Here is a 143145-nt window from a genome sequence, read left to right as displayed (position 1 = left end):
GAATTGTACTGCAAAAAATAATACCTACGATGCCCGCTAGAGGCGCTGATAGAGTTTCTCATTTTATCGATAGCTAGCCAGTTGTTGGTAGTCGATGGAAGTGAATCGCACTACTGAATAGTCGCATAGAATCACAAAATTAATTAACAACTTGTACACAATTATATATGAAAACACTGTCGCTACAGCTTTATTGTAATAATAATGAATGGTAGCAAATATATCCCATACTAGCTGACCCGCGCAACTTCGCTTGCGGCATATAAGAGAGAATGCGTCATAATTTTACCCCGTTTTCGTAACATTTTTTACTGGTACTCTGCTCCTTTTGGTAGTAGCGTGATGATATATAGCCTAAAGCCTTCCTCAATAAATGGGCTATCTAACACTGAAATAATTTTTCAAATCGGACAAGTAGTTCCTGAGATTAGCGCGTTCAAACAAACAAACAAACAAACAAACAAACTCTTCAGCTTTATATATTAGTATAGATGAGAAGGTAGGCGGAATATTCTATGTGTTGTCATGTTACATTGTTTGTACTGGTGCATTGACACGTGTAATTGGCAAAAGTTCTGATTTGATTATATCACTCGATATCGGTCGTTAAGCAGGGAACTCTAATGTTACTGTTATTTCCTATGTCGACTCAACTTGCCTTAACAACGAACAAAGCGTTTAAATTAGATGATGCTAATTGTTCGAACAGGTATATTTAACTCGCATTTATTTAAATTCATAGTTACTTTTAGAATGTAGTTTGTATTCGTTAAAAGTGATAGGTTTTTTTAAGAATGTTAAAGGTCATACTATGTCTATTATCTATGTATGAAGGTAGGTACATTTTCAGGAAATTCCGTGCGAAAGCCTCCGTAGTATTTTTCTTCCTGCTGAAAATAACACAATCATAAAATAAATCTCCGCGGTATGACATCTAGAATAGGGTGATATGGCGGACAGCGCAGTGGGGCGCCACTAGTAGTTTCATAAATGTATTCATAGTATGGGAGCTACGTGACTCTCAGCTGCCTACGGGATGAGTCTACGATGCCTACACTACGTAGCACTGATTGGATTGAACTGAGCTAAGCACGCAAGTTTGTACAGATGCTTTATTGCATTTTCCTTGCGACCTTTCTTATTAGAAAGAAGGATTGGATATAGAAAGAGCCTAATATTAACAGTTGATCGTAGTCCTCAGAAGTTATGTAATGTTAGAGCGATTGATATTAATGCGTTTTATGTTTAAGCTGAAGCTATAAGTGTATCGATCTTCTATGGATAAAAATACACGTATATTCTGCTATTTGTTACAATTTGCTCTAAATTGAGTTAAGCTGCCGTAAACGCGCAAGGTACGCATAAATATTTTTATATGCATAGCGCATTTAAACCGAGCTTATAGGAAAATTGGAAGACCCACCACACGCACACACCATTGAACGTGGCAACTGTGGCAAGAAACATGCATAAATATATTTTATGGTATTCTTTTTGTTATTATGGTGGTAATATAAGTCGAGTTCGTTTATTGAGTGCAATGTTTGACTTGGGAGAGGCTATCTGAGGAGAATAATCTATCGGATTCTTAAATAAGATGTAACAGTCATAAATACAGTGTCAAAAATTGCACGGATTTTTAAATTTCTTTAATTTCCACGTAGTCAATATCTCTTATTCAGTAAATTGAAGTGCAAACATTCAATCATCAATGAAATGATTGTTGAGAGCACAACGGTGGAAAGTTGATAAAATTCGGTACACTTTTTTATTTCATACATCAGCGGTTCGTTATAAAGTTTATTCAGTTTGCGTGGTCACTGGGAAATGTTCCGTGTAAAGGAAACTTATTGTTACCTACGAACATTGTGAATGTCACGCTCTGATAATCAACAAAAAGTTGCCCTATCTGGTAAACTTGTAGCAATTTGTCAAATGTGTCCTACGACGCACGTAAATAGGATAACAGTCTGACAGTAAGTTAGTAAATTGTGAATACACATATTGTATTCTATGTGAATGACATAAATTCCAAATAATTTCATTTCACCGCAAAGTAAAGGATTTTTCAAAGGATGTTTTAGTTTAGTTATTTGATGGACTTAGGTACTCGTTTTGGCGACTTGCCATGTTCGATAACTTCATTCCTAAAACATTTAATTTGATATGAGCGTTCGCGTAGGAAATCCTGAGGGAAGCCCTTACTTGTTGCCAGATGCGTCCGTTAGATATGTCCCTACATTTAAAATGTGACATATATTATAGAGGTAGGTGCGAATAGAGATCGTATAAAGTTCTAACGATATTGAACGACATTTTTGTTGGCCAAAATCATCTCCTTTGGTTTTATAATTAAGCATGAAAGACAAAACAGACACAGCGTTGTCTTAGTATATAATACAGCTCTGTTGACCCCCTTTAATTAATGCTTGATAATAACCGACATAATCCTTTAATTAAGTATCTTTCAGCCGGAGCCTACTGGTACGACACTTGGTCGGGCCATTTGAACGACTGTTTTGTACTTCATTCTGCAACAATATCACTTAGTCATTGGGCTGTGTTCGGGTCACTATTGTCCTCGTACCCCGCGGAGTAATTGTTGTTAAGATATTGTTTACTATTAACCCCAAAGAGCTCAACACAATGACATGTAAAGACGTTTTCAAGACACGCAAAAAACAGTTTACCACGGGCATGGAAATAGGGTAGTAACTGTTTAACTAACATCTGTTAAGGTTGCTGCAAAAATTATTGCTTTAGTCATGTGTGTACCTAAATCGTCCAACAAAAGAATAGTGAAGTTGAAACATATTAACAACTACCTGACCCGCGCAACTTCGCTTGCGTCACATAAGAGAGAATGGGTTAAATTTTTCCCCGTTTTTGTAACATTTTTTTACTGGTACTCTGCTCCTATTGGTCGTAGCGTGATGATATATAGCCTTCCTCAATAAATGGGCTATCTAACACTGAAATAATTTTTCAAATCGGACCAGTAGTTTATGAGATTAGCGCGTTCAAACAAACAAACAAACTCTTCAGCTTTATAATATTAGTAATAATATTAGTATTAGTATTAGTATAGATAAATGAATATTGGTGTGTAATGTTGATAATAAGTATAAGTATACAGTAAACAATTGAAATACAATATATATAAAAAAAAATAATAATTTAATTCAATGTAACTCAATTTTATTCAATTTAATCTTGTATTATATAGGCAATCCAATTCAATTTAATTTAAATTACCAACATAGCATGCGTTTTTAACAATTAGTATGGAACAACTGTTCTGAAATAAATGATTATTATTTAAAACGTAGTATTTATTTAAAAATAATGTTTTAACGAATCCATCGTTTTCAATATTGTGATTTTATCATTAGCACTGTCATTAGATTTCAACCTAAGAGTTTATTTACAACTACTCTGTACAGTATGACATTATCTATCTATATAAAAATGAATTGCTGTCCGTTAGTCTCGCAAAAACTCGTGAACGGCTTGACCGATTTGGCTAATTTTGGTCTTGCATTATCTGTGGAAGTCCAGAAAAGATGTAAAAGGTGAATAAATTTGAAAATGCGCCGTATTAAATAAAAACAAAAATGCGTGAGCGAAGCTGCGCGGGTCAGCTAGTAATTTATAAAGTAATAGTTTTGATTTATCAATAGCAAACATAAGGATTATTACGAGTCACTTCAGGGTTAGTAAATATAATTCGGTTAAGGGCAAGTCGACCTTATGCAATAATTGTACCGTAAACGGCAATAATATTTTTGGCGATTTTGAGTTAACCTATTAAAAGAACAGAGGTGAATGTGTTATTGAAAATAAATAATATTGGATTTATTATTTATTTCACTTTCGACTGCAAATTCGCACCTTATGAAGCAGTTATACGGTAGCTTATGTCTTGTCTTACTAAATTGTTTATGAATTAAACATTTTATTTTAAGACTTAGGTTAACGTATTAGTGTCATGTCTTGAAGAGAATAGATGCTTATAACCATTGTTCGTTTAAAAATAGTCTAGAAATAGCCTAAGTTCTCACCATAATACCTAATCGTAGTTCTTAATTTAATGCCATTAATGCCAATTTTGATGCCACCTAAGATATAACATTATGCAGAGAATGTTATGTTATTCTACACTTACTAATATTATAAAGCTGAAGAGTTTGTTTGTTCGAACACACTTATCTCAGGAATTAATGGTTCTAATTGAAAAATTCTTTTTGTTTTGAATAGACCATTTATTGAGGAAGGATTTAGGCTATATACCATCACGCTGCAACTATTAGGAGCGAGGTAGCAAAGAAAAATGTTACAAAAACGGGGAAGTTTATGACGCATTCTCTCTTATATGACGTAAGCGAAGTTGCGCGGGTCATACATAATACAGTTCTAAATAATAATAATTTAAGCGTTCAAACGTTAATCCACCACATTTCCATCCCACGTAGAATAGTTTAAACCTCGAACTTGACATACTTGCCAATGCTGATATAGAGTATTTGATCTATAAATGTTTAAAAAACTTAGAGAGTAGCAAGTTTCTTCTCGATTATTTCACTCTCTTTATTATAATTATATCTAACATATGTAAAATTAATGTAGCACAAGTTAGTTACCATACTCCCCCGACACAGCTTAACCGATTTTTACCAAATTTTATATGCATATTCAATAAGTCTGAGAATCGGCTACTATCTATTTCATATTCAAAAACATTTTTTTAAATATTGATATGGCAAAACAACGTTTGTCGGATGAGCTAGTTTGTTTATAATATCGACAAGTGATCAGTGTGGACATCATGCAATGGACTTTACCGACTTGAATAGTATAGAATGTCCATACGTCAGGATTCTATCGTAAATTCTTTCGTAATCACATTGTTAAGTGATAATAGTTAATATTGATGTCTTAATAGACAAGGCCACTGAAGCAGCTCAGACATCATTGTTACCAACTGTTGTAGAAACACCGCTGTCTTCATGCAAAAGCAATTCTAATTAAGTAAATTATTCATAACTTTTTATTTAAGTTTCTAGAAATATGTATTTACTTTTTACACCTACTATGATATTAAATCAAATACCGACAAAACAGTGTGGTTGTTTTTTACTTTACGGAATAATTTTGCCAAATATAATAATAACTTGCGGATAGTTGAAAAAAAGTAGAAATAGACAAAACTAGTAGCAAAAATAATACTGAACATTTAGCAGACACATCAAACACATGCCTCACGTTAACGGTATGTGAAAATAGTTATAATCTACACGTCAATAACTATTCATTACATTCAAATGGGTTTTTGCTTTATTTTTATAACAAGTATAAAAGTGGGGAGTACGCATGGTATAAAAGACTTTTCTGACAAACTTACTGGTTCGAATTGATCGCGTTGTGCTCAAACAAGTTAACTTATCGTACTGATCGAGGTGAATTTTGGAACAAGGTGAGTACGGAAACAACTTTTTTTATAATTGATTTACGTTTAAAGTTACTACCACAAATCTAACTAGGGCATATTTGTATTATTGGAGGATTAAGTAAATGATAACGTTTTTATTTCGGAACTACATATATATAGTATTTTCGATAATTAGGCTTGTACAAATATACGACACAATTTTAATTGAGTTAATTTTGGCATTTTATTAATTTTAATTATTAAGTACCAAATGTTACTAATGAAATATTAAATTGGAATTAATTTGTAAATTTTAACAATCTGCGTTAAGAATTCAATTTATTTGTTTACAGCGGTCTCCTTGATTACCCGTGTGTGATTGTTTGACTACCGGAGGCTCGCTAAAGCCTACCTAACACACTACACTACAAAGACAGATTGCATAATCAAGTCTGCATCGGTTTTCCCGCACGGATCCTGTACATCTACATAGCTGTAAGTAGTAAAATGGAAGATAGCAAGTTAATATTTTACGCAATCAAGCTATTAATTACATAAATAAAAATCAGAATTTGAAATACATTAATAATCATCACTGATAATAAGAATAACATGTTTTAAAAGATAAAGTATATTTATTTCACATAAAATAGAGTACATGTAGGTATTACTTGCTAAGGCGCAGCCTATTTTACCTAGGGTAGTCATGAGGCATGAAATATGTAGCAGGTGCATTAAATATTATTTACATACCATACCGAATAGATGAAAAATGGTCACTTCCCATTTTTTTTGGTCAACTGAACAGTCAAAACAGAAAACAAATAAACAATAAAATGCGTGTTCGCGTTTATTTCCGCATCCTATTACATATTAAACATGCAACGCGAGAGTTTAAAAGTTATGAAACTCGTTGTTTCAATTTTCAGATAGCATGCCTCCTCAGGCAGAGACAAATTCATCTCTACTACGAACAAACTGTGAAGATGGGTGTGAGGAAATACTGCCAAAGGTCAAAACATTGGATAACAGACAATGGCGCATAGTGTGGAGAAATGTGGCCCTCTTCTCCTTTCTACATTTAGCAGCAGTTTATGGTCTATATCTATTCCTGTTTAAAATTATGTGGCGAACCAACTTGTATGGTAAGTTTTAAAAGGTAATTTTGTCAGAAAGATTAATTTAAGAAAGACTAAAAAACTGCCCCTTCAAAAACAAATATGAAGACTTTTGTTTCATCATGGTTGCTTAGTAGTTTAAAAATTATGACTTTAAAATATTTTGTTATGTCTAATACTGTGTAAGTGACGGAATTACGCATAAAGCCAGGATCGCCATGAAGCTAAATAAAAAAAAGAGAGCCCAAGGAATTATAGTCCCTTGATTGTAATTGCACACTCTTAGTTGCTGACTTTACCGGCAATAATTGATTTCTAAATGTACACTTATTCATATAATTAACATCGTTAATTTGTACGTTTCAGTGTGCTGTTTAATTTACTTCTCTGGCTTGGGTATTACGGCAGGAGCACACAGACTGTGGTCACACAAGTCATACAAAGCACGACTGCCACTACAAATACTGCTAGTCATCTTTAACACTATTGCCCTACAAGTAAGTAACTGAAACGTTAAGGAGGAACTTTATTTATTTACAAATAAATAATATTCAAAATTAAAGAGTTATCTAGAAAATATTATACTAAGAAAGCAATAACATTTATTATTTGTCTATTATTTGTTATGAATAATACTTGGGAAATCTTTGGAAATCTTTCCCTACGGACGAGGCATATCCGCTAACAGATGACAGTTCTCATAAGTTGCCGATATGCGAAACAGGTATACACCACAAGGACGGAGGGGTCACGTCAAAGATATAAAGTAAAGATAATTATTTTATAATCTAACTAGCTGACTCGCGCAACTTCGCTTGCGTCACTTAACAGAGAATGTGTCAAAATTTTCTCCGTTTTTGTAACATTTTTACTGGTACTCTACTCCTATTAGTCGTAGCGTGATGATTTATAGTTTATAGCCTTTCTCGATAAATGGGCTATCTAACACTGAAATAATTTTTCAAATCGGACCAGTAGTTTCTGTGATCAGCGCGATCAAACAAACAAACTCTTCAGCTTCATAATATTAGAATAAATATGATTTCCGTTATTTTATATCCTGTATAAATACATAATTGTGCACATTTCAGGACGCAGTTGTGGACTGGGTACGAGAACATCGTATGCATCATAAATACTCCGAAACAGATGCCGATCCTCACAACGCTAAACGCGGATTCTTCTTTTCACACATAGGGTGGCTCTTGATCAGGAAACATCCAGACATCAAAGCAAAAGGACACACCATTGACCTGGAGGATGTTCGAAATGATCCCGTCTTAAAGTTTCAAAAGAGGTAAAACCTATTTCTGTTAGCTGGCACTACATATCTTTGTGTGTCTGAGTATAGTCGCTTTGAGGAAGTAAATAATAAAGCAATATTCAAGTGAAGAAGAAGAAACGGTTGTTACGCTTTCATAACCAGAACTCGATCGTTTCTTAAATCTCTAGCTTTTTGTCAAGTGATAAGTAATCAATGATAACATAAGCAGTAGCTAATGTTAATATCTAATTGATAGTTAACGCTTACCTGATTATTTTTAGCATTTCTCCCTTTTTCCAGGTATTATCGGATAATAGCACCACTGGCTTGTTTTGTCATTCCCCCGTATGTGGCAACTTTATGGGGCGAATCTCCATGGAACGCTTTCTTCGTTTGCGCCATGTTTCGTTATGCTTACACACTGAATGGAACCTGGCTTGTCAACTCTGCCGCACATATTTGGGGCACCAAACCCTATGACAAGAATATTAATCCAACAGAAAATAAAATAGTATCACACATCACATTTGGGGAAGGATTCCACAATTATCATCACACATTCCCTTGGGACTACAAAACTGCAGAGCTTGGCACATACAGCTTGAATTTGACAAAACTGTTTATTGATATTATGGCCAAAATTGGATGGGCGTATGATCTCAAGACTGTGTCGGAGGACGTAATTCAGAAACGTATTCTAAGAACAGGGGACGGTAGTAAAGTGTCACAAGGAGCGACTGCTATGTATTCGGCAAAGTCGTAAATAAATAGTTTTTTTGGTTGTTGTTTTGAAAATAAACATGATTGTTTTATAAATCTCTTCCCCGGTGGTGTGATAGTAAAGCGACACTTACTAAAATGTCAACTGCTTCCATGAGCCGAAGAATAAGATAATTGTTATAAATATTATTTTATTAAAATTTCAATTAAATTGTACAGCGTTGTTATTGTATACAGTAACGCTAAGTATATAGGCCTTTTTTGAAGCGACCATATATTTTATATTTTTTCAAGGAAGTGTAACGTTAACTAATGGAAGGTGTTTTTAAACTCTCGCGACTAGTACACATAATATTATAATGCAACGGGTCTTATACGCGATTGAAAATTTAAAGGTTAGGATACCTTATTTGCTGCCCGACGTTTCGATCGCATTACAACGAGAGTCAGCTCGTGACCACGGTCGTTGTAATGCGATCGAAACGTCGGGCAGCAAATAAGGTATCCTAACCTTTAAATTTTCAATCGCGTATAAGACCCGTTGCATTATAATATTAATGGAAGGTGACTATGAACGACGTTAGTGCAGTTAAATTCTCAGTATGGGGTGGCGTCGCACCGCGTGCTAAAGCATGCCATTTAACCACAATGGAAAATTTCATACAGCTAACACCATGGACACATTTTGTATGAAAACTGACCGTCGCCCGTAGTGTATTTTGCGAGAATCGTTTTCTTCAAGCAATTTTAAATGTCAAATACTCGCTAACCAATAGTATCGATGCAGGATACCGTGCTACTAAAGATGTTTATTTTAAAAGTGAGATTTAATGTACTGTCTGCAATCTGCATTCTACTGCAACTAAAGACTCTATACTAGACTCTATTCAAGGCGATAAACAACATGAAGTTGGTCCACATGGTCTTCGTTGTTCTACTGCAGGGTAGATATTTATTGTCTAATCTGTGGCAGTGTTGCGGCTGACGTGGCCGACATAAACTTCACGTTGGAAGTCGAGCTAAATGTCAGCTCCAAAGCTTGTCTATAGTCATGCAGATATAAATTCTTTGAAATTTTTTACTGATTATACAATAAATTGGTTGGGTAAGAAACAATTATAGTCTTGGTTTAATTGTTTTATTTTTATTGTTTAAATATTTTAATCGTATTGCTATCCAAAGAAGAGTAAAAGTATTGTTTCAAAAAGTTCATAATCACTATTAAGTGAGTAAAATGTAAAGACGTTCAGTGGCACAAAGTTATTCTGTATAGAATAAAAACCTTAAATAATACAGCCATTACGAGTCGTACGAGTTTAGAAATAAAGATACTAGGTATATAATTTAAAACTTTTTTGATTAGCTTATCCGTTTAAAAATCTAACAAGAGCTTAGGCGGCCAGCTAAAGAAATATAATATCCTTTAAAAAAGAATACGTTTTAAAAAAGTTCAACTTTAAGTCTCCTACTTATGTTAGAAAGGATCCTCTTAAAAGTTTATTTTAAAATTGGATAGTTAGTTTGAATAAAACTAGCGTACCGTATTTTCTGAATGCTTTATGTGATTTTTTTGTTACGAGTCTCTGCAGAAGCGCCCGCATTGAGATCTATCGTTTAAATGCCAAGTGCAATCTAGAGAATGTTTCAGTAGGTAGAATATATGTAAATGATTCTAGTGTTGCAACATGTGGGCATTGTCTTTTCCCTGAAGACGTGTAGAAAGACAGCTCAAGCTACATTTAGCTGCAAATGATGTTTTAAATATTTTATGTCGTTTCTGTGTATTAAACAAACATTAAACTTCCAACGCTTTATTTTTTGTAGGCTTTTTAATTTTATACCTAATTGTATTCTGAAAATAAAGATACACAGAATTAACTAATAGTGTTTCATAGAAACTAAGCCTATTCATGGATACTAACTCTTGCAATTGAAATAGATTATGTGTCGGCCTCTACATTTTGTATACGAGACTAGCTGTTAGAATAAGTCGTCCACGATATCACGGACCATTTGAGTGGGAAATATAGTAGTAGATTCCAACGCAGCCGCAGACAATAGCGGGTTAATTGAGCGCAAAGAGGCGTTAGTACTAGCACCCTTGCCATTCGCACAGACTCACATAGAATAAAATACACTGATCTAGTCAAGAGCGCTTGACCTTTTATGTGTTAGACATTAAGCTCCATTAGGAAACAATAACAAAAGCTTTAGATATACAACGCCTATAACGGGTGTTTGTAGAGTTTTCAATTACGTTTTAAAAAGTATAACAATAAAGACTAGCCTTCTTATTCATAAAAATATATGAAGTTATGAATATATAGAATGCCTATAAAGAGTTTTGTTTCTTTCACTCCTTAGCGAAATGAAAAAGAGAAAACATATTGTAGTAGTCTTTTAACTAAATTAGGTTTATAGTGTGTTTATGAATAAGAGGATAGTTCTACAACTGACGGATAAGTGTTGAAGACCTTAATCGTCTGATAAATAAAACGTACGAAAATGTCTATTAATATTTCGCTTGATAATTTATCAGATACTTATTTAGAAGAGGTGTATTAGTCATAAATCTGAGAAATTATACGACCTATCAATTAAATGCTTAAAGTAGGTCGATGTAACTAAAGTCATTATAATATTAACAATGTAAATACAACTAGGTAATGTAGAACAGTGTATTCATAGGTAATGTGTTCATTTCCTGAGCATAATTAATGTCTATAGCCATGCCACTTGATATGTATCATTGTGTTTCTATAATTATATTGTAGTTTAAGTCGTCAATTAGCGTTAATTAGTGTAACGTTATACTTTAATTTCTTATAATACATATCGCAAGCTTTTCGTCCTTTTTTGGCTACGAAACGTGTCATAGTAACAAAAATAGTACCGAATTTTTGATACTATTTATTTGGCCAAATTGTCACGCGTCTGAAAAAAAAAATTCAAAGTGTTTTTTAGACCCGTGACAAATCTGTTTTTTTACAAAACATATTTTATTTCATTTTTTTGATATTAAGGCTTTAACTAAGCCAAAATGGTCTTTGACTTTTTTAAAATTATATCTCTATTTTATGATATAGGGACCGGGAACGTTCATTTGCGTAGATGTACCTACAATAAACTAACCCTGTTATTGTCACCACATAATTTGAAGTACCTCTGCCTTCGCTAGGTGTTGCCGACTATTTCGGACAGACGGAAATTGGCCTAGGCGGTAATAGTTCCATTATTAACGCCACGAATACATTGTTATACATGAAGTTATGTGTTCTATTCTTGGTCACATCTTTTACGATTCCTTTACAGTTTTGATAAACAATATTTTTAGAAGAAAACACATATCTGCCAACTATATTTTATTAATCAATCAGAACCTACGCTTTCCATAAAGTTATCAAGTTATCTTCTTTTATAAATCGACCTATTAGCAAACTCGTAGTATACCTTAGCTTTCAGTTATTTATGAGGAATATGGCAATGGTAAATAAGATAAATTTTCATTATCAGAACTAGAGTGCTTAATTTATAGTATAATTGACCAGAACTCCAGAAACACAATTTTAAAAATGACGCACTGAAGATGAAATTCCTTTTCTTAATAAGCAGTCTGAGTTCTTAACTTGTGTATAGAAACTAGATCCTTAGTTACAGTAAAGTGAATTCATTACTTTGTACAATTAGACAGAAGCCCTCCTCCTCCTCTCTCGACGTGGAACACTCTCGAAAAGAAAATATTTTAATCTTGGAATGAAAGTTTGCCTTGAACGGTCCAGAGTGGGGCACAGTCGCTGTAACGATACTTATGCATATACTATTCTGCATTGACTTTGTAGGAATGCCAACAAACAATACTTAAGAAAAAAGCGTCTTATTTTTTCAAGGAACCTCATAATAGAAAAATAACCTGTCCTAGATTAGATCAGTAGCACGATTCTCTAGAGTCGGTACTGTCGAGTATCGAAAGTTTGACATTTAAAATGTACTGGTAAAATAGTTCCTACGACGGCCGTTAGAGGCGCTGATTAGATTTTCATACAAATTTTTTCGATGACTAGCCGGTTGCCGGTAGTCGATAGTGGTACAGAATCGAGCTACTGAACGCCTGTTTTTTTATAAAAGCGGAAGGGGTATTCAGGGATTCAATTTAATGTATGTACTCTCCAAGTACCCATAACAGTTTTACAAAGTTACAGCGACTAAAAAAATCTGTTACACACTGTGAAAGTAATTACTTTTAACATTCCATTATTTAATTTAATGGCTGCTTTTGCTATATTTTTTAAGCCCGTGTTGTACAGGTGGCGTATTTACGAACCACGGCTGCACTGCGGCGAGGCTATTACACTCTCATGATGATTGCGATGGTTTGTGAATAAAATATGATTATAATAATATGTTTCAGGTGACCGTAGTTGTTGATTTGTATCTTTGTTTATGTCAGTCATATTATTCGAAAAAATATAAATGATCAAGTAAGTACGTTAATGCTTCGCCAACGATGAATATAAAATAATACAGTATTTTAATTTCTAAAATTACATTTCATACTACCAATACCAAAAGGTTTATTTTTAATAAGCGTTATGCGTATTGTGTTCCAACTAAATAGCAACTTATAATAAGTTGTGCTTAAGTTATGAATTACTTGAAGAAACAATAGAAACAATGTAAACAAGGATAGAAATGCAAACATGAAGATTGGTTCTTAACATCGTATTTTGTAATTGGGCATCATCGGAACGGCTGGTTTCGGCTGGCGAGTCGCCAACCTCTCCAAAACTTATTTATTTACGTATTTTAATAAATATCACCCATTCTACTCACTGCTGTGAAAAACCTGAAAAGACCATTGAAACAGAGAGTTAAATCTGAAAAGAATAGTAAAAGAAATATAAGATATATTCGGTATGTACTTAATTAAAAGAAAGTCGCAAGTCCTGGTACATTTTTTGTGCTCCGGGCGTCCCGCGCTTTTTTCACTGAAGCTCCCAAGTCGCCATGAATTAAATAAAAAATGTAACTTTAAAACACAAACAATCGAGTTGAGGCATCAATATAAATATTTATGCACTTTTAGAAAATTAAAAACAAATAATTATTATCGTGCAGTTCCATTAGTGCTATCAGTATTATTGTATTTAGTATAGATGTGTATAGTGTACGTAAATGTAGTGTTAGCCATTAGCTTTTAAGTAATTATGTTACGGTATATTGGCTCATAGAACACTAGTACGATACGATTAATATTGCAACAATTTATGAGGCACCTGGGCCTCGTGCAAGTGATAAACGATGACAAAATCATTAATGACCTATGAAACACAGTATATGAGAGAAAATCACTTGATTTTTCATTTAGTAGGCTTATATTTATTTACTAGTTCCAAATATTTTGTTTCACATTAATATAAAAAGACAAAGACCAACTAACTATGTGTGGTTGAAAATCATAACTTTAAACTTTTGCGTTGCATTTTATTATACAGATATGCGAATTAACGCATTTTCAAGCCTGAAACGACCAGTGTAACCTGTGCCGAAACGTCAGGCATTCCAATGCAAAATGGTTGCAAAATGTGTCTACAAAAACCGTTCGGCGACATATTTTTATTTGCTCATACAAACAAATTCCTTTTAAACATTTACTGTTGGTTAAAGTTGTTCTATATTCAACGCCACAAACTTTGAATACGTCTATTATAATATTGTACATTGTTCCTGATTTATTCACATGTCGAATTTATATGCAATGTGTTATTAGCATGAGTCCTCACATTCGCTATATATCCTAGGTTAGACGGTGCATAATCTGATCGAATTTAGATCGATCGTGACTATACATTTGATGAGAGAATTACTGCGTCCATTCTGATTGTTTATTCGCTATCCGTCTTAACGACCGCCTTCGGTTTGTTTATATAATTGCTTGTCATCTTGTCTGTTCTATCTCAATTATTGAGTATATTAAGACAATCACAAACTGATTTTACGCAGTTAACGGCTCCTAGTCAAGTATATTAGCAATTTATTCTCATGATACTTACCTAATTTAAATGCGTAGTGAAGACACATATTATTATGGTTAAAAGAATGTTTTTTTATCTTATTTCACATATCTGAGTCGTGCGTAAAAATTCAAGATTTTGTCACAGCTAACTTTTCAACAGTATTCTTGTCATGCTATATTATAATCTATTATTCGTCACTAGTTCAGTTACTTAGAATCGTAATAACGTAAATCCAATCTCAATGCAAATAAAACAACAATCGGGTGGAAAATTTTATATCACAAAACATTAATTAAGTATCGAGCACTCGTCCATTTTAATTAATCTTGTGTCACTCTGACTTCTAAGTTTACAATGTGGAATTACGTTTCTTTTTGTTTGCGTTTCGGCGCAAAGTGCGGCGACCTTTGAGAAAATCCTGGAAATAAACAATATAGTGAGTTGAGTGTGCGTATCGAGAGCCATGATGAAGATTTACAACTACTATTCCCACTGTGGCTTTATAATTTGGTATACTGATGTATTTTTATGTAAAAGAAATAAATATTCTGCGACGAATTTATCGTCATTCCGCTACTGGCGTCATAACTCTTTTAAATATGCACAAAAAGCAATAAAGATATGCCGTGTTATAAAATTTGACGACCGTTACTAGTACGTAACATTTACTTTTTTATTCGAGTTGCGGACTAGACATAATCCCAGTATCACGCGGGGATTCACAAACATTGGAATCGCAAACAAAGAGTATAACCTAATCCAAAATTTAAAAGGCACGTGACGTTGTTTTGTTTAGATACTTGCTATTTTAACAGTTAATCTATGTCCACACTCGTACGATATCAATTTCACGTAATGCTGCTTCGCAAGCTTACCTCGTGCCGTTTGTAATTGTACCATTACAGAGAATTAATTGAAAACCAACCAACGAAAGACAATCGATCGTACACAAGTGTGGACTCTACGCCATTACAGGATATTGCTGTAGGAAGGCGCTCCCGCAACATTTCAACTAAATATCTAGTGTATGTGCACAGAATGCACTACTTAAGTGTACCAGGAATAACACAAAGATGCTTGGTACGTTTCTATACTATCTTTGCTTGGAATGTCGGACAAAGCGACTACCGGAGCATGCCAAATCTCCGTACTCCAAAGCATATTGCGAAATAGCTTTGCTGTTTTACTGGGTAAATTAGTTACATCTCTAAAACAATACTGGAAACATTAAAAACTTACTTTGAAAGCCTGTCGAAATTTACGTGACATCAAACTGTAAAGAATTGGGTTGACAGCAGTCGATATGTAGCCGTTGTAGCACAAGTAGTTCACGATCTTCCACGCCTGGAATAAGTTGATACATATTTAAATCATACTTTAGAATAATTACAAAACTTTTATAAAGGCAATTTAGCTTTGGAGTTTATCATTATTCTGTAGTTTAAATTTTATATTGCGATGTGATGATATAAGCTCAAGCTTGAAGTGTAAACTGTTTATTGAAAGTTTTAATTGAGTTCGCAAAGGGCGCGGTGCAATGAACTCATGCAATCAATTGTAGAGTTATGATCGCTCATCTTGAAGTATCAGAAGCAACTTGAGATTTGAACGAGATAAATAACGACACGTATCGTATGTTTGAATTTGTTGCTCATTACCTATAAAATATTTTTTGAAATATGGTAAGTTTGTTTATCTTACAAAATTTTAGCTTTGATCAAATTTCAAACGATTTACTGGAATTGTTTAGAATTTTTAACAAAATATTTTTTTAAGTAAACTTACCGTGTGATTGTCTTCATACTGGAAGTTAGGATATATCATCATCATACGCATCACACAATATGGAGACCAGAAGAAGAAGAAAGACGCCGCTACTGCCGCTGAAACAAAAGTAAATCTTATTTCTCACAAACTTAATAACTCGTCCGAAGACTTCGTGGTGGGATCAACACTTACCAAGCATTTTGACAGCCTTATCCCTATTCTGCTTTGCGTTGACTGGACTGCTTCGCAATTTACTGTGCGCTGCCTTCAATTCTAGTGCTATAAGCACATATAACACGATTACTGTAGTCATTGGTATTATGAAAAATATGAATATTTCGACGCCCATCAGAATACTCTTAAGATATGATAAAGTGTAATAGCAGAAAACATATTCTTTTCTTTCCAATAACTCTATATAAAATATGTCGGGAAGGCAGAAACTTAACGATATTGCCCATATCACTCCAACAATTTTGAAGACGCGAGAATTCATCAACATCTTTTGTCTTAGAAAAGGTCTGGTAACCACTATGTATCGTTCTACCGTAAAGGCTGTTATTATGAGCAGACTACAGTTACTGAGAACATCCAGAAGAATAAAATGTAATCGACACCCAACTTCCCCCAGGGGATAAAAATCTGGCATCCAGATGATGTATATGTCAATAGGTACGAAGAGAACCGTTAAAAGATCTGTGATCGCTAGATTGGCGAGGTAACAGTTAGTAGGGGTCCTCATGGTGCGATCCTGAGCGATCACCGCGCACGTACACACGTTGCCAATAACGCTCAACACCATTGAAATTCCCAATGCGATGCTGAGAGCTAGCTTCACGGTGTATGTCGTATTGTCTACTACCATCCCCTCGTTTTTGTCGTAGTATGCTATGCCGAATACTCCATAGATGTTGTGAGATATATTCGAGATGGTCTCGTTAATTTCAACGTTTTCAACGAATACCGCCATATCTCCAGGGAACGTAAAATTTTAAACAAATATGTAATAACTTGAACACAATAATGTTAACGAGTAGGTCAATATACCAATTGAGGAGAAACAGTGTCGCTCTGACTAGAGTCAGGGAAGTACTGATAAGAAAGAAATTTGCGCTGAGGCCTTGACGCACCCTTATACAATATGATGCTTTTTGTTGTTGCTGTTGGTTTTATATTTTCGAAAATATTTTCTTAGAATACTTATTATTTCTTGAAAATAAAGGTAAAACAAGATTTAAAATATCGGTATAGTTATTCTGTAAGTTAGTCCGTAATACTTTGTTCAAAATTTATCAGAATATTTAAGATGACTTAGTTGAAAAAGAATATATTATCAAAGTTAGAACTTCCTCTTGCATTATTCTTTTCACAAAAATAACCACCGCAGTTCACACAAGTTAAACAATTTTGTCCAAAAAATACGTTTTAAGAGTGGTGCTACTGTATAAGAACACGTTTTATGTGGAATGTGGATAGTATGGGTAATAATAAATTGAGTGAATGAAACTCACCTAATAAGCCATGAACACAGGTTTTCAGAACCACATAGAATATGCAATGAATGGATATTCATCTTTCGTGCAGTTTCCACTTGTGTTACTAGTGGGAGTACGCAAGCAGCTGTTACATTTGTTTATCTGCTTCAATATTAGCATAAGATTTATGTTATCTTTGTTTCTTCAGCGTATTGTTTCCTTGGTCACTTATTATTCCGCTACAGTAGCCGCAATCATTAATCTCAACAATTAATATTTTTTTGTCGAGATCTTCATAATGTAGCCATTTTGTTAATCAGCAAGAAATATTTCATGGCTAAGTGCCACGATTTCCACAAAACGTAGCCCCTGACTTTTAATGTTCGTGAATTAGGAAAAATAGAATTATTTAGATTGAATTTTCTTTTAGTTCCTGCAGGACATGAGTCAGCAATGTTCGGCAATTTTCCTTCAAATTTTTGAGTATTACTTAGTGTGATTATTGCGATCCAGAGACGTGATAACAGAAATATTGGACCTCTAAAGTATTTCTTTATTGTTATTACTGACGTCGATTACTAAGAAACGACTCCAGTTCTTAGGTTTCCACGAAGAATAGATTTATAGTCTCATAATAATGATAAAGTAATAAAAGCTTAAATCTTGTAAGAAATAGGCTTCTGTTTCTTTTATTTGATGTTTATGTATAAGGATATACATATAAACATTGCAATTAACGGAGAAATGTGATGTACTGAAAAATGTAATATTTTCAATGGTGTCATAAAAGTACGCCCTGTATATGAAAGTAATTGCGTTGATCTAAACAAGCTGACAAATTGATGGCAACCATAGAGTGCACGCATACGGTCACCCCCTAATTGAAATTACAGTCTGTTGTACCATCCCCCTAATAGACAGTTCAACTTAAGGGCTTTTCTTTGAATCTAGGACCATTTATTTTTATCAAGATGGAGAGAATTGCAAATACCAATTAGGTATTTATTGTGGTAACATTTTTAGCTGGGTTACATTTCGGTCATTTATTTGTCATTCATTGTGAGGAGAAACTGCTATTTAAAGAATAAAAAGTCACCAACAGTTAGGGTTAAGTCCTCTCTCATTTTGAAAGGCGTCAGTTCATAATTATTTAAAAGCCAATAATAAGATTAAATAAAGTGTTATTACTTGCCATACTCACCAGTTTCTTATGTGACGTCAAGCCTTTGATTGTTGAATCTTAATAGAACAGTAAATTAAACATCAATCACGCTAAGTTAAAACAATGAGAGTAAATTCGTTTGTTGAGTTGGTACCTTCCTTCGTTCTCTTGCTATTTGAAATACGTAGGCGTTCATTCAAATATTGTTAACGTTTATTGTATGTATTTTTGTTTTAAACTTTTCAAGATATAAACAACACAATGTCTGTGTTAGTATAGAGCTAGAATTTTGTTTGTTGTGGTACGGACATGACTGCTTTGTGGAAGTACCAGGAAAATGTGGATACAAAATTAAGTATTAATAAGGGTATCATAAGGAAATCACATCCTTATTAATACTCAGTGAAATATTCAAAAATACATGCACATGTGCCTACTGCGCTAAGGTCAAAATCTACTTTGTTCCCAGGTTCCTTGACGAGACTGACAAAATAAACGAATTATTGTGGCCAACTTAACAAGCAGATGAGCCTCACAAAGTACAACCAGACTCCATCCCTCTTATTTATAAAAATATATGAAGTTATGAAAGGCTTATAAAGAGTTTTGTTTCTTTCACTCCTTAGCGAAATGACAAAGAGAAAACATATTATTGTAGTATTTTAACTAAAATAGGTTTATAGGTTTTAAAAATGTTTATCTATTGGTACTATGCGTTCCATGTCCAAACATCCCCACATTCGATGCCTGTGATATATCTGATGAAAAGCCGCTTATTAACCACTGCCATCGAATAATGACTTCGCATCGAACAACAGATACAATTTCAGTTTCTTAGAATGACAATCAACTCAATTGTGGTGTATAAGGTATAGATAGATATATTGAACGCGGAAACCTTAATAGTTACTTGGGAACCTAATATGGTTAATGGGCCTTACAGTGTCGAATCTCATAATCATAATGTATGTCATCAGAGAGCCGCGCCCACACTCATATTCATAAATTAATCTCAAATGACAGAAGGGGCTGTTCACTTGACGTGTATCGGATCATATCAATCAGCATAGACAGCTTTTGCATACACTGGCAGGATTTACTGGAGTCAGACAGTCCCCTCAAGGTTTGTACTTGCCAACCGCTTGTTGTTTATCATGACCAAAACCTAGAGAGATGTTTTTATGAAGAAGTCCAATTATAATTACCGTAAGCACATTTTGTTGGAACAGGAAAATCTTTGTAGAAACTGACATTGGTGCCATGTTAACAAAAATGTGGTTTAAGCTAAATGACACATAATTAGGACAAGGTAATGATGATTTGAAACAATGGTTGAGTTTCGTAATTCTTTATTTTTTTCTTATAAACAGAAAACGGATGGGCGAGGCGCGTTATATATCTAAAAATTAAATCTAAAAGTCTTAGAAACCACTAATATGCTAGTCTATAAATAAATAAATAATATTAGATTTATCACAATTCCCTCACAATTGGCATAATACACATACACCTATCGGTCTAAAAACTAATGGAATATTTTTTGAGTTTGGTTTGGTTATTCAGTCTTCTCTGGGTTAATAATAGAGGCTGCGTCGTCGGGTACCTCTTCGTGATGGTGATGATCATCTCCGCCCCACACAGGGTGAGTACCGTCACCTGTCCTCTTAACTCGCTTTTGGATAACGTCAGTAGAGACCGTCTTAAGGTCATACGCCCATCCAATCTTTGCCATGAAGTCAATGAACATCTTGGTAATGTTCAGGGAATAACCTCCGAGTTCCGCGGTTTTGTAATCCCAGGGGAAAGTGTGATGGTAGTTGTGGAAACCTTCTCCGAGCACTACAAGTGAGACAGGTTTGGTTTCTACGGGGTTGATGTTCTTGTCATAAGGTTTGATTCCCCACAGATGAGCAGCAGAGTTGACGAGCCACGTGAAGTTGAGAACCATCACGTAACGGAACACGGCGCATACGAAGTATCCATTCCATAACGTTTCGCCCCAGAGAGTAGGAATGTATGAAGGCAGGATGAAGCAGCACAGAGGCATAAGAATCATGTAGTGTCTGAAAACAGAAATAAATGTTCATAAGTATTGTATTTAAGTCGTTCGCGTTATAGTAAATAAGATTAAATAGAGAAATGAATGAATGTGTTTTGACGAAAATTAAATAGACAAAAAGATAGACTTACTTCTTTTGGAAACGCAGTAAAGGATCGGATCTAAGGTCGGTCATATCAATAGTGTGTCCTTTGGCTTTGATCTGCGGGTGTTTTCTCACGAGTAGCCAGCCGACGTGGGCGAAGAAGAATCCTCGAGTAGCGTTGTGAGGGTCAGCGTCCGTCTCGGAGTACTTGTGGTGCATGCGATGGTCCCGAGCCCAGTCTACTGCAGCGTCCTGGAAACAAAAAAAAACATATTTTAATATATTGTATTCTAAAACATTTCTTTATAAATTCGACAATGATTAGTTTACTATTCATTACATGCAATCAAAGACAGGGTTGAATTTACATTGAATCGCAAAATACATGTATTTGCGTTACAAACTAATGCGTCGCCTTTGCACTAAAACGTTCAAAAACAAACAAGTCACATCACAATTTCAAATTAAATTACATTCAGTAGGTATAGGTTCACGACGTAGTTCGCTAAAATACGGGTATAATATTGCGAGGTGTGGGATGTAACACTCAAAAGACTTTCAGTATTTGGTTACATGACGTCACGCACAATAGGCTAGATAAAAATAGAGCCTCTTTTCTTCAATTTCGTTGTTATCTGATTCCAAAATACACGCAACAAACAAAAAATCAAATGAATATTCTTTAGTGTTTGTTTCACAATGATAAACTTAGTTTTTATCAATTTATAAATCCCGGGAATTAATTGAAAATCTGAGACGTAGCTGAAAATCTGCACCTAAAATTATAAATGCGAACGTTTTTAGAATACCTACAACTTAATATTTAGATGGATTTTTGATACTCAGATTTTATTAAAATTTTGTACAAATAATTTATAACTTTGAAGAACAACAGTATATTTTTGCCTGGGGGGAACTTTTAATGCACAAAGTCGACAAAGGCACTGGTAGAAGCTAGTATTTGTTAGCCTGTCAAAGTACGATTGGTACAATTCATTCATCAATAGCACACATCTGTGATCATACAACTCGCGTCTAGAGATGACGAACACGCAGATGACATGTCGAGATTGTTACGAGAACGTTTGTTAGAATATATATATATATATATATATAACTTTTTACTTTGGCTAGACATGACTAAGATTTTAGTGCGAGTATTTAAGGTCTATAGCACATACATACATACTAGCGAGTACCGATAGTTTGACATTTGAAAACTACTGCATAAATAGTTTCTACGGCGCCCGCTAGAGGCGCTGATCAGATTTTCATACAAAATTTCCCGACAGCTGGCTGGTTGTCAATAGTTGATAGTGGTAGAGATTCGCGCTACATACTATGTGTGCATACAGACGTTTTGTAAAAACATATGAAAATCAGACTCAGTAAATTATACAAAGACATCGTGATACGATAAAAAAATTTAAGTAATGCTGATCAAAGTTCGTAAAAGTGAATTTGCAACATGTCCACCTTTTTATTATTATGTTTTGCATAAAAATAATCTGTTTGATTAACTTAAATAGCCATTTATCTCTGTTCACATGCAATTTCAGATACATAATCTTAGTATTGCATACGAAAACTGTGGAACAAATAGATATCAGGTTATTGCTCGTATACCTAGAACTTAATTTTGTCTGTCATGTACATTATTTTATTGTACAGTAGATAACGGTAATACTTGATATTTATTCGCTGTATTGCCAATACAATATAGGTAACTATTGGTTCATAATTTTCTGGAGAACCATTTCTGAATAGGAAGACTGTTTCATATTACATTTCCATTTTAACCGTTAAGATTAAAATAACATGAAAATATTTAGAATGGCTACATTATATACAACTACTCCAAAGGAATTGGTAAAAGACCAGTGGGTACATTTTTATTACAAAATATTATATTACATTATTTGAAAAACATAAAAAGAAAATATTATGCATGTAAATTCATACAAATGAATGAACTCGTAATACTTTAGCATCAAGGGCAGCAGTTCCATTGTTTTTGTTTAATATAAATGAGTATTATTTTATTTTCTGTTACAGTAGTCGTCTTGGTATTTCTTTTTGGTGTTTCCAACATGATACTCAACATTTGTTAATTATACTAAAGTAATTTCAATCAGTAATTCATCATCTTTGTGACATTAAATGCTCTTATGCTATTTAAACGGTTTCGGAAAAGGAATATTTTATTTGATTATTGATACTCTATTCTCCTTCAACGGTTTGTTGGTTATTTAACTTTGTTTCCTAAAGGAGTCTTGATTTATTGTATTTAACCTAACATTGAAAACCAGGAATAAATATCCGTGTAAAATAAATAAAAAAACTTTCAAATTAAAGAGTTGTAAATTAAACTATGTTCGCCGGAATTCTGTTGTGAATTTATTAGAAACATTAAATTTAACAAAGATTAAGTTCCATTAATCATTTCCTAGATCAAGTAATAAATTGTTTATGCCACCAAAAACATTCTGTAAAAACCTCAAGTCTCGCAGCTCAGTCTTTCTGGCGTAAAAAGTGGTGAGATCTATATAATACCAAGTCGATTAATCTATTTCGTCTTTACTTAAAGGACCTTCTGTCTTAAGTTATTACATAAGTTATTATCATGCCAATATTAAAAATATTTTACGTTTAAAACAAATAGACCGACCTGGCCATCGCATGATTTGTATGTATTACACTACACAGCACGACGAGAAGTTAATGCTCCTGAAATTTTAATGGCGAATTTGTGTTTTCATGCGATGACCAAGTCGATCTATTTGTATTAAACGTAAAATATTTTTAATATTGGCATGATAATAACTTATGTAATAACTTAAGACAGAAGGTCCTTTAAGTAAAGACGAAATAGATTAATCGACTTGGTATTATATAGATCTCACCACTTTTTACGCCAGAAAGACTGAGCTGCGAGACTTGAGGTTTTTACAGAATGTTTTTGGTGGCATCTCACTTCTTTTTGTAGAACGAACATAAGTCCAATTTGTATGGAAAGACGTTTTTTCTTATAATTCAACATATTTTCCTATGGGAATGTTTTTCAGTTTCATGGGCTAAGCACCCTTACCCACCTTATATCCCCTCCCGTTATGCCTCATATAGTATGTACCTATCTACACCTATTATTTATTATTTTCTACAGTAATAATGATTCTTAACTGCAAATGTAATCTTGTAATCTTATACATTTATATGGGATTACAAAGTTAATGTTGCAGTTAGTGTATTTAGAAAACTGGACCGAAATTAGAAAATATTGAATTTTTCCCATGATTAAGACACTTAACCCTATTTGTATTCTAAATTTTAAGCTTCTAAGTTTGCTAGAAGTACCTTATACTTTTGATGATCGGTGAGTCAGTGAGTCAGTGAGTCAGTGAATCAGTGAGTGACAAAATTCAAAATTTTAACAAGTTGTCATTTTTAAACTACTGGTTCAAATTGACTGAAATTTTAAATATACCGTGTTTATACAATTAATAATTAGTAGCTGAAAATTCAGGCTTCTTGTTTTGTCCACAACGACATTATAGGGGGTCGAAAATAGCCCGAATTGCTTCGAGAAAAGGATGTTACGGCCGTGCCGCTTTTTTTTGCTCGACTTGCGGGGGCACTTCCGTGCCCCCAGATACTAAGCTAGTATCTATTGCACCACGTTATAATGATTTATTGCAGTGCAAATGTAAGCAGATAGCAGTGTTTACTGAAGAAAGCACCCAGAACCATCACACATTACGATATTGATAAGTTAATTGCGGGCAGAGGGTTAATCGCCGCGATAGTGGTCATGTTGTAAGGTTGCGATATCATCAGTTCTCACGCGTGTTTGCCACATGCACGCTTTTGATACTAAATCGAACTCACGTGTTCAAAGATATGAAGTTTCTATTGACTTGCGAAAATTTCCACCACGCACAACTAATGGAGCTTATCAATACGTCATCCAGCTTGAATGAAGTAAAATTGTTTGTTTACCTTCAACACACGTGGTTCTGCGCACGTATACTTATAATATTATTTTCTACAAACGTCATAAGTTTAATATATTATTTTTTAGCACTGAAATTAACTGAAATATAATAAAATTTGGTGAGAAATTGTTGATCCGCTAGACCGTGAACGTGAAAAACATAAAAGAATATAGAAACTAGTTTTTACAGCTAAGCTTCAGCTTTACAATAAATATTAGGTATGATCCGCATTCACTAAATTACTAGAAAATTTTGTTTAACACGTTCCCTGCCCGCGACGCGTATGTGCGTTCTACAAAACGCACATACGCGTCAGGGGCAGCGAACGTGTTAAGTAAAAATCTTGATAGCAAAATAAACACGCAGCTATATTTCGAAGTTTTAGTCGGATAATTTTGTGATAAGGCATTTTATGTAGAGCGAAGATTATTATTTATTAAGCCTAGCCACTGTTTCTGTGTCGTAGCTTCCATTGTCACGGGATATAAAGCCTTCAGGAGGGAAACCCCGTCGGTTCTTTGATTATTCTCTGATGAATTTATAAAGTAATACCTTTTGCCATTAAATTAAATATTCTACAGGTAAGATTCTAAATAAAAAAAGTGGCACGTGTTTTAATCGTGACATAGCGATATAAATCTAAGATTACCAGATTACATTAGTCATCAAAATATAAAAAAAACTGCAAATGATTAATTTTGATTTTGAGTAGGTACATTATCAGATTTCAAGTTTGTTGAATATGAAAGTAAGTATGTGAACGTCATTGACATTGTTTCACGTGAGGTCGTGATTTTCGTGTTGTCGTCAGAGGTCACCGACTTATTCATTGAACATACTCATTACTGTCTTTTTCGAAAATTCCCAACATAATCATTATACATTGCATAATTTTGCCAACGTTTTAATTTTTGATGCACTGTAATTGAGTTTCTTTTATAAATACATATTTATGTAGATAGACAGGTTCCTTAAAAATTAGTAAGTTACAAATAAATAGTCTAGGTTATAGAATAAGAGCAGGAATTTAGTTCTTGTATGTGAATTTATCACAGTTTAAACAGCCACTGGCGGGACTCTCGTCGTAGTAAAAGTTCACTGTGTTCGTCTCCGCTTTACACTAAATTCCGGCATTAAAGTTTAAGAGCTCATTTAGTTTTTTAGCTTACTCGTGCTCACAATGGAGTTGAATTCAATGCATAAAGGAGATTATGTTCTAAACGCAAAATGTTTTAATTAAACACAGATTTACTCTACTTTGGATCTTAGTTTTGACTTTACGGTATTTGCTATCTTTGAACTTATAAAAACGAATAGCAGCATTTTTTTAAATGATATCTCCCGAACTAAGAATTACTCTTGCGTTGCGGGGACTAGTGAATCGTACAAATAATTGTTCCGTGTGGGAATCGAACCCACGACTTCCCGATGCAGTGGTATCGGCGTGACGACCTAAGCCACTGCGCTACGGAAGCAGTCAATAATAATATATAGTTTGGAAAGTAATGTATATGGTTGCTAACCACAAAGTCTAGCGTTCTATTCCCGGGTCGACCAGAGTGCTATTCCTAAATTCAATTAGAATATTCACAATAGTAACTTGGACTTTGGTAACGGGCCAAGTAAAAAGACACGACTCTTGTAAATGACGAATGCATTCTAGTGTATTTCATACACCTCTGTTGACTACACCGTCGGATAAAATAATATTGATTGTGGTGTGTTAGATCCAATTTGTTACAAAACTTACTTGGAATGCGATTGTGTTGAAGAGCACCAGTAGTAGTCGGAGTGGTAGCCTCGCCTTGTATGACTTGTGAGCCCATAGTCTGTGTGCGCCTGCCGTGATACCCAGTCCCGAGCATATGTATAGGAAGTAAGCTGAAACGTACAAACTATATCATTAAATAAGTCCTTATTTCAGGCTTTCGTAACAACTAACTAAATAACTACCTAACTAATTACTTTCATATTAATGTCAGAGGAGACCGGTGCTACTTTTTTTACAAAACTTTTTTTGCTGATACATACATGTGTCATGCCGAACAGTTTACGAAATTAATTTAAAAATATTCAGGCAGAAATTAGGTATTTGATTTTTTATTTGGAATTGATTTATATATTAGTATATTGTTCTACGCGAAAATTTTGGTGCAATACCAAGTTAAGAAAAGTCTGCTTTTTAATGAATCGGTAAGCCACGTAGGCATTAACCTTCAAATTAGATCGGCCTTGAATAATTGCGTATTTTTATAAATAAGTACAAGTACGTCATTATCATTTAATTATTCATTTTCGAACGTAAAAAACATAAACGTGTCCAAAATATTATTTATTCCAAATTATACATATTGTATATAAATTATAATTACTTGGAATATAATAAATATTATAATTTAATGAATATGACTTTGAATTTTTCATGAAAAGTAACAGGAGCGACCGGACAATATTATGTATTGTAATGAAGTACTACAAAAAACATAGTTAATAACCGTAAATAATGTTTGTAGAGCAAAACTAGCAAAAACTTGCTCCACTGCTGGCAAATGCTTGGTCTTTTTACATTAATTTCTGTTACAAATCACTGTATAATTCCTATGCAGTACATAAATCGCTCTATAATTAGTTGACGACGGTTTATTGTCGTTTGTAATTAAACCTTTTGACTCTACGGTTTAGTTGTCCTTTCACCAATAATTTACGTCATAGCTCACGCATAAAATAACAATTATTACTTTAGATAGTGATAATGCGTCAGCGAATAATTATTGTTAAGACATTTATAATAAACCTTATTAAAATAAAAGAACTACTGTCAAAAATTTACTCAACTTAGTTTGACAAGAATACTAAATAAATGATACCTTAAAGCGTTATGTAACTATTTAGATAGAAAAAATACTCACCGAAAAATTTTGTGATCCACATGGCTTTGAATAAGAAAAGGTAGAGGCCGTATACTGCTCCCAAGTGCAGCATTCCCATCAGGATGACGTTTCTCCACACGATCTTCCATACTCTTTTCTCTGCTGAAGGAGGAACGATTACTGGTGGAGCATCAGCATCTTCATTTGCCGCGTCTCCCTCGAACAACACCCACGACCCTTTAGTTTGCCCTTGCGGAGGCATTATTACTGCAAAAGAAAAAAATAATTTAAATGGCACGTCATTCAAATTTCAAAGTCTAATAATTATGATTAAGGAAACCATTTAAAGTTACTTTTTAACATTTATTTCTTTAGTAAATGTACTTATACATATTTATGTATATGAATGGCTGGCTTAAAATGTCCTTCAGAGCTACAAGTTTTTCATTTTACAGTAAATAACGTACCGAACTGACCAAACTAAAAATGTCAAATATTGTCAACAAGTGAAATAATGAGGTATATGCACTTATTTTTCTTTTCAGTAGTTACTTCCAGAACTATACGAGAATACATTTTACTGCATAGAAATTGAACAGAAAGTTGGGAACTTACATCCACGTAAATTCAATGCGGGATTCAAGAGATTGTATGCAAGATAAAGTGCGCCAAATCCTAGCAGTCACGACTCTATATAAAGTAGGATCGAACTTTTAAATTCTGTATCCTGGATAACTAGTTGGGAAACTGATAACTTCCATGATTGTTTATAAAAATACACTGTAATAAGTATGGTGGTATGATGATGGTGTCTATATAAGGATGCTGTATTAATAGGACGGAAATTCGCGTCAAAAATTATGATTTAGACAGGTATACTTATTTCATGTTATTATTAACTATTGCCTCTCTATATATCTAAATAAAAATGTATTTATAAAAACATTACGTATTTAATATATCCATCTTCCAAATGATATCGTTAGCCATAATGATATAATTTTATCGTACATCAACGACTGATGGGAAAAATATATGTCGTAATTATATGATTTTGTATTCACGTGAATATGTAATACATTGGCACGAGATAACGTGTCATTCATAGGTTAATTACAGTAAAGTAAAATGTGGCTTCAGTTTGTCAAACGTTTCATAATTAGGTCAAACTTAAGAAGAAAAAACTATAGGTATAACTCGTAAAAATACCGATAACCTCGGGATAAATATTAAAAATCACGCACCTCTACAATTTTAAAGATACTTAGGTTAAGGGTGATCTTGTGTAAGCAAAGTTCAAAATTGTGAATACTTTAGGGATGTTTTAAACCTACAATATACTGTAAAATTCTTCAGTACAATTAGTGGTATACTTATTTTTTATTAGTAAACTAGCGGACCCGACAGACGTTGTCTTGTCTAATAAATTAAAAAATAATTAAAAATACATTGTTCAGCGGACAAAATTGTGAATCTAAACCATTCTCAGATCCCCTTGAACACACACAAAAATTTTCATCAAAATCGGTCCAGTCGTTTAAGAGAAGTTCAGTGACATACACACTTACAGAAGAATTATATATATAAAGATTATACGTTAGGAGTAGGTTCCTAGTAATTATACTTCTCACATGTAATAGTTATTAAATTAATTATTTACGACTTGGAACGGTTTTTATGGTAAAAATTATAGTTATTTAAGTAAATTTTATAGTTGTAATTTAAAATAGTTTTGTACTAATCTTATAGGTGAAACACTATCAAAATTTTGCTTTACGGAGACCACGTATCAAAATTTTTCGTTCTACTATAATAATAAGTAATAATCACACGATTAAATCACCCAACACTAAGACTAGATTATGCAATGACAATCTTAAGAAACGCAATAATCGCATGTTTTAACAATAATAAAAAATATTACAAACATTATATCGACTATGAAATTACTTTACCGAGATAAAGGTTACTAAACGTTCCAGGCAAAATAATGAGGAGCCAGATTAAGAGAATTAAGTTATTATGTAATATATAGTAGGTAGTAATTTATATCTAATATATCAAATTCTCGCGTCATAGTTTTCGTTGCCAAGTCCGAAACGGCTTGACCGATTCTCATGAAATTTTGTGAGCATATTAAGAAAGCCTGAGAATCGGCCAGCATCTATTTTTTATAACCCTAAGTGACACTATTTTTTTTTTAATTTATTTGGCAAAACAACGTTTGCCGGGTCAGCTAGTAGAGTATAGTATAGTGTTTTTTGCTTGAACAGGAACTACAGGTTCGAATTGTTTTTTTTGTGTCAATTAACCCATTTATTAGGGAAGCCTGTAGGCTATATACCATGCCGCTATGACCAATAAGTATTATGTATCAAAATATGCGTCAAATATTCGTATAACTATGTTCTATCAATGATACGATATAAATTGAACAAATTGATATAAATCAATAGCTGGCATTGAATTGAGTTTTAGGGTCATCAAACTATCAGTTCAAGACTCGAACTTGACGCTGAAAAATTGCTTCTTGTCATACCGATATTATTTTTCTAATCCTAATATTATTTAAGTTAAATAGGTATGTGGCTATCTTCTGTCTATATGGGAATTACAACCATACGAAAGAATTTGTGTTGGCAAAAAGAAAATTCTCGATATCATGTTTTGTTTGGGTAAAGAAATCTGAGAGAATTATTTATTTATTTATATTAGGACTGCCTAATGATTATGCATACTTACATCCGATATTTCTAAAATTAGTTTTCCCTGTGCCTACTGTATGAATTATTTAGGCGGTTTAGGAGCATATTAAAAAAAGGCTGTACGAAACAATAGTGATAGTCATAATTAGCGCACAAAATAATCAATTTTCAAAATGAGGTATTAGTAGCTCCGAAATTTTCATTTTGTAGGTGCAGAATATATTGACGCAAACGTATTGAAACCGTGGTACCGGTTAGCAAATTCACGAATGAATATTCCCTATGAGAATGACGTCAGAATTGATTTCAAGCCGGCCTTGTACACATTATCAGGTAAGTTTCATGACGCACGTATTGCAGCTGAATTTCACTTTTTACTTAAAATAGTTGAGGACAATTTCCTTATATGTACAAGTAGGTAAGTTCTTTTTTAGACATTCTAAAAATTCGTCATTTTTGTTCCATATCCATAATTACATTTCGTATTATTTTTTACCATTAAACCACTTTGGCCATTTACAATGTGAAGAATTGAGAGTATTCTAATATAGATTAGACGCCATATAAAACTTTATCTTCTTGAAATAGAATTCGAGAGCTCGTGATCAGAAAACGAATGCACTACTTCCTAGGCTACCGAGGCAGTTTTGTAGTTTTGTCTATGAATAATCTTTTACATGTCGTAAAGGTACCTATAACATCAAAATATAATTGAGGAAAGAACATATTATCAAGTGATAATGACTTGTGACTTGCTATTTCGTCTGTAATTTAATTAAACCCGTGTACCATAGGTAATAAGCAAATGTAACAGTTCATTTAATTCGCACACGACATAGCAATATATTTCAATAATTAATTATAATTATTTAAATACTTTTGTTGATCACGTGTTCGAATTCGGTAAAATACGTATTACAGTATGAACTGTTAATTATTTAATTTATGATAATTATTTTCTATAGACGGTTTCCGAAATAATTCTCATCATTGTTGTACCTGTCGCAGTACCTATGTTTTCTTCTTCTAAACAAATGCACCACTAAAATTCCGCTGGCGTGTAACTAATGACGTATTTTGAAAAATGATTTAAAACAAAAGTTTAGAGTCAGTTAATTATGGTGTAAGTTTACGTGTTAAACATTAATTTCATGTTTTTATACGAATAGAGGGAAAAACCATTTAGTGTTTCCTGAAAATTATATTTATGTGAGGATTGAGTAATAAATATTTCATTTTTCGGGTCACGTGATAATGATTTCTTAATTTAACAAAATTGTCACGTGTACCAGTGCACAGTAATAAGAGAAGGTTTATGCCATTATAAAACAAACAAAAAACAATAAAATTGATGTCATTATCGCAGTAGTATTGTAGTGAATGACGTGCCTGTTACCAGATGTACGCAAAGATGGTAGATATAAATCCTACTAATATTATAAATGCGAAATTTTGTGAGTGTATGTATGTATGGATGTTTCTTACTCTTCCACGCAAATAACACTGAACCGATTACGATGAAATCTGGTATGTAGATAGCTGGAGACCCAGAATAACACATAGGCTACTTTTTGTCCCTATGTTCCCGAGGGATCGGGATTTACACGGGAAGGGTTTCCACGCGTACGAAGTCGCGGGCAGCCTCTAGCACTTACATATATTTCTATCGTAAACATTGAAATCACGTTTGTCGAAGGGTTGTTAATACCAAGTTAATCTGATAACGCATTGCCGATTCTTCTAAGAAGATTATAATGAAATATTTCGATTTAAACAGATATCATTGATAGGAATGTTTTTCTTTTAGATGATTCATTTTATAACGACGATCGCTGATACGGGAAAAAGGTCGCATGCCTAATAATTATTTGAACACTTATCCAATTTTCATTGACTATTCACAAAGGTAGTACAATTTATATTTGATACAAATTACTTTAATTAGAACCGTTGAATAAATAATATTTAGATTTATATTACTTTTTATATAAATATATCGGATACGAAACGAGCCATGTGAAATAATATCTTCGGTTATTGAGTATGAGAGACCTTTATAATAATTCAAAAAAGTATATTTCCTCGATGTTTCTTCTTTCAGAAGTTCATACGTGGTTCTTGGAACTGAATGTCGGGAACGTTATCACAGATTTACAGCTTCAGACATTAAACGTAATAGAAAAGTCCACACTTCTATTGAAAGTTAGAGAACTTTTCAATATAGATCCATGAACTGACATTGGTTTTACAGTTTGTTGCTACATTTTTATTGAAAGTATACTTTAAGTAAATAATTCGATCCCCCTTAGTTAATTAGAAACCTCTTAATATTCCGCAACGTTTTATGATTTCGTAACAAACTAATTACAATTTTCGTTTCGTGTAGCGAATAAAAACTAAAAACTCTATTTATATTTTTCGATCTAAGTACTGCAAATTAAAACCAAGCACGTGTTCTTCATATTATATAAAAATGTTCATGACTTAAAATGTATACGATTTAATATTCTTAATACATGTTAGATCATAAAGTATGACGTGTTAAAAACGACCAGCTATTTTGTTATATTGTACACGTGTTAGGATGCATATTACTTAACTAGCTGACCCGCGCAACTTCGCTTGCGTCACTGAAGAGAATGGGTCAAAATTTTCCCCGTTTTCGTAACATTTTTCGTTGCTACTCCGCTCCTAATAACCGTAGCGTGATGTTATATAGCCTATAGCCTTCCTCGATAAATAGGCTATCTAACACTGAAAGAATTTTTCAAATCAGACCAGTAGTTCCTGAGATTAGCGCGTTCAAACAAACAAACAAACAAACAAATAAACAAACAAACAAACTCTTCCGCTTTATAATATTAAGTATAGATAATAACAACTACAATTTGTATACCTAAAGCTATATATAGACTTTAAAAACTACATGCATATTGAACGTTTCATTGACTCAATATTGTTGTCAAATCACTCAGGTGTTTTCCTCAATCATTAAATCAATCGGAAAGTCAGTTCTTGTAAATTACCGACTTACGCAAATTAATAAGGATTGTACAAAGATATATTATCTTTTGACAGTTAAATATCTAATAAATCAGTTTTTATCAAATTATAACAGTTTTCACGTACGCAAATCGGATAATATCTACTTTTGTTTATTAATTGTTATTGAAGAAAGGCCTTCAGCGTGCAAAACAATTTTGCTATTATTTATCTCTATAATACTATGCTTTCGATAGATTATTGTCATAATCGTTTAAGATTATAATGATAGATCTAACAATTTGTTAGTTAATCCTAACAAATTCTTGAAATTTTGAGAAAGGAAGTCAAGTAGGTAAATAAAGGTACCTATTTATTGTATTTTTTTAAGAATAATTGTGAGAAAGGAGATTTTAATCAATTATATTTTAAAAAGCATTAGTTTGATACTGGTACTGAATCTCTAATAAAAAACCGGGGATGCACGAAATATAAATGTAACGATGCTGCAGGCTCACAGAAGTGTCTCAATGACTTAATGGTTCGTTGCTCGCACAAATCACCCACTATGTGAGAAAAAACAAATTTATGAGAATAAACATTTATCATATTGTCAAAGCATGCAATTATTTTGTGCTAATTTCACTGTCTTTAAAAACTGGACAAACACATTTAAAAGCAAATGTAAATTTTATTTCAGAAGTAAGACAAAAAGTCTTAAAATACTTACATTATCGTTCAAACCAGGTAACTGTGCAAAAAGACTAATGATGGAACAGTTAGTGTGAATTGATCACTGTCGGTGCGATTATATTAGCGATGTACAGTGGCTAGCGCAATCTACGTACGTATGTTTATTTGACCGCGCTGACGAATGCGCGGGAGTGGCGTGATCCCTGTGTGATGCGATCACAATCGGCCGCCCGATCACGAGATAGATGCCGCCTTGTGGACAATGAAAGAGGTGACAGTTCGCCAACTCACGTTGTCATGTCACACAGACTGCATTATATTACTAACCTATGTTATCGGAACGACATTAGGACGACCGACACGTTAACTATCTACTTAGATAATTTTAATTAGCTATTAGACACCCGTGTCTCTTTATCACCCGTTTCATCTATATTCTGCGTACATTTACTTTTTTATATATTTAGTTTTTGCCCTTGAATTCATAAGCAATTTTAACTAAAAATATGCGCACACATATGTATATTGTTGTTATTAATTGACTGCTAATTCAGTTGTTAGCCTAAAATAAGTTAATTTTACGCAATCTTCTCCTATGTTCATATTTTTTCAGCTGATAAAAATTATTTTTTGTTCGTGTGCGACACCAACCTACTTAAAAGTTTTTCAGGTCACGTGAAAAGTTAGCACCTTGTCCGCTGTCTTCTTGACATCTGATAAAACTTTTATTCTAGTCACTTATGTATTCAAAAAGCTCATATCAAATAACAATAAGACTACAAGACGATGATAATTTTGGGTGAATCATAAGAGGCAATATATTTCCATTAGTGGACTTCTTCAAATTTGATGAAAAATGAGAAACAGCCCGATAAAATGACAACAGAGAACTGTACCTATTATCAGTAAACTGCGCTTATGCTGTTTCAAATTTTATTTGTATAAAAATATTGTAGGTAGTCAATCTAAACCGAAAATTCTAGCACCAACGTCACTGGCAAAGTTGTCTAGTAGGTACTGTATTTGATTTACAAACGGGTAGCGAGTGTCTGACGGCTTCTACTTATTACCTACTGTATTGTTACTATAGTCACATGTTCCTATGAACACTTAAAAGATTTTATACAAAGGAAGTTTAACAATGAGTTTAAGCATGAATGCAGTATAATATTCCTCTTTTCAGGGCTAAACCGAGAAATTCAAAATGTTTAATTTTTGTGGTAGAGTTTCTTACGAGCGTCAATGACATCAAATTTCATAGATTCATGATCATTTCTATTAGGGACTTGGATTCGTAAAAAATATTGGCAGGCATGAAGTACACAACATCACGCCTGTTATACATGAAGGTTCAAGCAGAGATGTAATACATTTACATTTCGGCATTAATAACGTTAGTCCCGTGTAATAGGGGCATCGCTATTATACTCGGGGCTAGTACTAAAATATAAATTATTCTACATTCAAGAATAAAATATAAATGGTAAGTTTTATAGTACAATAGTAAGCAATAGTACACTTGGTAAGTATTACTAAATAATCATTTACGAACGCTAATAGTGGACTTTGTTTACAGTTTCTGTTTCAGTGCCAAAATTATATATTTTAATCATTTTCCTGTAGTTGGAAGTAACAAACGTGTGTAAAGGTATAAATTCTAATTAGTAAAGAAAGTTACCTATAGCTCTTGTGATTCATTATTCAATGGTTAAATTAAATGCACCTGTAGTACTATGTAGTACGAATACTATGTGTAGTACGAATTAAAACAAGGTAAATATTAAAGGAATCGATTTTATTATCGTAGTAAACCGTGTTATTAAATTAACACAATCTATAATTAGTTTATTAAATCGAGTGTGGAAGCGATTACACTACTTTTATGGGCTGATTTTCAATAAAATAGTTATGTATCGTCTAATCTTAACGTAGAATGCATTTTGCTTGGAAACTAATATCAAGCTAAGTAATGATCGGATTAGGACATTGATAAACCCCTAATATGTAATGATAGTTCTACATTATGATCTGCCTTTGTAGTCTAGAAGATTGCGTATACAACTGTCAAGCAGAGGTCTCGGGTTCTAATCTAGTGTCTGTCTAACATTTTCTTAATAATAGCCCCAGGGTTTGGTAACGTGCTTAATATATAGCAATCGGCTCGCTTCCTAATCCATGGGACATTGCGAAAATTGTAAATCGTATTACGCATACCTGTGTTTAAATAAAAAAAAAATACAAAATAGAGCAAGTAATAGTTACTTATTGAAATTATGCATTAGTATGTAAATATGTCAGTATGTCTGGGTGTCTAGGTGGTGCATTATTTAAAACATGCGATGCATAAAATATATTATTATAAGGAACAATTACGTACAAATAAAAACAATATATTGTCTACATATCCAATCTAGTCTATTTAAATTGATATACTAAAGATAAGCAATTTTTGATTACTTCAATAATTTATTTAAGATATTTCATTCTTTGGTCTAACCTACCCCTATGGGAAAAAGGCATTATATTATATATGTAATTAATATTGAAGATTAACTATACATCTTTGACGTTGTAACAAGCTAGTAAACTGCTTGTAACATGTAGGTGAACCAAACAAAGTAAGTGACCCTACCGAATATTAATCACGGTACTCACAGCTAATCGTTGTGAAACCTTGACATTGGTAATTAGTTGTACATAATCATTAACAAAGACTGTTCATTATAAGAAAGTCGCGTGATCTATGTGTGTTGAGTATGATTTAAACTAAAATCCTATACGAAAAACCTTTTTTTAGGCATGCAAGGTTTTCTCATGATGTTTTCCTTCACCGTAGAGCAAAATAATTTCTAATACACACATAACTTCAAAAAGTCATTGGTGTGTTGCCTCGGGTTTGAACCTGTAACCACTTGCGTGGAAGGTGCCAACTTATACCTCTCGGCTATCACTGTTATCCGAACGAAAAAAATAAAATCTATTTAAAGAAAAAGAATTCAGTGCATGGTCATGGGAAAATATTATGTTCCTTATAGCTGCATCTTTATATGAAATACCAAAATAGAACTAAACTTAACTACTTATGCGTAGGTTATTTATAATGTCATTGTGTCAGTGTGGACAAATCCTGAAGTCATTAAGGTTTTTTTATTATGGAAAAAGTATTCCTTTAGCGTTTAGTATTCCTAATTTCCAATTATAAAATAAATTCCAATATTAGCCAGTGACCGTCTTTATGATAGTTTTCTTTCACCTATAAGTTTGGATAAGAAATAAATTTTGTCATCATCTTCCGATTGAGAAATCCCATGACCTTTATTTATTTATTCTTCTAAGTAGAGTCTAATTTAAATTCGCTCAATAGTGATGAATCATCATTTGTTCACCAAAATTGTTATTTAGAAGGCCAGTATCTAAACTTTTCTTTGAAATAAAATTTCCGTCAACCGCAAAATATTTCGATAAAGGAAAAACCCAAACAAGTAAGCTATTTCTATTTCATTAGAATTTCAAAATAACCGAAGCATTTGGTATAGAAATGAATTAGCTCAATAAGCAGGTTCAATCAGATAATTGTCATCGTAAAGCAATATTTTTTCCAGACTACAATTGGTCATTGAATAAGTTTTCAAATTCTTGTGCTAATATCCTTTTTGGAGAGCCATGGTGTCTGGTGTCTAATTGAGGAGTCTCTTGAAAATAGACTGATACACATCCGATTCCCGGTTTTTGAATAAAAACATTTAAATTCAAAAATTGTACAGCTTTGACAAACATCACCATCGTGTTTTTTTATTGTTCAATAATATTGCCTATTGTATTCATTCAACTAATTTAAACAGGTCATCTAAAATGTAAATAACGAACAATAAAAGAAACTCACCTTATTTTTTCCTTAGACTGCTAGAAGAGATGTGCTGTATATACAATATCACTGTCAATAGATCACTGGTAAGATGTGATTGATTGAAGACGCACCAGAGGAGACTGCCGGCTGAAGTTCCTGACGAGCGATTATATACAAATGTGATTTTGCTACGATACGATGCGATCGCGGGAACACCGCGCACCGGCGCGCGCGCACCGACCTGCCTTGACGTCACACTAACACTAAGGGTCAAAATACACCAGCCGCCGAGGACCGATCCACCGGCTACAGCGTGCGAATATATCTATATATAACTACAATTGCATATTGTGCATGCACACATTCACAAATTTTACTGCATACACTTTTACCTTACAGGCGCAGTACAAAGTCCTTTTCATATTTTTTTCGACAAATCCACGCAATCAGTTCGGATTAAACGATGAGTTAATTAGGTATCAGTAGACAAAAGTAATTAGCTGATTAACATTAATCTACTTTGTCGTTACCTGTATTATTTGGCATGTGTTTTTTTAATTCGTTGTACTAAATCAGTTCAAAATGTAATTAATTTTGTAGAGCATATTTATTTGATACATGTGATCGGTACAGTTATAAATAGATATAGTTTTCCTAAAGTTTCCTAATATTGCGTTTTCTTTTGCAATAATGTACTTAATCAATTAATGCGTAATGTTCGACCTTAGATCAACTTGCATCAAATGACCTCTCACGTCCGCTTTGATACAGTAAATACGATGGCGGTCCTCAACTATAAACAATATAAACCCCTTGATAACCGATATCCTACGTCAATCTTATCCGTCTAGTTCATATGTACCAGTGTACAATAATTCTAATAAAATATTAATGTTATCTATTTGAATATTTATCGCTTTTGTACCAAAAATATACAAATAGTTTTCAGTGTCTCGGACGAGAGAAGTTTAATAATTACTTTGCTCCCAAACAGTATAATGTATTACATAATTATTTTTTTATTTATAGAAGGTACTATTACTTAGAATACATAATTTAACAGAATATCAAGATAAAAGCATGTTAGCTAAAATTTCGAGAAAATACATGAAGAAAAACGAGTAGTAATGCTGAAATAATTGTACACGAATTCTTCAGATGGACATTAGATGGTACTGGAGTGCTAAACAGTGATAACAGTTCTTATGATTCACTCTCTTGATGAGTATTCGCGTACATCTACAATGAGTGTGTTGCCATCAATCTGACGTAATATTCCATAGGTCTAGCAATCTAGGTCTCTAGTACGAGCTAGTACATTCGGATAATCATTTGTAGTCCTCTGCCGGATATGGGCCTCTTTCAATCAGTGATACAACACCCGATCTCGTTTCCGAAGCGCCTGGTCTAGCCTAGATTATATGCAGACACACTAGAATATTCTACAGTTAATACTGATTTCGATAACGATGTTCCTTAAGAATACCTGAGAACCCATACCGCGATTTTTTACATACGGTACTATCGACTACCGAGAGTTGACACTTAAAATTTACTACAAAATTAGCTATTACGGCAGTCGTTAGCCGGTCGTTGATAGTTGACAGTGGTAAATCGCACTACTGAAACATATTCGATGCAAATAAAATTTGCCTGTTTTCTTATTTAGGAAATCCTTTCCTACTATTCTTGGTAAGGTTACGTACATTAAGGATGGTATAATATATGCCGATGTGTGTGTAACGTACCGTAACAGTGAGCACAGCGCTGACACTTAATTAGACCATTTACTCATTACTAGGTTAAAAGAATAAACCACTGAGTAGGATTTAGAACACATATGGAATTTTATAAACACGTTCTGTTTGTAAAATTTTTGTGAGTATAATGTTATGAAGTTAATAAGTAGTTTATTTGTTTTTATAGTTTAATGCGCAGAGGAGATTGAAAAATTCGGCTGTCCTATTCCTGGGTTGGGTAAACTGCTATAAGTCATTCCTACTTTATACTAGAATATTTTCAATAGTAGTAGTTTGGTTACGTGCCCGGTATGTGGCTCGTCTTCTATTACATATGACCAACATTATAAACGGGCGAAATCTCGGCCTTCACCTTTGGATTTAACAAACGTGATATTATGTATGTTTGTATGTACAAAATTTAAATTTAATTTTAAATGTATAGTATTATTTCTGTAAATACGCAGCTTCCCGCCGGCTTTACCAAAACGTGTAAGCATAGCAATACGCCCTTTGTTAATTATTTATGTATCCCTTATTATAGAATTTCGATCATAACGTGACTATTTATACCTAAATATAAATAAACTTCCTGCAATTGTATTACAAAACGTTAAGTTGACGCCACACGCATTTATCTGTCAGTCAACCTACGGGTGCTGAGATTGCTATAGCAGCATCAATTTTCATGTTCTGAGCTTAACAAATGCAATAGTATTTATTTATTAACATTGTCAATTATTTCAATATTTTTTTTATGTGTGTGTAGATATCGAGGTAATGATGCAACTACACGTAATTTATTCACATTCGTAGTAAAATTTGCCTTTTATTGCTTGTCAAGAGGCGAAAGATAAAGGAAGTTTTTTTTTAGTGACAATTAATATAATATCAAATCGCACTAAGAATTGCTCTTGTGTCGCGGGGCTTTTACAAACATACAAACACGGACATAAAATAAATCCCGACCCGAAATAATTATTTGTGTATCGCACAAGTAAATTGTTCCGTGTGGGAATCGGACCCACGACTTCCCGACGCAATGGTGTTGTGGCGACCTAAACCACTGCTCTACGGAGGAAGTATGTGGTCTCAAAGGATGATTTCAATAGTAAGACGTAAATACGGTTTTTGGGGTTCTGATCTTTCAAAGGAACCACTTTGCTTATCACTAGCCTGTCTGTGAAATTGCTCTTCAATGAAACATTAAGATTTCAACTGTATAGCTACAGTTGTTAAATAAATAAAATCGCAAGAAGCGATTGTAATGTCACAAATTACAGCAATGTACTGGTAATATCATAAATACGTAAGTCTACCTGTCTGGCATGCGTTCCAGACTCAACCACTGAAACGTACTGTAAAAAGTTATCATGGGGATAGTAGAAAATGAAAATTTTAAAAGGCACTTTTCTTCTTAACCATCTAATAAACTTAACGAATTTATACTACTTATACATTGTTGCCTTGATGCATTAAACAAAAGAATACTTAATCTATACTAATATTATAAATGTGAAAGTAACTCTGTCTGTCTGTTAATCAATCACTCCTGAGCTACTGAACCAATTTGCAGAAAATTTGGTATGGAGATATTTTAATACCCGAGAAAGGACATAGGCTCCTTTTTACCCCGGGAAAATGACGCATTATGGGAAAATTAAGGTGGCGGACGAAGTCGCGGGTAAAAGCTAGTGTTAAATAAAAACTAATTTAGAACTTTACATATTAACTGCCTAGATTTTACTAAAGTGTTATTGTTCTAGGTATGCAATTGCTTATTTTTGTAAGGCCTTGCACCTGGTTGACCTTAGATCGCTAACCGACTGTCAAAAAGATGATAATATGTAAGTAAATGTTAACATATACTTAGGTATATCGCTAACTAGTTACTTGCTATCACCTATTGTGATACATAAATTAGTCATTTATTTCGTACATTTTGTTTACAGGAACACTTTATTTTCGTTAAAATGATTACACAACATTTAATTAAACAAAATCGAATTCGACATATTTGTATTTTAGACAAAACATGCAACGTTAAAAACGAAGCATGGATCGTTTAATACTTAATATGCATTTTGCACCAAAGAGTATTTTATATCTAAGTTGCTTGACATTTCGGCGCAGAGAAATCCTTAGTAGGTACTACTAACTTGTTAACATGTGTTAAAAATGTATAATAATTGATCATAATCAACTTCTTCTTTTTAAATTTACCTAATTTTCAGTGTATAAAACTGTATGTATGTATTATTATAGATACTAAATTATCACCAAAATTATCAAGACGTCTGTGACTCGAATTTTGTAAAGTAGTTAGATTTTTCTACGAACAGATCGATGTTTAAGATACAAGCCGATGTCTTTGACATCTTTTCTTTACCAAAAATCACTCTGATGGTCATTCTCCCTCGTAAATTAATGTCCTGCCCTTAGAAGTTGTAATGGAACTCAACTTTGAAGGTCATACAATAAATTTCAGCCCTTCTGGGAAGGCTTTTGTTACACAATTAACAATTACAAAACCATAATCATAATTGAAGGTTAAACATTTAAATGACACATTTTAATTTATGGCTTACACGTGTAATGCTAAATTAAATTAAAATACGAATAACGTGTAATCAGTACTGGTTCTGTTACAAAAAATACAAGTTTTTGATTTTTCTGTAATGAAGTTTGTCCAAAACAAAAAGCATCAAAGCTATTAAGTATATTATTTATTCATTATTGTGTATTATTTATTACAAATAATGTAAAATTAGTGCAACATACATATAACTTAATAAATTGAAATTAATTAATTACAATAATATTACCCATTTTATTGAAACACATAAGTACAATTATACACATAAGTACAGTATTGGATTATGTCTTTTGATAAAATTAGCATTGGTATTGTAGTCAATCAGGTATTATGAAAATCTACATTTACCTTTTGGTCGATAGTGGTAAATGTCAGGGAAATTGTCTTAAATTAACGTATGGTAGTCTCTTGCAGTGTTAGGTATATACAATAATACATATAAATGCTTAACAGCTAGTTATCTGTGACCCTGGACGCGGCGATAGATCACATTCTGTCACACTGCACATCAACGAATGCCAAATGCACATGATGAATGATCTCGTTAAGGATGCCATCTTACACTGGGTGGGTTTGTACCTAGGATTAACTACTACAGCTTAGTTGAAGTAGTTGCTAACCTAATGTGCTAGAATCCATCTAACAAGATTTTCATAATTATCACTCACCAATTCAATATCTGTAAAGGAAGGCTTAACATTTTTCAAAAACCTCCCAAAACTTTTCCTTTACGTCATATCACAATAATCTACCAAAAAACCTTTCATATGCCTAATATCGTTCCTGATATCATGTTTTGATAAAATTAAATAGGGTTGATAATCGCATTGAACCTCTATGATATGCAAGTAATAACTTAAATATATTCGCAAAGAAGGCTTAGTACCTCAAAAAAAGTGAATAAGGAATACCACGCGAGCGTACGCAGGTATTAGAGTGTTATTCACGTGATTTAATTACCTATAATCCTAAACAAGTCAATTTATCAGTCGTCAATAGCTCATTAGCTCAACATGAGCCCCGTCACGTTTACATATTAAATTGGTGCAAGTAACGGTCAACACGTTTTGCACATTTTATGTGAATCATAATTGTATCGATAACCTTTGTATAATTTACTTTGCAACTAGATACATTGGCGTAGATAAGCTCATCTCTACATGCTAGGCTTAGCGTTTCTATCTCCCACGCGTGATTTTCCACCAAGATCACATGTTCTGACACAATACAGTAGCTCGTGCGATAACTCATGAACTCAACATCTAAAAATACCTGGCTGGGTACTTAAAAAAACTCGTTAATATTTGTGGTAATTCAGAGTTCACATTGATGATATCAACCGTGATAAAAGTGAAAAAAAAATATCACGCAGGTACTCGAACTATAGAATTCACAGAAATTGTTAGAATCGTTTCAAGAAAGTGCCTCCATTTACGTTTTATTTATTTCGGGGAAATTCTGATAGGTAAGCTGGCGGATTTGTTACTCAAATTTTATTATTAACTAAATAAGAAAATGATCGGTTGTTCAACTTTCCGCTTACTGAAATATTTAGAAGTACGTTGAAAATTTTGTCAACAATCCACGCAGTTGGTTCCCCTGAACAAACAATGATGCTGGAATTTCTCCTCATTATTCTATGGAAGATTTTCTTTCAGTTTTCAAATTAAGTGGAGATCGTCATTGCTATCTAGCATAATGACCATCGGTGTGGTAAATCAGTTTTATTATATTGCAGCAGTCATCCAAACATCTGTCTATCCACCATTTACAAAGTTCCGCTTTTTAACAAGCTTTTTTAATATTAGTAGGATTACTTTCGGGATGGATGATGATGGAATGGATCAAATTACAGCTCGTTTCATAAAAGATTGAATGTTTACGAGTGAACATAATGAACATCCACTTAAGTTCCGACCCCTATGTTTTCAACGTTCAGTACCTTTAGGTACAGCTGAATAATTTATGAAAAATATTTATTTTTATAAATCGCAAAATATAATATAATTATTATACTGCCCATATGGGTTACTGTGAGTTCTTAAACCACCTTCAAAGAATGTTGTGACATTGAAATAATTAATAGTTCAGCAACACCACAATATTTTGCACAGTAAAGACTGTGATTTTAATATGAATTAGTAAATTAATTAAACTAATCATATTAATTTCATTATTTTAATATTAATGACACGTATTTTCTTTAATTACGTAATTATACCATTTTCTAATATAATGGACTCTACCTATACATATCGATGAGCTGTTTATTATTCAGTATATTTTCAAATTTAGACTATAATCAATTTTAAACGTAAATTAATTTGAGTATTCACGGCTAAGGTAATACTTACCTTTTCGCGAAGTGTTCCGTCGTTTTTTTGAACCCTTATAGAGTTGCTTTCCTATCTATTTATAATAATCTATATACATATATAAAAATGAAATCCGTTTTCCTTGGTCAAGGCATCACGCGTGAATGGCTGGACCGATTTTACTAATTCTTTTTGTGTTGTATTTGTTATTATTAGGAGAAGGTTCTTACGGAAAAAAATATTAAGAAAATCTCCCACAACTATTGAAAAATAAACATTTAATTTTGCATATTTTAGGCGGTGCGAAGTTCGCCGGGTCAGCTAGTACCAGATAATTCATATTATTGACTTATTGACATCATATCCTGACTAGTAAAACATAAAAAGTCTTAATTCAATAACTTTAATACTAGCTTTAATATAATACCTACTAATAATAGATTTTATCGACATCTAAAATACGCTGATTTCGTCACTGACACATTGATGATCATCAAAATGCCATCAAACAGCAAAGCCATACATTTTGACTGTTATGTAGAATTTGAGAAGTAAGGGTCGGTAAAGTGGTACAAGCGACAATACTTAAGATGCAATTCAAATAGTTTAGGTTCAGATGTATGGACACTAGAGAGTGATAATCGCCTCATTTTGTCACAGGCTTTGATGAAGGTAATCGCAAACAGTGGGGACATTTTGAAGACTTGTATCACTCGGTATCTGTATAAATATTCAAGATATAGATAGCCTGGTTTTGACAACAATCAAGATGGCAATTGGCCAATAAGACACAAGACTTAAACCTACAAAACTTATACATAGACAAGAATAAAGAAATAGATTGGAAAAGTTATATAATGTTTAATATCTGCATAAACATAATATCTTCGAAGCACGTCATAAAAGAAGCGCTACTATCTCCCAGCGTAGTTCAGTATTTCATAAATTTGCCAGTCCCTACGTACAAGTATACCGCACATCGGTATTGTACACAAATTGGTAAATTGACCAACGGCACTGGTTCGCAATAAATCGTCAATTGCCTAATGGCTTAAAACCGAGTCTCCGGGCATCTATCTGTTACTTGTTTAGTTTATTTGGCCACTCAACTGATCGATACTGACTCTACTGATTTCGCAGCTTTGACATTTCCCCATTCACAATATTTTTTCCTCTTCGAACTGTTGGAAATTGTCTGGATTTTTTACTTCAGACGTTTATGTTTTATTTTAGAGGCAGTTATTGTGAATAGCATACAACATTGACGTAATAAATGATTTTATGTAAACATGGTCATTTAGACGTAGGTATTCATAGTTAGTCCATGATACACGGATTTATATATTTCCGCGACTGGGTAATCCTTTCTTTTACTGACTATTTTTTTCAGTTAAGATATTACTAATGGAAACATCCCTCTTATCAAAAATTAGCTGCCCAAGGCACTTTTGATTGAACTATCATTGTGAAGTCGTTTTGGATTGTGCTAAAATAATGTGTAGGTACTTATATCAATTTCGTCAACTTAAAAACACTAACTAAACGTGTATAGAATTCTAGAGCTGACATGAACATTTAATGCATTTTATTAATTCATTCTAATGATATAATGCTTTGGTACCTACGTGATCATTTTATTTTTAATTTTTGCTAGAAAACGTATTAATTACTTAGTTTTTGTCAAAAAAGATGAGTATCGCATATCAATCGTATTGTAATGTGTTACCAAATATTGAATGTTTTACACAGTCCCAATGTTAAAGTTGCCGGTCGCGTTAATAATGAATTGTTTTAAAGCCAATGACCTCTACTTTTGTCGCTGTAAAATAATGTGATCTTTTGAACTATGTGCATGTCATTCGATGTTGTAAGTTTACATCTTGGCACATATATAACTTTAATTTCATTTTCTAACATGCATATACCGCCGCCAGAGTCACAAAATTCTGACCTATGCTGTGGTACAGAATATTTTTGACCTATGTGTTTCAATGTCTATTATTAGTAAAACTGCCTCCATGGCGCAGTGGTTTACGACGTAAATTACGTCGCCACGCCGATACCACTGCGTCGGGAGGTTGTGGGTTCGATTCCCACACGGATCAATTATTTGTGCGATCCACTAATATTATTTCGGGTCTGGTTGTGTTTTGTGTCCGTTGTTTGTATGTTTGTAAAAGTACCCGCGACACAGCAATTCATAGTGCGGGAGACTTTTATTTATTTCATTTATAGAAACAATTCTATAAATGAAATAAATAAAAGTTAAACAATAAACAAATTTCAAAGATTGGAGAAACCAGTCGTGTTGTCAAATATCGAAAGTAACGAAGACGTAATGCATCAGGTTTAGAACTGATTTATGCGTCGAATGGTTTATAGTCAACTTAGTTTCAAAGTAGTTCAAGCGAAGGCTTAACAACTGTTGTCCTAATTGACAACTACTGTGATCGGCTTTTATCGTGCAGTCCGAAGCATGGAGACGATAAACTTATAATAAATACCACTGTTTTCGGCTTCCACCCATTGAGCAAAGAAGCTTGAAGCGACACTAACCTCCGGTTTCTGTGTACATTTAGCGGTAGTTTATCTATTCGATAGCGTTTTTTTACATGAGTTTAAGCGCTATGGAATAGATAAACTACCGCTAAATGTACCTCAGAAACCGGAGGTTACTACATTAAACACTAAGCTTAAGCTCAGGGTTCTTATTCTACCTTTATGGTTTTATTTTTTTTTCAGTATGACCTTAGAAGTAATTACAGCGCTATCGTTTTTTTTATAAAAATATACAACTGAAATATGTAATAATAGTGTTTTATTTCACGTATGGTTGACTACAGCGCCAGCGAGCAGACATTGCTTGAACTAAAACAATAGTGAACATCCACTCATCGAAGAGGCGAATACTTCAACAAGTTTCAACATACGCCGCTAGATGTCAGGACATGGTGTGAAGACCATCCAAAATGATTTGCGCAATACAATAAATTACACAATATTATTGTTTGTTTAAGGTTCATTTGGTGGTCTTACCCAAGGTTTCTGAGGTACATTTAACGGTAGTTTATCTATTCGATAGCGTTTAAATTCATACAAAAAAAAACGATTTTGAGTAGATAAACTACCGCTAAATGTACTCAGAAACCGGGCATTAATGGCGCAGTAGGCAGTTAAGAGCATAGCCATGCCACTATAGCGTCCGGAGTTGGTGGGTTCGATTTCTATATGGAATAAATATTTGCGCGGTCTACAAAATATCCTGCTTAAAGCTGACGATTTAGACTGCCTTGGCGATCGGTAATCTTCCTCCTTGTCGCACTTTCCTCGGCCAGGCAAAGTGCTATTTGGGGGTTTTCTTATTGTTATTAGATTATATTCAGTAACGGAAAACTCTGGAAGTTTAGTAACATGTATGGAAAATACCAATAAGTGTACACACTATTGTACTCGTAGAACTTATATTGTAGACTGCAAAAACCGAATGGATCTCATATAACTTTACCTTTAGCACAGACGTGATGTTATGTATGTAATTTTAAAGGTCTGTTTATTTTTGTTCCTCAGACAAGTATTGCTTATTCTAAGTTCAACTACAAAAATCCTGCGATGTTGATGCAATGAAAAGTGGGGGGCCAAGTAAAGATTATATGCCAAAGTTGCAATCTTTGCACCCTTACTGACTAAGTATGCGGGCCCAGATGGAACGTATTTATGATTTGTTTTCTTAACAAGTATAACTATTTGATCACAATTTAAATTATATTGATTTCAAAACTACTTAGTTTCTAAATTTAGAAAACAAAAATTGCAAATGCATAGTTGCACTCGCATTGTATATTTGCATTTTAACTGTAAAACAAAGCACAATCACAGGTCCTGTATATTAACACAAGTGCATATATTATCGCAGTGACGGAATTGAAACAGAATTACTTAGTTTTTCGCCAAAAAGAGAAAGTACTTATACAATTATTTAGATGTAGTTCCATAGGTCACATTATTGAATATTCATGGATTAGATTGTTGAAAAAAATGCTTTACGTGCCTATATTGGGTAACAAAAAACGCAAACATGTGTACTTACATAAAAAAATATAATGTCCTACGTACAAAAATATATAATATTCTATCTCTATTATAACTCTATGCCTTTAGCAGGCTTCGTTTCTTAACTAAACGGTAAACAAAGTTATTAAACACATTACTTTGATTTCAAAATAATGACTTAGTTCTGATTTTAGTGATTTTTCAAAAAAGTCATTGGATTTGCTGAAAATTAAGGGCGCTCAAACAAGGAAAAATTGGGACGGAATTAATTATTTGAAACCGTATTTTAAATTTAAGTTATGGTTTCAACAGACATGTAATTTTTTTTTCTAGTCAAACAATATTTGTTTTAAATATTTTATGATATTCAGAAGACAAAGTAAGGGTTCAGGAAATTTAGAATTATTACATTTATTTTAAATTTAGTTTGGAATCAAATGACCGTGTGTGAGTTGTCAAATACTAATTGTATTATCATAAATACTTTTTAATAACAATGCTAAGCAAAATATGGACAAAGCAATGAGAAAAAAAATAACGTTTCTCGTATGTACTATAAATAGTCAATAGAATCACTCTTCTCATCACCCCACACCGCGTGTGTTCCGTCACCCGTTTTCTTCACACGTTTTTCTACCTGTTCTTCTGACACAGTCTTTAAATCATACGCCCAACCGATTTTTGCCATTAAATCAATAAAAAATAACGAAATATTCAGTGTATAATCGCCCAATTCGGCTGCTCTGTAGTCCCATGGAAATGTATGGTGGTAGTTATGGAACCCTTCTCCACATGCTACCAGAGATACCGCTTTAGTCTCCGTCGGTAGTATATGTTGGTCATACGGCTTCGTTCCCCACATATGGGCAGCAGAATTTATTAGGAAAGTCATGTGCAGTGTAAACGTATGTCGTAATACTGCGGCGATATAAAACGCAGTCCAAAGGTTCTCGCCCCACAGGAGAGGAACGTACGTCGGAAAAACAAAACATAAGACTACGACTAACGGAAAGTAGTATCTGAAACAAAAAGTTATTTTAACGTATCTTTAAGGTATTACTGAAGATGTCTTGAGAACTAGTTTATTATCTTACTTTTGTTGAAAACGTAGTAACTTGTCTGTCTGAACATCTTTCAAATAGATATCTTTTCCTTTGGCTAAAATGTCGGGATGTTTCTTCAGCAGTAACCAACCAATGTGTGAGAAGAAAAAACCTCTCGTCGCGTTGTGAGGATCAGCGTCGGTGTCAACGTATTTGTGATGTACGCGATGATCTCGAACCCACTGATGTACTGAGCCCTGGCGTGATAAGACTTTTATTACGCTAGAAGTATCTTATTCTTATTGCATACAAATCTAAAATAGGAGCCATTAGGATCACTATTGACTGAAACATTCAAAGAAAACTGTATAATATTGACAACAAGGGCCTAAAAAAATATGTTTTACTAACCTGATATGCTATAGTGTAAAATATTAAAAGTATAATCTTCATGGGTAGTTTGGCTTTGTACGCTTTGTGTGACCATAGTCGATGGGCACCGGCAGTCACTCCCACCGTTGAACAAACGTACAAAATGTATGCTGGAAGATTTAACTAATTAGTTTTCAATTGACGTTAAAAATTCATTTATTTGCGTAATTATATGTACATATTAAAATTGCTGAACTAATTTAGGCGACAAAACTTAACATAATCATTAAAAAACAATCACAATCTAATCACTCGTCCATTGAGTAGTTACGGAAAAATATCAAATAGTATTTCAAAAGGATTATTGTCATACATATTCTGGGACTCGATACATTGGCGTAAGTAGGTATTTAGTATATATCCTATTATTATGTTTGTTTAAGTAAATATACTGATAATACAAATCCATGACAACGAATAAATAAAAAAATGGGATTTAACAATGGGTAGATTTCTGGTTTTGCTTTAACTTTAAAAAGATGATTTAAAATCAAATAACGTAGTGTTGTAAAACTTATTCTTGTACTTTAATTCAATTAGAAAGTTATTAAACTACAAAAATAGAAGTGTGACGGAAAATTTAAGGAATGTGAGGTGTATTGTACCGCTATCTTGTTAATAAATAATAGTGATTTTTGATATAATGCTACAAATAATAACACCGTAAAAGTTAAACTCTACTTACCAAAAAATAATGTCAACCATTTTGCATCTGTAAACAGCAAATAAATGGCATAGATTGAGCCAATGTGCATTATTGTAAAAAATACAACATTGTGCCAAACTAAGTGCCACTTCCTTTCAGCCTTAGGTTCCGGACCATTTTCAGTGGATAGGCCATTGTAATCATAACAGGTCATTGGGAAATATTTATCACTATTAACTTCACAAAACAGTATATAACTTTGCTTTAAATAAATGTATAAAACCAAATATATCTGTAACTAATGGAAACTATAAGTTCGGCTGTTTATTACACTGATTGTGATTTGGAAAGAAATGATTTTAAAATAATCACAAGAGTCACTGTTTTCTTGAAATTTAATTAATATTAAAAGACATTACTTTTTTGCACGTTCAATGTAAAATAGGAAAAAGTTTAACAAGTAATAAAGTGAACATCACCGGTGTCAAGACATTTATAAGTTAACAACTAGCTTAGTCAATATTGTTTGAGCAAATATACTTAATGTTAAACTAAGAGGTTTATTTTTGCAATTACTATTCATTAAAACAAAGTACCTAAGTTGATATTTTATTGCGGAAACATTGGATTTTTTCCAACGTAAAAAAATGTGTGTGAAGAGCCCCAATCACCAACTAAAAGACATATAAAATTATTCTATCATACACATGAAATATAAAAAAACTGAATTTTAAAACAATTACAACGTACGTAGCTACGTAATGAGATCCCACGTGACCTGTTTATTTCACTTATTTTAAATAATAGTAGTGTGTTTTTCAATTGTGCTTTAACATAGTAGATTTTCCTTAAAGATATTTTTAGTTTTTAATTCAAGTATGACACTTTGTTGTTAGAATACTAAAAACTTCTACATTACATATTTCTATTACAAATAAGATACATGTTTATATGATTGTGTGTATAAACTTAGTTATATGTAAAGACTTAGTACAAACATATCGGGAAAATACAGATACTGTACCTCGTACATAATATTTATTGTTCGTTATGTAATATAAGTATAATTACTGTTATACCTACTACACTCTCGGATACATACATATCAGACTTTGCATTCCATAACATAAGTTCCCTGTATTAATCTCATTTTGCAGTTCCGACTATTCAATATGGTAATCGCAAAACAGTTATCGAAAAAAACAATTCGACATTAAAATCTCTAAACAAAAGTTAGCGTTAAAGTCATAACAATCTTTGTCTTAGCAAAAGAAGGTTAATATCCATTATTAATCATGTTTAAAACATTCTAATTGTTTGTTATTTAGACAGTGCCGCGGCGTTAGACTAACAAAACGTAGGTTGAATGCAGTCGTTAACTACTCTAAAAGGATAAGATTACAATCTAGTGACAAAAGACGAATGGTACAAAAGTATGTAAGTATGTTTTTATCTGTTAACACAAAGAAAGAGAGTTTGAGACTTGTTCCGTAGTAAAGACGATGTTGTAGTGACAACGACAAATTAGAGATTCTATCAAAATACAATATTACTGCCTTTTCGTACAAAATATGTTTTTTTTATTATGTGACAGACTGTAGCTGCTAATCCGCCCAAATTTTGTTTGACGTCTGTTTGACGGCGATGTCATACTGTAACGATCCCTTTTCAAGTTGATGTGTGTGCTTTGACCTTAACCGATGCGCATTTTAAGTTATTTAATGAAAAGCAATTTATACTATTTTCAGCACACAATGACGGAGCTATCGCAAGAAAAATTAGAAGTGATTGGAAATGAAACTGATAGAAAAACACAGAATGAAGAAAGGAAATGGGAGTTTGTTTGGTATAATATTTTCTTCTTCATCCTTCATCACATTGGATGTGTCTACGGGATTTATCTTATGTGTACAAAGGCAATGTGGACAACTATAATATATTGTAAGTCAACAATACAACCTTATAAACCTTAACTTTGATTAGAACAAGAAAAATATTACAACAGTTTTGAACTCGGAACTGAAGCGAGTGCGATATGCTTTATTTTTTCCCTGTTTCACCAGATATATCTCCCGTTTCGGAAATTAAATATCTATACTAATATTATATCTATACTATACTAATATTATAAAGCTGAAGAGTTTGTTTGTTTGATTGTTTGTTTGTTTGAACGCGCTAATCTCGGGAACTTCTGGTCCGATTTGAAAAATTCTTTCAGTGTTAGATAGCCTATTTATCGAGGAAGGATATATATATCATCACGCTACAACCAATAGAAGCAGAGTACCAGTGAAAAATGTTACAAAAAGGGGGAAAGTTATGATTCTCTTATGTGACGCAAGCGAAGTTCCGCGGGTCAGCTAGTTATTCATATTCGCGGAAATTTAAAAATTTGTTTTGTTTCAGCGTATGTTTTATACCAGCTCTCTAATGTGGGTGTCACTGCCGGCGCGCATAGACTATGGGCACATAAATGCTACAAAGCGAACTTTCCTCTACAGATCATAAACCTGATATTATTTACTCTAGCATACGAGGTTTGTAACTGAGTCACTTTTATAATTTGCTTGCATCAGAGAAGCTGCTAAATCGCCACGTTTGATTCAGCGATTTTGATCGCTTATGCTATAGGTAGCTAGTCTGCGGCCTCCCTATCGGAGCGTCGTAAATAGCACTTGCAACACTTCAAACAGAAACAATAAAATAATAGTCCCATGCGAAATAGCGTTGAGTATCCCTTTATTACTTAGGTACATCACCGGACAAGTATTCTCGAAGAATTTGCTTAGCTGTTATTATAATTATAATTAGTTATATCATTAAACAATAATAGGTATCATTGCATAATGGCAGGGTTCGATGCATCAATGGGTTCGAGATCATCGCGTACATCACAAGTTCGTTGACACCGACGCTGATCCTCACAACGCGACCAGAGGTTTCTTCTTCTCACACATTGGTTGGTTGCTACTGAAGAAACATCCCGACGTCACTACTAAGGGCAGCACAGTTGATATGAGTGACATAAAGGCAGAACCACTATTGCGCTTACATCACAAGTAAGTACATCTTATCGAATATAATACTTTCGAAGTTATTAAGTAAGAATTTTGCTTGACTGACAGGCGATAAATGAAATAAAAAAAACGTATTCAATATACGTTTATATAATATTGCAAACTAGCTGTTAATATTATATTTTTTGTTTTTTTTTTCAGCTATTACAATCTATGGGTGCTAATATTCTGCGTGGCCATACCTGCGTACATTCCACTTCTTTGGGGTGAAACCCTAACTAATTCATTTTTCATCGCTGTGGTATTGCGTCAAGCTGTTTCGCTGCACACGATATTTTTGGTAAACTCTGCTGCGCACATGTGGGGATCTCACCCTTACGACAAGGACATCTGTCCTACAGAAAATAAAATTGTGTCATTTTTGGCAACCGGAGAGGGCTTCCACAACTACCACCACACTTTCCCATGGGACTACAGAACTGCAGAATTAGGAGGTTACACGTTCAATTTGTCTTGGTTATACATCGACATGATGGCTGCAATAGGCTGGGCCTACGACTTGAAGACTGTTCCTGAGGAGATGATAGAGAAGCGTGTGTTGAGAACTGGAGATGGCTCACATCCTGTTTGGGGCTGGGGAGATAAAGATCTCTCAGCTGAGATTAAACAATCTGCAAAAATATTGTAGAAAACTGATGATGACAAATGTTTGGATGTGAATGTAGATTAAGTATATGTATCTTGACTGAAAATAATTATGTAATTCGTTTGGTCTTTAATTACAATTGTATATTTTTCTAGACGACTTCGCAATTGTGGCGTTAAATGAAAAATAATTACATGTTTGCCTTTATTGCGAATTAACAAATACCCATAAGTTTGTAGAACTAATTTATAAAAATAGAAAAATATTTTTAAATATATAGCTTTTACTCGTTTTTTTTCTATTCTAATTAAAACTACTTTTAAAACTAGTTTTAATTAATCATACATTTACCCAGAAAAAGTTTAATTAAATACAGCACCTGCCATGAGCGCTGTTCAGGTTCTCATTTTAAATCTTTCTCGCCGTCGATAGTCCTAGAAAATGGCGCACAGCCATAAAATACAAGCGTAGGCAGAACTCAGATACTCTCTCAGACCGGAGCGTATATTCATTCATACTATTGCATACACCTTTCGGCATTGTACGGAATACCTGAATTGTACACATAGCCAGTGACATATACATCAGATTAAAGCTTCAATAGAACAGTCTTATGAATGGTATATGCGGCGGACTAAATATAATGTCAATTTTCTCGCTCTTAGTCAAGGTTTCGTTACTGCAAGGGACAGACCCATGGGTCTAACAACATTGCTACTTTATTAAATAACAAACTACAGATAGAAAGCTTTATTTGCTAGCAATGGCAAAGTTACATCAAGAAAAATCTAAATTAAACGTAAATGAAACAGATATACATACACTAAAATATACAAAACAATGGAGATTTGTGTGGCGAAATGTAATTTTTTTCTCAATGACTCACATTGGATCCTTATATGCGTTTTACCTTATGTGCACGAACGCTATGTGGGCAACTATTTTATTCGGTAAGTGATCATAATCGTTAATAGTAATGAACTGTATGTAAGATAAGTAGAATAAGTGGGAATCAATGTTAATTCATAAAATAATACACTACTCAATAAACAAATTGTGGAAAAGTGTAGAAAATTAATACATATCTACTGACCTATTTTTTTAACAACACAATTTGTTATTAACCCAATCCGCACTTAGCCAGCGTGGTGGATTCAAGGCCTAACCCCTCCCTCGTTACGGAAGGAGACCCTTGCCCAGTAGTGGGACATAAATGGGTTAAATTTATTTTTTGTTACAAAAAAATTGTTTACTTACATATCAGTTAACTCGAAATATTTATATATTTATATAAATATATTGTTTTGAAACTTGAAACATTTGCTGTCTCGTTGTTATATTGACAATCTAAATAAAAATGTTTCAAATATTACATTATTCCTGATATTATTATTTCTAATACGTATAATTTTTACCCATTAATATCCCAATACTGGGCAAGGGTCAAAGGGTGCATCACGATGTTTTCCTTCACCGTTGGAAAAAGCGATATAAATATAACTTCGAAAAGTCATTGGTGTGTCGCCTCCTATTCGAACAGTTAACCGCTTGCGTTGAAGGTGCCAACTTATACCTATCGGCTATCACTGCTCTGTAATATTAATAATAATGCATTACGTTTGTTTCAGCGTATGTTTTAAGCACGGTCTCTGTCGTGGGCGTCACTGCGGGCGCACATAGACTATGGGCACATAAGGCGTACAAAGCAAAACTGCCTCTACAAATCCTTCACTTGATATTATTCTCTACATCGTATCAGGTATGTAAGACATTTATTTGACCACTCTCATTACATGATAGACCTACAATAAATTTATATGCAGAACTCCTGCTCCAATATCTATGACTCTATGCAGTGCTTTGCGGGCTAAGATCATCCGAAGCCTGGGGCGGAAAACTTTTATGTGACCCAGTAACGGTTAAACTAGAAAATCGTCCTATTCATGCTGAAAAGTTTCAAGACTAGAGTAGTTTAACTATTACTAACCTCTTTTTAACGCGACATGTGGAGGCCCCAGATAATCGAAGTTCTGGGTTGAGCCACCGCTGCCGCCAAAGGTACGATTCAGACCAACCGGCTCGCGTCGGGCCGGGCCGGGCGGCATTTTACAATGCGGTAAAGAACATTGAAATGTATCAACAGTAAATACAGTTCATATTTGCAAGCAACTTACGCATAGCTATCTCCGTCGGCATCCCGCGACGCGTCGCGACCTGTCGCAGAATGCATTCGGCTGTCGCGACGTCCGACCGGCCCCGACCGGCTCCGAACGGCGCCGTCGGCATCCAATCGGCTGCCGTCGGGTCCGTTCGGAGCCGGTCAGCTGTGCGTCGTGAAATACGAACGGAGATTACGGTGCAGCAACTAGCGAATCATTGAAGTTGTGTTCTTCAAGCGACAGTTAACATATTAAAATCAAAAATGGATACGGAAGAAAAACTAATTTCTTTAGTCCAGACATATGATTGGATTCCAGCGGACGCTGTCGGCTGCCGCGGCACGCGTGCGGCTACCGCGGCAGCCGTACGCATACCGCAGTAGCGGTATAGCTCCGAGGGACGCGTTCGGCTGCCGCGGCACACGTTCGGCTGCCGCGGCACGCGTACGGCTCCGTTCCGAGGCGTCGCGACGCTAGCCGGTTGGTCTGAATCGTACCAAAGAGTTAGCCACTGGATTAATCAGATTATATTTCGTTGTTGGATATCGATAGAAGTCCTAGCTACTTAAATTATTCTCTTCAAGCTCTTTAGAGCCAAATGTTGCTAAGTAACCAAATTATACACATGAATAACTAAAAAGAATAGATCACTTCTTGCATATTGGCAGGGTTCGATACACCAGTGGGTTCGGGATCATCGCGTACACCACAAGTTCGTTGACACGGATGCTGATCCTCACAATTCAAAGAGAGGTTTCTTCTTCTCCCACATTGGTTGGTTGCTACTGAAGAAACATCCCGATGTCACTACTAAGGGTAGCACAGTTGATATGACTGACATTAAGACGGAACCACTGTTGCGCTTACATCATAAGTAAGTATTATGTTAATGTAAATCTAATTAGCCCTCCAAAATAACAGTCCGTCCACGCCCAATGTCCGATTAAATTGACTGATAACATTACTGCTTTTTTCCCGAACAGAATAATATAATCTGAATGAGATACAACTTATTGAACATCTTACAGATTTTTTAGCAAAAATCTTTGCCACATCAAAAAACAAAATTATTAATATAGTATATACTTTTTTTTTCAGATTCTACCCTTTGTGGGTATTATTATTTTGTATTGCGATACCAGCATACATACCACTCCTATGGGGTGAAGATCTGACCAATTCATTCTTCATCGCTGTGGTATTTCGTCATACTTTTTCGCTGCACACTGTTTTTTTGGTAAATTCTGCTGCACACATGTGGGGATCGAAGCCTTACGATAACGACATCCTTCCTACGGAAAATAAGGCTGTGGCATTTTTTGCAACCGGAGAGGGATTCCACAACTATCATCACACTTTCCCATGGGACTATAGAACTGCAGAATTAGGAGGTTATATGTTTAATTTGTCTTGGCTGTTTATCGATATGATGGCTAAAATTGGTTGGGCGTATGACTTGAAGACTGTTCCTGAAGAAATGATTGAGAAGCGAGTGATGAGAACCGGTGATGGCTCACATCCTATTTGGGGCTGGGGAGATAAAGACATGCATGCTAAATATATAGAATCTTCTAAAATTTTATCTTAAAATATTAAAAGCTAGGTACTGTTGGTTCACTGTATCCAGGTTTTAGTAAGAATTTCGCGAATATTCTAATATTTCCTGGTTTGCTTTATGGATTAGCTAGACCATAAACAATGCCGTAGAATTTCCATTCTACGGCATAGTTTCCACTACTTTGAGGTACTGTATTTGAAGTACGTTTACAGTAAAACAAACACAAGTATTCATAAATGTAATTATATCAATATTTCAATATACATGATAAATATAGATTATAAGAAATAAATAAGTTGAGTTCTTTTTGTTTTTTTTTTATTTTCCAGCCCTTAGAACGTCTCTGCATGTGGTCATTTTTTATCGATTTGTAAACATTATATAAACTATCGCTGTATCAAATTTGATCTTGAGCCGTTTTGACATTAAAATAGGTGAAACAATCTCTTAAAATAGACAGTAAATCTCTAAAGTCTCTTGTAAATTATATACACTAACTGCCCCAAGAAGCTGTCAAATGTCCCAGCTCTGGTTACAATATTAAGTATAAAATTTTATCTTTTCCTTTGTCATCTTATATAGTGCCAACGATTCACGCCTTAGAAACAAATAGGTAACTCGGTGACGCAGGATCTATGCTGGCCAATCTTCTCTAATATAATCATCCACCAAACTTACCGAATATTATGACTATTTTCCTAAAAATCCTATTTTTTCAGATTCCTATAGCATTTTGATTTTATCGTGGTTACTCTAATAAACCTATTCGACAACTTAATATGGCCCTGAATAATAATATAACACTCTAGAAGGAGATCGAATAAATTGTTCTGGTAGCGATACATGGAATGTGTCTTCGCTAATAACAGTAAAAAACAGTTCTGTTGGTGATTCCACGCAGAAATATGAGAATCGGTCCGAATTCTTATTTAAACCTTTTCGACAATATGCTAATTCATTACATGCTTGTGTATATTTTGACTGGACTGTTATATTGGTATAAGTAAATAATAAAATTTAATACAGGAAGAAGGGTTAGTAAATCACAGCAAGGATTTTTTTTTTATGTATTTCTAACAGAAGAAGACGCTTTCTTTTTGATTATTTATTGCCACAATATTTAAAAACTTACACTGACGCTAGAACATCATACAATACTTATCACAAAATAACCTTAACATAATTAAATTCAGTCTAGACACCATATCATTCTTCAACATTTGTCTTCATAAGTTTTCTACAATATTTTTGCAGATTGTTTAAGCTCAGCTGTGAGATCTTTATCTCCCCAGCCCCAAACAGGATGTGAGCCATCTCCAGTTCTCATCACACGCTTCTCTATTATCTCCTCAGGAACAGTCTTCAAGTCATACGCCCAACCTATTTTAGCCATCATGTCAATAAAAATTAAGGACAAATTCATCGAATAATGGCCTAATTCTTCAGTTCTGTAGTCCCATGGGAAAGTGTGGTGGTAGTTGTGGAATCCCTCTCCAGTTGCCAAAAATGATACAATTTTATTCTCAGTAGGACAGATATCCTTGTCGTAAGGATGAGATCCCCACATGTGGGCAGCAGAATTTACCAAAAATATCATGTGTAGTGCATATGTATGACGTAAGATTACAGCGACAAAAAATCCAGTCCAGTAATTTTCTCCCCATAAAGGCGGAATATATGCAGGTATAATGATAGCAAATAAAAACACCCACAAAAAGAAATATCTGAAAGAAAAAAATTTACATTTATCAATCTAATTAAACAATGAAAAAGATGATATAATATTTTTGATTAGATTTTTTAGTTAAGGCACCGCGACAGAAACATTTCATTATTAAAATTTATTTCTGTATTTGCCTTCAATTAGGTTAAAAGTAATGGGCCTTAATTTTTTTTTCAATGCAAATGTATATTAGATTGAACTTACTTATGTTGTATTCGTAACATTTGTTCGGCGTCAATGTCGCTCATATCTATTGAGCGACCTTTATCACTGACGTCAGGGTGTTTCTTCAGCAGTAACCAACCAATGTGGGAGAAGAAGAAACCTCTTCTCGAGTTGTGCGGGTCGGCATCGGTGTCGCAGAATTTGTGATGAACGCGATGGTCACGCACCCATGAACGTACTGAACTCTGAAACATGCAAAACAGATACTTGAAACTGTTTGCAAAACAGATTCGTTTCCTGCTTCCGTCGTTCAGCTTCCTCACGCCTCATTTGTAGCTCAACCGCACATAGATTACATCAAGAACATCAGCTACATTAAAAAAATCCTCGGGATGACGGAAATAGAAGCTTATAAGAGGTGTGGAAGTAATGTATAAACTAAGAACTTTTCTAAGTATGTACGTTTGAAATAAGTAGTATGAAAGACAATACGAACCTGATACGATATAGTGAAAAATAATAACAGAAGTAGTCTCAGAGGAAAGTTAGCTTTATATGATCTGTGTGTCCACAACCGGTGCGCGCCGGCTGTGACGCCCATGTTAGAAATTTGACTTAAAACGAACGCTGAAAAACAAAAAAAACATAATCAAAATAAACACAGGCTGTTGATATGCTTAAAATGTAAGAAATAAATTATTGGTTGTGTTTGCCTATATCAAAATGTCACTATATACCCATTTTTACTAATGGCCTTATTTTACCAAATTAAAAGTATCTAGGTCGCGATGACGAAATAGGAGTTATTTAAATTCTGTAGCGATGTCTTAATTATAGTTAGAGACTTAGTGTTATTAGATGAATTCTTACCATAAATAATAGTTGTCCACATAGCTTCTGTGATCGCCAGATAAAGTCCGTAAACTGCAAAGATGTGATTCATGGAGAATACTATAACATTTCTAATTGACAGTCTCCATTTTCTTGCGTCCTGCGCCTTCTTGAGATCAGACTCATTTTCGTTTCGTTTTACTGTATCATTCATTATACCTTTGCTCGGCCAGAGGATTTTTCGTAGCGTAAGTAAACTAAAAAAAATACTCGCGATTTAAAATATAAAGTAAATAATTGGGGATAACTTGAACTTTCGCGCGAGGTCGACATGGTTTGCATAATGACGTTAATTACTGTTGCACGTAGGTACTTACAATCTACATGTATGTTTCTATGCCTGCTTTTTTTTATTGTTAAAATACACCTATAAGCTTCAGAGTGCGGCTGCGAGTACGTATATAAATGTGCATTACATTACATTTTTAGTCGTTGTAATTTTTTGAGATCGCGTAGCTATTAAATGCTGAAAAAACGCGTCCAAAGTAAAAAAACCTTTATTTGGACGGCGATTTTTTTTTCAAACCAGAAAATATAAATTATAATCGTAATAAAACCTCTTTGACCAATACTAAAGTGAGCAGCCATTAATTACTTAGCCTTACCAAAATTTGGATTTTTATATGCAACAATTACATGCATAGTGCAATATCGTCAACGTAAATTATTTACTAACCAATATATTTAGAATTAAACTAGGATTTAAATAATAATGTGCAGTTAATCAATTTTATTATCTTACATTTTATAATATAAGAGCAGTGATAGCCGAGTGGTATAAGTTGACACCTCCCACGCAATTGGTCGCAGGTTCGAACCCAAGGCAACACACCAATGACTTTTCGAAGTTATGTGTGTATTAGAAATAATTGTCACATGCTCCAACGGTGAAGGAAAACATCGTGAGGAAACCTTGCATGCCTAAAATTTGTTTAATACATTTATTGAGGGCATGCAAAGTCCCCAACCCGCACTTGGCCAGCGTGGTGGACTCAAGGCCTAACCCCTCCCTCATTACGGAGGAGACCCTTGCCCAGCAGTGGGACAGTAGTGGGTTAAATTTATTTATTTTATTTTTTATTACATTTTATAAGTATACATGTATACTACTTACTTGTTTACTATTTTCATGTCCTATAGTTATTATATACTTCTTATCAAATCACAGATATTGTTAAAATAAATATTTCTGTTCGAACGCTTTCTTTATAATGACTGCTACATATTGTGACAACTTACTTAATACTTCGTTTGAGGAAAAGTTGATGTATTTTTTCTATTCCATATTTACCTAAATGGAAATTTTCTCTATATGTTCATTGGTCATCGCGACGCACACAAATTTATTGTAATTTAAGGAATCTTACTTATATAGGCTGTTTTATTTTGATATGAAAATTTACTTTACTAGATAGCTATGAATGTTTTAATAAGTTCTTGTTTCACAGGTTAGGTACTTGTTCAAGCTTAGATATACTAGATGCTCGATAGGGCAAGGCGCCCATAGCCAGTTGCGTTCACCGGTCGTTAAACGATCTGTGGGTTAAGCAACTCTTGGCGCGGTCATTCCATAGATGTGTGACCGCATAGTGGTAATTGAGCTGGGAGCTCCGTGCTTCGGAGGGCACGTAAAAAGTCGGTCCCGGCTGTTATCTACTAAAATAACAGTCGTTGAGCCATGTCAAAGGCCTCTCGGGCGGCTTGAACAACTTATTGACGCTAGGTTGGCCACTAACCATACGACAAAAAAAAGGGACCTATATTGATACGATACGAGGTAACCCAATACAATTGATTTTTGTGTCAATACAATAACATTTGGAATCCACGTGAATCCGGAATTGCAGTCTCAATGATTATAAAAAAAAACACTCTGAAAAAAAAATCTTTCAAAATCTAAAAAATATTTTATTAAGATTTACTTAATTTAAAACACGTATCAATATATGTGTTACCTGCTGGCAGGTTTGATGTTATAGGTACTCAGTGAGTACGTTCGTGTACAAGTGTGCCACTCTTTGTTTGCCAAAGTCAGGCAGAGCCTTGCCGGTGTGGAGACAGCGGCTGAACACGATACCAGCTTAGCACGTGCATTGTTGAAGTTTTGCACAAAATGTCAGTAAATAAATATGATGCACACTATAGATGTATAATTATCGGCCGTAAAATAAAATTTATCTGTATAAGTTTGTATTTAGAAGTATATAAGTATGTTTATCAGTTATTTGGTTACCATAGTACAAGCTCTGCTTAGTTTGGAATCAAATGACCGGGTGTGAGTTGTCCAATGATATTTATTTATTTATTTAAAAGAGTTTTATAGACAGTCAATGTCTTCTTTTACTTATTCAGACGATTTTAATAGTTGTAAAAATAAGTATTTTGAGGTAAAGTAAGCGGAAGAAAGACGATATAAAATAAACATTCTGTATAACCAATTGAAATGCATTTTACGGGACATTAGGTAATTAGAAATACGTTTCTACAAATACTTACACGAAGTAATTTTATTTGGTTTTCCTTATATTCAACAATCTCTTACGGCAGCTTTTATTTCCTTCGTCATTAATAAAACAGTGCGAGAGACAAATCATACGATGTAAACTAAGGTGCCGACAGCATTACTTCAAATGAACATATATTTATATTCCATATTTATTTAGTAGGTTTATGTAAATGAGCCACGAATTAATCGTCAAATTCTTTTTTTTTCATTTAAATGTGATTATATTTTTGGCACGTGTATCACTAATGACGACTTAACGATTTTTTGTACAGTTTTCAGAAATATACAGAGGAATTCCTGAATAATTCATAAGAAATCTGTGATGTGTATCAAATATGTATGTAATTAAACAGAAGTTTTGGTCTATTTATGTAACACTTTATGTCATTTTATTATTTTCACTTTTCACAGAAAACCTTTTGGCATACCAACGCTCATTTAGCACACATTCAAAACACCTATTTTTCGTAGCTTGATAAATAGACTTTCGCATTAATTTAATATCGGTAAGTGTGATGGATTGGTTTACATTATTTTTTATTTCTAAAAAACAGAAGATATTGCCAAAGAAAATACGCACGAAAGCAAACTGATTACATGATTTTCAAAGTACGTTAACCACAAAAATAAGAAATACTGTACAAGAAAAAACAGAAGAAATTGTTTTTAAATATTTAAATAGATATAAGTACTAACAGCAATTACTAAATCAATTTATTTCATTACAATAAAAATGTAGATTACGGTAAAATGACCATTTAGGCAAACATTATTCATAGACATGACAAGGAACGAATTGGTATAACTAATTAATTAAATTCAACATTATTGCCACGAGACTCGTGGAATATTGAAACGTGACCACATTTTTATTCGGCTACTGTTTATTATGTTATTTTAGCGTATAACTGTAGACTCTCTATCTTCCAACATTATGTCTGAATCGTTCCATCCCCACACCGGGTGGGTTCCGTCGCCGGTCCTCATGGCACGACGTTTTACCAGCTCTAACGGTACAGATTTTAAATCATACGCCCACCCAATTTTCGTCATAATATCAATAAATAATTTGGCCCAGTTCAAAGAATATCCTCCTAATTCACCAGATCTGTAGTCCCAGGGGAATGTGTGGTGGTAGTTATGGAAGCCTTCTCCAACGGCTAGTAATGATACAGACATGATTTCTACTGGACGGATGTTTTTATCGTAAGGTTTGTTGCCCCACATGTGCGCCGCCGAGTTTATCAGCCAAGTGACATGTAATGTAAATGTGTAGCGAAGAAGAACGGCTACATAAAAAGCCACCCAAGCTGTCTCTCCCCAAAGTGTAGGAATTATTGTTGGCAACACAAAGCAAACTAGGGTTACTAGCTTTAGATAATGTCTGAAAAAAAACAAGTGATTTTGATAAACATAATTCAGTATAGTTTATTATATTTCTTATTTAATGAGTCTGTTGTGTGAGTGAATTGTTTGTAATGTACAGTCGTAAAATTTTGTATATTTTAGGGGTTTTAAAAATATGACGTTGTTAAGCGACTTTTGGAGCTGACTGTGCCTCCTAAATCTATTAACTATGAAATAAAGAACATTTACATCAAAATATTACTTACTTGTTTTGAAAATGTAAGAGAGGATCTTCAAGGAGATCACTCATGTCTATAGTCCGCCCCTTACTTAGAACATCGGGATGTTTCTTGACCATCAGCCAGCCCATGTGGGAGAAGAAGAAGCCTCTGTGTGAGTTGTGAGGGTCGGCGTCAGTGTCGCAGAACTTGTGATGCACGCGGTGGTCCCGCACCCACTCTACCACTGAGTTCTGTATACATTGAGATGTGTGATTACAATCAGACTATCTCCATCACTGACTGTCAGATTAACGCAAAACTAACAGACATAACAATATAAAGAACAAAAAAGTCGATCAACAACAAGTTGTGCCAGTGAAGCGCAGCATTTGCGTTCGAAATGACACATATTTTTTCGTCTTTGTATTTGCTTGGTCTTTTGTTTTAAATTCGATTTTTTAAATAATTTATTCAAATAAAAATGTTTTAAACCTCTGAAACTTTGTTTACATTCTTTATCTCGTCTGATTGGCCTTTCTTTACCCACATCCTATTATTCCTAGTATTCTATTCCTAGTCCTTTTAGCATAAGAGTCTACGTCACATAGGCAATCAGTTTCGAAATAGAAAAGAGTTATAGCCCGGTAAAGAGGAAATCATAAGCCCATAGATCTTTAATGAAAGTAAAGTAAAGATGTACCTGAAAAGCCATTGTAAAGAACCATAAGAGGATAACACGAAGAGGTAATTTAGCTTTGTATGTTCGATGTGACCATAGCCTGTGTGCGCCGGCTGCTATACTTATTGCCGTCACCACATACAAAATATACGCTGAAAAGTATTAACGATTATTATGATTTCTTGTACCTATACTTAAAATAATTAATTTTAATATTACTTTATTATACGACTAGCTGACCCGCGCAACTTCAGTTGCGTCACATAAGAGAGAAAGGGTCATAATTTTCCCCGTTTTCTTAACATTTTTTACTGGTACTCTGCTCCTAGTGGTCGTAGCGTGATGATTATAGCTTATAGCCTTCCTCGATAAATGCAGATTAGCTATTTTCATCATCGGCGATCGGCAATTAAATCGCTTTTTGGAAGCTAGATGGAGCGACTACTATAGCTACTACTACCTACTACCCCCGCACACTTAAATCGATAGCTGAACTGTGTAGGGATGACGGAGCAGTCGCGGATACGCGCGTGTCAGTCGCCAAGACGATCGCTATAAGGCACTGATCACCAATCCTAAAAGTAGCTACTCTGATTATACCAAGTGGAGTGGAGTTTAAACTTTGATTAAACATCGTAAGGGCGCGTTTCCACTATGTCGTAACGATTAATTTATCGTTGGACGACTGTCGTCTCTAGCTGTTCCCATTATAACAATTGTTTTTCGACTGCCTCCGTGGCGCAGTGGTTTAGGTCACCACGCCGATACCACTGCATCGGGAGGTCGTGGGTTCGATCCCCACACGGAGCAATTATTTGTGCGATCCACAAATAATTGTTTCGAGTCTGGTTGTGCTTTGTGACCGTTGTTTGTATGTCCCCGCGACACAAGAGCAATTCTTAGTGCGGGAGTTGTCTTTTATTTAAAACATAAAACATGTTTGTCGTGCACTGCAAAAATAGTCGTAGACGACAGTAAGTCGAGTCGTTCTTTATGTGAACACCTCAAACATATACGCCACGACACTTAAAACTACACGATTATCTGTCGTCACGACATAGTGGGAACGCGCCCTAAGTCCGGAGCATTTTACTATTAAGCCTAACGACTCAATAGCGAAATGCGTTAAGGCGTAAAAGTAAAATTACTCACCAAACACGCAGGTCTGCCATTTGGCCCGAGTCATGAACAGATAGACGCCATACAGGGCACCTATGTGCAAAATCACGAACATTATAACGTTCCTCCATACTATTTTCGATTGAGTCACTCGAAATCCTGGTTTACTTTCCGAAGTAGCAATTATTTTAGAGGCTGTAGCTGTGCTTGTCAGTAAGGTGCGATCAGTCATGTTTCTGTAACAGAAGAAAATGAATTAATTGTATTATTCACCTTTCTTTATTTCTTGTATTGACGTGATTTTTGTCACAAAAATAAAACAAAATGATGACTAGGAATTAAATTAATTTATAAAATCTTCTACTAATTATAAATGCGAAAGTTTGTATCTATATTTCTTTTTATTAGTTACTCTTTCATGCATAGGTCGAAGAATTAGCAAACAGGTACGCTGGCAAAACTATTTCGTATACCATGTACTTGGATAAACACAAACAATAATTAAAATATTTCTTTTACAAAAAATATTTTTAGGGTCCTCCCTTATTAACTACTAGCTGACCCGTGCGGCTCTGCTCGCGTGAATTTCGTACTGTTGCTTATTCGTTTGAGCACGCGAATTGCGAAGCACTACACACCTTCACATAAAAATGCTAACAACTCTTTTGTCATCTAATGGTTATTTACGAAAGGGACCCGAAGAGCACACAATGTGACACAGGCTCAGGCGCGCCTGATTTCCTGTGGTTACCTTCTTTTCCGCTCTCGTCTGTATCCGTACCAGTTTACAGTGTAAAATATAATACTTTATTATACCCTGACCATTGCTTACCCGTCTGGATTCAGAATATTATTATAGGTACAGACAGACCTATCTGCGCCGGAGCTCTTCACACGCGTAATAATGTAGGTATACTTGCGATGATACGTCCGAAACCGCGTAACCCGTTATTATTTTTTATATATCATCCGTTGTTTATTTTTTAAAACTTACGACATAGTCTGTTTCATAGCTATCCAATTTATCACCTTGATGCAACCAATTAATTTGGTTACAACGAACTACAACGCCATCTGTTAGTTGCGGCGAACAACGACAACAAACGAAATTACTCGATTTGCCATCTAGGATATCCCGATCGCACCGGAACCACGTAAACCAACATTTTTGAGTAATATATCATACAACATTTATGTTTGAAAATCTTATAAATGTATAGCCTGTTTCAAAGGTATTTTTTTAACAATAAAGCAATCAAAATAAACTAATTAGGAAAAACATGCTGTGTTGCGGACTATATCGCCATCTATTGGTTGGTGCGAACAGCAGGTATCGATACGGCAGGCACCGCGTTAACTATATTATTATGCGAATGTTGTGAAATGGCTTGCAACGCCATCTATGGTCTCTTTAGGGAAACGCAGGTTCAAACGAATTCTACGTATTTTTTTCAATTTTCTAAAAATCTATGAAATTTTATGCGATAAAGAGTATCCCAGTACATGCTCCACTACTTATTCTATGCATATACCAAATTTCAGTGCATTCTATCCGGTAGTTTTTACGTGATAGCGTAACATACAGACGGAGGACAGACAGACAGACAGACAGAAAAGAAAATTATAAATTGCAGATTCGGTATCAGTATCTGTTACTAAACATCCCCCATTGGTTTTTTTTTAAATATATTCAATGTACAGAATTGACCTCTCTACAGATTTATTATAAGTATAGATAGTCAAAAAGAAAGCCTGCAAGGGCAGCTAGAGATTAATAAGATGTGTAACGTGTATTTTTGGTGTTACTCTACAAATGAACAACTGCTCTAACTAAAAAGAAATAAAAGTATCACTTGAATCACTGTGTGCGTAATATACAGGTTATTTAATTTATTCTTCGATCAAATAAATAAAAAAAAGCTTAAAAGTTGTTTCATATTCTATTATATTCAAATCAATTGAGTTAGGAACCAATAAAACGTGCCGATGGTTTGCTTTGAGGTACTCTTTCTAGTATTTTCTTTCTCATTCAATTTATGCATTGTAAAAAGTCCGATAATATGTTGTACAAGGAATTATTTTAAATAATTTAGGTTTCAATGACAATGACATTGTACTATGTAGGTAAATGAATATCGTTAAGCGTCCACAAAATGTCTATTATCATGCAAGTAATTTATTTTACTGACGATCGTGAATATAAACATCACTTCCCCGCGATACAGGCATGCTTAGTGTGGGGACCACGGCATCCGTTAGATTTATACTCAGTTGTAGGATTGTGGTAGTTTGATATTTTGATCTCACTGTAAATTTTTTGTGTAAGTATTTTGTACTAAAATAAACGTTTTTCATTTTTCATGAGCCGCGGTAGTGGTCTAAGCAAGCAAGCGGCACACTTGGTCAAGAATTCGTATATATCAAGGCAATACACAAATATATATAGTATTTATGACTACAAAAGTCATAAATACTTTTCTCTGTTTAATAACTGTTTTCCGACAAAACGGCACATTACCATTGCTGTCCAATAAATATCTATCTGATAAGTGCAATTTTCAGAGATTTACCTCACACTAATAACTAGCCAAAATATCGAGTAAACAGGCCTAATTAGAATGGTTTGATTAAATAATTCTATTTTTAATAGTTATTCGGTAACATGCAAATGAAACTGTTCTCTCCTGTATCTCATTATTTACAAACATAAATAGAATTTACGTAGTTGAGTCGTTTCTAAGCGGAAAATTGTTCAATAAATTGAAATAAACTATATTTAAAATGAAAAAAAAGAGATTGATCTTATGATGGAGCTTAATTACTTAACATTTAAGTGCATTTTATCAAGCATACATACATAGGTATTTTATAGACGTTCTTTCAAAAATAATTTATATTATTTTGAAAAACACAACCGAAGAGACCCTTAAAAAATGGAAAATGATTTTCCAGACCCTATATAAGAATTGAGCAGTGATAGCCGAGTGGTATAAGTTGTCACCGCCCACGCCAGTGGTCGCAGGTTCGAACCCGAGGCAACACACCAATGACTTTTCGAAGTTATGTGTGTATTAGAAATAATTATCACATGCTCCAACGGTGAAGGAAAACATCGTGAGGAAACCTTGCATGTCTAAAATTTGTTTAATACATTTATTGAGGGCATGCAAAGTCCCCAACCCGCACTTGGCCAGCGTGGTGGACTCAAGGCCTAACCCCTCCCTCATTACGGGAGAAGACCCTTGCCCAGCAGTGGGACAGTAATGGGTTAAATTTATTATTATAATTTATTATATAAGAATTACTTACATTGTCATGTTCTTCTTAACCGCAAAAACAGCCTACGTTGAAGAAAAAAACCTTTCCGGTCTCAAATGGTTAAAAATTTTTAAACAAAAAATTAGCGAATGTCGACAACTTCTTTAATATAAAATGTTCTGTTTATAACTGATGTAAAATCTACCTGCTCAGTCCTTATAATAAAATAATAGTATTTTAGAATACTATTCACAAATAAAAACTTGTAGGTATGTTTGTTTAGGTTAATGTCGAGGCTGTTTTCCTTGGTCACGGCATCACGCGTGAATGGCTGGATCGATTTTACTAATTCTTTTTGTGTTGTATTTGTTATTATTAGGAGAAGGTTCTTACGGAAAAAAATATTAAGAAAATCTCTCAGAAATATTGAGAAATAGACATTTTATTTTGCATATTTTAGGCGGTAAGAATTTCGCCGGGTCATCTAGTTAAATATAAATGTCAAGGCGAGTGTCGCCTCCCGTAATGAGGAGGGGTTAGGCCCTGTATCGAGGGTTTTAGAAGATTTAAGTAACTCACCTAATATATTTACTGAAATTACCTTACTTATACGTGTTATCAAAGTTCCGCATACCTACAAAGGGCACATACTTGAATCTTATGTACGAGTGACTAAAGTGAGGTAGTCCATCTAGAACACCCATTCGAATAGCACCTTGACGAATTGCACGCAGCCTATTCGACGAATGGCAACCATCAATACATTTGGCAGGTGCTCTTCCTGGACTGTCACGAAAGCAACTTATTAGTCAATTTCTTTTCAGCCGAATTTCAGGTGCGGTGTCTATCTTATATCTAAAGGGGATAATTACATGAAGCTCCAAGCTGCTATTTTAAGATGAACCTAAATCGCAAGGCAATCTGCGTGACAAGTTATGAGAAGGATTTATACGCATTTATTTATTTACTCACAGTAAGGCTATATATTTTTTAAATAAGATACCTAATGGTGATAAAAACACATAAAAAGCGAAAACACTGTTAATTAAATCTTTGTTTATTTATCATTAAGATTATTTTCACGATAGCGTTAACAATAGGATGCAGTTTTTTTACATTTTATTATGCCGTTTTTTTAAATAATATTTACTATCAAAAATATGATAACTAATTACTGTCGCCGACATGACACTTTCAACGATTGTGATAATTTGAAGCTGCATATTTTTTAAAATTTAATAAAGACATCAATGAATATAAAATACTTAGGTAATAATTTTTTCATATTAATGTTCCATTAAAATCATAAATTTAGTATTGCAAGTACCTACCGTCAAAAGCCTAATAAAGAATAATACGTTTTAAAATATTAATAAGAACCTGTATCTAAATATATAGTTAACTAGGTAGATATGTATGTATGTACCTAGTAACAGCGATGTCACAAAGGTCGGTATGTCCTTGTTCGCACAAAAAGCTTTTAATCATGGAATTAATTGTGAAATCGTGATGTTGAACTATATTTGTATTACGTGATTCTTTGTCTCCAACAAACTCAGACTAATGTTGTAAAAACTGAACAGGATGGATGTTACGGTATAAATGGGAAGGAAGTTGCCGAACTTAGCCACAGGAGTGAGCACTGCGCTACAGATATGGTAAGTGATATCTCATATTATTAGCCCTAGGTCCGAGTTGAAAGGGATTTGGATTTCCGATTAAAATCTTTTAACTATCAGGTTGAGGAAAAAGGTTTTTTCGAATTGTAGTATGTATGAACTTGTAATATTAATCTCTTTGGCTTCAAGAATAGCAAATGAGTTCATTAGCTTTCTTTCAGCGAGCTCGTGAGGTACCCAAATATCGAGCTTTTTTGTGTAGAGAAAAGATTTTATTACAAATTCATATATACCTACTATAATGCGAAAAGACCTTATCCCCGACCTAACATTTTCTACAGAGACATTGAAAATTACTTGCTAGAATTGTGACTATAGAAAATGGTGCAATGGAAAGATAAAAAAAAATCTTGTGGAATGTGTAAAATACTTGTTTTTCTTATTTTTTGTTATAGGTAAAAACGCAAAATACAAAAAAAAATACAGAACTTATTAACTTTTCGCTAATAGGTACTTAATGGATGTCTTCTGTTAATTTTAGGAGAAATTATTCTTGATCGTACTCATTGCAACGGCGGCAGGAGCAATAGCGTCGCGAAATGTGCGCTCTCCAGGTAATCCTGCTTATATTAACAACATATTAGTATAAAGTTATGTTGTACTATTATCAGTTCAGTAGAAAGCACGTAATAATATAATATACAAATTAAACAATAATAAAAACCTCAGTTCCAAACCTGAATTTCCGATATAAATATTTTTTGTTTATTTACAAGTAGCATTGCTGTGTATACGCATTAAGTATAATTATCACCATATTCACAATGCAGTGTTAGTAATAGACCCTTCCCTCCTTCAGGTGGCAGCGGTTGGCAAGGAGGCAACAACTTTGGCAGAAGCTCACCAGGCCTGAGCCGGTCTTCTGTCACCAGTTGGTCAAGCTTTGGAAACGGTCTGAGTCGATCTGCGGGCAGTGATGGCTCCCGAGGTGCATGGGGCCGGTCTTCCTCAAACTTTGGATCGGATAATCAAAATGGAGACTGGGGCAAGAGTTGGCAAAGCGTCGGTGCTAGGCGATCTAACGGATATGATTCCAATAACGCATGGTTAGGCCGGTCATCAGGCGTTGACGATTCATTTGGTGCAGCTAACAGTGATTACACAAGCGGTTGGGATAATTCAGGATACAACGATAATAACGGTTGGCAGAGCTCAGCATGGTAGAATTTGTTAACTTAACCATGAACCGTATCATGCATTGTTAAAATTGGCTATGAAAACTTTTTATTTTATCGTTATATTATGCTTTATGTAATTATGCAAGCTTGTGCCTATTTAAAGATACATATTTAAAATAAATATTTTAATCTGCACTGCATTGTATTGCATTTCAAAAGCCAGTACGAATTCACTTTTTACAGCGAGGCACTTATCCAGTAAATACGACTTAATATCCCAAGGTAAAATCACCAGATATTATTATGGCACTAGTTAGCGGGGCATGGAAAAGGCGGGGTGTTGCGTATTAAGCTAATTGTCAACAGGCTATTAGAGTAAATATATAATTTTCCAAGTTACCGTAACGATGCTAAAGCTTTCTTTTAATCACGATTGGTGTTTTTCTGACCCTTTTTTTTATTGCGACAGCGCCTGATTATACTATAAGAGCAAAGGTTTCGTGTACCTTAACACATATTATAGTTTTAACTAAGTGCGATCTAGATAATAATAAGTAAGTAAATAATGAACATATTAAAGAAACTAAGTGAGCTAAATGATTTCTTCTCATAAGACTCAGTCTAAGATTTTAGAAAATCACGGCAAGGTCGAAAGTAAAAGAGTATCCTGTTAAAGTAATTTAAGTTGAACTTAGAAAGTTATTGTTGTTTGTTTTAATTACGATAATAATCTGATAATTAGGCAACAATTATATTATTGAATCATGAGTTGATAGTATAGCCAACAATGTCACAGTGCGACTAGCGGGTGGGCTATTTAAGAAAAGTTTAATTATATAATAATTTTTCATTTCACCGTATTTAATAAGTAACTCTCTCGAAAAACTTATAGGGGACTTTATAGCTTGACCTGACGACAGAGTTAGAACTTAGAACCCTTCCCTTCTGTATAAGTGACTACTGCTCAAGAGCAGTAGTCACTTATTTCTCTGTGTACCTATGTAGGTACTTACTTGTAACAGTCACCTCTTTTAACTTATTTATTTGTGATTTTTGTATTCTTTAAACTTCCTTCTTAAATAAGTCGATATACCTATAGGTAATCTAATTACTTAGAAGTAATACCCAAACTTATGTAAAGCAATACATAATCTGTTGGTTTTGAAGTCACACTTTGACTGCAGCATGAAACACATAATCAGCGAAAACATAGACAGTCAATACTTGGTAAACATAATTATGTAATTATAACACAATTCATTCATTTTTTTGTCATTTGTTGCTTTCTCGACATGTGGTCCAAGGTAGGCCTACGCTTATTAGGTTCGCCGGTTCTAGGTTCCTAGTAAACTTTCTGAAAACTTGATTTAAATACCTTAACTAAGTAGATAGTCGTTTTATTAAAACACAAAACTGCTGTTAACGTTTTTAAAACACATACTTTTCAGATAAAATCTTGGGGCTTTTGGAGAAGCTCTTCAAACACCAAAACGCTTGAAGATGAAACCAGTACCCTAGTAATACTACTCAGCAGCTTCATTCATAAGACAGGTCTCTCGTCATACACCACCGTGCATAAAGTACACTGGGCTTCAAATGTCGCCACGTTTTGTTTCGTGATCACTTGTATTCTGCAGGTCATTGCTCTTTTCATGGCTAAAGATGACCCTGACAGGCTTTTTGAATGCTTCAGCGTGCTCTCCTTCTGCGTTATGGGAGTTTTCAAACTCAGCTCTTTACGCAATAACCACAAGGGATGGCGTTTCCTTCTCAATCAAATCTCCAAACTGGAAGATGAACAGATAAACGGTCGTTTTACTTCAGACCTAGATTATCAATCCGATGACGAAGAAGATAACAATTTTGCTTACTACGTCAACAATTATACAGCAAAGTTTAAAACTACTTCTACCATCCTGCGAAGAATGTATAGTTTTACATTAGTTATCTTCATAGTCTCTCCATTTGTGGAGTATCTTATTTGTATTGTTCGTGGAATGGAATGTTTGCAGTATCCACACATTCTACCAGGGTGGGCTCCCCTCGATGATATAAGTATTTTTGGCTATTTGATCACAGTTTCGTGTGAATTCTTAGCAGCTGTGTTTTGTGTTTATGTTCATATTGCATTTGACTTGACTTCGATCGGGGTCATGATATTTGTCTGCGGTCAGTTTTCTATGTTACGTGATTATAGTGCATGCATCGGAGGACGAGGAAATATATGTAGCATTACGAAAAGAAGAGATGAGCGAGCACGATTTCGCATTAAGAATTGTCAACGTACTAATATAATACTTGTTAGGTAAGTGACTATGCTACTTATTTACTTTGATCTAAGTGGGAAACAGGTGAATCCTTTTGTAAGTAGGTAATTCTAACCTAACTAAGTTCCTGCCTAATTTTTATATTCTCTATTTTTCAGTTCAATCACCGAGCTTGATAAATTGCTGAAGGATATCATTGGAGTTTATTTTTTTATAGCTACGTTGACTTTGTGTTCGCTTGCAGTACGACTTAAATCGGTAATTGATTTTGTTTATCATGGTCAATAAGATTATTCTGTATGCTGTTTTCGTTTAAGCCACCTTTAGTCAATAAAGAAACATACATACATGCACATAATTATACATTCATAGGTACTACTACTTGCCCTGAACACCAAGAATAAAACCTGCTGTTTGCTTATTGGGAAAACGTCGGTGCATGTGTAGACTGTGCACATGCTCCGACATTTTGGACTCTAGACACACGACTTTTGTAGTATTAACTAAGTAAATTATTGAAGTAGTAGGTACTTACCAAAGTATATGTACATTACATTTATATTTCTTCTAGGAAGAGATGAGTGTAATGCAATTAGTCTCGTTACTGCAATACATGTGCGCCACTCTGACGCAACTTTTGCTATTTTGTCGCTACGGAGATGCAGTCTTGAATGAGGTGAGTCTATTCTGATTACATTACTATCATTTTCTTTAACAAAGAATACTAATAAGTGCAAGTAAACAAAGATGACGCTATAGAAAGTATGATTACTACTGGAGGTGTGGTCATAGGTTCGATTCCTAGGCATATTTGGCTATAAATAGGGATTTATAGTAATAATTGTAATATCTACATTGTGTTCGCAATTTTACATATATAAACAGCATAGGTGTAGGTAAACGGCGAACGAATTATTTACTTTTAGTCCCATGAACAAAATTTTCTCCGTATTTTTTGTAACATTCGGTACCTCCAGGGTGTTATTGTTAATAAAAATGCCTATATTATTATTACACCAACTAAGAAAGCACTTAAAGTAGTAAGCCCTCTATATAATTTTAGAGTTCAGTGGGCATGGCCCAGGGTCCGTTCGGCGCGGCCCACTGGTGCCTAAGCCCTCGCATACGACGCGACCTGGCTCTCCTCGGCATCGGCATGATGCGCCCGAGGCATTTACGAGCTGGACCTTTCAATTATCTGGATCTACCGTCTTTTGTACAGGTGACAAGTTATCATAAAAGGCCTAGTGTGCTTAAGAAATTAAGAATTTTGTGTATTATTTGCGTAATAAATCAGTTTTAACCCATTTTGCTACGCGCCAGCTTTGTTTATTGGGTAATTTTATGTTATTGAATTTGTTACAGATAGTTCGCACTGCGTACAGTTACTACGCAGTATTGGGTAAGAAAGAATGAAATGCCGAACCATTCCGCAGCAATCGCTTCAAACGCAACGAAGATCCACCAAATATCGTCATTAATTAAAGATAGCTTGCTATATTTACGAGTTTTGTGTAGTTAACAATAAAAATGTTATGTTAAAATAAAAGGCACGAGTAGATTCTACGACAGTTTAATTTTTTATCCAATGAGATACAAAACACTGAGATATCTTCAGTAAATGCATTATCAAAGTACATAATGTTGTGACGTCACTAAGTTATCAAAAAACTTGCAAAGTCTACTACGCTACTGATGACAAATTACCCACAACACGCATTCTATTCGCATGGGGTCTAATTAATAAGTACTTAATACTAGAAAAATAGTTTTAACTTATAAAAAAAAATAAAACAAAATCATAACTTTAAGTTTTTTTTTCACTTATATCACGTTGAATCACAAAAAATAGGAGGTTACATAAATCAGTTTCGTTTTCAAAAAATAATTAGTAGTTATTTGGTTATTATATTTGAGCATACAGCATGAACATAATTAACTAGGGTTTCAGATTACTGAATAATTATGTGCTTACTCTAACAAAATTGTTTCACTTCTATTCTCGGTAAAGTTCTGTTATCTAAAACGCTACTGTTTCATGTGATAGGATATAGACACGCAAATGATATAACCCTTACGACGTCAACCTGCAGATTCGATCCACCCTGTCCTTCGTTATCACAACATACCTTATAATCAATCTTTCATTGTGACTACCACAAAATAAATCAATACAGATGGTTAAAATTCATTCCATTCTAAATTGGGGTGAATATAGGAAGTTAAAGAATCTGCACAGATATATTTTGTGATAGAACTTTCATTTTTAAATCCTATCTAAACCAGCGCTTTGCGCACACGCGTCTCAACTCTCATCTAATACAATATTAATAGACACCGAGATACACACAGGCTTCCGAGCAGACTCCGCGACCAATTTTTGTACCCTGTTTGCTGCCCGAAATATGTGACGTCGCCTCAATAACTTTACATGCTCGAAAGCCACTACACACAACATGCATAAAAGAAGGTTAGTGTCCGACCGAATGTTCGGTTTTTTAACGGCCGAAACGCAAATTTCGGTTTAGTTTCGTTTTTGACGACAAACCTGCCAAAACTACGGCCGAAACCGAAAGTGCATTCGGGAGATTTCGAGCTTGATCGGCCATCAGCGCGTTGAATAAATGACTCCTATCCATTTGTCTTAAATTGATTAATTATAAAAGCGGTTTTTTTTTTATTTTCTTTCAAAAAATGATCCTTGTAAGGAAGTTTCGGTCGGACACTAAAGAAGGTTTTTAAAGTATAGTGTCGAGCGATCGTATGATTCGCTCCACTAGGAGTTAGGCGCGGTGGTTGGCCTGCAGCCAGGACGCCACGCCGGGCAGGTTGTACGTGTTCCAGCGTATGTTGTTGCGCACGTTCTCCAGCGCGCGCTGGCGGGCCGACTCGCCCGCACCCGCTTCTGGGTACTGGTTGAAGAACGCTTCCATCTAATAATGAAACAAAGAAACTTATTAGGACAATCACCTCGATCCTCCACAAAGAATTATATGTGGCGGAATATAGCTGTAAGTCGCTCTGAGGACATAAAATAATTAAAACAAGAAATTAAAAGAAGATTGCAGGAGACGGGACGGATGGTCGCCGTTACCTCCAGATGTCGTACGTACCTCCTTATACTTGAGTTCAGTGTTAAAGGTGCTAGTGATGGTGGGGATAACGTTGCCGAGGTAGCGGCTGTTGAGCGTGAAGCGGTCGACGAGGTGTGTCCAGCGCGTGCGCACGTCGTCCCACACCAGCGCCGTGCCCGACGGGTTGGCGCTGATCTGAGCCAGCACGTTCAAGTAGTCTTGGCTGCGGATGTTCGTCTCGTCCCATGCCAAGATCAGGAACCTAGGAACATTTGTCGCCGTTATTTATGTGCATCTATTTATCAACCATCGAGTATCACGAGTTAGATACTTAAAATGTACTTAAACGTTATTTTCTACGACCCCCGCTGGGGGCTAATCAGGTTTTCTACCCGATTTCTAAGAGTGGAATAGTGGCGCTCTACAGTACAAAGATCTGAAATGACTGAGTCGAGAAAAAGAACTTGAAAGATAATGTAGATACATACAAAGCTGGTATGATCGCCCTAATTAAATATGGCAATAAAAATATGTAAAATATTAGTCACTTACTTTCTCAGTATAGTTGTATCGCGCGGCGCCGACAAAGCCTTTCGCAATTTCAATTTTTCCTGAACATCGTCTTCCTTCAAGTAAATTTGGAACAGTCGGTCCCAATCCGCTACAGAAGCTGATTTCATACCTTTACAACAAAATTACATAATAGTAAATGAAAATCAAATTTTAAAGTCATTTAACAAAAAAAAAATATACTTTATGAGTTATTACGGATTTGCCGAGTCGCAGAAAACCCACGATAATTCCCACACAAGATTATATTCTAAATTATATAACGCGGAAGTTTAAAGTTATCAGTCACTTGACAGATTGGCACAATATTATGATATCGCTGGAGCAATGGCACTTAAAACCGTATATGATTTTTAAAAAATCAAGAATATAATTATCAATAAATCATTTACCGTAAAAATAGACGATGTCTCTAAGATCCTGGTGTACGTTGACCTCCTCGGGCGTGTCTTTCTTCTTCAGCCAGTTGAGGAACAGGCTCTTCACCCTCTCTTCAGCGTCAGGTAGTTGACAACGAACTGCCAGTGACAGTATACGGGTGCGAAGCAGGCTGATGAAATATTAGACAGTTAGTTTCATATTGAACTCTGAAAAGAGATTCTACAACGACTTGTAGACATTATATTTTAATTATGTATTGTATAGATATATAATAACGACCATATTTAACATATAATGTGTTGCGTGCACGCTTGCAAATTAAATATTAGGACAAGAGTGACGTCGGTCTTATTCACGTACAGACAGTCCAGCCAATATATTAGTAATAATACCAAACAAATGACAACTAAGTATAACAATGAAGTTTTAGTAGAAGTATCCTATTAAAATAAAATTATAATGGAGTTCCACAAGAACCGTAGACCACAACCATGAATATTAGAAATTCACGGAATCGAGTGCGTCAAAAGTCACGTTTATTATTAGCCTTGTAATACATAATAAATTTTTACATTCACAATAACATCAATGATGTATTCTGAGGTAAATTATATTATTTATTAGGTACTATTTTATTATTCATCCTTCGGTTTTATTATGTAATTGTTCATTTGTTAAACCTCATTTGACAGTAGGAGTAGGTACCTATCTCAAAGGGGCATTACTGTACTACGGTTTTATTTCAGTTCATCATATTATTATAATACTTCTTACCTTTCCATAACCGAAAGATTCTCAGCATCCCAATTCTGTTTCACATAAATTGGGCGTATCAGGCGTTGGAAATATTTCTGTGAACAAAATATGAAAATGTATACTCGGAATATTTAAAAAAGGCATATAAATTACTTTGGATACAAAAGTAATATTTTTTTTTAAATTTACAATACATTATTGTCAATACATAATTTGGTTACTTCCGTGTTAAATAGTAATAGGCTTTCTTTATTACAATTACTGACATTGTAAAAGGTAAAACGAGGGTGTATATTAAATACAGCTTTTAACCTTTGGGTTAAACGAAATCAACGTAACGGGAAAATTAAGTTATCATAATTATAACTATACAAAGGGTGACTTACTTGCAAGTTGTCATAAGCTAAAGAGTTGAGCAGCTTAGTCTTAAGGTTGCTGTAGATGGAAGAGGCAGTTTCCCACGGAATGTAGTCGTTCTCGACCAGCAGGTAGCTGGTGAGGTTCAGAGCTAAGTGATATGGCACCATGCGAGCCTCCGCCAGAGCGAACACGTCGTCGAGCAACTGAGACCTGTCCGCTGTTGTTAACTAAAAAATATAATCTTCTTCTTAGCGTGTCGATGGCAAACAAATTATAATATTAATTTAAAATAGTGTATGACACTTTCTGTCTTGCTATACACTGCCAGCCCAGTAAAAATAACCTAAATTTTGGAAATTTTGAGAAGTTTTTAAAATTGTCATGGCATTTTAAATTGACCGCTGGTTCGAAAAATCTTCACAGCTTGCTCTTTTAAATCCTTAATCCTGATATCTTCAAGTAATCAAGCAATCAATAATATATTTATTTTCTCTTTACAAGAGGTCTAGGTCTTGCAATAGAGAATTTATCCGAGGTTTTACCTATGTAAGAGACTATGGCGCCTGAAGTAGGTTTTATATCAAAACCTAAATAAATTTTCTAATAAGCAGATCACATAAAAAAACGATTACGATGATACTGCCGAACAGGTTAATCAGAATGCATATTAGACAACCTATAAATAAACACAATTGTGGTGCTTAACCAAATTTATTTTGACGAACTATACATACCTGAGCGGATTTAGACTTGAGTTGCTCAATCAAAGTCTGCCACATTGGCAATGTGTAATTCACTCTGTAATACCCAACTTGATTGTTATTTATTTTGAGCCAGGTCTCATTGTCCTTCAACTTAATCTTAACTGAAAATAAAAACAAATTATTTATTTCTCTTTAAAAAATAAGGAAGTACTTAAGTTTATTTTATGTTATTCTTACTGTTTTCAGCTGTATCGGACAGCCAAAGGAGCTTCTCGTGTGGGCCGTTTGCAGTCTTGTATGTAATTGGCACAAACCAACGATAGCTAGAAAAACAAAAAAATTATGAAGAATATGCCTAGTTTCAAGATAAATTCATGCTCATTACATTAAATAATTTGATAGTCTTATCTACAAAGCTTTCACTACTAAACTACAAAACCGATTTCGATGAAATTTCGTATGACGATAGTTGATTGATGGTCAGGGGTCCAAATTTAATTTTATCATTTGGCTTAGATCAGATTTTGAACCGATACTCATGCATCACATCATGAATTTGATCTGTAAGGGGATCGAATTCACAATTTGCACCGCGCCGAATAATTGCACCACCACCATTTATAGCAGTTTGTAAAACTTATGTAAAATGTAGTATACTTGTACTTGGAGTCGCTGGCATATACGGCGTCAGGGTCATAGAGGAATCTGGACTGCAACACAAAGTAAGAGTTGGGCTCATCTCCAGACTTGACGGTCAACACGGGAAAACCCATTTGGCGCGTCCAGGTATCCATTATGTAGCTAAAATCAATAAAAAATAGTTAATTATTTGCTTTACCTAAATAATAACTAATATAAATAGTTAGTAAATTTTGATCCACCTAAAAAATAATTTAGTTTAAAAATAAATCAATATCTTCTAAATCCAATGTTCAGTGATAATACAAGTAAAATAATGTGTACTTACGCTAAGTTTAAATCCGGATTCTCTGCCTTGAAGTACGGTTCCAAAGACGAGAGTAAATCCGACGTGACAGTGTTACCGAACTTATATTTCTTCAAATAGTCAGATACGCCACGACGGAAGTTCTCGGGGCCTATGAACCCTTCCAACATCCTCAGAATAGAAGCACCCTGAAATATGAAAGTAATAATGTACCTTCATAATGCAAAAGACACTGCTAAATTGTGCCACTACCAGAGCAGTTTCACAATTTAATAGTGTCTAATAGCTCATGAGATATATAAACTGACAGCAAGACATTTCATGTGTTAAGTTATCTAATGCTTATCCAGAAGTTATGAAATGGCCATACTATTTATGGCTATAACTAGTTGTGTTATTTTCTTAAAAGATAAACATAATATTATAACAGATATTGTAAAGTCATCAGATTTTGAATGAATTAAAAAATAATCTTGCAAATACTTCAGACATAGATATTGTATAACTAACGAAATAGCTTACCTTATTATATGAGATGCTATCAAATATGGCAGTGATTTGATCAGGTGTAGCAACAGTTTGCACAATGGGGTGACTGGACAGTCTTGCATCAGTGTACAGCACTGGGTGTAAGGTTTTAGTCAAGAAATGATCCAACTGGAAACAAAAAACATTCAATAACTTATGCTTATACCAAATTTTTGGATGAATTATTTATATAAGATGCAGATTGATACTTTACAATTTTCCAAGTAGGTTCAATGTTGTCCAATGCTTTTACTTGCATGTAAGATGCAAAGCCCTCATTCAGCCAAATTTCATCCCACCACTTCATTGTCACTGGAAATAATCATCAACTAAATTGATTTGTTCATATTATTAAAAACCAAAAGTTAAGGATAATGCTTTATGTACTATCAGAAAACTCATCACAAGGAAGAAAAAAAGAAATTTATGAGCTTTAAGGAACAAGCAACTCATTCCTGCATTTTGAGGAGGTGACTGGCTGCTTGTTTAAAAAACAAACATATTTTAAAAGACATATTTTTAGAAGTTTAAACTTACTTTCTTACTCCTTACTTTAAAAATGAAATAGGCATTAAATAACCTTTATTTCAAGTGTCTTACCCAAGTTTCCAAACCACATGTGAGCCAATTCATGGGCTATTGTATTAGCCACACTGATTTTGTTTGAGGCTGAGGATTTCTCTTGGTCAATGAGGAATGAGGTCTCCCTGTATGTGATCAGACCCCAGTGCTCAGTTGCACCTGATACATAATCTGGGATTGCAATCATATCTGAAATGAAATAACATACAGTAACAATGTATTATGTACTCAATTTAAACTTGTCTAAGATAAACTTAAGACTATATAAATACAGCTGAATGCAGACACATCATATGATACACAAAGTAGTGATAGCCAAGTCTATGTATGTGCCTCCTGAACAAATGGTTGATGGTTCATAACCAGAGCAATACACCAGAGACTTTTTGAAGTTGTGTGTTCCCTCAAAATATAACACCTGGCAGTTGGACAGTAATGGGTTAAAATTCACATCAAAAGTGCCACTCACACACATATAGCATGATAGTTAAAGTTGACAGATGTTTCTATATTCAGCCATATGACTTACACTGAAAATTCAAGGTAGTTAAAAACAATATCAATATAGCATACCTAATTTAGGCAGAGGGAATGGCACTTCATAGTATTTTATGTAAAATTCTGTAGCCCTTTTTCCAATATCTTGAGCGAAATCAATCTTATGCAGTTCATGTTTCTGAGCGAATGAACGGAGTGTGAATGGGCTACCGATAGCACCAGAATCAATCTGAGTTTCTTTGCTATCAAAGTCACAAATGACGAAGCAGGCCAAGTATGTGGACATTGGTACACTTGTAGCAAAGGTAACTACATCCATATCAGCTTCTTCATTGTGTGTTTTTGAGATTTCCTGGAACATATTCATATATGTACAACAAAATAATAATATAATTTTTTTGCTTTTTTTTTCTATCAATATGTAAATATGGTGTCAATTTACTTTTAAATAATCCAATGTAAATAAAATAATTAGATGAATAAAAATAAATATATATGTTATTCTACAACAAAATTATATTGACCATATTAATTTGCTTTTGCCAGAGCAATACATAAAGTAGGTACCCAAATTTGAAATGACTTACATTCATATTGGAAAGAGCAACATAAGATACTGGTTTCCATAATTTGATGTCATATGTCGCCTTGAAATCAGGCTCATCGAAACATGGAAAGGCTTGACGTGCATATGTTGGTTCAAATTTACTGGCAACCATAGACCTGTAATGGGAAAAATAACTTACCTACTACTTATTACAAACAATTTTTTATCTATTCTAGATTATATATTTTTAATTCCCCAACTTAGTAAAGAAAGTTATTAATTTAGAAATTTCCACAGATACACTCAATCTTAACAGTTTTTTTTCTTAATATGCTCTGTGTTCTTCTGAAATCTGAATCAAATGTAATGTAATCAAATACCTAAGCATCATCTTTTTAAAATTCCCAAATATAACCCTGTCTCCCAATAACAAATTATTATTGAGGGTACTTTGACTACTACCCTAAATATGATGTGAATAATATACCATTGTGTGAATAATATACCATCATTTTAACAATATTTACCTGCCATCCTGAAGCCTAGAGGAGTACAATCCTACAATATTACGAGTTAAATCTCCAGTGAATTCAATTTGGATCTTATAATTTCCTGAACTAAGAGCAGACTCAAAATAAATGTACAGCTGTTCCAGTTGTTTTACTTCCAAAAACTTGGAGACGACCACTTCATCTTCACCCTTAAAAACTTTTACTTCAATAATATCCAAAAAATTCGTGTGTAGATTGATATGGTTCCTTTCTTGTTTGACGAGGACTTCGATGTTCACCTTGCCTTGAAACGTCCCAGCGCTCAAGTTGGGGCGAAGCTCCAGGCCATAATTGACAGGGCGGACGAGGGGTGATAGTCTTTCAGATAATTTTACATTGATACGCATTTTTTCCATAATATTTTTACCAGTACAAAAGAGAAGCCGGCTTTTCTTTAGAGCACTACTAAACCTCGATACACTTCTACACCCGCCATAGATAAAATACATATAAACAACAGAAAACAGAATAATGGCCTGCTTTACCGGAAACCATTAGATTCACATTTAATATTTCATTTACAAAGACATTATTTATCTAGGTATTCGCAGTGCAGTCGGATAATACGCAGACGCAGAAATGAAATGACAAGCAATTTGTCATGACATTCACTTGTCACTTTAGTGTCAATTATTTTTACTTGGCAACATTGACATTATTATTCATGTTCCTTAAAAAATGTTGGGACTTGTAAACATAGGGTAGGTTAATTCCCCCCTCGTGGGTCTGCACCTTGTCGTGGTGAGGGGGCTTAGTAGCAATAGCGAAGCCAAGACAGGCCCGAAGGGACCGTCTCGTTCTGGTGCCATAAGGCTCAGAACAAGGTCCCTTCATACCGTGCGGTGGTGCGCGAGCTCCACTGCGCGAGAGAGGAAGGAAAACCTCCATAAAAAACCAACCCAAACCGCAAACCTGGCTCAACTTTTGGGTCAGGATCGGGGGTCGCTTGTCGGAGGTCGGGGAGACAGCGATCGCGAGGAAGAAAACCTCTATAAAAAATCACTGTGCGTGTCCCTCTGCTTGCAGAGGACACAGATGTGGGACGGGTGATCCGTCGGTGGGAGGGCGGGCTCTCCCGGTTTCGGTATCGTCTCCGGGTGGGCAGACTTCGGTCACCGCCCTGAAACTCGTTATCCCAGCGGAGGTGTCGTGGTCACGTCTCGCGGCCAATGCTGGGACCGAGGGCCTTGCCTTAACTGGCCGGGCCAAGAGGACTTAACCTCAATAAAAAATTTAGTTTGTAAGATCCGGTGAAACCTGCCCGACCTCACCGTGTAATAGGGTTACCCAGGTACAGGGGGCTCTGCCTGGGTGGACGGTTTACTTCCCCCATACTCGTGGGATTCAAATGGAATTGTCAACTAAAAACAAAAACGAAGAAATCAGTGGGAGGGGCGAGAAGCCCAACTATGAGAAGATCGGGGGCAAAAAGCCCGGCAGTCTCGACTGCGCAGTTGTGGAGGGTCGTCGCACGCCCAGTATTGCGCGACCCTCGTCGGTTGTCCGAGGAGGGGGTTCCAGGCCCCTTTCTCCTGTCATGGTGCTGGAGCGGCTCCCCTTCCATCTTGGGAGCCCCAGCGTGAGGACGAGGATGAGACGAGATGCTCAGGAGTCCAGTGTCGATTCTGACACTGGCTCCGATATGAGCCTTGTTTTTGACGGCACTCATCCGTCAGTGAGTGGTCGCCTATGGCGAAAGAGACGCCCGCGCCCCGAGTCCGAGGAGTCGGATGGGGCGCGAAAGAAGAAGAAGGCGCAGAGCAAGCGGGGGTCGGAGGCTGACCCCGAAGACAAATCCGCCGTCCAACTGGCGGACACGATCCTGTCCAATTTGGAGGCAGTCGTGGAGGTTGCCGACAAGTCTGGCAACCTAAAAGGGACGTTTGTGAAGTCCCTCAAAGACGCTGCCAGAAATATAAAACTGGCGGCGTCCGAATTGAGTCGAAGGTCCGCGTCTGAAGAAAACCTGGCCCTCCAGGCCCAGAACAGCCGGTTAAAGGCGGAGGTCGACCATCTCCACAAAGAGATGGCGGCGCTTAAGGCCGTGGTGGAGAATATCAGCACAACCACCACCGGCGCCCAGCCCGTTACCATCGGGCAGGCGCCTCCGTCCATCGAACGCGCCATCGCCGACCTCCGCCTCATGGTGGACGCCCGATTCGGGGCTATAGAGGCTCGGCTTCCGCCGGAGCCTCGCATTCGTCCGCCCCTAGCGGCGGACAAGAAAGCGGTAGGGGCACCTCCTGTGCCCGCCGCTAGAGCGGCGAAGGCGGCGGCACCCACTCCCGCCGCTAGGAAAAACAAGACGGCAGCGCCTGCGACAGCATCTGCGCCGGCGATTGAGCCCGCCACCGTGCCGACACCAGTAGCTCCCTCGGCCAAAAACGGAAAGCGGGGCAAAAAGTCTCAGCCGTCTTATAGCGCTGTTGCGGCCATGCCGGCCAAAACATTGCCCGCTAACCCGACGGCTGCCGATGAGTGGCAGCTCGTCGGCAAGAACGGAAAGGCGGCAAAGGCGCCCAAAGAGAAGGCGCCGAAGACCGCGAAGAAGAAGGCGTCGAAGCTCCGGACTCCGAAATCGGCTGCAGTCGTCATAACACTGCAGCCGGAGGCGGCGAAAAATGGCGCAACATACAAAGACGTCATTGGGGACGCAAAGGCTAAAATTAACCTGGCCGACTTGGGCATTGGCCCCAACGACGTCAGGTTCAGGGTTGCTGCCACGGGGGCTCGGATGTTCGAGCTCCCAGGAGCGTCCGGAGCCGAAAAAGCGGATGCCTTCGCCTCTAAACTTCGCGAGGTCCTAGAGGAGAACATCGTCCGCGTGTCCAGGCCCACAAAAACCGCTGAATTACGGATCACGGGCCTGGACGACTCTGCCTCTCCGGAGGAGATAAAAGCTGCTCTCTCCAGGGTCGGCGAGTGCCCAGCGGACTCCGTCCGGCTGGGTCAGATCCGTCTCGGCCCTCATGGCGGAGGATCTATCTGGGCCTGTTGCCCAGTTGCGGCGGCCAAAAAACTCGTCGATGGCCGCCGTCTCTTGATCGGATGGGTGTCGGCGCGGGTGGAGCTTCTCCCACCGCGCGAGCGCCGTTGTTATCGGTGCCTCGAAGGAGGCCATGTCTGTGCGCGGTGCACGTCAGAGGTTGACCGAAGCGGCACGTGCTTCCGGTGCGGCAAGCCGGGCCACATTGCCCAGTCGTGCTCGGAAGCACCGAACTGTGCCGTTTGCGCCGCGGCAGGTAAGCCGGCGGCGCATATAGTTGGGAGCAAAACCTGCGGCCCACCAAAGGGTCAGAGGACGAGAAGCCAGGAGGAAAACCCCAAAAAGGGTAAGAAGAAGAAGAAGAAGACGACTGCGAAGAAGGCCAAGGCCGCTTCGCAGGCATCAGACCGGCCTGCGGCTTCCAACGCCGCTGATGTGTCGGCAGACGTGGTGGAGATGGAGACCCAACATTAATGGCTCTCCATCTCCTCCAAACAAACTTGAACCACTGTGCCAGGGCCCAGGATCTTTTCTCCCAAAGCCTGGCACAGTGGTCCATAAAGTTAGCAGTGGCAGCAGAGCCGTACTTTGTTCCGCCCAGGGATGACTGGGCGGGTGATTTAGACGGCTTAGTAGCCATAGTCTCCCCGGCCGCTGTCGGAGTTCCGCCCCTCGTACCCACAGCGAGGGGCCATGGTTATGTGGCGGTCACATGGGGAGACATAGTCGTCGTCGGCATCTACTTCTCGCCAAACCGGAGCCTGGCCGAATTCGAGGCGTTTCTTGCGCGGATCGGCACCGTGGTCGGCCGTGATAGGTCTCGCCCCGCCTTGGTCCTCGGGGACTTCAATGCCAAATCCACGGCTTGGGGTTCCCCGTCTACGGACGCGCGGGGCGAGGAAGTGGAAGATTGGTTGGCGGCCACGGGTCTTGTTGTTCTGAACCGGGGTGCCGTGCACACGTGCGTGCGCTGGCGGGGTGGGTCCATAGTTGACCTTACATTCGCCAGCCCCGCACTTGCGTCTCGTGTCCAGTCCTGGAGGGTCCTCGAGGGGGTGGAGACACTATCTGACCACAAGTACATTAGGTTCAGCATCTCCCCGGTCACCTCGAGGGCCTTGCATACCCAGGAAACCCCGGTTGAAGTAGGACCGCGCTGGTCCCTGAAGCGCCTCGATAAAGATTTATTTATAGAAGCCTCCATCGTTGACGCCTGGACTTCGCAGGCGTCGGGAGAACAGCCCACCAACGTGGAGGCGGAAGCGGACAGGCTCCGGGCAGATATGACCCGCGTCTGTGATGTAGCGATGCCCCGCGTCCGGTTCTGTCCCGGACGGCGGAATGTTTATTGGTGGTCGGCGGAAATCGCGCAAATGCGCCAAAATTGTACAGCGGCTCGCCGCCGCTACCAGCGCCTCCGCAGGAGGCATCGCCGACCCCCAGACGCGGAGTCACAAGAGGCGGAGCTGTACGAGAGGTACAGAGCGGCGAAGAAGGCCCTGTCAACTGAAATCAGCAGGGCCAAAACCGCCGCCTGGGGCACTCTCCTGGAGACGTTAAACGTAGATCCATGGGGGCGCCCATATCGTTGGGTCAGGGGCAAACTTCGCCCATGGGCCCCCCCGCTAACCCAGAGTCTCCAGCCCCAGGTGGTCGAGAACGTGGTGTCCGCTCTATTTCCTCTCAGGGCGGCACACATCCCGCCGCCAATGGCTCCGCCGGGCGAGACGCCGACGACGACGATAGAGGAGGAGGAGGAAATTCCCCCGGTGACCCGGGTAGACCTGAGGGTGGCGGTGCAACGCCTCGCGGCAAAGAACACCGCCCCAGGGCCCGACGGCATTCCTGGCCGAGCGTGGGTCCTGGCTCGCGAGGCCCTCGAGCCCCGACTGTTAGGGCTCTTTAACGCGTGCATAGAAAGGGGCGAGTTCCCGGCGCTCTGGAAGACCGGGAAGCTCGTCCTGTTGAAGAAGGAGGGGCGCCCCGCGGACTCGCCGTCCGCGTACCGGCCCATTGTGTTGCTAGACGAGGTGGGCAAGCTCTTCGAGCGCATACTTGCAGACCGCCTCGTCACGCACCTAAGTTGTGTAGGGCCGGACCTAGCGGACCAACAATTCGGGTTCCGCAAAGGGCGCTCCACGATTGACGCGATCGCGCGCGTTAGAGCCCTGGCGGAGGACGCAGTAGCCCAGGGAGAGGTCGTCTTGGCGGTGTCACTCGACATCGCCAACGCCTTCAACACCCTCCCCTGGAACAGCATACGAGTGGCACTCGAATATCACCGAGTGCCACCCTACCTCCGCCGTATCATCGGGGCTTATTTGGAGGAAAGATCGATTATCTACCCGGGTCAAAATGGCTGGTCACGCCAAGTGGTGTGTTGTGGGGTTCCACAGGGGTCGGTTCTAGGCCCTCTCCTGTGGAACATTGGTTATAATTACGTTCTGCGCGGTGCGCTCCCGCCGGGCGTCGGCATATTCTGCTATGCCGACGACACACTGGTTACAGCCCGGGGGAAGACGCACCGCGACGCGGAGGTGCTGGCCACAGCTGGGGTCGCACAGGTCGTCGCTCGCATCCGGCGGCTGGGTCTGGAGGTGGCACTTGAAAAGTCGGAGGCCCTATTTTTCCATGGGCCCCGACGCCGCCCGCCTCCAGGATCCAGCATCATCGTAGGCGGAGTCCACATCGGCATTGCATCGTCGATGAAGTACCTTGGTCTAACTCTCGACGGCCGATGGGACTTCACAGCCCATTTCAGTCGGCTGGCCCCCAGACTCGTAGGTGCGGCGGGCGCTCTTTCACGCCTGCTGCCGAACCTCGGGGGGCCAAACAACACCTGTCGACGGCTGTACGCCGGGATCGTGCGGTCAATGGCCCTATATGGCTCACCCATTTGGGCCAATGCCCTGTCGGCCAAAAACATCGCCGCGCTGCGACGTCCGCAGCGCGTGATGGCCGTCAGGGTCGTGAGAGGCTACCGCACGATCTCATTCGAAGCGGCGTGCCTACTGGCCGGAACGCCGCCGTGGGACCTGGACGCGAAGGCCCTCGCGTCACTCTATACATGGCGCGAGGAGGCCCGAGGCGGAGGCTCACTGCCAGCGCCTCAAGAAGTGGAGGCGCGGAGAGCAGAGCTCCGCCAAGATGTCCTGGCGGCGTGGAAGCGGCGACTGGAGAACCCCAGCGCCGGCCTCGTTACCATCGAGGCCGTGCGGCCGGCGGTCACGGAGTGGCTGGAGAGAGGGCACGGCGCGCTCACTTATCGGCTGACGCAGGTCTTGACCGGACACGGTTGTTTCGGCAAGTACCTGTGTCGCATAGGCCGTGAGCAGACGCCCAGGTGCCACCATTGTGGTGACTGCCCCGATACGGCGCTGCATACGCTGGCACACTGCCAGGCGTGGTCGTCGCAGCGCCGTCAATTGACCGGGGTAGTCGGGAGCGACCTCTCGCTCTCGGCCGTGGTTCTGTCCATGGTCGGGAGCGAGGCAGCGTGGTCGGCCGTCGCCTCGTTCTGCGAGGAAGTTATACCCGCAAAAGAGGCGGCGGAACGGGAGCGGGAAATCAACGCTCCCCTCCCTTCCCGCGCAAGACGCACTGGGCGTCGTAGGCGCCGGGATGATCTCCGGCCCCCGTGACGCGGACCTGTGGGCGGCGGAGGCGGAACGCTCCGTCGCCTGGACAGGGAACAGGTCCGAGAGGTGGGGAGTGCGCTGTGTGTTCCTGGCACACCCCCTTGAAGTGGAGAGCTAGGGGGGGGCAATCCTCGTGCCTGCCCCCGCTCGAAGTAGGGCCCGCATACAAAGCGGGCCGTCACCGGCTGGGACGCGGAGTATCCGATCGGAGGTACCGCGTCCTGGCCACGTTATGGTGACCGCAGAAGGAACACCGTCAGGTTTTTAGTCGGTATGCCCAAGTCAGCCGGAACGCCTTGCCGGCGGGAGAGCCCGACAGACCCCCGCTTTCCTCCCTGGGGCGGGACATGCAGTAATGCATTTTCCTGACGAAAAAAAAAAAAAAAAAAAAAAAAAAAAAAAAAAAAAAAAAAAAAAAAAAAAAAAAGGGTAGGTTAATTAAGTAGGCACATAGCAAGGAAAGGTTTAATATTTGTTACTGTCTATCCGTCTATGGTTGTTAAATTCTCACTGATTATGTATTTTAGTTTTAATTTTAAACCCTGAAACCCTAATGATTTTAAATGCACGAGCGGTGATTTGAAAAGAAAACTCGTTAACGCGTTCCGATTAACCCCATACACCTTTCGCATTATTTTAATAGTATTATTTAAAAAAAGCAACACGCGTACTCAGGATTAAGTATGAATAAAAATCTGCCTGCCACACAATTACTTACCTACTTAGTTTGGGTATATAAATAGGTACTCACCTACCATCCTTTAGTGTACTCATGTAGAATGCAACAAATCCTTTATAAATTCCAGAAAATCGGAGGTAAAGTTTGTATTCACCTTTGCTTATTTCTTTTTCTAGATCGATCATTAAGAATTCTCTATCATCTTGAGTCTCTCTTTTTGATGCGATTGGTATGTTTGTATTGTCACTACTCTTCAAGCTTATTGTATAAATGGCTAATTTATTTGAATGTAAGCTTATAGTTTTCGTTGGTTCCCGCACATTTATAGTAATTGTAACAGACCCGTTAAAAGTTTTCTTCTCAAAATGCGGGATTAGAGTGAGATCGTAGTTAGACGGTACAATATGTGTTGGCAGTCGATAAAAGTTTAGGTCGACCTTAAAGTAAAATAAAATATATTATTTAAATTATTATGGTACCTACATAAAAATAACTGGCAGCTTTAAAATATAAAGCATTATATTTATGGGTCAATATAATATATGTATATATTTATGGATGTAGCTAGATCTTCTTGGTTATATATTTTATTATTATGACCGACTACTACGATGTGTGACGAGCTATCGACCGTTCATAAAGCCAGCAGTTTGCAGGAGCTCTTAATAATTCATATGACTATGACATAATGTTTTGAAAGTATTGTATCTCGTCACGTAATCCTAGAGTAGATATACGTACCTTGTCTTTTTTACTTGTATATTCTGGCTCCACGGATTTGATAGCATTGCTATCTGCATAACATTTGTTTTGAACCGCTGACTCTACCGAGCATACAAACAAACAAAGCGACGCTAGTGTTACGCTAAGAAGCAATTTGCAGCCACTGCTTCTCTCCCTTTTCTTGTCATTACTCATCTGTAAGATAAAAGTTAACCGACGTTTTTATAAACAATAAGTGTGTAATAAACCCAGATACATTGGAATAAACAATCAAAAGACTATAAATATGCCACATAGTAAACTGTTTACTTACATATAAATAAGGTAGGCAAGTAAGCCCCTATGAATCACAACCATTCATAGCTATCAAAGATTACTCTTAGCCACAGAGCTACATTGTGTTGTAATATTATATTTCATAGCATTAAATGTTCTAAATTTGTAATATCTCTCAGTGGTTGGCAAAGATAACAGAATACAGTTCCGTGTAGTGGCCAGGCCGATTAATTAAACACAATAAACACCTACTTTTTACATTTGTTAATACAGAAAAGGGCTTAAGATGATTTTGTTTGAAATATATTTAGTAATAAGTGTTATGAAGAGGTACCAGTCTTCTAATAGTAAATAAAATTAGGCCGGAAACTGTAGGTAGGTACCCGAAATCACTATTTGTATACGATTCCGACGGACCACTCATACACTTCCGGCCTTTCGGTCGTAAACCAAGATCCTACTTTGATGATAATCATCATACTTTGTAATTAAGTAAGTCTCTATTCTTAACCGTCTGACGTTTGAACTACTGTACGAAGATGTTCACTACCACAGCAGGAAAGAACGTTGCGTATAATTTCCTTGGCCTACCTTCACGACGGCGACCTTCATCCTAAACCTCGACACTGGCCATCTTTAACGACTAACACCCGGTTTCTGAGGTATATTTAGCGGTAGTCTATCTATTCAATAGCGTCAAAAACATACAAAAAAAACGCTATTGATTAGATAAACTACCGCTAAATGTATTCAAAAATCGGAGATAAGTGAAGTCATGACTAAACCCTATCCTAGCAAACGATTTATGGGAAGTAGAAAATAGCAATTAACCGAAAAATATACAATAAAGGATGATAACTAAGTACAATATCAATTCATTCCTCAGCCCTTTATGAATGACGTAAGTAAGTCGTATTGAGACCCTGCATTTAGATTTACTTCTAAGTCTTTAATATTATGTGCACGAGTATTTAGAGCACTTAGTATTTAAATATAGGTGCATTGGCAAGTAGATAATTTAGTGTTGTTGTTATTATATAATCATGCAAGTACAAGTACGGCAAGATAAACAATCAATTATCCCTGTATGTTTAACTTACGTATCGTAAGGCTATAGGAACTTACCTTGGCTTTGTTTCTTAATGTCACTTTAAATGCACTCATAAAAAACTACAACAGTTTTCTTACATAATCGGTACTTTTTGTAGTATTTTTTTTATTAATTGTTGTTATTTATTATGAAGGTTTGAAGTGCGCGTGTTGTGAGTTTGACGACTAAGATTAAAATGCTCGCGCTAGCCCTGAGTGTTACGACATTATAAAAGTTTCACTCGCTTGTTGCCTGTCTACTTACTCTACTTACCCTAGATGACCGTAACAATGATAAAATATTACGAGTACAACCATTACAAGAATACTAAACAAAAAATAGAGTTTCTGTTCAGCATTTATTTCGTGTGATTGACTTTTTATGCCGTATTGGGTCATATCGTTTTACAGCTATCTATAAATCTTAGCTCACAACACACGGTTATTTAATTACTTGTTTACGTAAACAATATAACGTAACCGCTGAGTAGTCCATTCGAACCAAACATTCTAGCCACTCTCAGCCACTGACCGTAGCGCTTATGATAAAACCGCGTGTGGTGTTAAACAATAGATATACGTTCCTTGTAAATTGTATTCACTGTAGTCTGACAACTTAGTAGAGAGTCATGCACGATTTATCTTGATTATAATTGACAAAAAATATTAATTTCCAATGCTAAACAGGCCACCGTCAGATGTATAAGCCTAGGGGTCACTGATGTTTAAAATTCTAAGTTTTGCATAAGTTCGCAAGCCGCAAACTTTGCATACAAGGTTCTGTACTAAGTTGTTGGATTATAGACTACAGTTGAAAATTGTCTTGGTCGTCTCTCGTAATCATTGAACTGTATGTATACAAAAATGCTCGGTATACTTATTTGTAAAAGTTATCCGGCTTCTTACGTCATTCATCACACTCATCAGACATTCGTGCTCTGATTCTGATAGATCTGTTTTGGAGTAAAACTGGTACAACACTCGAGAGAGTGAAATAAATCAAACTACGTAAGTACCTATTTACTTCGTGAGTTCATTATTATTTGCTTATGTCAAAGTTATTGCCCTTAGATTTAAGAGGCATTGTGTATAGTACGAATCTATTGTTCAATAAAGTATTAACCGTGGTACACTAAAACAATATTTGTATTAAATAAGAATACGAGAGGTCTACTAAATACTGATTCTTAATCTGTGTTTGATTCGCGGTTATTATATACAGACATATTTTTATTAAAAATGGGAAAAAACCCTGGAGTCTGCTTTAAAGAGTCAAACTCGAAAAGAGTGTAAGCCGTAGTAGTGCCTTTTTTCCATAACACAAACCGAAGGATGGACACGATCGGCGACAGGTCCGGCGCAAAACTTAGGGCTCTACCTGCTCTCTAAGGCACAGGGGTCTTTGACCGGCAAATTTCATACTCTGGACAGTCACTGAGAAATGCTTTACTGACAAAGGTAGGACATAAATTTATCCGACTCGGGAATTGCTTAACTTACTGCCGCTGCACTACTGAGACATCAGAACCTTCAATTAACTTTAGAATATCATCTTACCACCGGTACCCTACAAATAATCCAGCAATTTACAGTAGATATTATTACCTTACAGTGGGTAAAGGTTTGTTCCTACCTTAGCTTATCTCAAATTATCAGCCATTATTCTTAGAGTGTGAAAATTAAATACCTAACTGTTCTTCGCGGTTCTTAATTTTATGACGACTGTAATTTATATTTTATGCGTGTCTTTAAATTTAAACTTCTCTGTTAATTGAATGTACTTTAGCTCTTTTGATTGACAGTCGACAGAGTTGACACACATTCATCAAGTTTTGTTTGTTTAAAATGGTACCAATCGTAATTTACTATGTTAACGAGATGTTCATTGTGCGTTATATTTTACGAGATTTTATTTGTCTTTCAAATTGTTGTTATAGGACTGTATTTTTTCCTTTTCAAAATCAGGTATGAAATATTGTTACCGTCGTCTGCGTATACCGTATTCAAAGCGGCTGTAAATACCTGTACATAAGTTCAATAGTCATCGATTAGGAGGTATATCGATTTACTACTGTAGTATTTTTACATCTGATGACTATGACATGCCTAGGTATTCGTCACGGATGCCGCAATCCATGGATTTATCCGATCATAGATTGGAGACATTTGAAACCTTCCCGAGCCATTGGCTAGATTCCTTTACCATTTCCTCTAATGCCCAAGTTTCCCTTCTATTTTCCAGTTAAACGTAAGATTTCCTAGAAGGGTGGAGGTCAGTCAATTCCCCTTTACATCATGGTTTTAGGATCAAACATGTTATACCGACCGCAGGTAACGTGGGATAAGGACAGGAAAAAGAAAAAGATGCTTGTGAAAATTTTTCGTATGATTTTATTCACAACCTGATAGAGACGTGGTGACTACTTTAACCACTAAGCCACTGACGCAGTCATTTTATGTACCTAGTATGAAATGATTAAGTAGGTACAATCATATTTATCAGCGTGCGAGACGCTGTGGTCGAATTGTAATCAATTTTGATATTGGCGGAACAATATCGTTTAGTGGAAAATCGCAATTATTTGCATACCTACATCATTCATTTCTTCTTGTGCTCTAAAACACTCGAATTAATTTAAAAATGCGGGTTGTTTATTAACTAAAATCTTTTCTTACACTATATATTTTCTTATTATAACAGTAAATTGTAGGTCCTTAAGTCATTTTCATATATAATTTCATAAATAATCAGAGCCAACGTCATGTAGAACCAAGTTTCTTACCCCTACAATAATAATATGTTCAACAAAATCTATAAGCTCTAATTTTACACTAAAGTCGCGGCGAAATACTTGATGCATTTTGACCGACTTTAGAATTTGTAAACACTATGTGCGACTGATTAGTTGACCTATCGTATAGATTATTTTATTTATGTAAATTACCCTCATTCATACACCTAAACGTGTATTTAGAGGGACGATTTAAATATTTGGACCACATCCATTTTATTGCTGATTATTAATTTTCACATTTTCATTTTTTCAAAAGATAAAATTTTAATGGAGCTCTGATTTGAGTGTTTTCTTTGAACACATGACTTTTTGAAATAGTTTTTCTTTAACTATTTAAAAGTGGTGTATAATTTCTCACATTCTCTACCATTATTTTACATTGTTAACCAACAAGCGCCTTATAACAAACGCAGAGCAAAACAATCGAGACTTCATAACATAGAACAGAGTTTTGCCGTAATACTTTTTTAAGGAACTCACTACAATTACATGAAGAAACTTTTGCAACTTCGTATGTCTATACGGAAACGATACTTTATCCAAAAAGTATGGTTCTAAGATTTTTTGATGTTGATAGGAATTTTTATGAAGCATTGGTATCTCTGCTTTGTAAACAACGTAACGGGAATGGTGTCGTATATTTTTATTTGGTCAATGCACTTTTCTATTCAGATTCAAACGCATGTCACATCAACAGGTTTTTACCAAACTGGATCGGAATTTGAGTTCAAGGTAAACAATAGGTCTGTGAACTTTGTGAACTTCAAAAACATTTTGGGTCAATACCTATACTGATTCAAATTCAGGGTTTTATGATATCCGAGCGTGAACTAAGTAGTGTTTTGTTTTTTTTTTGGAAAGATGGGATTTTATTTCGTATTTATTTTACAGATCTTTAAGTTATGATAAATACTAAGATGCATGCAGAGCTGTAGGAAATTAAGTTTAGCTAAGTATTTACTATACTACGTTCTTAGTTCTATATACATAATATGTTAAACTAATATACTGTCCTAACGATTGGAGCCTTTCAAATTAAGCAAATGTTATATTAATTAATTATAATCAGATAAAATTACAAGTAATCAATTATAAGTACAATTCACAAACGTAAGTTGACGTAATGAATTCCAAAAAAACAAAAGATAGCCGCCATTATTTTCTTTTCTTCCTTTTTTTTCCGGCAGCTTCACTTGGTGTTGCCTGGTTGCCAACATATAGGTCATTACAATACAATTTAATGGGGAAAGGACAATGTAGCAATGCTGTGAATTGTACCCACAGCTCCTGTTGGTTTATCATATAAAAGTTACAGTCCTACAGCCTCTACGTTAAATGTAAGAATACATAATAGCAAAGTATGCAATAAAGGCTCATCGCAAAACCAAGCAAGTTATTACAAACATAAAAGAGCTGCAAATATCAAAGCACTCTTCGTGGGTGAAATGTATTCAGAATGTTTTAGGAATGTTATTGAATATTTGGTTTCCATGCAATAAGTATACGGCGACATGAGCGCCAGTTATAATCCTCTTAACTTCGCAAACGATTTATTTAGTACGAATTAGATGAGTTTGTATTTTATTCATTTCCGCTTGAGAGTTGAAACCGACCGAATTCTAGACATATATGTAAAAGAAAGAGACTAATTGGAAGATTTACACGATTTAAAGCAAGTAAGTATAGGTTTTCTACTTAGCGGCGTTCTTTGAATCATATTTATAAGAAAATGTACCTATCTAGCCAATATTTTACTGTATCTTAGTAAAAAAAATGCTTACATATACTTAGTTCAGTTATCATTGAATGTATTTCCGTAATTCTATGTTATGTTTAACGTAAAAGTATCACCAAATGTAGTAAGTATGAAAGAAAATCCATCCTTGAAGTAAATTTATTTATAGGCGATATAGAAGACACGTGTAGAGTAAACAACATTTACACGTCTAAACGGATACATAAAGTATTACATAACTCAACGGACCTCAGTGGACGTACACGATCCGTCCGTCGGAATATCGAATCAAAGCTAGACTAGGTCACAATCCAATTTCCTGCTCCAACTTCGTAGAACTTGTAAAATAACTTGAATGATTGCGGGCTCTTCTTCCGCACTTGTTGCGTAATGAGGAAATATTTGTTTTAGGAGCGATGTTTACACTCTGTTTAACACAAATGTAGCACGTGCTAAATAACTTTGCATGTTTGAATATAGCCGCAAGGCCTGCAAGCCGCTGCAGAAAAGATGCAGGTGTTAACAGCTGCTGCAAGCAAAATGGACGACTTATGAAGCGGTGCACATCTGACGGAAGATGCGTCGAGCGTTGCTTATTTAGTATGATTTTTGCATCATCGGTTAAATGTATTTAAGATCTATTTTTCTGTTCTAATGTTACGTGACCGATAATACGCGGGGCATTTTCCGTCAGATATAAACCCAACCCAACCTGTCATTGCTACGTCTACATCACCTACATTTCTCGACCAAATCTCTTAACCTTTTTTTATTTCTTCGTAGCGGCCTAAGGCTATATTAAGACACATAAAGTTATCTGGCGCATAAAAGAAAGTCTTCAAAGCTTATAACTTCGTCGATAATGAAGAATTATTGAATGGTTATTATCTATGAATGTGGTACAAGGTCGTGGGCGTTCAGTAAGTAAATATTTTCTCGCTACCAATAAATTAGACATGTTGTCCTACTTTGTCATCTTATATAATAATCGGTTTGTTATTAGAGTGTTATATTATCTATTATATTGATGATTATGACATTGACCGGTGGATAAAGCATTTAACTATTTATTTACGAACTTGTCGTAAATATCTCTGTACTTTAGTATTGTACAGAATATCAGTGGAAATGTATGATTATTTAACTCTATTTTATTTCATTTTAGTGAGAAATACATGTATAAACAAGCATTTCTAAATACACATTTGTATCAATCATTGAGAAAGTGTAATATAGAACCAACAACCAACTTAATCTTGGTCTCTATTTTATTGCAAGTTACCATGCAATCAAGCGCGTGTCAGCGCTGATGACAATCTACAAAACATTTTTCATTATCAAAACGCAATTAACTCTACATTGTCCTTATGTAACATGATCTACAAATAAACAAATCTACATAAATATATAACTTTCTTCGTTATTGTAAATGGCTGTCTGTCTAGACAACGTTACGTGTAGAAAGTAATACCTACTATAAATAAATTCAGCGAGTCGGACGTGTTTGGTCAGTGGCCACGCTACCTGCCGGGTTCCTGCGAAACTGATGATAGGCATTGTAGCTCAGAATTTCCTTCCGCGGTTATGCAAACTCGTTTAAATTATAAACAACGCGTTTTTAAATGATTTTCTTGTTGTTAAATTAATGCAACTTGTAAACATCAATAGGTACCTACGATATGAAGTAGCTTTAAGTCAGAATATTTAAAAGCTTTCGGAACGTTACAAAATATAAAAATAAACATTGTTTTTTTAGGTTACAGTAGTCCTTAAAAGTATTAAAGCTTAGCAATGGATAATACGAACAAAAGAATGCTTCAATGTTTGATTTTACTTGTTTTTAATTGAACCCAAATAAGACCAAAACAATATACATAACATGCTGTGAAAAATGAAATTACTACTTATTACAATTAGATTTTATTTTATAGAACGAGTCATTTGTTTAATGACGTATGAATTATTACATTTTTCGCATAGGCACCAATTTTATATGTTTTAATACCTTACGTTATATTCAACTAGAGGCCACCTGCAAGCTCGTCCGCGTGGAAACCCTTCCCGTGTTAATTCAGATCCCTCGGGAACTCCGGGATATAAAGCCTATGTGTTATTCTGGGCTTTCAGCTACCTATATATCAAATTTCGTCGTAATCGGTTCAGTAGAATTTGCGTTAAAGAGTTACAAACATCCATTGTACATACATGCATTCTCACAAACTTTAGCATTTATAACATCAGTAGGATAGTAGGATAATTATTTTGTTCACTTAATAAAGTAACATTAGACAAGCCTTCTGACCATTTAGATTTAATTGCATCTCTTATCCGAGTGATAGTTGCTCATTTAGACCGTAAGCAAGGCTGCGGCGTTGAGCTGCATTTTACAAATATAACAATTTAAATTGCTCATTTAGTTGCGCAGAAAATAATTAAAATTCGCGTTTATAATGTACAAATATACACTTCAAGTAGTAGACGTTGTTTTTAGTTTATTAGAATTGTACTGAACAGAATTTAGTTCGATTTTTCTATAGTGTGGGTGTAGCCATCAAAGTTCCTAAACTCGTACATTTAATAACAATCGTCATATAATTCGTTTAAATGCTAATATAAATTATTTTGTACAATAAAAATGTTCATTCAAGTAGTCTCTTCGACCTTTTCTTAAGCAATAATAACTTACGGCGTTCTTATTAATAAACCACTTTTTCTTGACGTGAAAGTACTAAATGGGAGTACTTACCTGTATCATTCCACTCAGCTTCAAAGCGAATAATGCACTTGAGTTTTTATGAAATACTTATAAACTCCTTCATATGAAATGAAATGTACCACACATGATTAAATAGGTTTCTTGAACAGCAATTTTAATATTTAACCATCGGGGTATTTAACTATTGAAGATATAACTACCTATATTTTTTTATTAAAAATATATTTTCTGTATTCTTAGCATTATTGGAACACCTTAACTGTTTTGTTATGAAAAAGGTTTTGCTGTGAATAATACTGGCATTAATACAAGAACTAGTTAGTTTTGATGTCATTAAATAATAAAAAAATAGATCATTTTTTCATAAATGGCTAATATCATGTTTCTTTTGACTTTTATGGCCAGCTATATATTTTTTATTTATTTAAAATATTTTCTGTTTCAAAAACCTGTCTAAAAAATATTTTCTTGCCGATAATAATTAATTACATTATAATTCGAAGCCATATTGATTATTATTGATTAGCCAAATAGATAACTCATAATAATATTATTTTTTACGAACCTTAGAAACCTGTCTACAAATAGAGCGTGACATAATTACTTTGAAAAAAAGAAAATATATTTTCAAAAAAAGATTTCAGAAATATCTTCTTAACATAATTTTGTTTGTGTGAATATTTAAAAATAAGGCTAAATATTTTCTAAGTTTTTGTGTCCCCACCGTTATTGGAAATCGAAATTCAAAGGCTAAGATACAATTTACTTCAGATGATCCGAAGGTATGAATTCTGAATTTATTTTTTATTTTAATAATAGTAATAAGTAGTAGTATTAAGTACCTATCTTGTAATCTTATTCATAAGTTATGTCAAATATTTTCATCTACAAAAACAAATATGTTAATATTAATAAAAATATTTTATCCGAAACACATTGAACAATTTAACAATAAATCAATTTTATACATACCTTTCCTTTTTATATCGAATTGATTACTATATCGGGACTCATGTTAGAACAGAAACGAAATAATATTGAGAACGTTTTTAATCATATTAATTTAGAAATAAATTAACAATCATTCAACTATCATGCTTAAATACATTCGAGCAAACTATCAGACATTGTTAAAACTAAGTTTAAACATTAAGAAATAAGTTATTTTTATTATTATGTGAAATAAATAATAAGCACTGCTCAGCAGTTCAATAATAAATAAGTAATTATCTACATTTTATTTAACAATTGTTACTGGAATTAATTTTAGACGGCTTCATACAATTGTCATACAAATCTATATCATCATTAAACATATTAAATAAGTAATTATTCACAAGTATTGTCATAATCTGAGCGATTGAAATTAGACTCATAATAAGTTTATCAAAATGGCATTCAGTCAGATAAAAAACATTATAGTATATAGTTTGTCAACTTAGTGGACTATAGAGCCTTACATGTAAGATGCGAGGATATCAGAAGAACATAATATAGGTATGTATAGAAATTCTAGAGTTTCGAACATCAGTCACTTATGCAGTGGACAGTTTGCCTGTTTACTACAGCTACTTTTTTGGATATACACTATACGGCCTAATCTAAATATGGGCAGGCATTCCAAGGTTCTCTTCGTGACGGATTATAGTAACGGTAATTCCAATTAGTAGTGGGTTATGTGACTGGCCATTAATTTAATTTACATTACGTTCTTTATCTAGGTGTTAAATTTAAAGTCTAATAAGTAATAGTACATGTATATCACCTAGACGACTACAGTCATAGATACACAATACAAATATTTAACCACAACATACAACACAGATTTCTACACACTTCACATTATAATAATCCAATAGTTATTTGGTTTAATGGTTTTACTCTATTTATAGCACACAACTCATAAATACAACTCCTTACAAACAATGCAGGCAAATCTCATTTACAGGTAGAATTCGTAAAACATTTTAAAATACAGATTTTAGTTTAAATAAATAAGATTATAATAAATTTGGTAATTTATGGGAATGTCCCAAAAAAGTCTAAATTGAAAGTTTTATTTTTAGCGGTTAAAATAACTTGAGTATTGCTCAAAGCCATCGCCGCGATATCCGTAGTGTGCACTCGCCATTTCCGCATCTCTTCCCTTAAAGGAATTGTGATTTCTAAAGGCATTAAACATTATAAGAGTGAGTGCTAGTTTCCCCACCAAGAATGATTTAATAAGCATGAATTTAAGCAAGCCCAAAACAAAAGGTATGATTGCTGACTGGATGACGAACGGCATGATGAAAATGGGCAAGATTCTTTGCATCAACTTTTTCGATTTCTTCCGGCCTGAAATCAAAAAAAATAAACAAAATTAATAAAAGTTATTTTACACATATGACACTCGTAAAAGTATGTTTCAAACTGTTCATTATGTTTGTCGAGGATGTCATTTCTTATACTTTCTCGGTTCCATGCTTTCTCGCTTTTATCATTGATGTTGATAAAATCGCAGAAATACAATGTTTTCCATTAGTTACTTGCGGTAAACAAGTTTAGTAGCTATCCGTTTACTGTATGCCAAAACGAATTAAATTTGCGTGGGCCTAATTAATTTAAATACTTTCAATTAATTTAAAGTTCATTTTGATATAGCCTAATAATTCATCAGTTAATCAATGTAAATTTTTGTTTCTACCTAGTTCATTTTCATAAATCGACAATCGTTATGCGTTAGTATTAACAAGTTTTAACATTTCTTTTCAATGAATTTCGTTGTGAATTCAATAATATTTTATTAACTGTACTGCACAAATTAATTACGATCTTATAAATACCATTTTAATGACTTAAAATCCAACAAAAGGGTATTTCGAAGGAACTGTACCTAATTATTTTCTCAAATAGAGTCGAAAATGAAAGGTGCAATTATTTCATCTTCTGGCATAATTTAATAAACAATATCTTAACATTTACAAAAACATATAATGTAAACATTACTTTACTAAGTATTCATTCATAAAATTAAATGAAACTACTTAGTAGCTCCGGTAGGTTTTTGATTCGCTAAAATCGTTCTAATAGTAAACTGGAAACCGGTTCGAATACAGCATATTCCATCGCTCCCGTTACATCGGTATTACAAGTTAATAGATATCAATATTCTCATCACTATCAAAGAACAATTTGCCAATCGCATCGCTCTGATTTATTTGTGTGTCGTACGCATTTCCACTGCTTTCTACAAACTAGTTGCAGTAAACAATCGTAAATGCAACTATTAATTAAGGCGGGTTTTAACAAATGTATACTTTCATATTAAATAATATATTAGGTCGGGGAAAAGTCTTTTCGCATTATAGTATGTATGAACTTGTAATAAAATCTTTCCTCTAAACAAAAATGCTCGATATTTTGGTACCTCACAAGCTCACTGAAAGAAACCTAATGAGCCGTATACTCATTTGTGATTCTTGAAGCCAAAGAGATTTTATTACAAGTTCATACATCAGCTATAATGCGAAAAGACTTTTCCCTGACCCAATATTTGAATGGTGCCTGCCTAGATCAATAACAATAAGTAATAATGATACTCTACTAACCTGAAAATATTAATGTTTCATAATATAGACTCTATCGCTGAATTTCAAAGTGACGTATAGTCCAGTCATTATAGTAAGTTCACCTCGGAATTCGAGATACCCAGCTGTAAGTCTGTAAATACTTGTATATTGACACCCTAAAAGTTGTCTCAAAACCTACATATGGTAGGGTGTACGCAACTATAAAATTTCAAGGTCCAAAGTCCCAAAAACCGGTTTTTTGAGCTTTTTTGTAAGTATCTCATTTCCTATGGAATTTTTGCATTCGTATTCATTACCAATATTATACAGTATAAAATTCTCTACAAATTTTGTTTGAATGTTTTTTTTTACGGTGAACCGTTTTCGATATAGAGGGGGGAGAGCGCGCGGTCACAAGATCATTTCAAGTCAACCGGTGCCTCCGGTCGAAGATGCGCCATATATAGTTGATGAACTATCGATAAATCAATGATTATAATAATAAATAAATTTAACCCATTACTGTCCCACTGCTGAGCAAGGGTCTTCTCCCGTAATGAGGGAGGGGTTAGGCCTTGAGTCCACCACGCTGGCCAAGTGCGGGTTGGGGACTTTGCATGCCCTCAATAAATGTATTTAACAAATTTTATTCATGCAAGGTTTCCTCACGATGTTTTCCTTCACCGTTGGAGCATGTGACAATTATTTCTAATACACACATAACTTCGAAAAGTCATTGGTGTCATCATTTTCTTCATAATTATATTAAATCTATATCTTTTCAATAATACTGATTTATTTGTTTTTTTTTCATCATGTAAGAAGTTATTAATATTAATTAGGTTAAAATTCAAATATAGTGCCTATATTTTCATGAAAAATTCTGCAATTACATGGGCAGGTAAGTGTTGATAAGTTAATTAATACTGAATAAAAAGTGGATAGGTTATGAAAAAAATGATAAAAAATAATGTAATAGTTAATAGAAATTGAACGTAGTGTTGGCAGGCCCCCCACAAGATGGACCGACGACCTGGGGGGCTATAACGTATCTTATTTGACAGCCATTTGAAAGGCACTATGCTTTCCATTGTTCTCTCCCTTAGATTATAGTGATTAATACGTTATGTCAAAGCAGCAATGCACTAAATAGTGACCATAGATTTGACGTATACTAGCTGTCAACTGAGATACGTGATAAGCCCGCTGGTAAGGGTTGCCGGAGTCCGATGGATGAGGGCGGCCCAGGATCGGTCCTATTGGCACTCGATGGGGGAGGCCTTTGTCCAGCAGTGGACGATTCCCGGCTGAGATGATGATGATGATGATGATGAATAGAAATTGACAAATACTTATTAATCATTGATTTATCGATAGTTCATCAACTATAATATATATGGCGCATCTTCGACCGGAGGCACCGGTTGACTTGAAATGATCTTGTGACCGCGCGCTCTCCCCCCTCTATCTCGAAAACGGTTCACCGTAAAAAAAAAATTCAAACAAAATTTGTAGAGAATTTTATACTGTACAAAATTGGTAATGAATACGAATGCAAAAATTCCATAGGAAATGAGATATTTACAAAAAAAGCTCAAAAAACCGGTTTTTGGGACTTTGGACCTTGAAATTTTATAGTTGCGTACACCCTACCATATGTAGGTTTTGAGACAACTTTTAGGGTGTCAATATACAAGTATTTACAGACTTACAGCTGGGTATCTCGAATTCCGAGATTCTTACCTAATTTAAGCTTAATTGACTGCACTAGTAACATTTTACTGAATATAAAGAGTATAATATCAATTTATAGATAGATAAAACTCAGATCTCAATTAACTAAAGTTATGAAGACTGATAATATTACAATGAAACATTTCACGTTATCTCATGCATAATAAATAAATTGCATTTCTTTGCATAAAAGAATGGAAATGCGTTTACAATCATTTCTTTACAAAAAATATGAAAACTCATAAGCAATTAGCTAGTTCCATGTTTGACCACAATGAAATCGATGAAAATATTTTGTGAAAAAACAATTCCTCAAACGCGTGAGTGATTACCATGCTTGCATGCGGTACAAGGTAAATAATTACGGATTGATTTGCTGTTTACAATGCACGTACATACATATCGTGATCATTCACAGTACGTCTACAACGTTTAATTACTGATTGCGACAAATTAGTTCAACTAATTATAAAGACTCCGCAGTAATTACCACGACTTTGCTAGCGTGATTTAATAAAACCTATGATATATTACCCACATCAGTTTCGGATCTATTCGTAACATTAACTTCATAAATTTCATTAATTAACTGTCAATTGTTTATTAAGCATGACTTGTAATCAGCATTAAAATGACTTTTCTTTATTTACGCAATGAAAAATAATTTGATTTGGTGAAAATCGGTTTTACGGTCTTAAAACATAAAATAATTGACATTTACGACAAATAAGATGTGAAGGTTTACATAAGAAAATGAATTTTATTACAGAACGAAGACGGCATAACGAGTATTTGTTATAACAATGAACTGTAAAAATCATTGTTATTCTAAATGATTTAAATTTATACCCAGTTAATTGTTACCTATTTATCGGAAGTAGTTAAAAGTCTAGTTTGACGTAATGTATGTGCATAGTAAAGTTGTACGAGAAATTCCGCCGTTTACCTTAATGTGTGGTTAGGCATTATCATTCATTATTCAAACTGAGGCCACCACAGGCCTGTTGGTAAGGCCTCTTTATGCCAGTCACATTACAAACATTATTTGTGATTATTACTTATGACTAAATAGAATTCATGCAGTTTATAAAGTAAAGGAAAGCTTTATATTGTTATATTAGTTACATGATTCGTATGCAAGAAGTTTTTCTAGGTAACTGTAGAATAGATCACGGTAGATGTCATTATCACAAAACCAACGGCGGCCTTGGCCTCATTACTAAATGTCAAAACATCGATACTGATGGGTCACAGATAATACACCACCTGACTAGCTACTAATGTGACAAGAATGCCCTTTAAACTAAGAGCTTTAGCGACATAGTATCTTTGCCCATGATAATAAGATGTAAAAACGAAATAAAAGCTAGCAAAAAGGTTGGTTCTGTTCTAATTTTCTAATGTAAACAAATAAAAAATTAGCTAGGTAACACACAGTTGCAACTATTTCACTATGATTTATTTGAACTTAATATAAATTAACAAAACTATGACAAATTAGGAGGTAAGAAGCAAATTATAATATTTTTTCCGTCTACAAGTTTTACAGAGAGTAAATAATATTTCATAAAACATTTACTGTCGAAATAACAACGTTAACAATAATAAATAGCAGTTTAATTTAGTATTTAAATATAATATACTAATAGACATACTCGTAAAACTCTTATAATAAAATTTTAAAATATGCAAATAGGTTCATTAAGACAAGAAATAAGTTCTAAATAGTTAGTTAATCTTATTGTGCAGTATTATATTAAGTGTACATAATAAACCTCTTACCTTCACTCATGTCCTTGTTTGTGTCAACTTCCAAGGATAACATTCTTCCTGTCCCATTTTCTCGCGGAAAGCTCAAATAAACACTATCAAATATTTCAATTTTCTGGTCATCCAGGTCATCTTGTGTGGGTTGCACATTGTGTTCGGAAGCAACACAAGTTGCTGTAAACAACACGATGAGGAACAGATACATGGATTGCGTTTGCAGTGCGTCCATTCTGCCGGCCGTTTGGGCAGTGCACCGGTGCACGCGCGCCCCTCTCTACACGTTCTCGGTACCCCTAATTTGATCTTAGTCGAGCGTTCACTCACAATTTTGCGATCGATCTCATTTTCAATTTCACTCAACTTTTGAGCCTTAATTATATTTCGTAATATCCGCAGCTGCGACTGGTGGAATATTATAACGAAAGAAAGTTTTGTTTGTTAGACATTTTACTGGAGAAATAACTAATCTAATCTTTTTGTAACTTGTATCTCGTTCTACTTTTCACTTAATGTCTTAAATGTGATGGAATTTGAGTAAGATAAATTAAAATTATAAATAATTTAATCAACCTATTTTACATTGTAATAAAATTTAGTGTTAGAGACGCATAAGATTGCAGTTGCATTACCACTTTCTCCAGGTTTTCTATAAATTATTAAACTTTATAAATAAAACTTACATTTTATTTAATAAAGTCCCGTATAAACAGATTAAATATGAAAATGCTTCTATTTATTTGTTTTTCATAACATTATAACGAAAAATTTAAAAAGATAATCAAGTATTTCTAAAAAAAAACGGTTTTTTTCTTAGTTTTGATTCCATTATGGTAATTAAATGGCGTGATTTTATTAGCTTTCAAGCTTGAAAATCAATTGAAATTCGTTTACCTTGTTAGAAAGCTCTCCTGGTAAATTAAAAAAGTTTCATTGAACTACTAAGTTTTACTCCTAAAATCCGTAGCAACGGCAAACTTTGGAAACTTAACACTTAGTTACTAAGTAGCTATAAAGCTATTAGATAAAATGATATCAATTCGTTCACCATAGTTAGGGTTTATGTAGAGCATTCTAGTTGTATCTATAGGATTGTATCTAACGGTGGAAGTGGAGCAAATCGTCACGACTCACTTCACTGAAGCGAGACTTGCAAGTTAATGTTGCCGATTGTTCAAGTCCGTTTAAATTATCTAATTGATTCAGAAATCGTAATGAAATTCGGTATTTCAGGTAGATGTTGAGATATGATCATTCATAAACAAGACGACACGAGCGGCTCGAGGATTCAAGATCAATGTTTAATTACTTACAAAAAAGATTTAGCAGGCTAGCCGTGACATCGCTGCTGCAGTCATACCGACATACATTTTCCATAGTAATATTGGTATTAAAAATTTCAATAATGATTAAAGAAATCATATCCAATTAAAAAGTTTACATCATTTCTTAAATTAAAAACTGATTAAAATGTTCTCTTCCGTTTAGTAAAAGTTTTTGTCTGCAGGAAAACGAAAGTGAAGCGGGATAGCATAATATATTAATTTATGAATGCATCTGTTGCATATTTTGCGTAATGTAAGAGAATAAGCTTAAATTAAGAAAGAAAGTCTTAGTCATCTTGTCCAGTGAGAGTTATTAATGTTCAAATAGTCTAGACATGTATTAGGTAACAAATAAAAATAACTAAACCGTTTCAGATAGACAAGCGCGATTTAATTTCTTTCTTTATTCTTGTCGGTCAATGTAAAAAATGGTGTGTGTTACTACGAGTCGAACTCTTTTTATATCTGAACAGCTAAGTGCTTAACATTCTATCATGAATAATATTATTGTCTTACGAAATATGATCGCCAAAAACTAAAATATAACGCTTAGTATGTTTTCATTTAACTCCTGCAAAAAATAGCATAATTATTGGTTCATTTCTTATTAAAATACATGCATTATTAATTCTAAAACCTAAATTCAATATGAATAATTTAACGGATTAATTTATGAACATTTTATGTCGCTTTTAATTAAGATTTTGACGACCCGTTAGTGACAGAACACAGATAAACGCTAATGCTAAGTGTACTTATAATAATTGTAATTACGCAGACAGTGACTCAATTAAAATTATTTACTTTCTAAAGAAACTGCTGCAATTGCAGTGAACTTTGGTACAGTTGTCAAACGATAACGATGTGTTGTACTGTGTCACGCGGGTCGTGTGACTAAAGTGCGTAAATGTATGGTTATGTTTAACTAGCCGACCCGCGCAACGTCGCTTGCGTCACTTAAGAGAGAATGGGTCAAAATTTTCCCCGTTTTTGTAACATTTTTTACTCGTACTCTGCTTCTATTGGTCGTAGCGTGATGATATATAGCCTATAGCCTTCCTCAATAAATGGGCTATCTAATACCGAAATAATTTTTCAAATCGGACCAGTAGTTCTTGAGATTAGCGCGTTCAAACAAACAAACAAACAAACAATCAAACAAACAAACAAACTCTCCATCTTTATAATATTAGTCTATAGTCTATACTAATATAGTGCTTTACAGTTACCTAAGTATGTATTATCAATTGTGTTATGTGAACCGTTTAGAAAACAGCTGCAACTATAAGTAACTGACACTTTTCACTTTTGTTTCGCGATCAAAGTAGTCAATTGTATTATTGTTCACTTTTTATGATATCATCGATATATAACTGTATCACATAGTGCAAAAAACGTTGAGTCGCAAAATTTATTTCACTATTAAAGCGTTTTTGAGCAAATGACATGACACTGAACATTTTCTAATTAAGTATTAAAACAATGCAAATTAACAATAGATTTGCTTGTTATTTTTGCTACAATTCGATGTTTGTTCACTCCAGTAACATGGAATAATAAATACGAACAAGAAATGCTTTAAAATATAAAATCTTTTCTTACTATTTAGCTTGCGTGCCAATTTGAATAACTTATGTACTAACAAACGAGGAATAAAGTAGCCTCGAGTTGAAGCTGGATCTTTCAGCTTTATTTATAGAGGAGATGTTTTTTAAAAACAGAATATTTAATTTACTAGATTGTTGGCATCTAGTAAATTAAATAGTCTTTTTTTAAAAAACATAACTATGAAATCAGTAAGATTTATTTATATGCATGCATTATGCATTGTTTCTAAGCAATTAAAGTAATTATAAAAAACAACTTTCTGATCAAAACTACTCCTAACGTTTTGGGGTAACCCATTCGACTCTACATAAGGACAAAATAATTTTCCTCGATTACTTACTAAAACTTTTGTTGAAGAAATGAATAAATATGTGATCATATTGTATATATTCTTCCAGAAAGTAGACAAAGATTTACCTTTTCTACGTGAAAGAAAAATATGTGATTATAATACATTTGATTTTCCCATGAATCATACTATATATATTTTACACATGAATTGAAAGTAGACTGTATTTCTAGGAATGGTTGGATAGAAATTGATAACTGTATATTAATATTCCACTTTTGGATTTACTTACTCAGCTTCTATGTGTTTAAAGGCTGTTGTTACACATCCTTATAACTATGTATGAAAATAAAAACTTAACGACAGAACTAATCAAACCCGAAGTTTGCTTACAATATCTTCTCTCAAGTATAAAGTACATAATAAACTAAAACTTGCCATGTAATGCTGGATTAAAAGGAAAGTGGAATAAAATTCTGGTTAGCAAGTGCAATAATGGTTTTATAGAACGTTCTCCGGTGTATGTATAAAACTGGTTAGAAACGGTGGTAAGAGGGATACTGGTCTGTACAGACAACGTAGACTTAATGGCTACTTGTGTATATGTAACCTTAACCTTAACCCGAAGCCTTACTGTGTAAATCTAAGTTTCAAATCTATTAATAATGTTGATCGATTATATTATATCATGAATCCACATAATTATTTAGATAAGGTACCTACATATAACGATATAATTACAGTCAAGTAAGCCTGTTGTAAACGTGTCTCAAAATGTTTATAATTTTCTGACACAGTATGTGAATTTTATGCTAAATAATGAAATATTATGACCATGATTATGTTCGTCAGTAATTAATTTTCAGAAATAATTAGTGAATATTAATATAATAACAATATGCAAATTTACATTTTACGAATCCATGAGCCTTAACATGTACATAAAATGTTATATGTTACCGAGATGCCGAGATATTTCTACAGGCTGACGTTTTCACTAGCTCTACGTTGCAAATTAATTAATCATAAGTTAAAGAATCGTATTATAATTCATCACTTTCTAACCAACAAAACTATAATCAAAGTTTTTAATCCAAGTCTTGCTTAGCGAAATTATTTTTTGATTTAAAAAATAACCTTTAGAGAAGCCTTAATAGGTTGTAATTCAGTACAATCAAAACATTTCATAAAGAGCATAGATAACGTATAGATAGATTCTAATGAACGCATATTACTGGGTTAATTCAATATTGGCTGGCTATTTTCAATTAAAGTCCTAGTACATCTTCAATCCGCTGTATTTCTCTCTACTACCGGTTGGCCCACCCCCTAGGGAGAAATGGCGCGAGTCTCTCGAACATAGAACTTTCGATTAAACTGGAATTACTAGTACATTCACACTTGTACCTCTCCTTATTAGTTGCTTTTATGTCAGTGTGCCGACAAAACCTAGTTACTTACTTTTAGGTCATTGTGTTAATCTTCTGACATAATAATACAATCCTATTATTTAACACGTAAACTTGTATTCCATAGAAGTTTATTCAATCTATTGCAGCGTTAGAAGATCCAACGTTAAAAGAGGGATCATAGGGAGGTTGATCATTTGACTATCTATTGCTGCCACTATATTCTGTTTAGGTACTGTCAAAAATCTCGCATGCCAATATATGACTCTTAATTTTATTGCAACTTTACACAAACGACTAATTAACAAACAGTGTTCGCGTCTACATTTGAATGCAGCATTTTCGTTCTGCATAACCAACCTCAGGCACTACACTCAGTCGTGTATAAAGTTACTTGCTCAAATATAAACGAGAGCTTGTTACTATTTTGATGTTTTTGACAGAGACAGGCACTTCGCTACCATGAATGCTAACGAGGAACTGACACGTTTCGAAATGGGCACAAATCTACACGTAAATCAAAATATACGCTGTTGTAATTATGAAATCTTAGACGATGATCTTTGATCTAATTATTGTCAGATTTAAGTATTTGTGTCATGATTTTTTTACTTTAAATTGTTCATATAACAATCTAGAGTTTCGATAGTTTAGTCTAAAGTAAAAATAATCTGAAAACGTGATGTACATAGTACCTACGAGGACGTAGCTCGCAGTAAAGGTCCCATTTTCGGCGGTTCTGTTTTGCAATGCATATTATTAATATTATATTATGCTATTTGCTATATTAACGTTTTATATGCTATGAAAAATGAAACTAAAATCATAATGCATGACTAGCTTTCTTATTATAATAAATTACCCTTATAAAAAGCATAAAATGAGGTAAAATAATCAATCATATTAGCGCTTGATTAGTCTTTTTACATTCTTTGATTATTATAACGCGAGAGAGTAACGATAATGAGTGGTCAGTGGACATGACGTTATTTAATATACTAGATTCCCTTTGCTTTTAGCTTATTTTCTTTTTATAAGTACGCAGAGGTTTGTATAAAGTGCAGTTGTCACAGAGGTCTGTATAAAAGCTGAAATCTAGATACCCCTATTTATTAAAAGATCAATGAAAATCGAATAATTTGCTGTGAATTGTTTTTACTTTCTTTCAATTGCATGAACTTTGACATTTTAAAATGCCAATTTTAAAGTGTATATTAGTATTAAAGTTGACATTTTACCAGAGATGGGAGAATTTCTCCAAATTACTGCAATGAGGATTTTCTTAAGGTCACAAAGGCTTACAAATGTCCCAACCTGTCTCATAACTAAAGCCTTGTTTGTGCAACATGAGATCATTTGCCCTCACTTACCTACCCTATAACACTTTCTACAGAATTATTTGGTCAGTTGTTATTAAAGATGACCACGACGTTATTCATAAGGAATATGTATTAAAAAATACATATTTTTAGTAGACGTATTATTTTTTAAATAATAGTTGAAAAAATAATTATCTAGGATATGTTTTCAGAGTCTTTTTAATAATGAAAATTTAAACTTTATTGTATTTAATAAAGTTTTTAATGTATTATTATTTAAGAAAGTAAACATTATGTGTAATTTCTAAATTCATAAAAAATATTGTCGTTCTGGGATAGCGTGAGAAAGATGTAATATTTTCTTGCCGGTGTCGTTTTTATTTTGTTATAAATCATTATGTTTTTAGAAAGTGATGGACTGTTTCAAATCAAAGAGGCTCAATTGTTTGAAAATATTTATTCGATAATAAATACTTATATCTATACTGGATCGTCTAACTTTCACAAATTCTCACAATTTTCGCGAGAGGCAGACGAAGTGTTTTGGCCATTTTGTGACCCGAGGAAATAATGCGTTTCCTCCTAATAAATAAATAATTTATCTAATAATTAAATGCATTTATATCTTAGGACTGAAAGCGTCAGTCATTGAGGTAGCCGTAGCGTTTTTTTCGATTGGTGGGTTTCGATAATCACCATAGTATTCCTGACTTCATCTTGGTTTTTCGAGCTTATTGTTACTGGTATTTAGTCAGAAATGGTGGCGTCGTTATCTGATCTGGCCCAGGGTGATAGCAGAGGGCCGGGAGCGGGCCAGGGCGCGGCCACAGCTGGTGCAGGCAGGAGCTCAGCGCGAGGGTGCAGGTGCACCAGTGGCGATGGTGATGCGGCCGCGAAAAATAGTCTGGAAACCGCCTGCAGAAAAACATGGTAAAAATTATTAGATAATTGTCTGACCTTATCTTATAACAATATAATTGAACATAAAATTTTCATATACCCTGAATACATTCCATTAAGAAATAAATTGAATACTGTTAGTTATTTAGATTTTTGGAACTTATTAATATTATACGTTTGCTGCTGAAACACGGTAGCTCCGAAATGCTATTTTCGTATTGTTTAATGGCACTTAAGCCCTCTGGCGCCATCGTAATAATGTAAAATGTATATTCGCATCGCAGGGAATCTTAATTTGGTGCTGTTTAAAATAGACAACATTTCCCGATGAATATAGCTAATTTTCCAACATAATGTTAATGTTGTATCATTATCTTGGTTTGCATTTATTTTACCAGTTGTATGTTCCAACTTTTCAAGATATTAATAACGCATAGATTTTTTTATGTGTTTATCCTACGTTCCAATTTTCAAGATATTATAATGCATTTTTTATAAAATTTGGGTGTGTTTTCCCTTCCAACGTTGAGATATTAAAATCGGCCTTACCTGACTGACGGCAACAATGAGCAGCATTACACCGATAGCCAGATTCTTCACGGAGATAACAGCGAGGGCCATCAACAGAGTGGAGATAACACCCAGCGTGAACATCACAGGTAGGAAGATGAAGGACAACCGCTTCAGTGCATTATGACCAAACGTACGGCCGACGCTGGTACCTGAAGTCAAACATCAACAGTGTTATGAAAAACTAAATTCAATATCAGTATCTAACTACCCCCGGTTTCTGAGGTACATTTAACGGTAGTTTATCTATTCTATAGCGTTTAAACTCATATAAAAAAAAACGCTATTGAAAAGATAAACTACCGCTAAATGTGCTCAGAAACCGGGGGTAAATAAATTTTGAAATCTTCCTCTTGAAGTTTTAAATCAGTTTTATCTCAAATTATTATAACAAAAAAACTGAAAATGTGCAAGTGTGTGTTACTGTTCATTTTATTCAACACTTTCCTTAACTTTCAAAACTTACTTCAGTTGTATTTTAATATTTATGTGTGGTATTGCAAGTAAGTTTCAGCCACTATCATTTAAAAACTATGAAACTACGTTGTAATTCACTCATTGTGTTGTCATGTTATAACTAACAACGGTTTTCAGCGATTGTTCAGTTGAATAGATAGCATGTATGTATGAGCAATTATTGTTCTCTTACAGGTTTCTAATTAGAGTCACTCATGTCTTATTTACGATTCCTAATTCTATTGTTGGCATGTAGATCGTGTCTCGTGCACTATGGTTGTGGGCAAACAAACACGCTATTTGTGCACGATACTACCGACAAACATTAATTACATTGCATTGGATTGCGGCAGTTTTTCACTTTTCTGATCGCCGCTGATTATTTAGAATCACGCTTGATTTGCTTTTTTATTTTTAGTAATTGTTATTGATTTAAATCTATACTAATATTATAATCTATACTAATATTATAAAACTGAAGAGTTTGTTTGTTTGTTTGAACGCGCTAATCTCAGGAACTACTGGTCAGATTTGAAAAATTATTTGTTGTGTGTGTTAGATAGCTCATTTATCGAGGAAGGCTATAGGCTATATATCATCACGCTGCGACCAATAGGAGCAGAGTACCGGTAAAAATTTTTAGAAAAACGGGGAAAATTTTGACCCATTCTCTCTCATGTGACGCAAGCGAAGTTGCGCGGGTCAGCTAGTATAAAATATACCAAGTGTGCTATGTGCTTTCGCAATTTTATACGTTATGGTAACATATAGAATCCTAAGTTTCTAGTAAATGTGATATCATTAAAATACTTAACAACATAGACGTTTGCAGGTGTCAAAAACATATTATTATCTTGATTATGTCAACTTTGTGGATAAGTGGATATAAGACCGATTTCGTACAATTAGCTTCGTTTTATAAGTATTTACAGTTTCAGTCTGTGCCTATTCCTACTTATTTATACAAATTAAAATTGTTTACCTTCACTCAGGAAATCCTTAGTTTCCACATTATCACAGTTCACAACAGAGATGAAAATGACGACGTAAGTCAAAGTCAACAGAGTGAATTTGTTGCACATTTTGGTGACTGGCACTTATCAATTTTCGGTGTACAATTAATCGATGGTCAGCAGACGCCTGCTAGTGTGAAACTGATGGGTTGTGTGCCTGTATGCCAGGATATAAAGTGTCTTGAGGAAGACAATGGTCGGCGAGACCAAACAATCACGACAAAAGAAAGCGCAGGACAACGTGACCGCACGGTAGAAATGTCGCCCCCAATATCACAGCCGTTTAAGGATCAATGTTGAATCATTAACGGCGTGTATGCTCCCGTTGGACATTCTGCTGATCCTTATCGAAACCGATCAAATGGTGAAAGTGACAATTAGTTACTACAAATCCGTCTACAATACTTACAATAAATTATGTCTTGCCGTTACTTGTCTAAACAATGTTTCGAAGAGGCGTTTTATTTTCATAGGTTCGATATCTTTTAGTAGATATATTGTTACTTCAAGTAAACGATTTCGTGAGCCATCATGATTTAGCTTAATAAATATTTAAGTATATTATAGTGATTAATATTAGTAACTAGTTTTTAGATGCATGACTATAGAGGCAGGTATCTGATAAATTTGTAAGACAGTTCTGTACTTGGTATTAGTTTTCCTTTCATTATGTTATCAAGTTCGCGTAAGAATAATTAGTGAAATTATGGTTTGCATGTGTTTCGCGTAGATAATTAAGGAGCGAAGTAATTCTTGGCACGTTCGTGGTAGAGAAACTCGATCGGTTGTGTGCGCGGGGGCAGCGGCGCGCGACACGCCGGCGCATGCGCAGCCGATGCGCCTGCCGCTGTCCGTGACCGTGTGTATGCTAATCAATCACATACCATGTTCGGCAATATAGGCCGTTTCCTGTCAACATCGAATACCGAAAAATCAAAGCGTATCACCTAGAATTCAGACTGTAAAATTAGTGCTTTCACACGTTCTTCATTTCTTTGTTGTTGCTTGTGTATCTCTGTCGGTGTTGATTTGTTATTCATGTAGTGAAATTTCAATTTATTCGTGCTAAGGATTCCGTCGATCACGACATTCACGTTAAAGGTAAACAAAGCACTTAGGTAAAATATTCACTTTCTTATTGAATGAAACCACACCGGTACTCGATAAACCTTAGTACTTACCTATATACCTACGCAGTAGATACTTTGCCTATGTAACACAGTGAAATCGAATGCTGACATATTTCATAACCCAATTACGGTCAATATACAATAATTAAAGGTCAATTTACAGAAATTAAGGTAAATATTTAGGTATTTGGCTATAATTCAGAAATATAGCACTTAATGTTTTTATTGATGTTGTTCGTTAATAAAACACGACTGTTAAATGTTTGAGGATAAAAACACGAATACTTTAGCGAAACAGTAAATTATGTATAATGACGATATGACAGCAAAAAAACCTAATTACTAGCTAATAATTTCGTTAAACGTTTTCGACTATTATTATTGTTATAGCTGAGATGCATACAAAATGAAATTAAACGATTATACCTAATACCCAACTTTTCATTGGCATAAGGAAAATTGTGCGTTAAAGGAACTGCATTAATTCTTTTATAATTGCTTCCGTGAAAGAAAGGTATGTACATCCGTGTGCAAGCAACAAACGTAAATAATTTGATGAAAACCCGCGTAAAGAAATGAATCATTAGGGACTTTAATTAATTTACTACTTCAAAAGGAACATCATATTTTGTATCGTATTTAGTACCGGTAACAAACACAATATCAAGAGTATTTTCATGGGGTTTTCTGGCGTAAAATAATAAATGAAAAATCCAAAAGTATCTACGGCTTTAAAGTTAAAATAACCAAGTATGAATCGGTATTTTTCTAAATATCCGATATTCGCATCTTAGATATCGCATATAAATACTTACTCCATTTGAACAATTATATCCCCATCTATATTTTAATTAAACGGAATAATTTAGTTATACATAAGTCAAAAGACTGTATCGGTATTTTATTATTCCATAAAAAAACGAATTAACTTTCATAAAATGCGTCGTCTTTAAATGCAAAAGAATTATGCAATGGACGTGTTAACATTTTTTTTGCTACTTGTTATACGAGAGAGTAGACTCGATTGAAATGTTCCTCTACGTATATGATACCTATTGTTGTTTAATTGTTTAATGTTGTAATTATGTCCTAATTTTACGAGCTACAAAGTTTTCACTTTCTCCTTTTCAATCGGAATTAATGACGTTTTATGATCGGAATGAACGCATTAGTTTTCTGCCAGCCCAGTCAGAAACTATTATAGCAGTAGGTCAATATTAATTATTTCAGTTTGTAGCTACATGTTGCCTGATGTTTGACTCAATAGTAAAACGTTACTGCTTGTCAAAAGTGAAATGGAATCTTTTACACAAAAAAAAATCACTGCAATTACATCATTATATCTTCATTTTAAAGTGTATTAGCATGACAACTATTGATCACATATAATATAATGCAGCATGAGCATTAAGAAAAACAAAAAACATATACATATGGTTTTAATCTATTTGTTTTATATTAAATTAACAATTGCTTTAAGTGCCATATTGTTGACAGCTGTGGGAAAGTAAATATATTTTTATTTCACACTTACGTTTAACATATTATTATTTCTTATTAGTTTATGTTCCACGCTGTGTTCCGTTGTAATTAGCGAGTTTGCTCCGCTTTATTAATTTTACGAGGGTTGTATATAACACCTCAGAATACGGATGTTACAGGATGTCTGCAATCAATCATATTTGGTTATCATATTAATTTCCGCAGTAAAATATATTTTTTTCACTCTTATCGTCCAAATAAAGCTTTCGCCCGTAGTGGCGATGCAGTTAGCATTTGGGGCGCGAGTAGTGAGGGAACACCCGGCGGCGTCAGTCCAGCCGCAGCGATGCGACCGCTCACCGCACTCCTCATACTGGCTGCGTGCCAGTGTTTCCATGCGCACCAGCATCCGCGCACGCCGCGACAACTTCTTAAAGATACCATACACTCGTTACTTGGAAAACCAAATAAACCTGTGCGACGCATCGTCACCTGTACGCAGAACTTAGGCTTCTCAAAATGTGTCGGTGCCCTAGCTGTGTGGCGTGCAGAACGCGCCCTCGATGCCTTTGCCAAGAACCCAATGGCTCGACTAAACCTGACCGAAGATGTGGAGAAGTTTCCGTGGAAAAACTACAGCAATACCACCAATGAAGAATTGTGCTCACAACTCCTCGATGGCACTCAAAAACTGCTACAATATCGGACGTTGACGTTTGATATGATATCTGGCTATACTGCAGAGCTGAATTCCAAAAACAATGGATCACTTCGCATTGACATACATAAAGGTAAGTGAATATACTACAAGTTATATGATTTAAACTATTCTCTGTATTTGTCTGATATTAATGTGTCTAATAGTGTTTTTAACTACACTGTGAGGTAAATGTTTACCTAATACATTTTGATTGAGATTAGTCAATAATATTAAAATCTATACGTAAATAAAGAAACAACTTATGTTTAAAAATATGATTACTTAGATTGAAGAGAATGGCAATAAAGCACTATTGTTTTTTATTTATATCTGTATTTATTGTATTCAAACAAAGCAGTGCGTATGAAAGTGGACCGGACGCGAACAACAAGTAATTTATATAATTTCACTTTTTAAAATTACTTTTCACTTTCAGCCGATGAAGTGGAAGGTCGTACCAGTATGAAAAAACTGCAGAAAGAGTTTTACAAACTTGCCCCAATCTTCCTAGCGCCTGGATTGTTTATCTCGGCCATCGTGCCATTTGTACTGCCTAGTCTGAAAATGATGATACTGATGGTGGGATTCATGAACCAAATGGCACTGGCAGGCGCCGTATTTACAATTCTAAGAAACAATGCTTTTAATGATAAGTATGAGCACAAAGTTGTATACGTTAATAATGGTTACGAAAATGAAAAATTTAAATTTGCCGCGTCGAACAATGAAGAACACTTCCACACCAACCACCTTGGTATTTTATACATGGATCCCAAAGCCCGTATACCATCAAGACCTATTGTGGATCCACCGTTTGGCGATGAATTTGGCAATATAGAAGAGTTACCACCGATGCCTGTAAACCCTCAATGGATTAAGGATTATACAGATAATAAAATGTTATCAATGTTAAAGAAAGAACCAAATGATGATGTATTTTTTAATGACAGATTACCAATTAGACGGTCCAAACCCGAAATACAAGAAAATCCAAAAGCGAAAACTTAAAACTTGCCAGCTAAATTATACAATTAATTGTCTTTAATAATTAGTATTGAAATGTTCTGACAACACAGTATTCTTGCCTTAAAAATATTATTTAATAGTTGAAAACTTGCCAATAATATGAAATCCTAAGAATCTTAGTAATAGAGCATGTAGATGTAAGATTATTTATTGCATTAGTTTTAAGTTCTAATTTATGTGTGCAGAATGTGTTGAACTGTTGTAAATGTATTCAATTTTGGACGTATGTGATGATAATTTATTGATGAGTGAGTTTCCAAGGTAATTAAATGATTATATAAAAGCGATAGTATTTATTTTTGTACTCACTAAAGACTTTTTTCCTATGCATAATGAATAGAACGTCGAACATAATACTTGCATTAATACCAGAACAGAGATTTAGCGTCTCCCTACCACTTAATCAGTTAAGGCGTGTTCAGATTTGACAATCTGCGCGCATGCTGCCGCCGTCTACGCCTAGATTGTGCAGTTTTTGTTTAAGATTTCACAGCAAGCCTCTGTTATACTTATGTATTTGTAGACAAGAAAGACTACCTTGTTATATTGTTGCAGCGTAGACTATTTTATTACTAACAAAAGAGAAAACAATCGCCGCCGACGTTGATGATTAAACTGATAGATGCAGGATAAGAGACGCCGCTAGAGTGCGTATAAGTGAGACACACCTTTATATTTTACACCACTATCGCCCGGTTTCTGAGTACATTTAGCGGTAGTTTATATATTCAATAGCGTTTTTTTATATAAGTTTTAACGCGATTGAATAGATAAACTGCTTCAACTTCAACAAGTCTAGTATCATTTTGGGGTTATCCAACACATTTCGGAATCTACTAGTAACATAATAACTCAGTTTCTCTCAACTAGAAAAATTGTAAAAGATATTTGGCGATTAAAAAAGACCAGCAGTTTCTTGCCAGCTCTTCTCATTGACCCTACCTTCCGAACTGGCAGTATATTCACCTACTGTATTTTAACAATCATAAGTGTCTGTTACTCGACTTATGTCTTCTGTGTCTAACCTACATGAATAAATGATTTGATTTTGATTGTGTTAGTCTATACCTATGTACTTTTCCAAAAATGTGCCTTTGTTCCATGTAATTTAAATACATTGTCACCATTGTCTTTCGGTGCGTCGATATCCTTAACCTCGCATGAGTACCGTTTGACAGGTATAATTTGTTTTTGTAAAGTGTTTGCTTTACAAGTGAGGAGTTCTGGATAATAATCAGTAAGTAAACAACTCAAGGTTGCCTGATGTCTCATCACTATTTTTGCATAAAACCTATCAATGCAGTTGAGAACAGATTACCCAAAGCTATGTAGAGTCTCACCCAGAACAACATAATGATTTTCAGTCTTATATCTGCAGTAAATTTTGTAAATTATAGATGTTTGTTGCATGTTGTAAAGTTCGAATTAAGTTTAAGGCAATGTATCGCCAAGTAACCATAACGAGACTATAATCTATGGCTTCTCTTACAATAACAGCTTACAAGGCACATTATGGTTAATAACAGTCCCGCAAAGTGCATCTATCTGCGTAATGAAATATAGGAAGATAAGAACTAACTGTTGTTTTTGCCTCTACATAAATTGTATCTATGAAAAATAGTTAAGATAATATAGTCAAGGGAAATAAAACAAGTCACATTATTATTTACGGTTTATCAAAATGTTAAGGTACCTACTTATATACAAAAATAGTTACACTAACTTTACTTGCAGCCGCGTCGTCCACATTGAGCTGCACAATAAATAAAAACTTACAACAAGTTTGTGTCAAGTTTCACTAAGGGCCTAACACATCTTTAAACATGACAAAACTTCACCATTTAATCAAAGATGGCGCGATCCAGGCCCTTAATAAATGATAAATTAATAATAAATATCTATAACAGTCACCACAAATCATTAAAGAACAATATCACATACAAGTGTACAAGTATACTTAATTACAAAACATTACAATAGTAGATTCAGTCGCTTACGAATACTACCCACAATTTTATACTTACAGTTATACAAATACGAAACAATAGTCATATTAAGTACGTTTCTACTTACCAAAGTACACTACAGAATCTTATATAGAGTTAACATCATGTCCCATGCAGTTGCCACACACAACAGAGCCATTAAATATTGTAAGCACTTATACATCCACCATTTATTTACATTATTTGGTTCTGTTCTTATTTGTATAGGCGTTTCAATTAAACATCAAAATAAATTATTGTGAAAACGCATTGAGAGTATAATTTATTGTATTCTATTAGGATAATTTAACCAACTTTCACGCTCTTAAAACATGTCATGCACCATGTTAACTGACAATATTTTTGTAGGCACAACTGCGTTACTCAAATATGAACGTAGCTTAACAATAAAATGCTCAATTTTTATAATCAACAGTCAGTCCAGTCGTAGAAAGACTTTGAATATTCATTTTACACTCAGAAATTAATGAATAGTTTCCGTTATACAAACGGATTTATTCATTTTTTCTGTGAACAATTTCGGCTAGTTGTTTCTCTTCCTCCGTCATGTCCTGGTCGTCCCATCCCCACACTGGGTTTTCTGGATGATGGTGGTCTTCTTTGGCTTCAAGGCTTTCTTTAGACCAGGGATGAGATCCATCACCGGTTCTGTTCACCCTTTTTCGGATCATATCAGCTGACACTGTCTTCAGGTCGTAAGCCAAACCTAAAATTTAAAAGTATTGCTTGTTAGTTATATTTTTATAGGATTCGGTAGTTGACGGACTAGAAAAAAAATTTACATTCTAAAATTTTAACTCTACAAATAACTGTAAGTTGCAATACAACACATTGCTAACATTTACTTCACAGGAGTAACAATGCACTCTCACAGGATAAAGCTACTTTTTTAGTAGCGCTTTAAGTGTTCTTTTGCTAGAAAAAAGGCTTTCCGTTTTCCTTATAAACATTTACGTCCATTGCTATTTACTGCTCCGACTGACCCGCAAATGCCGATAGATCATCATTTAGATACACAAGGGTATTTTTACTCCACCGTGCATTTTGGATTCGTTTTGAGTACCTTGTCTTACTAGACCCTTAATGAGACTATTTGGCCCAAGCATAAACTTATGTGTGTATTTGTTTTTACTTTGAATCACGAATCCAGTAGATATTTCAGAGAAATTTTAATTTCCAAATTAATTTTAAAATTGGATGTTGATTCTGTGAAGAATCAAAAAGAATAAAGTGAGAATAGTGAGATTTATTTTAACTTACCGTGTTTAGCTGCCCAGTCAATAAGTGCGGTGGACAGGTTTGTGCGATAGTTTCCAAGTTCAGCCGCTTTGTAGTCCCAAGGGAACACGTGATGGTAGTTGTGCCAACCTTCGCCAAAGGCACAGATCGCGACTGTCTTGTTGTCCGTAGCGCCTATGTTTCTGCAATAGCAAATAAATTGTGAGTACAATGCAGCAACAATTTTATTAGTTAAAAATATTATGAATTTATATTGTGCTGTGTTTTGTTTAATTCTTTGTTATTTTATTTTATGTTTTTATTGAAAATAGCGTCAATGCTTTGGCTAGTATTGCTTACATGCACCTAAACACAAAACTTCATCTTTTCAGGATTTCGCAAGGGGTATTGCGAGCAGAACATTCCACTTGTTTTTTATTATTTAACATTTTTGCTGATCATAATGAATTTGGCCCAACAGCATGAGTATATCAACTTAATATATATAATTTTCTTACAGACAATTAATTATTTAGTAACTAACAATTGCAATATTTAAACTAACGAAGCTTCTAATATTTTGTTCGATAATCTCTAGTTTACCGAAGCGTAACCGTCTAACCGGGTCAAGTATTCGCTGCACATTTTCATTTAAAAAACTTTCACCGAATGTTCGTAGAAGTTAATCACGGCGGCGGTAAAAAGTGAAACCTTGGAGATCGGACTTACTTGTCATAGGGTCTGTTGCCCCAGATGTGCGCGGCTGAGTTGACGAGCCACGTGAAGTGCAGCGTCACTGTGTAGCGAGTGATGGCCGCCACGTACCACGAGATCCACGCGTTCTCACCCCAAAAGTGCACTGGGATCCATGCAGGGATGATGAAGCACAGAAGTGGCATTACCACCAGATACGTTCTGGAAAAAAACAAATACTCATATTGAAAAACCTAGAATAAACTGAATATGACAATGTGTAACCACGACGAATGATGCATACTAAATGCGTATATACGTAGCAAACATGCTCAAAATACAATATCCAATTTAGTAAACAATTAGATATCAAATAAACGTCCCGATCTTTTTATCCATCTGAAATCGTTATTATCAAAATAATATTTCCCCATGACGACAAGTAAGTAGGTATAAATAAACAATAGCAAATAGAACCGCAAGAGCCTACCCGAGGGTTTTGTTTATTGGAATCTTATCTGCCTATAAGTATTTACTTATTATTTACCCTTCGCCCACAACACCAGCGTTGATATTGCGGGCCAGGGCACTAATGTTTATTGTGTTCATTGTGTCGTGAATATCTTCATGAATAAATATATGGAACTCTATAATAATACGTTTTATCAACCTACTCTAGGTACTCTAGTTGAAATGTCCATATTGGTCTTCGAGACATATTAACTGTATAACTTGGCAGTATTTTTTGCAAACTTTGTAACATAGTTCAACAGTAATTGATATGAAATTTTCTCTTCTAAAGAAATAAGTACATTGGGTGTGGACTGTGGATATATACTACTACATTTTACTAATAAATTTATTACAAGAACCGCGGTAACGTCTCGTATAAGGCTAATTAGCAACTGCGTGTAAAACACTCGTTGCCTTGAATTTCTCTTTAGTCACGCCATTTAGTTCCGATTAGTGTCTTTGCTGTGGTGGAAATGTTCGTAGATATATTACAATAATATCTTAATTCTTAAGTAAAATTAAAAAAAACATTATCACTATAATTCTTGAAATGTATTATAGGCTTACTTCTCCGAAACTGGTACCTTTGATACAGTAAGAGCTTGTTATAACGCTCTTCTAATGTTCAGTTTCAAAGACTCAGGTTTATATTATTCTTACACACCCACACATTTAGAGATCAAAGTAGCTTACTTTTTATGTGTTTAAGTGTGATCTTTCATATTCTTGCCAATACCTTATGTTTTATTACGTCTTTAAAGCTGTACTCATTGCATTTACTTTGCATTGGAAATAAATTAAAATCAGTTAAAGTCAGTCATTGTTTAAAAGGTCCTTCAATAAACTTAGAACTGCTGTGTGCCTTGTTTAGCGTAACCTGAAATTGAGTATCCTATATTTTTATTCCCAATTATCGTTTAAGATAACTTGTAGAGATCAAGTAGTAGTTGTCAATAAATGAAACTTACTTTTTCTGAAACATAACTATAGGATCTTTCTCTAAATCTGACATGTCGACGGAAGCGCCTTTTTCAAACACGTCCTTATGCTTGCGCACCATCAGCCAGCCGATGTGTGAGAAAAAGAAACCTCTCTTCGCATTGTGAGGATCAGCATCCGTCTCCGTAAACTTGTGATGTACTCTGTACCAACAAAAACATTTGTTAAAAATAAACGCCAACACAAATAGAATCACATCAATATTAGGCAGTTTTTTACATTGGAAAAGTACTGAACTGCTGGTAAATAAAATATTCATTTATTCAAAGATATTCGTACAGATTTACGAGCAAAGAGAAGTAGGTGAAACGCGCAAAGAATAATAATATAATTTATTATGAAAAAGAATAATTAAAGCTCTGAATGAAACATAACATATTTTCAGTATTCAAACGGAGAATAATTAGAATGAGTAAATTATTTTCTACAATAGATATAACGATCTAATGTGCCTGAATATAAATATAACTTGCTGCGTTTTCATTAATGTTAAATTGCTGATAAAAATACATTACAGGCAAGTTATTATTTATTATATTTTTGCTTTTGTTACCATCGGTAATATTCAACTGATTGCTACATCAAATTGCATGAAAGTTAAGAAAGCCTATCAAAAACAAGTTTATCATATTTTATCGTCAATATTTCATACAATGTGCGTAGGTGGTCGTTCTCAGAATGAATTTTGGTTATCGTATGTAACGGTAACTGCAATTTACACTTTGACCCAAAATTACGAATTTCTCGTAAACCAAAATTAAAATTCGCTTATTTAACATCAGTCTTACCTCTGTATGTATGATTTTTATTAAGTTTTTAAAACAATTAGAATTGTTACTTTGATTAAAATTTACATCATTCCATATAATGTCAAAGGATCATTGATGTTCTAACAAAATGAGGCAGTCAGTCGTGAAGAATAAAATAATGTAGATTATTTATAAATATTTGTGCATTATTCTACGTAATATCGGAAATTCCAACTGAAAATTTATACGCCAAACGTTATTACTTATACAAAATTACACAGACGCAATATCCTCATATAATAGAATTTAAGTAACTAACTAACTTTAGTTAATATCAGATTCATTAAAAATACTTTGCAGTAAAAAGGCTGCAAGATTTAAACCACAAGAGCTATCCATTACATTACAATAATGTGTTATACGAGAGGTAAATTGTCTAAATCTTTGAACTTTGATTCAGCTTTATAATATTTATAGTAATTTAAATCATAAGTTTATATTAATAATGCTCCAACAAATTACTGTTTGAGTTGCCGGAAAATTGACTTTAACTTGTTTATGAAACTATTTAGTAGATAACCTTTAGTAATTTAATAGTTATAGTACACCAAATAATTTACTTTGATAGGATTTATTTGTGGATTTGTAAATTAACGACCGGCCAGATGTTTAATTCGGTCAAAAACCTTTAACTTTTGATATAAAATGTATAGTTAACTGATAAAAAACATAACTTACCTGTGGTCCCGTACCCATTCGTAGATATGATTTTGAAAAGCCATGGTTTGCATCACAGCTAAGTAAACACGCAATGGCCACCGAGCCTTGTATGCTCTGTGTGCCCAAAGTCTGTGAGCTCCGGCCGTCACACCCATAGCAGACATGCTCGCGAAAAATACACCTGAAAATTAACAAAACAATCACTTAGATATTTTTATATGGAAATAAATAAACACTTCTAAAATAAACGAGCTTCATAAAATATCACTTAATCTACTCGAGTTCTGGTATTTTTTTTTGAAATTATAGCTTGAAGTTAAAGTTTGGTATAAGATTCCCAGAAAAGAAAACTTCCAGTAGACATAATAAGGCTATGGAATTAGTTATTACTCAACAATTCTTCTAAACGTAAAGTGTATAGCGAATTAGTATGAAATTGTGAGGATATTGATAACTATGAAAGCAATGATCAACAGAATTTTACTCAAAGACAACTTTTCGAGAAATATAATAACAAAGTAACTGTTTGGGAAATTATTTCTTATAAAGTACTTATAAAATCTTCGAGTAAGCAGCCACGTTTGCTAAGTTTCATTATAATTGTAAAAACATAATTACTCCGTCAAAAGCTGCTAGGTCGCTAAGGTTAAACGAAAAACTAATTGAACTGACCCTTATGATCTTTATAATAATGTAATATTTTGTGCTGTAATAATAAATTGATCTACATTATTATTATGCTAACAGAGGTGCGTCATTCTTAGAACTGCTGAAAATATTATCAATATCATCCATTTACGGATCAAGCAGGAAAAATCGTCGCTTAGGTAACAATACCGCGCAAGTTAAATTTGACATGTTTCCAGGAGAGATAAAAAACTGATTATTATCTTTGAAATACTTCTGACATGTGTACTGAATACATAAATAGGTAGATATTAAGTTCGTTCAAGATTGGACAATTTAAAAAGAAATCTATATCATTCGATGCGCGCTGACAAAATCTATCCAATGAAGTATAAAACGTCATATGACCAATTTTCGACTTACGCGGTATTGTTACCTAAGCGACGAAATGCCGCATATACATTACTGAAAGCCTATCACTATCCTATAATTTGCTACGTGAGAGAAAATTCCAAGTACACATGCCTAACATTTATTTGTTGTTCGGAGAACCACATTCATAGATTAATCATTATTATGTCAAGCCCGTGTAAATATTTAATTGGAGTAGTTAATTGTGAGATCAGTATAAATAAAAAAATAAAAATAAAATAAAAGCTGCTCTTTATCCTTTGTATAAACACAAAAACTAGTCAGACTTTGTCTACATATTAACAAGAAGGTGGGAAGATGCTATTATTGGCTTTTGGTTATTATTGAAACAACATTGAGCACAATCTTATCTTGTTTTACTTAAACAAAGTAGGTAACTTAAAAGGCGAACTGTATTGCAAAGATTTCTAAGCTGGATTAATCATAAAGGGTGCACTTACCGAACAAAACGGTCCATAACTTGACTTTGCCAGTGAACATCAAGTAGAAGCCGTAAAGTGCCGCGACGTGGAGGTAAACAAACGCGAGCACGTTTCTCCATACCACTTGCCATCTGTAATTAGGTAAATTGCCATCAGTTTAACTGTTGCTACGACCGACGTACGATTGCTTCTAATTGATCGTAAAGTATTGTATGTGACTTGCAAATTTAATAAGTCATTATTCAATAAGAACAACGTTTCCGCATCGTGCACGCACATAATAGATTCATCTTAAAGAACTATGGAACAGAACTAACATGTCTCAAAAGTTTGTTTAAGTATGTTTCGTAAATTTTCTGATCAGTATCATGCGCTACTCTTCATTAAACGTGAATAATTTACGCAAAAAATGTTTTCGAAACTAATTCTATAGTTAGAACTTCCGTTTATGAATGCTGTTGCACGATTAAACATTAAATTAAACGTAGGTAACATCCATTACCTGATAGCGTGATTCAATCATGCAACCCAATGTGTTCGAATTCGAAAGTCCTTGCCCTTGATCGGTGAATATAACCAGTTGCTATTATCACACATCACAAACGTATTACGTATTTTTAGTTACGGTACACAGTTCGAATACTTACTTCCAAAATACCGATCAAATTCGCTCTACGGTAAAATCATGTGGGGCAACTTTTCTTTTTACATATTGTAAACATAGGTACCCTTCGGTAAATTAAAATAAATGATTCGTTTTCTAAGGGTAGATCGTTTCTACATTGTTTTGATACCATTATAGCTTAGGGCTACACCAATCAAGGAAAGTAATGGAGTGGACTGTTTTTCACAACATTAAAATAGCTCATCTATTCGGCAGTCACGTTTTAGTAGATATCAAACTATGTTTCGAAAACAAACAAATAAACTAAAAATAAAATTAGGAGTTATCGTTTTGTTGGTTTATACAAAATACTCTATAAGGTCAATGGTCTTATTGATACATATTTAGAATAAATATAATGTTATATTTATAAGTATCGTAAAAATATGTCACGAGGTACTTTAATGTAAGGTAAGCGAAAGGACAGAAATGCTACAGCTGAATTAGTTTTCTGACAGGTTACTGTAATGTATTTGCGGCAAGGGATTTGGGGCTTCTAATGTGCCGTGTAATTTATATTCGTATCAGATCGTCGATATTCCTTTTACATTACAAGTCTACAAAGGTATTTTAGAATACAAATGAACAGATTCCGTTTTCTGTACAAACATTTTTGCGAATGATTATCATAAATACTACCTACATACGTGTGATACATAAGGTACATATGTGTGATATATAAGGTAAATACATTAGTATATAAAAGTAGCGTGAACACATCCTTCGTTAAAACAATAATGACTTAATTTCAGGTACATAAGGTTTCCTAATCAATAGTCAGAACCCTGTGCAAACGTTACATTTTCATTACATTCCTAGCATTGATCCAATAGTCGTTTATGTGAGCGAACACCCGTGACGGGGTTATGTAACAAAACTGTACACATATGTATATCACTAGCATCATGTGTATATTTTCACGCCTCAATACCTTTTAGTGTAAAACCGGATTTTTCAGTAATTGCAGGCAACTTTGAACGAACGAATTAGAATAATAAAATCAAATCATTTATTCATTTAGTTCAAATACTGATACTTATGATAGTCAATGATTAAGAGAGTGAATTTACCGCCAGTTCGGAAGGTAGGGATAATGTGAAGAGCTGGCAAGAAGACACAACCAGAAAAGTAATTTTATTGTTAATATTTTAGGCTTCTCTTGTAGCAAACAACAGCGTAATAATATAATTTTGAAAATAGTTACTTTTTGACCCTGCATTTATTTTAGAAAAATGTACATTATGATGAAAGATTTAATATTTTTTTCTGCATTTAGTAGTTAAATGAAGGAAAACTACGTTATTGTTGCGAATTACAATAGTGAAATAATTTAACTTACTCGTAATCCCGGTTCTTCTTCTGTGGCTCCATATATGTGAGGTCATCGTCTTGCAGCTTTTTAGTCAACATCGTGTTGGCTAGGAGCAGGGGGGCGCCCGACATCCCGGTCATTCCTCCTCGCTGAAGACAATACACAGGCGATTACATCAAATGATCTACATTTATACTGTCACTACGGTAAGCTTGAACTAAAATGGATGACCAAAGATCACAAAGTTTCTTGTACTTTATTGTCCGTATCGAAATTCCGAGATCAAAGTGGATTTGGCAAATGTTTGTTTATGATTATACCCGGTACTCGTTTATCTTCACCGAAAACGTGGTTTACTTTTAGCCGTCAATCAGTTGTAATACAGTAAAAATATACAGATGCTGGTATTACTAAATCTAAGAATTCCTCTACATATTAGTTTTTTATACCCAAGATGTTCTGTATATAATAAATCCACAATTTTTCATAAAATGGGAACCTCCATTTACAGCAAATATCGTGAAATAGGACATCGACGTTCATAAACTTTGCTTGACAACTTGACGTTTTAAGTAAAAAGTCTGCATTAAAAAACTTGTTGCTTTTGCCCGAGTGTTTAAAGCTTAGAAAGTTTGAAATGTTTTCTCTAAACACTTGAGACTTTCAAAGGTCTTAGAAGTTAAATTATCGAATAGAATATTGCACTTTAATAGTTCGTTAAAGGTTTTAATGTGTTTCTTGTACATGTAGAAGATGTAGAAAGTGGCGCTATTTTTTATGGAACATCTCATTATAATAAAGTGTAGACCAAGAATCGATCACTTCAACTACATCTATCATCTAACATGACGAAGTAGATGCCATCAATTCGTTCGGTAAACGATGAGTACTTACGAGCTTATAACGATTTACGAATTTTAGGTTAGACTTTCTTTTAAAAATATAGATCTCAGACGATTTTCATTTAAATTTGAAGTCTTGAGTAGATTGAATGTAAAGTAAAAAGGCAAATTTGAAGAGTATAACAATTTAGTGTTCAGCACTTCGATAAATTGTATATTGAAGATCGGATTTATTCGTCAACGACTGAAGGATTTTTGTAATGTTCGAAGACATTGTTCGTCAAACTTTCCCGTGCATGTTTCGGAGAATCCTAACTTATCTCTACCAGCTGCATGCACTTAAGCAACTTTGAAACGCTTAACTTCGCGATGGATAGCACCCGTATTGACAGTTTGAGAGCGCTAGTGTCCCAAACAAGTTAATCGAAGCCTGACTCTCTATATTAATAGTTGTATTATCAATTAAAATAGAGCTCAAACTTAGTATAACCACACAAATGTTTATGCTAGATTTTAGCCGTAAGCTACGAAGTTAACTACAAAAGGTCAATGTATCCATTTATTAAAAAAGTTACGTATTACAATTTTTAAAAAGAAATAGGCTGGGTTTTTCCATCTACCTTATAACATAATGAGCTTTTCCTTAATCTCGTTTTGTACTCTTACTTTCCTTTGCTGCAAAATAATAATTAACATTTCACAAACACGTGCAGTTGTCCGGTATTTACTTTTCAAGTTTACTCTAACTTTTACCTATTAGCTACATTTTCCACATAACCGTTACATGGTCTTAATGACTAGTGTTAGTGCATACTTCATGCATCTTGGGCAGATTAAGTGTATCTTTACTGATTACTAGTACATATGTATATAAATGTAAGTTAGGTATATATGTAGTATTGATGGCCTTACTTAGTATAGTACTTGTTGTATAGTTTAATAATTATTATACAGCGTTTATTATGTTTCCTTTGGTTTGTTTGATGTTACCGCACATGAGTTTCGTTAAAATACGTTTTCATTCAACAATAAGGTAAATCCCTACAGAATCCTTTATATTTTTTTACAAATAAACGTAAAAACATACAAAGGTTCGCTTCTCACTATCTTTACTTATGCAATATAATGTTAGCATTTACTCACGTCCTAGTTAATGACAATGTTGTAAACATTGAGTGTTTTACGATGGTCATTTAGGTGAATTCAAAACAAGTGGCAAACGAGAAGAGCTCGTAAGATACGAAATGAAAGCTTGTATGATTTATATCATATCACGTTCAATGGCCGCCACGTTATGCGCTGGTTATCGAAAGTTTCATACGATGGTAACGTAACGAAGGTGAAATTTCTTAAATCTCAATGAAATTGACTCAGCTCGTGTACATACTATTTCGAATCGAAATTCCAAGGTATTACAGCCAATTTTAAGATAGCTGATGTAATAATATTGGCTATATGATTGTACTGTCATATGGCTCGTAGAGGTAGAACTGATATTAGGTCGCGGCTTAACAGATGCGAGAGTGAAAATGATTTAAAACTTATTTATTAATATATTCCTATTTCTTTTATTTATATTTACATAATGCTTTGTTTTGAGCAATATAGCGCTGTAGCGCGTATAAATATTGGAAGAATCCAATTAAACTTTTAAATGGTGCTATGTCGCAGAAAAAAATATAGGACTATAAATTTGTCTAGACTTTTTTCCAAGTTTACTTCTCGAAATAATAGGTACTTATTGGCCTTGATTTGTAAAAGGGGTCTTAAACAAGATCTTTGCATGTTTTCCTAAATGTAAGGACAATTTTAATATTTTTGCATTTCCATATTTCATAATGAGCACAACGGCAAGATAATTGTATGTAATTACTTACGTGCGTCGATGGTAATGATAAAAAAATACAATAATAGACATTCAATTCCGTGTGAAGACCCACTGCGTTGGGTCAAGTACCTAACAGTTTTTTGTCAACATTTCGCAGTCATTACTGTTGAGAGGTATAGTGTTTATTTTCTAAGCTTAAGCGTTATTCGAAAGTTATATCATTGAGAAAATCGAGGAAAGGTGACAGAGCGAACTTTCACAACTGCCATAAAGCAAGTGGCCGTCGAGTGGTGCATTATGCCATGTGCCCGCGCACATACATCGTCGTTGTTGACTAATTGCACAAGAGCTCTACCAACGATCGCTTGCCTTTTTATGCCAGTACGTTTTCAAAAAAATCTTCTTTTTTCAACCTAAAACGAATTCACGATGAAAAAAATATATTGGCAAGAGATGGCCTCATTTTTTATACGCTTTGTTATGCGCGATAGTTTTCCTATATTTTTTGTGAGAGCAATTTTGTGCAGTTATTTACGTTTCGTTGATACTGTATAAAACTATCTTTTAATGTGTTAGCGAATATTCATTTTAAATACAAAGTTAATTCAGACGAAATATTAAAGCTCACCAAATAAAGCTATCTTATGTCTACAGAAATTGAAACTATAAGAAACCTACTGAAAAACCTCAGGTTAATATACAAATGAGATAAAATAGCAGATGAGCGATTTTCTTAACAAATAACATTGTTGATGTTGCAAGTTTTGATTGAGGTAAACGAGTTGCATACACGCATTTTTGCAATACGTAATTGATTGCAGTAATTTGGTAACGTTATACAGAAAACGATAAATGTTAACCGGATACTTTCACCATCCACTGTTATTTTATTTGACACTAATTAATCATGGATTGTAGGCGAAGCTGTTTACAATCATACTCTATAACATCCGCTAGAAACGTAACATAGCCGTAAAAATTGTAGAAAATATAAGTGGTGGAAATAATTAGAAAAATAACAAGCTATTTACAGTATTTTTTACAATACCGTGCTCGAAGTTTACGCCTTCCTATTAATAGAGCACCATAACATAGAAAGCTGTTGAGTCTTGACACAGATTTATTTATGTTCCGATTTATGAGCACAACGGGCAAACGCCCGCCGTTCAATCACAATTGCATACGCCGGTATAAACCTACTCTGTAGATATAGTCAAACATTACTATGAATAAACTTGAACACTAAGTGCTTAGACATTTTTTTATACGCGCCAGGTGTCTGTCTGAAAAAATCTATTGTCCCAATACAATAGGTTTGTATGTGAAAGTAATGAATGGTACGAGGAAGTGAAAAGAAACAGTAAAATTAACGCGTACATGAAGAGAGATACTTAAATTCGTCGCTGACCATACCAAAAGCTTGACACATCGCACGTAATAATTGCTTATAATGCATCGCTTACTTTTACTTCCTCTCGAAGAAAAGTAAATAATGGGAACGAAACTTGTTCTGCGCTTGACCTCGAGGCAAAGTCAATAAGATTGCGTGGGGATGGTCGGGCACTTTCACCGCGCACCGCAGTGACGCCGGTGACGCGGACCCACCGCACCAGCCTGCCAACCTACCTGTCAAACTTGTAGAGGAGCGCGACCACGTGCGAACACCGGCCGGCGACTCTACATTCCCGCCTTATCATGAAGACATTCGTAAACAGGAAGCTTTGATTCTAAGAATGATACTTCCTCAATTTCTATCCTAATACACTTCCTGTACTGGACTTAAATTTAGCGATATGCAAGAATTTAAAATTTCTTCGATGTAGGTTATTCAACCGAAAAGTGAATAGGTAGGTACTATGTGAATTACCTATAGATTTGCTACTTAAGGTTCACTAATTTGTATAATTCGTCGCAAACTTCTCTTCATTTAAGCAAAAATTGTGTAAGATAATCATAAAAAAAAAGATTGCAGTCGTAATTGTTTCCTGTTTTAATACTCACAATCAAAACAGTTTCACTCGCTTTTCGATTTACCCGTAAAAGAACAGCAAGTAATATTACGAAATCAAAATTGTATTACGTTTTGCCGAAAAGACTGGTTCAAAAGAATTTTTGGCAACAAAACTTACCCGATATTATAAAGAAATTCTTGCTATCTTTTCATGAAATAAGAAATAAATTCTATGGCAAAGGTATTTTATTGTGTCGGTACACTCTGAGAAATTTAATATTAAGAAAACTTGTCAAAATATTTCCCTAATAGATGATATTCCCTAATAGCACTTAACACTTGCTGTACGATGTTTTGATTGATTAGCACCAATGTGCGAACTGTCTATCTCGTATTGAAAAGAGAAATGAGAAAGAAGGTGCTAAAAATATACCAAGAGAGTGATGAGTTGGTAAACATTCACGAGATTCTAATCCGTTAACAATGTCATTCAATTCACGTGATGAAAACATGCAGTCACGTTCAATAGGCAAAAAAGATTTAAAAGAAATGCCATTAATTAAGTTATAAGAAGAAAAGAAATATCCGCCGTGTACGTACATTAGTATAATAATTATAAAAATAAAGCAAACGAAAGTGAATCTCGAGTACCATTTTTTTTCGAAAGCATCCATCGCACTTGCGCAAGTGAGTCGAGTGCGGCTGTACTCTTCTGTGCTATTACTACTAGCTACTAGCCGCGTGGTACAGTCGGGTTCGAACGTTCAAGTAAGTGGGTCAAAGTCAAGTGACCTTGATATCTACCCCAATCTCCGTAAACCGTACTATTCACCGTTAACGACACTAGTAACATTAATTTATACTGCAACAGACCAAATTATGTGTACTTTCCGAATTACCGTATTATAAAAGAACAAAAATATACGTAATCATGTTTTTACACGCCTGTACATTGGACAACGCACTTTAATGTACAACTAGAAGTAAAGTTTCTAAGTTTCGCTTTATCTCTAAGTACGGAATACTAAGTTTGTGTTTTACAGGCCTTGAAAGATTCTTACTCCAAGTACGCCATGAGAAAATGGAAAATTTTGTGCTCTAGACTTTGTTCTAAGTTCGTAGATAAATGTCAGCAAATGCAAGCTAATCTCTAGCTAAGAGTTGATCTTGAAAATCACAGCTGTACGATAAAATCTTAATCGATTACCCATTCAGGCTTTTACGTACATCTAATTATAGTAATATTTAATTACTCAAGAAGATTTAAGTATTTAAAATAATGAATGTTATTTATAAACAAGGAATGTCTGCAATGTGTAGCGCACACGATAGTGTATCACTCACGTGTTTACGTTGTGATCGCTAATGGTCCGCCGAATGCAGTAATCATGGTTGGCAAACTAGTATAATAGCTATATCCTCCCCCGAGCGTTAACTCTACCAAGATTAGTGTTTATACTCTACGCCTTTTACGAGTTACAACCATTGAGTCATTTTATTAATTTAAATAGAAACAGTAATCATATATGTCTGTCTGCGAACACTACACCGAAATTTTAAATAAATTAATACGCACTCAGTGATTGATTTTGTGTTGAGTTTTCCATGTTCCGAAATATCATCGCACATTTCCGAGAACACTTACAACCTGATGTTATGAAATATTCCTGTTATTGTAAACATTAACATTATTGAAAGTACCCTTTTGATTGGCTTAACGATGAGGACTTTTAAGTATCTTAAAAACAAAATAAACGAACAAACACGTGCCGCCCTTAAAGTGACGCAATGTTTAAAAGGGACAGTCTTTTCATGATCCTTGTTTTTCGTTTGCGTTACGACATACTACTGACCTATTGTACAGTTGTAATATCAGTCAGGATGTTGTAGGTACATATACGTATGTATATTATATGCAATGTTCTAGACGCAAGTACAGTTTGCGTGTGTTAGATTTGGTAACAGTCAGTCAAACATTTACCTAGTTATTAGCCAACCGATGAACGTAATGTTACAACTATTGTGATGAACGATGATGTTATTCGTACGATCCAACGTCTAAATATAAAACCACAATTCAGTTTATGTCTCGACGTTTAAGATAAAACTTTGTTTGCGAATATTTTACAACCTGCTCGTCCTAGAAACTGTTGGTCGTAAAGTTTATTCAACCAACACAAAGAGGTCGCACCGATGCACTGTTTAGCAACCTCACTCGTTCATACAATGCTTAGAAATACCATGTTCATATACCTACCACATATACACCTATATGTACCACATTATTTCACCTTGCAAAAAATATGGTCTGTCAGATGAAGTATTTATTTGTTTAGATATTAATGAGGTCGCATAAACATCGTGCCTTTGTGTTTTGTACATTCGAGACTCCTCATTCATGGTGTACACGAATGCCCTTTGCTAAAATATAAGCTCATTAATTTCACAGGGCATTAGCGACGCCCTTAACCTTGATCTATATCAAACTTATGCAAGGACAACCTGCCTTCGTTGATAGCAACCTCTATGTTTAAGAAACCGGATTAACTAGGGTAAAACATACCGCGAGATAAAATTAATTAAATTTGAAACATACGCCTGTCGACTTTTTTAAGTAGGTGAATGTGACAAAGAAAGTAAAATGTTTGAACGAATTACATCCGTCATCAATCTTCAGCTTTGAATAATTATCAGATTATGTTAATTAACTTTTTATTAATTTTGAAAATGGATTGAGTTATAATCTCTAGATTCAAGCCTAACAGGTAAATATCGAATAAATAACAATCAGGCTCTCACTTTGTAAAAATTTTGATAATCTTGAATGTTATTTTAGTAGTAGACCAGTGTAAGTTATTTAAAATTTACAAATTGAATATGTCGAATAGTGTTTATAAAAGATAGGTACTTCAGAGATACTCTTTACGTTTAGCAAGTACCTTTGTATGTGTACACTTGTACAGTACAAATAAACTTTCATAACTTTTACTTTTCTCTTTAAGCATTACATTTTAACGACTAATAGACTTGATTGAGTTTTTAAATATCCGGTTTTTACTTAACACTGCTTCAGTACCTCTGAATATTTTACGTAATATGGACTTCATGTATTTTTAATTTGTATTTACCGATAAAATTATGAAACGACTTCAAGCAGACGAAAGTATTTAAAGATGAAACTTCGTAAAAACAAAACTGTTATTTAAGTGCGTACAGTAAATAAACTAGTACACTACGTTTAAATACAGACAAAATGTGTAAAAGTTTGTTTAAGTTGTCATTACACATCAACGCAAATATCTATTTAACGGAACGACAAATTGTTCTGATGACTTTTTCAATTTTGTAAAGCGGCTTCTAGAACATGCTCTAAAAGTAAAATTTGACTCTTCTGCTCATAAAAAAGTAACGAGATCAGAGTAATTTAAAATAGATTATGAATAGCATTAACACACATACGGGCCCGCTGTCAGATGTTTGAAGCTAGTCTCAATGTTCATAAGAGCAAAACCTCAAGCCGAGGCCCTATAGTAGCACACAGATCGTAGCGGTTCCATTCCAAAAGTATTTTGACGTTTAGCACGATGTGCACCGTAATCACTCTATGATTGTATGTAGACCGTGTGATTTTGATACTTTATAGTCAAATAAAATTAATTAATCACACGTCTTCATTAAAATAAGCAATTAAGTACCATAAGCATTAGTATTCAAGATTTTAAGATAGCCTCTTTGCATTATAAATTTATTGCAGACAAATTTATGTTAATTTCATGTCCACAATGATAAAAGAAAATATAAAAAATTTAAGTTACGCGTCAATGTACTAATATATTCTTGGAGGGAAACGCTCTGAATCTCTCTACCTCAGTTTTAGGAAACTTAAAAAGGTAGAAAGTGGTGCTCTTCTATTATATTTGAACTAAACATAAAGTTAAAATATATTACCAATATAACTTTAAATTGATTAAAGTATATAATTTATTAGGTGAAATAATTCACTCATGACTCAAATATTACGATATTTCAAATATACGTATACCAGTTGTAGTATTTATAAATTACGAACACTTGACTTACCTCAATATTTGAAGTTAAAAATATGAAATCCAATTCAATTTGCACAAGTTCACAAAGTCGGTTAGTACTGATTATAAAGTAAGAACTCCTTGCTTCAAAGGTAAGTAGTCAACTGAGTAACTGATCACAAATGCAACTACTCAAATACTATTTTTCTGGTCATTAGCTTAATCAGTACTAATTTGCCAATGTGATTATCACAAAGTGTCAGGACACTTCCTTGTAATCCTATAATGTTAATCATCAGTTAAAATTACGTCATAGTTACCTAATTACGGTGATTATCTTATTAGTTACTTTCTTTTCTTTTAATTAATTTGAGGAGTATAATTAGATATTGTAGTGCAAATTAGATCAAGACTCAATGTCAAGGTTCTGTTTGCCCTTTACTAAGTTATTCATCGTCTGACGTCTATGAAAACGTTCATCCGTCGTTTCGAAGGTTTCATGAAATTATCTTTAATTAATTAGCTAACAGACTGCATTATAAATCAGTTAGCAGATTTTTTTTATATGATACTTTAGAATATTTCCTACATATTTCAACCTTATAAAAAGTAAAGTTAGCATAAATAACATTTGACATAAGATGACAGTTCAATCACAAACTATGGCTGATCTTTACCTAACCGTTTTATTGATAGTAAACATACTAAATAGTAAATTGTACTTTGATAACCTATTTTAGAAAATACGTAAATAATTTTGCATAAAGTATGAAGATGAATGGTCGTTGTATACAAATGTTCTGGTTACGCACTAAACGTTGTGCTTGCGGTCACAGCGCGCGGCGCGCCGGCAACACGTCATTGTTTTCAGCGGCATCGTAGCCTTCAACTGCAGATTTCGGTTCATTATCATACATAGTCGAAACTCTTTAAGATTGTTTATAACTTTCAGAAATATGATATTTCGACTTATATTTAGTTAATGATTTTACTGTATCTTCATCCGTGAAAATGGAAAAGCTACCGTGGCGTTCAATTTCCTTAAATGTGTTTATTTGGTTTTAATTTGATGAATATGATTATATAGGTTAGCAGGCTATACGATGTCATGACTGACACAAATTGTAGTGCGATTATAATTCACGCCATGGCTTGTCTATAATCCGTTGTTGTTGGATACGACCGTGAAAATGCAATGTAAAAATGTATACCTAGAACTAGATGATTTCGATTTATTGCTTTTATGTAAATATAATTCCGAAACTGAAAATTAATTAATATTCATAATGAATAACTAATTTCAACAAAACTAATAAATGTTAAACTTATGAAAAATAAATTATGGTGGATAAAAAGCTAGTTTTGGGAAAATTCGGGAAAATCTCAGAATAATTTGACTAATTACTTTTTTTTAAGAATAGCAGAAATTTGCTTACCTTTTTTAAATAGTTATAGACGATAATTTGAATCCAGTAAATATAACACACACTGTTACAAATGCAGCACTGTTAGGGAATGAATAGTACAAGTTATAGTAAGGGCACGCAGCGCGCGGCGCCCGTGACACTGCGCAGTCGGTTGGAGCTTTGAGTGGCGCGTGCGCACCCACCTCTTACTTATAGTTTCAGCCGCGCGCCGTAACACTTTCCCCACCTATCTTCATCTCTTTATAAATGTAAGAGATATTCGAATTTCTCTTTAGTTTTCGTACACTTACGATTTTTTTGTACACTTAGATCACACTCACTTTGTCTGCTTCCTAAGGTTAGATTTGTATCCAGAGTCAATGAATGAATGAAATACTGTAGTTTAGTAACCAATATCATTTCAGCTTTACCACAGCTAATCAGTAGAAGGTACAATGCTTATTTTCTTATTTTGGATGCTTCTACATTTTGTATAAGTTCCATTAAAACTAATTACTTTACGATCATATTGATACAGGAACGAGGTTCCAAATTCCAGGAAATCATGAATGTAGATAAAAGTATAAATAAGGAGGCTTTGACCTTTCATTTTACCGTTCGACGCTTTTGTATAGCAACTATTGACAACTGATATATGAACCGTAGATGGTAAAAGGAAAAAAGCTTTCGAAGATGCTACATCACGTGTGTCTGTGGCCTCAGGCTATGTACTTGAAAACATACTCGTATGGGCCCGAACATAAACATTTTAACGAGCATAGTATAGAAAACGAAACTGACTGCACAACGGGAAAATCTAGACAGGAACTGTTGCTTAATTTGAACTGTTATAAAAAGTAAAAAAATACCGTACTGTCATTGTGGTAACTTTAAATTACATATATTTGTTTTCCTTAATTATTAAGTTACGTTAGAGTAGTTAACGCCGTCTTACAATTTTTTTGAG

General features: G+C 35.0%; 15 protein-coding genes across 22 annotated transcripts; 6 read left to right on the top strand and 9 right to left on the bottom strand.

Annotated features, from left to right (window-relative positions):
• The first annotated feature begins 5288 nt into the window (after positions 1 to 5288).
• LOC142975490 (acyl-CoA Delta-9 desaturase-like) lies at positions 5289 to 8909 on the top strand. The gene is made up of 6 exons (XM_076118344.1): positions 5289 to 5473; positions 5782 to 5923; positions 6358 to 6573; positions 6913 to 7043; positions 7638 to 7843; positions 8111 to 8909. The coding sequence occupies exons 3-6, from the start codon at positions 6363 to 6365 to the stop codon at positions 8571 to 8573; spliced, it is 1011 nt and encodes a 336-aa protein (XP_075974459.1). The 5' UTR covers positions 5289 to 5473; positions 5782 to 5923; positions 6358 to 6362; the 3' UTR covers positions 8574 to 8909.
• A 5894-nt stretch (positions 8910 to 14803) lies between these two features.
• LOC142975266 (neuromedin-U receptor 2-like) lies at positions 14804 to 17281 on the bottom strand. The gene is made up of 4 exons (XM_076118007.1): positions 16504 to 17281; positions 16330 to 16427; positions 15784 to 15888; positions 14804 to 14962 (listed from the first exon to the last, which is right to left on the bottom strand). The coding sequence occupies exons 1-4, from the start codon at positions 17279 to 17281 to the stop codon at positions 14894 to 14896; spliced, it is 1050 nt and encodes a 349-aa protein (XP_075974122.1). The 3' UTR covers positions 14804 to 14893.
• Positions 17282 to 20280: 2999 nt separating this feature from the next.
• LOC142975782 (acyl-CoA Delta-9 desaturase-like) lies at positions 20281 to 38428 on the bottom strand. Of its 2 annotated transcripts, none has more exons than XM_076118850.1 (5): positions 38218 to 38428; positions 27994 to 28221; positions 26835 to 26965; positions 21139 to 21344; positions 20281 to 21011 (listed from the first exon to the last, which is right to left on the bottom strand). In XM_076118850.1, the coding sequence occupies exons 2-5, from the start codon at positions 28214 to 28216 to the stop codon at positions 20504 to 20506; spliced, it is 1068 nt and encodes a 355-aa protein (XP_075974965.1). In that variant the 5' UTR covers positions 28217 to 28221; positions 38218 to 38428; the 3' UTR covers positions 20281 to 20503. The 2 variants fall into 2 exon arrangements, with proteins under 2 accessions (XP_075974965.1, XP_075974966.1); XM_076118851.1 differs by lacking the exon at positions 38218 to 38428 and adding an exon at positions 34372 to 34513.
• Positions 38429 to 48703: 10275 nt separating this feature from the next.
• Positions 48704 to 51472, bottom strand: LOC142975414 (acyl-CoA Delta-9 desaturase-like). Its single transcript, XM_076118232.1, has 4 exons — positions 51042 to 51472; positions 50336 to 50466; positions 49976 to 50181; positions 48704 to 49900 (listed from the first exon to the last, which is right to left on the bottom strand). Exons 1-4 carry the CDS (start codon positions 51214 to 51216, stop codon positions 49435 to 49437), a joined length of 978 nt encoding a protein of 325 aa, XP_075974347.1. The 5' UTR covers positions 51217 to 51472; the 3' UTR covers positions 48704 to 49434.
• Positions 50591 to 54960, top strand: LOC142975413 (acyl-CoA Delta-9 desaturase-like). 4 transcript variants are annotated; one of them, XM_076118228.1, is made up of 6 exons: positions 50591 to 50694; positions 52331 to 52439; positions 52751 to 52943; positions 53409 to 53539; positions 53856 to 54061; positions 54221 to 54960. In XM_076118228.1, the coding sequence occupies exons 2-6, from the start codon at positions 52425 to 52427 to the stop codon at positions 54705 to 54707; spliced, it is 1032 nt and encodes a 343-aa protein (XP_075974343.1). In that variant the 5' UTR covers positions 50591 to 50694; positions 52331 to 52424; the 3' UTR covers positions 54708 to 54960. The 4 variants fall into 4 exon arrangements, with proteins under 4 accessions (XP_075974343.1, XP_075974346.1, XP_075974344.1 ...); XM_076118231.1 differs by having other exon boundaries at positions 50595 to 50694; positions 52335 to 52439; XM_076118229.1 differs by having other exon boundaries at positions 50602 to 50698.
• A 579-nt stretch (positions 54961 to 55539) lies between these two features.
• LOC142975407 (acyl-CoA Delta-9 desaturase-like) lies at positions 55540 to 58518 on the top strand. Its single transcript, XM_076118222.1, has 4 exons — positions 55540 to 55615; positions 56294 to 56424; positions 57493 to 57698; positions 57923 to 58518. The coding sequence occupies exons 1-4, from the start codon at positions 55543 to 55545 to the stop codon at positions 58410 to 58412; spliced, it is 900 nt and encodes a 299-aa protein (XP_075974337.1). The 5' UTR covers positions 55540 to 55542; the 3' UTR covers positions 58413 to 58518.
• Positions 58519 to 59446: 928 nt separating this feature from the next.
• On the bottom strand, positions 59447 to 62396 carry LOC142975603 (acyl-CoA Delta-9 desaturase-like). Its single transcript, XM_076118548.1, has 5 exons — positions 62276 to 62396; positions 61141 to 61358; positions 60767 to 60897; positions 60310 to 60515; positions 59447 to 60106 (listed from the first exon to the last, which is right to left on the bottom strand). Exons 1-5 carry the CDS (start codon positions 62290 to 62292, stop codon positions 59620 to 59622), a joined length of 1059 nt encoding a protein of 352 aa, XP_075974663.1. The 5' UTR covers positions 62293 to 62396; the 3' UTR covers positions 59447 to 59619.
• Positions 62397 to 64429: 2033 nt separating this feature from the next.
• On the bottom strand, positions 64430 to 70467 carry LOC142975406 (acyl-CoA Delta-9 desaturase-like). The gene is made up of 5 exons (XM_076118221.1): positions 70343 to 70467; positions 67067 to 67269; positions 65936 to 66066; positions 65281 to 65486; positions 64430 to 65051 (listed from the first exon to the last, which is right to left on the bottom strand). Exons 1-5 carry the CDS (start codon positions 70348 to 70350, stop codon positions 64565 to 64567), a joined length of 1035 nt encoding a protein of 344 aa, XP_075974336.1. The 5' UTR covers positions 70351 to 70467; the 3' UTR covers positions 64430 to 64564.
• Positions 70468 to 71913: 1446 nt separating this feature from the next.
• LOC142975408 (uncharacterized) lies at positions 71914 to 73283 on the top strand. Its single transcript, XM_076118223.1, has 3 exons — positions 71914 to 71949; positions 72452 to 72524; positions 72770 to 73283. The coding sequence occupies exons 1-3, from the start codon at positions 71947 to 71949 to the stop codon at positions 73132 to 73134; spliced, it is 441 nt and encodes a 146-aa protein (XP_075974338.1). The 5' UTR covers positions 71914 to 71946; the 3' UTR covers positions 73135 to 73283.
• Positions 73284 to 74645: 1362 nt separating this feature from the next.
• Positions 74646 to 76846, top strand: LOC142975215 (odorant receptor 82a-like). Its single transcript, XM_076117942.1, has 5 exons — positions 74646 to 75393; positions 75514 to 75613; positions 75927 to 76031; positions 76419 to 76577; positions 76721 to 76846. Exons 1-5 carry the CDS (start codon positions 74741 to 74743, stop codon positions 76769 to 76771), a joined length of 1068 nt encoding a protein of 355 aa, XP_075974057.1. The 5' UTR covers positions 74646 to 74740; the 3' UTR covers positions 76772 to 76846.
• A 66-nt stretch (positions 76847 to 76912) lies between these two features.
• On the bottom strand, positions 76913 to 94455 carry LOC142975214 (glutamyl aminopeptidase-like). Of its 3 annotated transcripts, none has more exons than XM_076117940.1 (18): positions 94280 to 94455; positions 92897 to 93073; positions 92228 to 92592; positions 84342 to 84477; positions 83830 to 84106; positions 83275 to 83445; positions 82889 to 82986; positions 82669 to 82803; positions 82168 to 82334; positions 81864 to 82001; positions 81438 to 81523; positions 81231 to 81361; positions 80523 to 80723; positions 80155 to 80231; positions 79392 to 79549; positions 78982 to 79111; positions 78469 to 78691; positions 76913 to 78288 (listed from the first exon to the last, which is right to left on the bottom strand). In XM_076117940.1, exons 1-18 carry the CDS (start codon positions 94316 to 94318, stop codon positions 78139 to 78141), a joined length of 2859 nt encoding a protein of 952 aa, XP_075974055.1. In that variant the 5' UTR covers positions 94319 to 94455; the 3' UTR covers positions 76913 to 78138. The 3 variants fall into 3 exon arrangements, with proteins under 3 accessions (XP_075974055.1, XP_075974053.1, XP_075974056.1); XM_076117938.1 differs by having other exon boundaries at positions 81858 to 82001; positions 94280 to 94453; XM_076117941.1 differs by lacking the exons at positions 92228 to 92592; positions 92897 to 93073; positions 94280 to 94455 and adding an exon at positions 84829 to 85450 and having other exon boundaries at positions 81858 to 82001.
• An 8069-nt stretch (positions 94456 to 102524) lies between these two features.
• Osi22 (Osiris 22) lies at positions 102525 to 108806 on the bottom strand. Its single transcript, XM_076118579.1, has 2 exons — positions 108557 to 108806; positions 102525 to 103826 (listed from the first exon to the last, which is right to left on the bottom strand). Exons 1-2 carry the CDS (start codon positions 108771 to 108773, stop codon positions 103552 to 103554), a joined length of 492 nt encoding a protein of 163 aa, XP_075974694.1. The 5' UTR covers positions 108774 to 108806; the 3' UTR covers positions 102525 to 103551.
• A 6140-nt stretch (positions 108807 to 114946) lies between these two features.
• Positions 114947 to 117653, bottom strand: LOC142975561 (uncharacterized). The gene is made up of 3 exons (XM_076118494.1): positions 117400 to 117653; positions 115941 to 116113; positions 114947 to 115406 (listed from the first exon to the last, which is right to left on the bottom strand). The coding sequence occupies exons 1-3, from the start codon at positions 117497 to 117499 to the stop codon at positions 115239 to 115241; spliced, it is 441 nt and encodes a 146-aa protein (XP_075974609.1). The 5' UTR covers positions 117500 to 117653; the 3' UTR covers positions 114947 to 115238.
• A 2672-nt stretch (positions 117654 to 120325) lies between these two features.
• On the top strand, positions 120326 to 122823 carry LOC142975248 (uncharacterized). The gene is made up of 2 exons (XM_076117985.1): positions 120326 to 120833; positions 121179 to 122823. The coding sequence occupies exons 1-2, from the start codon at positions 120389 to 120391 to the stop codon at positions 121748 to 121750; spliced, it is 1017 nt and encodes a 338-aa protein (XP_075974100.1). The 5' UTR covers positions 120326 to 120388; the 3' UTR covers positions 121751 to 122823.
• Positions 122824 to 123427: 604 nt separating this feature from the next.
• Positions 123428 to 142370, bottom strand: LOC142975247 (acyl-CoA Delta-9 desaturase-like). Of its 2 annotated transcripts, none has more exons than XM_076117983.1 (8): positions 142209 to 142370; positions 132151 to 132272; positions 130166 to 130278; positions 128685 to 128847; positions 127167 to 127340; positions 125722 to 125907; positions 125035 to 125195; positions 123428 to 124480 (listed from the first exon to the last, which is right to left on the bottom strand). In XM_076117983.1, the coding sequence occupies exons 2-8, from the start codon at positions 132261 to 132263 to the stop codon at positions 124269 to 124271; spliced, it is 1122 nt and encodes a 373-aa protein (XP_075974098.1). In that variant the 5' UTR covers positions 132264 to 132272; positions 142209 to 142370; the 3' UTR covers positions 123428 to 124268. The 2 variants fall into 2 exon arrangements, with proteins under 2 accessions (XP_075974098.1, XP_075974099.1); XM_076117984.1 differs by lacking the exon at positions 142209 to 142370 and adding an exon at positions 140825 to 140923.
• Positions 142371 to 143145: the final 775 nt, after the last annotated feature.

The sequence above is a fragment of the Anticarsia gemmatalis genome, chromosome 9, assembly GCF_050436995.1.
Source record: "Anticarsia gemmatalis isolate Benzon Research Colony breed Stoneville strain chromosome 9, ilAntGemm2 primary, whole genome shotgun sequence".
Lineage (NCBI taxonomy): Eukaryota > Metazoa > Arthropoda > Insecta > Lepidoptera > Erebidae > Anticarsia > Anticarsia gemmatalis.
This window is presented reverse-complemented; position numbering and strand designations above follow the sequence as displayed.

Bases quoted from the DNA above. Each gene is read 5' to 3' on its own strand.
- LOC142975490 (XM_076118344.1), top strand. From the start codon at position 6,363: ATGCCTCCTCAGGCAGAGACAAATTCATCTCTACTACGAACAAACTGT. The intron at 6,574-6,912 runs GTAAGTTTTAAA...TGTACGTTTCAG, and splicing joins GTGGCGAACCAACTTGTATG to TGTGCTGTTTAATTTACTTC. The intron at 7,044-7,637 runs GTAAGTAACTGA...TGCACATTTCAG, and splicing joins TTAACACTATTGCCCTACAA to GACGCAGTTGTGGACTGGGT.
- LOC142975266 (XM_076118007.1), bottom strand. From the start codon at position 17,281: ATGGCGGTATTCGTTGAAAACGTTGAAATTAACGAGACCATCTCGAAT. The intron at 16,428-16,503 runs GTAAGTGTTGAT...CTTTTGTTTCAG, and splicing joins TAAGGCTGTCAAAATGCTTG to CGGCAGTAGCGGCGTCTTTC. The intron at 14,963-15,783 runs GTAAGTTTTTAA...GTTTATTTCCAG, and splicing joins AATTTCGACAGGCTTTCAAA to GATTTTCTCAAAGGTCGCCG.
- LOC142975782 (XM_076118850.1), bottom strand. From the start codon at position 28,216: ATGCCTCCGCAAGGGCAAACTAAAGGGTCGTGGGTGTTGTTCGAGGGA. The intron at 21,345-26,834 runs GTAAGTTTTGTA...TTTTGTTTCCAG, and splicing joins TCAACACAATCGCATTCCAA to GACGCTGCAGTAGACTGGGC. The intron at 21,012-21,138 runs GTAAGTCTATCT...TTCTGTTTTCAG, and splicing joins TTACTGCGTTTCCAAAAGAA to ACACTACATGATTCTTATGC.
- LOC142975414 (XM_076118232.1), bottom strand. From the start codon at position 51,216: ATGACCTGTTATGATTACAATGGCCTATCCACTGAAAATGGTCCGGAA. The intron at 50,467-51,041 runs GTAAGTAGAGTT...TAAATCTTCCAG, and splicing joins ATGGTTGACATTATTTTTTG to CATACATTTTGTACGTTTGT. The intron at 49,901-49,975 runs GTAAGATAATAA...TTTTTGTTTCAG, and splicing joins TTACTACGTTTTCAACAAAA to ATACTACTTTCCGTTAGTCG.
- LOC142975413 (XM_076118228.1), top strand. The intron at 52,944-53,408 runs GTAAGTCAACAA...GTTTTGTTTCAG, and splicing joins GTGGACAACTATAATATATT to CGTATGTTTTATACCAGCTC. The intron at 53,540-53,855 runs GTTTGTAACTGA...GCATAATGGCAG, and splicing joins TATTTACTCTAGCATACGAG to GGTTCGATGCATCAATGGGT.
- LOC142975407 (XM_076118222.1), top strand. From the start codon at position 55,543: ATGACTCACATTGGATCCTTATATGCGTTTTACCTTATGTGCACGAAC. The intron at 55,616-56,293 runs GTAAGTGATCAT...CGTTTGTTTCAG, and splicing joins GTGGGCAACTATTTTATTCG to CGTATGTTTTAAGCACGGTC. The intron at 57,699-57,922 runs GTAAGTATTATG...TTTTTTTTTCAG, and splicing joins CTGTTGCGCTTACATCATAA to ATTCTACCCTTTGTGGGTAT.
- LOC142975603 (XM_076118548.1), bottom strand. The intron at 60,516-60,766 runs GTTCGTATTGTC...TGCATGTTTCAG, and splicing joins TTTTCACTATATCGTATCAG to AGTTCAGTACGTTCATGGGT. The intron at 60,107-60,309 runs GTAAGTTCAATC...TTTTTCTTTCAG, and splicing joins ATGTTACGAATACAACATAA to ATATTTCTTTTTGTGGGTGT.
- LOC142975406 (XM_076118221.1), bottom strand. The intron at 65,487-65,935 runs GTACATCTTTAC...CAATGTATACAG, and splicing joins TCTTTACAATGGCTTTTCAG to AACTCAGTGGTAGAGTGGGT. The intron at 65,052-65,280 runs GTAAGTAATATT...GTTTTTTTTCAG, and splicing joins CTCTTACATTTTCAAAACAA to ACATTATCTAAAGCTAGTAA.
- LOC142975408 (XM_076118223.1), top strand. The intron at 72,525-72,769 runs GTAATCCTGCTT...TCCCTCCTTCAG, and splicing joins GCGAAATGTGCGCTCTCCAG to GTGGCAGCGGTTGGCAAGGA.
- LOC142975215 (XM_076117942.1), top strand. From the start codon at position 74,741: ATGGCTAAAGATGACCCTGACAGGCTTTTTGAATGCTTCAGCGTGCTC. The intron at 75,394-75,513 runs GTAAGTGACTAT...TCTATTTTTCAG, and splicing joins ACTAATATAATACTTGTTAG to TTCAATCACCGAGCTTGATA. The intron at 75,614-75,926 runs GTAATTGATTTT...TATTTCTTCTAG, and splicing joins TTGCAGTACGACTTAAATCG to GAAGAGATGAGTGTAATGCA.
- LOC142975214 (XM_076117938.1), bottom strand. From the start codon at position 94,318: ATGAGTGCATTTAAAGTGACATTAAGAAACAAAGCCAAG. The intron at 84,478-92,227 runs GTGAGTACCTAT...TTCCCATTACAG, and splicing joins AGTACACTAAAGGATGGTAG to GTCTATGGTTGCCAGTAAAT. The intron at 83,446-83,829 runs GTATGCTATATT...ATTTCATTTCAG, and splicing joins ATTCCCTCTGCCTAAATTAG to ATATGATTGCAATCCCAGAT.
- Osi22 (XM_076118579.1), bottom strand. From the start codon at position 108,773: ATGGACGCACTGCAAACGCAATCCATGTATCTGTTCCTCATCGTGTTG. The intron at 103,827-108,556 runs GTAAGAGGTTTA...TTTTGATTTCAG, and splicing joins AAACAAGGACATGAGTGAAG to GCCGGAAGAAATCGAAAAAG.
- LOC142975561 (XM_076118494.1), bottom strand. From the start codon at position 117,499: ATGTGCAACAAATTCACTCTGTTGACTTTGACTTACGTCGTCATTTTC. The intron at 116,114-117,399 runs GTAAACAATTTT...GTTTGACTTCAG, and splicing joins TAAGGATTTCCTGAGTGAAG to GTACCAGCGTCGGCCGTACG. The intron at 115,407-115,940 runs GTAAGGCCGATT...GTTTTTCTGCAG, and splicing joins TCATTGTTGCCGTCAGTCAG to GCGGTTTCCAGACTATTTTT.
- LOC142975248 (XM_076117985.1), top strand. From the start codon at position 120,389: ATGCGACCGCTCACCGCACTCCTCATACTGGCTGCGTGCCAGTGTTTC. The intron at 120,834-121,178 runs GTAAGTGAATAT...TTTCACTTTCAG, and splicing joins TCGCATTGACATACATAAAG to CCGATGAAGTGGAAGGTCGT.
- LOC142975247 (XM_076117983.1), bottom strand. From the start codon at position 132,263: ATGACCGGGATGTCGGGCGCCCCCCTGCTCCTAGCCAACACGATGTTG. The intron at 128,848-130,165 runs GTAAGTGCACCC...GTTAATTTTCAG, and splicing joins GTTATGGACCGTTTTGTTCG to GTGTATTTTTCGCGAGCATG. The intron at 125,196-125,721 runs GTAAGTCCGATC...TTGCTATTGCAG, and splicing joins GGCAACAGACCCTATGACAA to AAACATAGGCGCTACGGACA.